The following is a 144,179-nucleotide window of genomic DNA, read 5'->3' as shown; positions in this document are numbered from 1 at the left end:
GACTGACCCAATTTGCAGAGTTCTAAGAGGTGACTAAATTGTTTCTGACACTGTAACAAGTCCTTGAAAATAGGTTATCTTGTCAAACTGTGATGTCTAGTTATCTTTAAGAAAACTTAAGACAAGGAAGCTTTTTAAATAAGTGTGGAAGTGTGTATAAAGGGGTGGTTGTATTAAAACTGTCAGCTTTTTTTTGTGTGAGAAAGTACATTCTATTTAGTACTAGCAAAAAAAGATCTGCCCAGGTTTTGCATTCCATCTTCGGACTAATGCATGCAAGATAACCTCTCTCAGAGAGCCATCCTTCTCTTCTCCTCCCATCCAGATCCAATCCGTTCTTCAAATTCCAGCTAAACTCTTTCCCTTCCAACTTCTGAGAAGCTTCCAAATGCTTCAGCCCAATAGATTCCCTTTTTCTCCAAAGCATCCTTATCTCTGCTGTTCATTGTATCTCTTATTTCTTGGCTGCTTAGCTTTTATTGAACAGCCCTCTATAACCAGAGTATAAACTTCAGGAGGGTTAGGAAAGTGCTTTCTTCCCTTTTACACTCACTAGGAGAGGGGTGTTAAAAGGAGCTGGCCATAGGGTGCTATGAGAGTACCAACACAGACTGGGGGAGTCAGAGGTGATACCCCAAGGCAACATTCTGCCATTCCTCGTTCTCCACTTCACCAAATGATCCATGAAAGGCTCTGGTTCTCTTTGTCTTCCTTCTTCCTAAACTTACTTCTTTTTGAAAGCACATCTAACATACTCAACATGTTGGTTCTGCATCACTGATAAGACTTCCTTCATTTCTTTCTTGTTAGGACAGAAAATGCTGAGCCAGAAACAAGTCTGCTAAAGGTTTAATGGGTACTCCGATGTATTTTTTTTTCTGATCTTCTGTATTACATATGCTGTTGTGCTACTGCATATAGATTGGTTCCAGGTCACTGGTTGGCAAACCTGTACATTTCCAGAGCGGCATTTCAGTTGCAGATTTCACTGTCTGTTGAGCACGTACGTTATTTGTGTCAGAACAGAACATAAATAAATAATAATGGTAGCAGACCTTCCACCAAGGGATTTTTGTGTTTGGCAAGGAGGTACCACAGCAGCATTATACCCACTTTATGAGTTGGATGGCTCAGGATGGAAAAACTATATGCAACTAAAAAGCATGTTAATTAACTTCCAGCGATTTTTCTTCCCTAAATTAGAAAAGAGGTTTTCTAATTTTAACAGATATTTGCCCGTGTTCACAGCAGCATTATTTACAAAAGTCAAAATTGGATACAACCCAATGAATGGATAAACAAAATGCGACATATGCATACCATGGGGTATTATTCCGTCTTAACAAAAAAGGAAATTCTGACACATGCTACAACATGGATGAACTTTGAAGATATTACACTAAGTAAAATAAGCCCCTCATGAAAGTACAAATATTGTATGAGTCCATTTATATGAGACACCTAGAGTAGTCAGATTCACAGAGACAGAAAGAAGAATATTTGTTGCCAGGAGCTGGAGAAAGAGAAGAACAGGGAGTTAGTGTCTAATAAGTACCGAGTTTCTGCTGGAGAAGATGAAAAGTTCTGAAGGTGGATGGTGGTGATGATTACACAACATGTGTATGTAACTAATACCACAGAACTATATGCTTAAAGTGGTTAAAAAAGTAAATTTTATGTTATGCATATTTTGCTACGATTAAAGGAGAAGCTTTCTTGACCAATCTCAATGATACTTCTTTTTCCCTCAAAAGTAACAAAAAGATGAGAGACTAAAAATAGGATCCTACCAATCTCTTCACTTGGCTAACTACAGCCTAGCTGTTCCACTGATGAGTTATGCAAATAAGATTGACCCCTGACTGTTTTCTACTTAAGGTGTTAAGAAAGAGAAAAAAAAAGTAAGTTGTCTAGCGGAATTACATCTTTTAATACTATTTTAAAGCTTTTCTTTAAATCATGATAACCTTCACATACCTGGTATATTTTTATTTGCTCTGCCTCTAAATATTTCCCAGACATTTTGATATCTGAAACATACAGCTGTATTTCTAAATAGAAAATAGAAATTAATATGCACACATAACTTAGGAGACATGTTTTCTTAAATTCACTAAGCTAACATGATTCACAATATGATCCTACGGCATACCGCATCTCAACAACCAGTGAACCTATTAAAATTCTTTCCTAGATCTGCTAAACCAACATTTTTGGGACTGGTGACTTGCAACCTGCATTTTAAATTAGCTCCTGTATGTTACATTTAAGCACACTAAAGTTTGAAAATCAGTGAACTAAAGTGAATGCAAATGACACCAGTATCGGGAATATCTGTCCTAAGAAAAGCAGGAATTATATGATCAGATGGGAATCTGATTAGAGGAAAGAACATGAGACTAGGTACACCAAAATCAAAATTATGACATATCTTTGCTATTCCTGGCCCCTGTATTTGTTGATCCTTTACTAAGATAGACAACATTGGAATAATGTCACAGATTTCAATAACAAAATGACAAAGAAGCAAAAGCTTTCAGGAGAAGATACACTGAAGGGAACAATCTGTCTTTATTAAGTGTTTTGTAGAACTTGAAGGAAAAACATAGTGTGTCATTTGTCAATAGGAGGAATGGGAACAGGGCACATTCTCTTGGTATTTTCATCTTTGACCAGCCTATCCAAACTCAGATATAACTTTGTATTACATAGAGTTTATGTTTTATTTGAATTGTCTGAGTAACTTCTATACAGGGCCATCCAAACATCTCTGTGCTTTGCTTCCTTGTAGTTTTCTGTCTTTCATCTTTGAGAATACAGAAGATGTCAAAGCAATTAAAAGAAGCAAAGGTTGATTTTGTCCCTCTATGAACTACCATATTTTTGCTTTGTATAATGCACAACCACATTTTTGGCCCAAACTTTCAGGAAAAAAATCTTTCATTTTAATTTTTTAATTCAATTTTTAAATTTATTTATAGTTACATATTTGGTTTTTGTCATAAAATAACTTTAGCATTTTTATTAAATACTTTTGATTTTTATTGTTCAATTATCACTTATTTTTTAACATTCTGATATCATTATTGCTTTCTAGAATTACATGTTTAATGCATAAGCATAAATGAAAGAATTAAAAACATTTATATAGATACAAAATTAGTACTACTTGTGTATAATGCACATCCTTATTTTTCCCTCAAAAATTTGGGAAGAAAAAGTGTGCATTATACACAGCAAAATATGGTACTTTTCTACCCAAAAAGATAAAAGAGAAGGAAAGAGGTTTCTTAAAATCTAAAGCAACAAAATAGTAACTAGTTTAAAATATTGCCAGATATACAAAAGCCTTAGTGTTCACATGGCCTTTTTCAAAGCCCCAGTATGGGAACTTCCAGTCAAGAGGGTGCCATAGGCAGACATGGTTTGCCTCTACACACAACCACATCAAAATGACAAAATATAAAACAGCCATCACTCAGAACTGTCAGAAATCAAGTTGAATGAAGGTCTGACAACTATAGAATTAAAGAAACCACATCCATCCAGACTGGCAGGAGGGGACCAGAAGTGGAACAGGCTGGTCCCATACCCATGTGTGGTGGATGAAAATTCAAGAGGGATATCTCAGGAGCAAGGAGTCCCAGCCACACACCAGTCCTCCCAGCCCAGGGTTCCAGTGCCAGGAAAATAAGTCCCTACAACTACTGACTGGAAAAACCAGCAGGGAAATGAGTTGATAAAAGAAATTTCTAGAGCCTCAAACAGTTCCTCTTAACTCACACATGGACTCACCTATTCAGACTCACTCCCTCTGAGCTCCAGCACCAGGGTAGCAACTTGAAAGGCACCAGTGGTACACAGGGAGAAACTAAGGTGTCTGGCATCGAGGTGAGCAGAGGTCACTGTCCCTTTCTAAATCTACCCTACAGAGCCAGCAAGCTGGTGCCAAAAATGAGACTCCTTCAATCTGGCTAAAACAATTTGATCTGCTTAGAGACCCCCAGAGACTCTACCCCACTCAATTATTGGTCCACCCAAACTGCTTTTCCATATGAATGGCTGGTCTTGGCTCAAGCTTCACAACTTCCTAAATCCTATCAAAAAAGCAACTGCTGACCTCAGTGAGTCCCACGTCTAGCACTAGCAGCAGCCAGTCTATAAATTCACAGCTTGGCTTCACCTGTGAAACTCCAAGCCCAACACAAGTAGCAGCCATCTCAGATTGCTTTATAGCTCAGGCATGGTGGCCCCGGGCAAAATACAGGTGGGGGCTTACCTTGGCCTGCACCACCTGAGAACCCCAGGGCCAGTGACCCAGGGGACAGCTACATACCACATCAGAGCACCACCACCATGCCCCTACACTGATCCTCCATGGAGGGCAAAGGTTGGTGGTAAGTGGTCATAGCCAATCTTTGAAGCTGACCTAACTGGCCTTGGTAAATTCCTCCCATTCATCTGCCAACAGCAACCAAGGCTCAAATACAAGAGGAGGGTATACTTAGGCCACATGAAGGGCACACCTCAAGTACCCAGCTTGGGTGATAGGAGAGGCTTTGCCACTGGACTCTACAGGACACCTACATTAGGTCACACTACTAAGACATGGAGTCAAAGTCGCTTTACCTAATATATAAAACAAACATAGGGAGGCTGGCAAAATAAGAAGACAAAGAAACATGGCCCTAATGAAAGAACAGATCAAAACTCCAGAAAAAGAGCTAAATGAAATGGAGATAAGAAATCTATCAGATGCATAGTTCAAAATATGGGTTATAAGGATACTCAAGAAACTTAGTGAGGACCTCAACTACATGAAAAAGATCCAGCCAGAAATATAAAATACACTAACCAAAACAAAGAACAATTTACAGGGAAACAACAGTACCGTGGATGAAGCCAAGAATCAAATCAATGATTTGGAACATAAGGAAGTGAAAAACAACCAATAAGAACAACAAGAAGAAAAAGAGAATCCAAAAGGTGAGGATAATATAAGCAGCCTTGGGATAACTTTAAGAGGTTCAACATTCACATTATAGGGGTGCAAGATGGAGAAGAGTAAGAAATTGGACATTTATTTGAAAAATAACTAAAGAAACCTAGTTTGTGGAAGAAAATAGACATGCAAGTCCAAGAAGCACAGAGGGTCACAAACAAGATGGGTACAAAGAGGCTCACTCCAAGACACATCATAATAAAATGCCAAAGGTTAAAAATAAAAGAATATTAAAGGCATGAAGAGAAAGGCAGTTAGTTCCCATAAAGGAGAGTTCTCATAAGTCTGGGAGTTGATTTCTCAAAAGAAACTTTGCAGGCCAGCAGGGACTGGCAAGAAATATTCAGTCATGAAAAGCAGGGATCTACAACCAAGATTGCTCAACCCAGCAAAGCTATCATTTTGAATCCAAGGGCAGATAAAGAGCTTCTCAAACATGAAAAAAACTAAAGGAATTCATCATCACCAAACCATTACTATGTGAAATGTTAAAGGGACTTATTTAAAAATAAGCAGATGAAAACTATGAACAATAAAATGGCAAAAAAAGACAAATCTGTCAAGAATTTAATCTAAAAAATAAATTAAGCTAACAAAAAGAACAGAGACTGAATCATGGATACAGAGAGCATTTTGATGCCAGATGGCAGGAGGGTATGGGAGCATGGGTGAAAAGGTAAGGGGATTATGAAGTACAAATTTGTATCTACAGAATAGGCAGGGTGATGAAAACTACAGCATGAGAAATGGAGTAGCCAAAGAACTTGTACACATGACCCATGGACATGAACAATGGTATGGGGATTGCCTGAGGGAGAGGGGTCGGGGAGTGCTGGGTGGAGGGGGAACCAAGTGAGAAAATCAAGACAACTATAATAGCATAATCAATAAAATATAAATTAAAAATGAAGTCTCAATATGTATCTTATAAAGAGAATTTCAGAACATTGTGACTACAATATATTTCACAGTCAGGGTGGTTTGAGTAAGTCTCACTTCTCTTCAACTCTTCTAATATCCATACTGTGTGTTCATTGTCTTTTCTGCCCATATGTCTACATTTAACTCTTTATTTCCAAGGAAAGAATGCTGCCTGTGAATTTATAAGAAAAACTCATTTTATTTTTTTAAATCATAGATTCACTCATGAGATAAAAATGTTACCTGTTAGCCTTTTAAATTTTTTTGCAAGATTTTATTTATTTATTTATTTTTAGACAGAGGGGAAGGGAGAGAGAAAGAGAGGGAAACACCAATGTGTGGTTGCCTTTTGTGCACCTTCCCCTGTGGACCTAGACTGAAACCCAGGCATGTGGCCTGACTGGGAATTGAACCAGCAACCCTTTGGTTTCCAGGCCTACATTCAATCCAATGAGCCACACCAGCCAGGGCTATGAGCCTTTTTTTTTTAAGTAATGTGAATAAGTCACCTTGGAGCAATTATCCATGAAAAGACCATCATCAATCCCCACCCCATCCCCTGGTGTTTCATATCCATGTCAGAGTCCCAAGTACTCTGGGTTCAGAAAGAAGCAGTTGTTTGAGCAGTATGTGAGGACATCCATCTCTGGCACCAGAGAGAAGAAACGGAAACAATGGACATTAAGAAGAAAGAATCTTAAGGTCTTCCTGAATGAAAGGATGAGAGAAAGTGTCTGGGTAAATTAAGAGGTTTCAAGTTGGGTGATAAAGGGAATCATGACCCCTCCAGCAGAAATAGAAAAGAGAACTGCTGTTGAAAGTAAAGTAATGTACTTCACTCTGATACGGAATTTTTAAACGAATGACAGGATGTTCAAATAGAAACCTCTGACATACAACTGCAGATACAATAGTGCAGCTAGCAAGAGGGAGCAGGCCTAGAGATGGGGATCTATTCATTTTCAGTTATTCAGTGGTTATGTGACTATAATGGATGAAATATCTGAAAGGAAAGAGTGAAAAAAAGCATGTGACAGGACTTTTAAAGTGTGACCAGGAAGAGAAGCCAGTGAAAGGGACAGGGGAATAGCAATCAGAGAAACTGGAAAAGAACCATAGTGGCTCAGAGTTACAGAGACCAGGAGAGAGAGAAAACCAAGAAACTGGGGATTTCAGATACATGAAGCATACATAAAAAAACAGTGAAAATGGGGACCAAACAGTTAGGTTTGGAAATTAGAAGGCAAATAATATATTTCAGGAGAGCCAGATTTTAGGATATTGAGGAAGTATAAAAGATGGGTGGAACCAGCACTGGCCAGGAGGAATAGAATGTGTACCACATATGTAATTTCAAATGTTCCAATAGCCACACTAAGGAACACAAATGTGAAATTAATTTCAAAAACATACTGTTTAACCCAAATTTTAAATTTGTAATTATATAAAAATTGAGAATTTTACCTTCTTTTTAGCTTTTGTCATCTTCAAAATTTAGTCTATATTTTACTCTTATAGCATATCTCATTTTGGCTGGTGTATTTCAAGTGCTTAGTAGCCATACATGAATAGTGACTTCCTTATTGGACAACTCAGAGAATGTAAACATGAAACATGATGAAGACAGGAGTGAGTGATGAAAGCCTGCAACCAATGGTACAAGCAGGAATAAGCTAGCCTAACGGATTATCTAAACCTCAGATGAGAAGTGGGATGACAGCGGCACAGAAAGGCTCTAAAAGTCACATTGGAGAACATGGAGCAGACGTCTGTGGCACTTCAATGTACTAGGAGAAGAATGAGAAATGAAGATGAGACCACGGTAACAGGGTTAAGGGGGAGGTTGTCCTATCTGTAAAGAGTCATGTTTTAGTTACGTTGAAGAAAATATTTGATTCTGAGTCAGAACAGTGGGGAAAATAAATGAAGACCAACCAAATGAAAACAAGAAAGCCATATATTCAGAGCTTGCTGTAGCAAAGGAGTTAGCTATTATCACTTGCATTTTGGCAGAGACTCAAAGCAGGAAGACAGGGTAGGAGAGCTTTGTAGTGGGAAAAAGAGAAGGCTTCAAGTATGCCTTAAATAAAGATTATTGGCATGGGGAAGATGAAGGCTGGCTAACTAGAAGTGGTACATGCTCTGTGACTGGTTATTTGGCCTTCTCTGGCTAGTCATAAGCTGGAAGCACAGACAAAAATTAGGGAAGTTGTTAGTTATTAACAAGTCCTGTCCATTTGGGGCAGATTGTTCAATGTTTTGTTTCATTGATTGTTACCAGAGATAGCAGTCTGACTTCCTTTAAGTCTGATTTATAGCAAGCTGGCTTCCTCGGCTGTTTATTGTAAATAACGGGTTGGTTTCCTGGGCAAGTTGCTGCAGATGATGGTAAGAGTTCTATTCATATATATGGTCTGGTCTTTGTCCATTTATGTATTCAGTCTCTCAGTAGCCTTGTTTCTATTATTCATTGGAAGACATTTCTTTAAAATGTAGTGTAGCTCACAGCGGTCCCATGTCGGAAGTCAAAAGACCTGAGTCGAAATCTTCATTCTTACATTAATTAGTAGTGTGAACTCAAATTCATAATTAAATTCCTCTGTAACTCAAATTTTCTCATCTAAAAATAAAGAAAAATCAAAAGTTTTCAGCTGCATAGAAAGACAGAAAACAGAGAAAAGTAACAATATTTCAATATAAATCAAATATAATTTAAAAGAAATTATGCACATAGAAGATTTTAAAACTCAGTCTAGAAATGAATAAGATGTGAATATGTGGTTAACCAAACACTGGGAGAAATTGAAAAAAAAACCAAAGTTACGTCAAAAAGTAAAACTAAATTACAAGCCATTTATGTATCTACCAACACAGGCATTAGGTGAGAATCAAAGGATATCATCTGAAACTCATGACCTAAACAGACACCTAAGTAAGAAACAGAGGCACTAGGGCATTATGTTTTAAAAATTGGTAGATTAGTATAAAGGTAACCGCTAGAACAAAAAATACCTTCCTAAATGCAAAATACATACACATGTTGAAAAAGATCAAAGGAAACATGATACATATGTATAGTTGACAGAGATCAAAACTATCAAAGATGCTGATGAATTCAAATGGACTTATTTTCTATCAGTTTATTTACATTAAATTAAAAAGATATTTTCATATATATTTTACTAATATATTAAAAGAAAAAGATACTTTAGCTTACAGAGCAAAACCCAACTCTGTGCTATACAAGAGAAACCCCTAAAACAAAATAATTCAGAGAGTTTAAATATAAAGGGATGGGCAAAGGTATACCAAAAATAAATGCAAACAAAAAGAAGGTAGGAGTTGTCATTGTAATATTTAAGAAGTCAGAATTTAATACCTGACATTACATAAGGTCATAAATGACATGACATTATGCAAAAGACCATGAATCACAATGGAAATAAAACTATGCTGAATATGTATGCACCAAATTTCATAACAATCACTTTGTAAACCAGAAACTATAAGATATACAAGGAGAAATAACTAGAATCATAAAATAATCATATGTAATTTTAATATGCCACTGATAGTCCAAGACAGAACAAGTATATAAAAAATAAAGATATAGAGGCCCTAAATAACATAACCAAAAAATAAATTTATAAATATATTTCAACTTTGCATCCAAAAAATAGAAAATATATCTCCTTTCTAATAGCACATAAACATTCATGAAGATAGACCATATGTTATGGTCTCAAGAATATCAATGAGCTTTATAAAATAGAAATAATAAGAAACTTATTCTCTCATATTAAAACATAAATTAATAATGAAATCAAAACATAAACAGGCCTGTCTAAAGTTAAATAATTCTACTAAAGAACTCAAAACAAAGTGGAACTGAAATTTCATATTTCTAAAAGTAATGGTAATAAGAAATATATATATCAGAATCAATGAGACACAATAAAAACAAAGATAAAAGAAGCAGCCATAGCCTTACACAGTTACAAAGAATTAAAGAATGAAAATAAATATATATCCACTTGAATTAATAGAAATATATCCCATGTTCTTGAATAAGGTTTACTTAATATAACAAAGATGTCAATTCATCATGACTAATATAACATTTAAATTGAGGGCATTTAAAAAAGAATATAATACAGCCCTGGCTGGTGTAGCTCAGTGGATTGAGCATGGGCTTGTGAAGCAAAGGGTTGCTGGTTTGGCTCCCAGTCGGGGCACATGCCTGGGTTGCAGGCCGGGTCCCCATTGGGGGACACATGAGAGGCAACCACATATTGATGTTTTTCTCCCACTCTTTCTCCTTCCCTTCCCCTCTCTCTAAAAAATTATTTATTTATTTATTTATTTATTTATTTATTTAAAAAGAGAATACAATACAGAAAAAAGAAAATATTAAAATAAAGGCAAAAATAGTGAGTTACAAACAGAAAAAAGTAGAATTAATAAATAAATAAAATTCTAATTCGTTGGGGAAAATTAACAAAATAGAGAATCCACTAGCTAATCAAGCAAAAAAAGAAAGAAGCACAGAGTGCTACACAAACTTCCTCCCAGGACCAATCTGGAACTACATCTAAACTGTAGAGAAATCATACCGAATAACTAACTTAACACTAGCTGGAGAGAAGCGTCAAAACCAAGGACACAGAAGAAACCACTTCACCACAACAAGACTGGTAGGGAGTACAGAAGAGGTGAGAAAAAGCTGGCTGGACTCCCATGGGCAGAAGCTGAAGTTCCAGAGGGATATTTCAGTGTTTAGGAGGGTTCCCCCTGAGATGGATGGAGTCAAAACCCCAAGCTGGGCTAACCACCCTTCAGCACCAGGGCCCAAAAAGAACCCAGATAACATCCAGCTGTGAAAAGCAGCAGGGTTTCTGTCTGCCAGGGAGTGCCAGCTGGAGACTCAGAGAGCCTCTTAAAGGGCCAATCCACAAAACTTCATTTTCAGCCAGTTACCCTTCCCTCCAGCAGAGGGAGAGCAATGTGGACTAGAGATGTTTGAGGATAGTCTGGGGTTGCTGGAGGAACAGCTGGCAAGATCCCTGGGCTGAGTCAGTCAATATTGAAGAAGCCACCTTTCTCAGGCAGAACACTCCTTACTGAATGGCATCAGCCTGAAGAGCAGCAATAGCTCCGCCTGTAGGAATTTACTGACTCACCCTGTCTAGCTTAAGCCAGGCTGCTGATTACTGCTGGAAGCTGTATCATTCATTCGTTTAAAAACTAAGGTGGATCTCTGAGAGCTCTATGAGACTGCAGCTGACCCACCCCAGGGCCTGGTGCTGATAAAGGCTGGCCTTGGTGCACAGCCTGGTTCTTTCTACACACAAACAGGCCTAGCAGAGGGAGTCACAAACGTTGAATCACTGGTAGCTCCAAACAGGTTGACCAGGGCCACTTATGAGCACCATATGACAAAGGCCTACACCAGAATCTCTGCAGATCTATCTAATACATAGAAACAAATACAAAGAAGCAGCCAAAATGGGAAGATAAAGAAACAGACCTGAAATGAAAGAACAAGAGAATTCTCCAGAAGAAGAGCTATATGAAACATAGGCAAGTAATTTATCAGATAGAGAGTTTAGAGTAATGTTTATAAGGACGCTTAACAGCATGAAAAAAAACAGAAATCATAAAAAAGGGACCAGTCAGATAAAGGCAATATCTGAAATAAATACTACATGGGAGAGAATAACAGTAGGTTAGGTGAAGCAGAGGATTGCACCAGTGAGTTTTAAAACAAGGTAGAAAAAAAAAAAACAGAAAAAAAAGGCACAACAGAAAAAGAAAAAAGAATGTTAAAAAATGAGGAGATCTTAAGAAATCTTTGGATTCTATGCAGCAGAAAGAAAGAAAGAGTTCCTAACCTTTGCAACAGCATGGATGGAACTGGAAAGCAGTATGCTAAGCGAAATAAGCCAGGCAGTGAAAGACAAATACCATATGATCTCTCCTTTAACAGGAACCTAAACAACAAAACGAACAAACAAGCAAAATATAACCAAAGACACTGAAATAGAGAACAGGCTGACAGTGACCAGAGGGGAGCAGGGAGGGAATTTCAGGGGAAAAGGGGAAGGGTTTGCAGGAACATGTATAAAGAACACATGGACAAAAACAAGGTGGGGTGGAAAGGGGAGGGAGGTGGGGATGGCTGGGGTGTGGGCTGGGCTGGGAGTAAAAGGCAGAAAACTGTACCTGAACAAAAACTAAAATAAAAAAATAAAACATAAAAAAAAGAAACCTTTGGGACAACATGAAGCATAACAACATTCACATCATGAGAACACCAGAAAGAGAAGAGAGAGAACAAGGGATCAAGAACCTATTTGAACAATAATGACCCAAAACTCTCCTAATCTGGTGAAGGAGAAAGACATACAAGTTCAGGAAGCTCAGAGAGTCCAAAACAAATTTGACCCAAAGAGGCCTACACTGACACATAATTAAAATGAAAAAGCTTAAAGACAAGGAGAGAATCCTAAAAGCCGCAAGAGAAAATCAGGTAGTCACCTATAAGGGAGCACCAATTAGACTGTCATCTGGTTACATTTCAGGCCAGAAGGGAGTGGTGTGAAATATTCAAGGTGATGAAAAGCAGGGACTTACAACCAAGGCTACTTTGCCCTGCAAGGTTATCATTTAAAAACAAAGGAGAAATAAGGAGCTTCCCAGACAAGAAGGAGCTAAAGGAGTTTGTTAAAACCAAACCAGTACTACTACAAATGTTGAAGGGTTTGCTTTAAAAAAGAAGAAAAAGAGAAAGATAAAACAGGGAAATAGTCTAACAATAAAATGATACTACATACATATATATCAATAATCACCTTAAATGTAAATGGCTTAAATGCGCCAACCAAAAGACATAGGGTAGCTAAATAGATAGGAAAACAAGACCCATACATAGGCTACTTCTAAGAGACCCATCTCAGATTGAAAGATACAGACACACTAAAAGTAAAGGTATGGAAAATATATTTAATGCAAAAAGAAAAGAAAAAAAGCTGGAGTAACAGTACTTATAACCCATAAAGTAGACATCAAAACCAAAGATATAGTACGAGACAAAGAAGGACACTACTAAATGATAAAGGGAGCAATCCAACAAGAAGATATAATCCTAGTAAAATTTATGCACCCAACATAGGAGCGGAGTGCCTGAGTAAATGAAGCAAATATTGATGGACATAAAGGGAGAGATCAACAGAAATACAACCACAGTCGGGGATTTTAACACACCATTGACTTCAATGGGTAGATTTTCCAGACAGAAAATCAATAAGGAGTCAGAGGCTTTAATCGACACACAATATCAAATGTATTTAATTGATATTTTTAGAACACTTCACTCCAAAGAAGCAGAACATACAACTTCTCAAGTACACATGGACCATTTGCTAGGATAGCCCATATTTTAGGACACAAAACAAGTCTCAATAAATTTAAGAAGACTGAAATCATACCAAGCATCTTCTCTGACCACAATGCTGTGAAACTAGGAATAAATCACAAGAATAACACTGAAAAATATGCAAAGACATGGAAGCTAAATAACATGTTATTAATCAATGAATAAGTCCAAAACAAGATTAAGGAAGAAACCAAAAGATATCTTGAAATAAATGAAAATGAGGACACAAGAATCCAAAATCTGTTGGAGACTGGGAAAGCAATCCTATGAGAGAAATTCATAGCATTACAGGCCTATCTCAAAAAACAAGAAAAAGCTCAAATAAACAATCGAACTCACACTTAAAGGAACTTTGAAAAAACAACAAATAAAGTTCAAAGTGAGTAGAAGGAAATAATAAATATCAAAGCAGAAATAAACAAAATAGAGTCTAAAAAATTATACAAAAGATCAATGAATCGAAGAGCTGGTTCTTTGAAAAGATAAACAAGGTTAACAAATCTTTAACCAGACTCATCAAGAAAAAAAAGAGGACCCAAATAAATAAAATCAGAAATGAAAGAGGAGAAATAACAACTGACACCAAAGGACTGTAAGAAAATATTACCAACAACTATATGCCAACAAACTAGACAATGTAAATGAAATGGATAAATTCCTAGAAACATAAAATCTTCCAAAACTAAATCAGGAAGAATCAGAGACCCTTAATAGACAGATTATTCCTAGTAAAACTGAAGCAGTAATAAAAAAACTCCCAACAAACAAAAGCTCTGGCCCAGATGGCTTCACAGGAGAATTTTACCAAACATTCAGAAAACAACTAACATCTCTCCTTCTCAAACTATTTCACAAAATTCAAGAGGAGGGAAGTCTCCAAAACTCATTTTACAAGGCCAACATTATCATAATTCCAAAACAAAATAAAAACACTACAAATAAAGAAAATTATAGGCCAATATCCCTGGTGAACATAGACACTATAATCCTCAACAAAATATTCACAAGTCAAATACAGCAAAGCATCAAAAAGGTCACACACCATGATCAACTGGGATTTATTCTGGGAATGCAATGTTGGTACAACATTTACAAATCGATAAATGTGATTCACCACACAAACAAAATGAAGGATAAAAACTACATAATCCTGCCAATAGATGCAGAAAAAAACTTTTGATAAAATCTACCATCCATTTGTGATCAAATTTCTCAGCAAAATAGGGAACATACCTAAACATAATAAAGGCCATATATGACAAACCCACTGTGAGCATCATACTCAACAGGTAAAAACTACAAGCATTCCCCTTAAGATCAGAAACAAGACAGGGATGTCCACTTTCACCTCGTATTCATCATAGTACAGTTGTCCTAGCCACATCAGTCAGACAAGAAGAAATAGAAGGCATCCAGATTGGAAAGGAAGAATTAAACTGTCATTATTTGCAGTGGCATGATACTGCACATAGACAATTCCAAAGATTCCACCAAGAAACTACTATAAATGATAAATGAATTCAGCAGAGTAGCATAATACAAAATGAATATCCAGAAATCAGTTGCATTTTTAAATAATGTTTTAAAGATTTTATGTATTTATTTTTAGAGAGAGGGGAAGGGAAGGAGAACAGACACTTCTCTAAAGGAGACATAGAAATGGCCAATAGACATAAAAAGATGCTCAACATCACTAATCATCAGAGGAATGCAAATTAAAACCACAATTCGATATCCTGTCACACTCGTCAGAATGGCTGTCATCAATACATCAACAAACAAGTGTCGGAGAAGATATGAACGAAGGGGAACCCTTTTGCATTGCTGGTGGGAATGCAAACTGGTGGAGCTACCATGAGAAGCAGTTGGCACGGAAACTTCAAGAAATTAAAAATTGGTATGCTTTTTGACCCAGTGATCCTACTTCTGAGAATATAAGCAAAGAAACCCAAAACTCTAATTTGAAAAAAACATAAGCATCACTATGTTCATTGCTGTGTTATTTATGATTGCCAATATATGGAAGCAACCCAAGTGTCCACCAGTAAGTGAATGGATAAACAATTATGGGACATTTACACAATGGAATACTGCTCAGTCATAAAAAAGAAGAAAAGAAAGTGGCCTTTCTTCACCCTTTGCAACAGTATGGATGGACCTAGAGAACATTATGCTGAGTGAAATAAGTTGGTTGAAGAAAGACAAATACCATATGATTTCACTCATATGTAGAATCTAATGAACAAACTAAACTAACAAGCAAAATGAAGACAGACTTAGAGATTAAAGGCAAGATAATGGCTAGTGGGAGAGGGGAGGTGAGGGGTAGAGGGATTAAACAACAACAACAAAAAGGACCAATAGACATGGACAACAGTGTGATGATCGCTGGCGGAAGGAGCATATAAGGGGACTAAATGGTAATGGAAAAAACACAATAAAGAATAAATGAAAAAGAAGGAAGGAAGGAAGGAAGGAAGGAAGGAAGGAAGGAAGGAAGGAAGGAAGGAAGGAAGGAAGGAAGGAAGGAAGGAAGGAAAAGAGAGAAAAAGGATCACAAATATACATAATAAGAAATGATAACAATAACCACAAAAATACAGTAAACATTTTTTAAAATAATGAGATTGCCAGTTATAACTCAGTGAGAATAAAATGTAAAGCCCAGATGAAATATATTTATTCTGAAAACTGATCTCGCAAGTACAAAATGTTGAACTAAACTAAATTTCCATAGAATAGAGATAGTTTACCAAAACACAAACTCACAAAAATCACAAGGCAAATATCTTGTTCCATTATTTTCATCAATACACATTATGGTTCAAAAAATGACAACCATATCTTTAATATTATTTTGAACTATTTTTCAATGTGTAAATTATGCCATAATTGAAAGCACAGGTGAGAAAATAACTTGATTGATTTAGTAATATGTTCTCAACTTAAAGTAAAATAATTTTTTGGTTTATCTTAAATATTAAATATATTCCATATTCTCAGATTCATATTGAATACCCACCTATTGTTAATCTATTACATATGTTCATTATAGTTAATTTTCAAAAAATTATATCATTAAAAAAACCTATTAGTGCTCAACATACAGACTACTTGAAGGAAAGGTTAACGTGGTATAAAAATTTGAATGACAAATTATAGTAATCTTATAACAAAATATTCAGAGTAATGATATGATACTAGTTTCTTCAGAAAGTGATTCAATGAATAAATTTGAAATTAGAGCATTTGCAGCTATGTCCCCAAGAAATATATAAAAAACTATAGAAAGTGTATTCCCTTAAGTATTTTTTTTAAGATTTTATTTGTTTATCTTTAGAGGGGAAGGGAAGAAGAGAGGGAGAGAAATATCAATGTATGGTTGCCTCTCACGGATCCCCTGCTGGGAACTGGCCTGCAACCCAGGCATGTGCCCTGACTGGGAATAGAACCGCGATTCTCTGGTTTGCAGGCCCACACTCAATCCACTGAGCCACACCAGCCAGGGCCCCTTAAGTATTTTTAACATAAATCTACAATTATGTTAAAAACCTTTTAACATAAATAGTACAAAAGAAAGTTTCGAGCGAGTCACCATGGAAGGTAAACTCACTGAATAAATGAGTGCTTTACTTGAATATAGGTTGCTCTCATTTAATTTATATACATTTCTAGATTATTTCTTTATGAATTTATTCACAGAAATCCAAGTAGCTCTCTTTCTAGTATCTGAAGAAGTAAAAATGCAAATTTGTGACAACATGGTGATGCTTACATAGAGCTACTATGGATAGCAAGAAAGGATTCTACAATGGTTCCATTAAAGGGTAGTTTCTGGGAACAATACACTAAAAAGGAATCCAAATCTTGAAGTAAGTACCAGTTTATATAGATGCCAACATCCACCCAGTTACCTTCACCAATTAAAATTCCATGCATTTCAAATTTTTCAGGCAGCAGGGTTGCTGGGTCATATGGTAGCTAGATTCTTAATTTTTTGGAGGAATCTTCACACTATGAAGGAAGATAGGAGGAATTTTGGAGGAATTCCACAGTGGCTGTACCAGTTTACATTCCCACCAGCAGTCAAGGACAGTTCCTTTTTTCTCCACAACCTCTCCAACACAGTTATTACTTGTCTTATTGATAATGGCCATTCTAACAGGTGTGAGGTGGTAGCTCGTTGTAGTTTAGATTTGCATTTCCCTAATAGCCAGTGAAGTTGAGCATCTTTTCATATATCTGTTGGCCATTTGTACGTTTTCTTTGGAGAAGTTATATTCAAGTCCTATGACCATTTTTTATTGGATTGTTTGGTTTTTTGTGTGTTGAGCCGTGTGAGTGTTTTAGTATATTTTGTATATTAACCCCTTGTGGGAGCTCTTGTTTGAAAATATCTTCTCCCATTTGGTTCATTGCCTTTTTGTTTTCTTGGCAATTTCTTTTACTGTGCAGAAACTTTTCGGTTTGACATAGTCCCATTCATTTATTTTTGCCTCTACTTCCTTTGCCCTGGGGCCAAATTCATAAAATCCTCTGTAATACCAAGATCCATAAGTTTAGTAGCTATGTTTTCTTCTATGTAATTTATTGTTTCAGGTCTTACTATTTGGATCTTTGATTCATTTTTAGTTAATTTTTATATATGGGGCCAAACATTATTCTAATTTCATTCTTTGTCATGTGGCTTTCCAATTTTCCCAGCACCATTTGTTGAAGAGGTTTTCTTTTCTCTATTGTGTGTTTTTAGCTCCTTTGTCAAAAATTATTTGCCCATATATGTGTGAGTTTGTTTCTGGGCTCTCAATTCTGCTCCATCGTTCTATGGGTCTCTTTTTCTGCCACTACCATACTGTGTTTGATTATTGTCATCCTGTAGTCTGGTTTGAAGTCAGGGAGTATAGTACCTCCAGCTTCATGCTCTTTTTCTCAGATTTTCTCTGGATATTTTGGGTCTTTTGTGGCTCTATACAAACCTGATGATTATTTTTTGTTCTATTTCCTTTTTTAAATGCCATTATGATTTTGATGGGGATTGCATTATATCTGTATATTTATTTGGGTACTATGGCCATTTTAGCTATGTTGATTTTTCCAGTCCATGAACATAGAATGTCTTTCCATTTCTTTGTAGGGTTTTTTCAGTCTCTTTTATAATACTTTATAGTTTTCAGTGGAAAGATCTCTCACATCATGTGTTAAGTTTATCCCTAGGTATTTTATTCTTTTTGTTGCAATTGCAAAAGAAATAGTTTTTCCATTGCTTTTTCTGAAATTTCATTGTTAATATATAAGAATGCAATGGATGTTTGTACATTGACTTTGTATTTGCTTATTGTTTCTAATAGTTTTTTTGTGGAGTCTTTAGGAAGTTCCTCAAAAAATTAAGAATAGAGTAACTAAATAACCCAGCAACCCTTCTTCTAGTATCTACATGAAAATATTTAGAATATTTATTCACAAAAATATATGCACCCCTATGGACACTGCACCAACTCTCACAGTGGCTAAGACATGGAAACAACCAAAGTGTCCTTCAATAGATAAAGGAGACACTTCTTCAAGGAGGACATACAGAGGATCCAGAGACACATGAAAAGATGCTCAATATCGCTAGCTATCAGAGAGATGCAAATTGAAACCACAATGAGATACCACTTTACACCGGTGAGAATGGCTATCATAAACAAAGCAATAAACAACAAATGTTGGAGAGGGTGTGGGGAAAAGGGGACTCTGGTCCACTGTTGGTGAGATTGCAGACTGGTACAACCATTATGGAAAACAGTATGGAATTTTCTCAGAAAACTAAAATTGGACTTGCCTTTTGACCCAGCAATTCCACTGCTAGGATTGTATCCTAAGAACCCTAAAACACCAATCCCAAAGAACCTATGCACCCCAATGTTCATAGCAGCACAATTTACAATAGCCAAGAGTTGGAAGCAACCTAGGTGCCCGTCAGTAAATGAATGGATCAAAAAACTATGGTACATATACACAATGGGATTTTATGCTGCAGAAAGAAAGAAGGAGCTCCTACCTTTTGCAACAACATGGATGGAACTAGAAAACATTATGCTGAGTGAAATAAGCCAGGTGTTGAAGGACAAATACCATATGATCTCACCTTTAACAGGAAGCTAAACAACAAAACAAACAAGCAAGCAAAATATAACCAAAGACACTGAAATAGAGAACAGGCTGACAGTGACCAGAGGGGAGAGGGGAGGGAATTTCAGGGGAAATAAGGGAGGGATTTAGAGGAACCTATATAAAGGATACATGGACAACTGAGAAGGGTGGAAATGGGAGGGAGGGGGAAGGATGGGGGGTGGGATGGGATGGGAGTAATAGACAGAAAACTGTACTTGAAAAATAATTAAATAAAAAAATTGGGGAAAAAATTAAAAAGTACAAAACTGAAAAAAAAATAGATAAAGGAGATGTGCTACATATATACAGTGGAATACTACTCAGCCGTAAGAGAAGATTAAATGCTGCTATTTGCAACAATATGGGTGGATCTTGAAAATATCATGCTAAGTGAAATAAGTCAGACAGAAAAGTGAAGAACCACATGATTTAACTCAAATGTGGGATATCAAACTGAAAGCAACAAATGGACAAAGAAAAACAAATAATAACTCATAGACATAGACAATAGTATGGTGGTTATCAGATGGAAGAGGAATGGTAAAGGGTAAAGGAGGTCATATGAGGTCTGTCCAGAAAGTATCCAGCCATGTACTATGAAAAATCAAGACATTTATTGAAGAAGATACAAGACACATTGTAATAGGACAATGATGCCTCCGTCCCCTTCAAAGCAGGCACCTTGGGACCTCACACAGTTCTCCCAATCACCATTAGCTTCCCTTTTGTATTTTCCTGAATTTTATCAACAGTCTGAAAGCTGTTCCTTTTCAAAGGCGATTTCAGTTTGGGGAAAAAACAAAAGTTGCAGGGTGCCAAATCTGGGCTGTAGGGGGACTGAGTCACCTGGGCGATTTGATGTTTTACCAAAAAACTCTGCACAAGAAGTGATGCATGAGAAGTGAGGCATGTCGTCAAGATGAAGCTGAAAATCACCAGTTGCCCATAGCTGTGGTCTTCTGAATCACTGAAATAGTTTAAGCTTAATGAAAAATTTGATGCAGATTCATTGCTCTACTCACTCAGTCATTTTGAATGTGAGTGTCACACAGGACACATGCACACTCAATGGCTTCTACCACCCCCACTGACTAGTACAGTGAAGTCATCATTGTTCACACATGCACATTGCTGTCCACTCTCCACGGCTGCCATGTTATATCAATGTTATGCAAACCATTCTTGCTATATTAATAATGGTTGGACTTTTTCCAGACAGACTTTATATATGGTTTGACTTTGGGTGGTGGGCACACTATGCAATATACAGATGATATATCATAGATTTACATACTTGGAACCTATATAACTTTATTAACCAATATCACCCCAATAAACATAATTTAAAATTAATCCATATAATGTAAAAAGTCTGAAGTCCTGTGTTGATACTAATTGAGCATTCAGTATCAAGCAATTAATTATTCAAATGGTGAATGTGATTATGTCTTTTAAAACTACTGCATTTTCATTTTGGTCTTCAAAATGAATAAAGTATGTATCATTCAAGTCCTCCCAGGAAGGATGGCTCACTCAAACTAGATAATTGAGAATTTAATAGAGAAACTAAAAATGGGTGGAAAGGGTTACAGGAAATCAGTTAGAAATAATGCCATATCCCAGGGTTAGCACTGTGGGGAGGTATTACTCCCCTACACATGATGGCATACACCCAATGAGAGATGGCTACTCACACCTGGAGAAGAAGGGCACTTAACAGGAACTAAAGCCTCTGGGTAGGGCTGGGAGCAGCCACCCTAATAGTACCTACCAGAAAGAATGCCTAGGAAAGAAATGTCCTGACTTCACTCTGGTAACAGATTTCCAACTGCTGAACACAACCAAAAAAGCCAGAGGGAAACAAATTTCTATGATGCAGTCCAGATAGGGCAGTCCCCTGGGATACAGTGTGGTTAGAGAACAGTATAGACTGACTCTGGAGAGCAAATGGAAAATACCCAATATGGTGTTCTTTTGCTGCAGGTAACAGAAAATGGAACTTAAACTTGTCTAATCAGATAAGGGAATCTATTGACACATATATCTAGAAACCATAGGGGTACTTCTATCTTCAGGCCCAGCTCCACTCCCACCCCCAGCATCATGTCAAAGGATGTCATTGGGATTCATTATCTTTCCATCTGTCAGCTCTAGTCTCTTCCATTTAGACTTCATTCAAAGTGGCAGGGTATCTGCTAGCAGTTTCAGGTTGAAGTCCAGAAAAAAATAGTAAAACAATAATAATATAAACTGATAAGTAAATTAAAAAATACAAAGTCCTTTCAATAGTTTATTCAGTTACTGGGTTTGACTCTCCCTGGACAAAAATAAGTCATCTGTTCATTCCTAAACCAATCAATTTAATCAGAAGAATAAAACATGATAATTGGCCTGTACTAAATCATATGCCTATCCTTAGACTCAGTAGTTTAGGCCAGACAAAGCCAAATGACAGAGAAAGGAAAAAAGGTGGATACTGTTACCAAAATCAGGAAAAATAAATGCTAGGCAGCCAAAAGAAAACAAATGACTACTAGGGACTATTTGACAATTCAATTCACTTCTCAGCTCCAATTATCAGGATGTTCAGGAATTTATGAAATCTACTAATATGGGCTGACCAAGTAATATTAAAAAACATGGTAACAACTCCACCTTTGTTTTAATTTCTAACTTTCACACAAAAAGACCATGATACATTTATTTATGTGCGCATATTGATATTTATGTAAGTATGTACATAAAACTTATATAAAACTTCCCAATATGAATAGTTTGATTTGTTGTGTTATTAAGCATCTATATTAGCTTCATAGAAATAAAAGCACTAAGCACAACATAAGTGCTCTTTTTCAGGTTGCTAATTCCTAAAAAAAAGAGAAGCCATTTCTGTTACTATTGTTGGTTTAATTTTCTTTCCAAACTATTGTCACAGGAGGATATGTTCACATTAATGAGTCAATTTGATATTAATCAGAAAATTAGACATTGGGGTACTTTTCTCTGAAAAGGAAGTATTCTTCCCAACATAAAGGTCTTTGAAACCCAAAATAACATATTGTCACAGAAGTTTAAAGCTGAAAGGCCCAGATTTTTTTAGGAACTGAGAACCAACAAAGTTCAAGTGACCTAAAACTAGACAGCATTTTAAAACCAAACCTTGAAGAAATGAAAGTCTACATACCAGAGAAATTATAGTGTGATGAGTACGATAAGTAAGTATAGTGTGATGAATTTTATCATATGACTAGCAAGGGACTATGAAGGCTGAGTCTGAATGTGTGTTCCCCTTAAATCATCCTGTTCAGGGGAGATGTTGGATTCAGTTCTCTCAGCTCACATTGGAGGGTAAATAGAGGTTTTTTTTTATTGCAGCTGTGTATTTGCTGATAAGGCAAAATAAAGAATACAAGTACTTAATCATCACATCTTTTCTAAGATGATACAGAAAAACACTTACTTTTAGTTGTCTACTGTGCTTCTTCACCTTTCCTCTCAATTATGTACCTTCTCATTAGTTATTAAATTGCTTACCTACACAAAGCACATTAGCTTTTCATAGATTTGTAGTCTAGCTTCATGTTTATTCCTCCAGAGAAATGAACACATCTCCAAAATTATCCAGTAAATAAATGTAAAGGTAGGTGCTTAGTACAGCAATTGGAGAGCAGTAAATCACTTTCTTTGAGCTTGTTTAACTACAAGCAAACAGAGATGTGCCAAAATGAAAACTCTGTATTATTTGATTGCTTTCCCTTTGTCCTCTTCCCTGGTTGTTGATGAGCTGGGGTACTTAACCAATGACATTAGGACATCCAAACAGAAGGGTTGTCCTCTTTGAGTTTCAAATAGTCTCACTTTCAGAAACTGGTATCCTTGGAGACCATGTTTCCCCACCGTAGTGTTGATAATCTACTGAGATGCAGCAGCATCCTTTCCTGAGCTTCCCCCATCTTACTCAGTGGTCTTCTGACCCTGCTGAAAGGCATTCCTGCAAGTCTGCTTAATCCTTCTTTTTCACCTATATTCTGGGCCTTTTTGTTCTGGTAGACACAGGGAAATAAATATTCACTGCTTTTTTATGCACCTGTTGGACCACAAAGGTCCTAGGAATGTTAGCAGGCATTTGCTATGCCATACAAACCCTCCACATTCTCTGCCCCTTTGCTCCCCAGTTGCTATGGTGTGGGGAACCTCAGAAAGCCTACCCAAGTCCCAGAAAGAAAGGATGATTCACAGAGTAACCCACCAGAAGAAGACAAGGAAAAGGGATTTACCACCACGCTCTCCTCTCCCCATACTTGCTGCAGAATTAATTCCAAGGGAGAAATCTACATAGAAAATGCTGAGATTCTCTTTACTTGCCTATATTTCCATTCTCACTCTAAATCTTTGTACATCATCCCTAACATTTTTAGGTCTGTTTCTTTGCATGTCTAGTAATTTTTGATGGATATTACATAGTGAATTTTATTGTGAATGATTGTCATGTGTTTCATTAAAAGAAATTAAGATTTGTTCTGGCAGGCAATTAATTTCCTTGGAGATTAACTTGATCATTTTGAAGCTTTTTTTCCAACTTTGTTAAGGTGAATCTACAATGGACTTCACTCAAGGGCTAGTTTTAGCCTTCCTTTTAAGGACTAAAAGTATAGACTGTAAGTATAGACTTTTGGGGAGCCTCTTTGAACTCCCTCAGTGTCAACAGGCCTTTACACCCTAGTTGGTCATGATTCAAACATTTCCCAAACTGGTAAAACTCTGATGATTGTTCAGCATACAGCTTCCCCATAGTTGGTCTTTATCTGGCCTTGTAGAGTCTCACCCTATACATGTATAGCTGAGTAGTCCATCAAAAACCCAAGGGGTCATCTATTCAAATTACGGAGTTGTTTTTCTGCTTAGCTCCTTCTTCTTTGGTCTTTTGCTCCCTAAATTCCAGTTGCTTAACCCTCTCTGAACCCTCATATCTGTCTTCTTGGCTCAGTGAAGCAGCCATGCTCTGTCTGGGTTCTACTTCTGTGCACCATTGCTCAGCCAAAAAACAAAGAAATCGTAGGGCATACCTAAGTTAACCCTCTTCTCTCAGGCACTCCAGGCTTCCATCACCTGGTGTAAAATGTCTGAAAATATTTGTTTCATATATTTTTCCAGTTTTTTGGTGGAGGTCAGGAGTGTTTATTATGGAAGCGTTAGTAAAGCACCAGTTTAATCACTCATACCTTCAAGAGTCAAGGATTTTGATTTTCTCCATTTCTACCATTATTGACAACACCTAAAATGATGAGTATCCTTCTCATGTGCCCAGCTGAGGAGTTCATCATTTAATCATTTGGACCATAAAAATTAATAATTCATAAATCATACTGTCATACCTTATCCCCAACTGCCATAGATACATAAGCTAGATGGTAAAGTCAAATTTTATTACTACAGTAATGACTATAATCTAGATATGCAATGTAGAGAGAGAGGGCTAGAAGACTGATTCACAAAATAAGACAAAAGAGAACTTATTGGAAGAGAGGAAGAAGATGGGGTCTAAACATTACTTACTAGAGAACAAAAGAAAAGCAACTTTCTGGAGAAGAAAGAAGGGGTTAACTTCTCCTTTCTAATAAAATTGAAGAGTTTTAGAATTTAATAATACAGGAAACCATAGTCAGACAAAACAGAAGTTTGCATACTGAATGGCCTTTAAAAAAATCCCAACATAATGCACTACAAGAGGGCAAAAAGAGGTCAAATGAGGAAGACCTAATAAAATTTTCATGGTTTCCTCTAAGACTTGAGATGGGATGTGGTAATGCTAGACTTAGAAAAAAAGTATGTCACATGCCCCAGGTGAACATGGGTCTTTCATGGAACTTAGCAGAAACTAAAATGAACATTTATGAGAGTTTCAGGAAAATTTAAAGGGCATGCAACTTAGATGGGCAGGCATGCCAAAAAGCCTCATGTATGAGTTCTAAGACAAGGTAGGACATCAATGTTTGAAAAAATATATCTAGGTAAATAGTAAATACCATGATTTCCTAGAAAATTTCAGCAGCAATATGTGATCAATCCACTTAATATTTCTTATATAAAACATTATTACTTGACATTCTTATCTGTTATATGAACACTTACAATTCAATCCTGTCCATAAACACTGGGAAAGAAGATTATATCATTTCAAAATATTCCATAAAACAAATTTCCAAGGAAACGATGTAAACATTTCATTGATTCAGTTCTATGCTACTAATTCCAAGGGTCCCACGGGGAGGGACTCTTTTGTTCAGAAAAAATGAGTTATCCTTAATTTGGCCAGAAAGAAGAGACAATGGCAGAGGCTTGAAAATTTTGAATTGTACAGGGATAATCAATGAGAAGTTATTTGATTGTGAAATTATATTATACTACAGTGAATTTTATTCTTCTCTAAATCTTTACATTTTAACAAGGGTAGTAGTTCTTTTATCTGTGGAACTGATAAAACCTATAAAAACAATCCACTTTTCTTTCATCTCTAAGTCCATAGGTATAGATTTAAGGAAGATTCATCATTATGAAAACAAAACATCAGCAATAGCCATTCATGCTACCTTTTTTCAATTAGGTTGTTCATATGGTTTTTTCATCACTGGACTCCCAGCATCTATAGGTGCTTGGCACAAATGGATTATTCAATAAACAAGGAAATGAATTAATTACAATTTTCATATTCATCTAGTCACCATCATGGTAATTAAAATGAACACAATAAATTCTGGATCATCAGCCAATGAAAGATCTAATTGTCACAGAAAATAGCAACAAAAACAAAAATAAAAATATTTTCTAACATGATGATGTTTGGTTTTGTTGTTATTATTGGAGAATAAGTTGAAATATGGCCACAGAAATGGACATGCTAACAGCAAAGCCCTAGGCTGCTAGAGTTTTAGAGTGTTGTTTTAAAGCTCAAAAAGGGAAATGATCTGAAATCAATGACTCATGTGAAATGGGAAATAACATTTCACACAGTGTCCAACATGGAATTTGTTAAGCAATTTCAAACCAAAAAACAATGAAATATCTACAATTACATTACAACTCTGATATAAATAAAAAGTGACAATTTAACTCAGAAAGACAGTAGGTATGGATAAGTGTGGAACCCAGTAGATTGAACAATGCAGAATTTCTAAAGTCCCAATATTTTCAGTTGTTCTTCATGTAGCATGGTTTCTAGCTGCTTTTCTATCATTGGTTGCACTGCTCCAAATAAGCTTCATGATCTTAAAATGTGACATTAAAGTACAATATAACTGTGATAGTTAATTTTATGTGTCAACTTGGCTGGGCCTTGTGCCCAGTTATGCAGTCAAACATTATTCTGGGTGTTTTCATAAGGGTATTTTTTGGTGAGATTCACATTTAAATTGGTGGATATTGAGTAAAGTAGAATGCCCACCACAATGTGGGTGGGCCTCATTTGATCAGCTAAAGGCTTGAATGGAACAACAGACCAACCTCCATGGAGCAAGAGGGAATTCTGCCAGCAGATGGCCTTCAAATTTGAACTGCAAAATCAGCTCTTCCTGGGTTTCCAGCCTGATGGCCTACAGACTTGAAGTAGGGCATCAACCCTTCCTGGGTTAATAGCTGGCCAGTCCACCCTACAGATTTTGAACTTGCCAGCCTCCATAATCAAATGAGCCAATTTCTTAATATAAATCTCTTTTAACGTGTGTGTGTGTGTGTGTGTGTGTGTGTGTGTGTAGGCAATAGTATGGTGGTTATCAGAGGGAAGAGGAATAAAGGGTAAAGGAGGTCATATGAGGTCTGTCCAGAAAGTATCCAGCCATGTACTATGAAAAATCAAGACATTTATTGAAGAAGATACAAGATACAAGACACATTGTAATAGGACAATGATGCCTCAGTCCCATTCAAAGCAGGCATCTTGGGACCTCACACAGTTCTCCTAATCGCCATTAGCTGCCCTTTGTATTTTCCTGAATTTTATCAACAGTCTGAAAGCTGTTCCTTTTCAAAGGTGATTTCAGTTTTTGGAAAAGTCAGAAGTTGCAGGGTGCCAAATATGGGCTATAGGGGAGCTAAGTCACCTGGATAATTTGAAGTTTCACCAAAAATCTGTATGAGACATACATATGAGCAGGCATGTTGTCAAGACAAAGCTGCCAGTCACCAGTTTCCCATAGCTGCAGCTTTCTGAATCATCAAAATAGTTTCTGTGGAGGAAAAGCTTAAGCTTAGTGAAAAATTGGGTGAAGATTCATTACTCTATTTGCTCTGTCATTTTGAATGTGACAGCCACATAGTACACATGCTCACTCAATGGCATTTACCACCACCACTGACTAGTAGAGTGAAGTCATCATCGTTCATGCATGTACATTTCAATGCACCCTCCTTGGTTGCCAGGTTACATTGATGTCACACAAACCATTCTCATTATACTAACAATGGCTGGACTTTTTCTGGACAGATCTTTATATATAAAAAATCCTGAAGTGACTCCTGTTTCACTAAGAGTAAAAGCCAAGTTCCAAGTGACGCACAGAATTCTAGCCAAGATGGAGTCATAGGTAGAAACTCTTTGCTTCTTCACTCAACCAAAGAAAGAATAACAATCAATTTAAAAACAATATATAACCAGGAGTGCCAGAAAATCAAACTGCATGGAAGTCCGACAACCAAGGAGTTAAAAGAAACATTCACCCAGACCAGTAGGAGGGATGGAGACAGAAGATGGAGACAGGCAGCCAAGCACAGAGGATCCCGTAGGGTGGCGGACCACACAGGCAAGGTGGGGCTGGCTGAATGGGAAACTAAAGTTCCCAGTGGGAGAAACTCCCACTCTCACAGTAGAGTTCATTGGAAAGCGGGGCTAGAGTGGAACAAACAAGCAGCATTGTTCCCTCTCTGACCCTTCCCCCACAGAGAGTGTCACAACACAGCAAAGAGGATTGCCCTAGCCTGGCAAATTCCTAAGGCTCTGCCCCTTACAATGTAACAGGTGCACCAAGACAAAATATGGCTCAAATAAAAGAACAGATCAAAACTCCAGAAAAAGAGCAAAGCAATGAAAAGAAAGACAACCTGTCTGATGCAGAGTTCAAAACACTGGTAATCAGGATGATCACAGAACTGATTGAGCTCAGCTGCAAAATGGAGGAAGAAATGAAGGCTACCCAAAGTGAAATAAAGTAAAATATACAGGGAACCAACAGTGAAGGGAAGGCAACCAGGACTCAAATCAATGATTTGGAGCAGGAGGAAAAAATGAACATCTAATTGGAACAGAATGAAGAAACAAGAATTCGACAAAATAAGGAGAGGCTTAGGAACCTATGGGATAACTCTAAGTGCTCTAACATCCAAATAAAAGGGGTGCCAGGAGAAGAACAAGAGCAAGAAATTGGAAGAAATAATGAAGGAGAACTTCCCCAATCTGATGAAGAAAATAGACTTCCAGGAAGTCCTGGAAGCCCAGGGAGTCCCCAAAAATGGGACCCAAGGAGGAACACACCAAGGTACATCATTGTTAGCTTGTCCAAGATTAAAGGTAAAGAGGAAACGTTAAAAGCAGCAAGAAGACAGGAGACAGTTACTTACAAAGCAGTTCCCATGAGACTATCAGCTGATTTCTCAAAAAAAAATAATAATACAGGCAAGAAGGGGCTGGAAAGAAGTATTCAAAGTCATGAAAAACAAGGACCTACATCCAAGATTATTCTATCCAGCAAAGCTATCATTTATAATGGAAGGGCAGATAAAGTGCTTCCCAGAAAAGGTAAAGTTAAAGGAATTCATCATTACCAAGCCCTTATTATATGAAATGTTAAAGGGATTTATTTAAGAAAAAGAAGATAAAAAGTATGAACAGTAAAATGACAACAAACTCATAACCATCAACAACTGCACCTGAAAAACAAAAACAAAAACTAAGCAACCAACTAGAACAGGAACAAAATCACAGAAATGGAGATCATATGGAGGGCTTTTAGTGTGGAGGGGGAGGGGAAGAATGGGGGGGAGTTACAGGGAATAAGAAGCATAATTGGTTGGCACAAAATTGATGGGCTGGGGAGGTTAAGAATACTATAGGAAACAGAGGAGCCAAAGAACTTACATGTACAACCCATGGACATGAACTAAGGTTGGGGGGTGGGGGAATGGGGAAGGGAAGGGAGGGGTGCCAAAAAAAAACCAAGAGTAAAAGCCAAGTTCCAATACCCTACAAACCCTGCACTTCTGTGCTTACTCTGTTCCTGCCACAGTCTTTTTTGCTATTCCTTAATACATCAAGTACCTTTCTGCCTTAGGACCTCTGTACTCACTTTTCCCTCTGCCAAGAACCCTTTTCTCCAAAATAGGCTGTATGATTAATTCCTTCATCTCCTTCAAGTTTTTGCTCACTTCTCAATAAGATGGCCCCAGAGCATTCTATTTTAAGACTACTACACCCAACTTCTGTACTTCCAATACCCCTTACCCAGATCTACCTCTTTTCCTATAGGATTTATCACCTTCTAATATACTATGCCATTTGCTTACTGTGTTTATTGCTTAAGTCTGTCTCCACCCACCAGAATGTAAAGTTCCTGAAGGCAATAATCTTGGTGTATTTTTTTTACTATTTTATCCCTAACATCTGAAACAATGCCTAACCCTCAACAAATATTTGCTGAATGTATTAATTCATTAAATCAATTGCATTTGGAAACTTGACAACTTTGTGTCTACCGTTAATCGAATGTCATACCTAGAGTGAATAAGATCAAAGTTCAATCTTTACCCAGATTTGCTGGCTTTTCCAAAGGAGAAGGGCTATATACTAAACAAATAATAAATTTCTAGTCTCTGAAATTCTCCTTTGGTTCTGTCATCAATAAAATTAAAGTTACTGTTTAATAATAAAAAGATAATCAATCACTCTTTTTTCAAAGAAATGTCCAAACTGCATTAAAAATGAGTATCAGACCAATCCAGAATGTAGTGACAAAAAATATGACCTACTTTGCATCAACTAAAGTGTCGATTTTTCTTGGTTATAATGGTGACACGTTCCCTAACAATAGTGTTCTGGGACATGGCCACAAAATGAGAATCTAAGAAGCATCTATATTTAAATCTTTCTAAGCAGCCATGCTTTATTGAAACAAAGAAAAACATGAGGAAAATGGCTGGCTGAGAACAGCACTGCAGGTCACCAGAGCATAGTCAAGCACTGCACAGCTCTGGGAGTGCCAAGTACATTGTACATTGTACATGGATTATGATGTAAATGCACCAACAACCCCACACATGCTCTGCCCTAAGGTTTTGCAGTGTTCACCTCTGGGTCTGTCCAGCATTAACCAGCCTCAATTAGACCTGAAATCAGTGATGTTTCCTCTTGGAAAAAAATAATTCAAAATTACTGAGCTAATCAATCCTAAACAATGAAAATGAACTGATTTATATTAAAATAATATCCTCAAAACATTTTACATGTAACTAAAAACAATACAGGTATAAGAGAGACACAATTATCTTAATACAACTCTATATGATAGGTTTAGTTGAACCTTTGAATCCTTGTTTAGTTGGAAGTAGGTTTTCTGATAAAAAGTTGGAAATTTGATACCCACATGATCTTATAGCACCCTCAAGTGGATATATATTAAATTGACAATGTTTTTCTCTTGAGGTTTTGGTCTTAGATATGAAAAATAAAATGAGAAGCTGATGGAATCCCTTAAAACAAAGACTATTGAATGAATATACACCAATCCTTATCAGAAGAGCTCAGAGTTTAAATTATTTCTTTAATAATGAGGATGGAGCCCTGGCTGGTGTAGTTCAGTGGATTGAGTGGGGGCCTAGGAACCAAACAACCACAGTTCGATTCCCAGTCAGGACACATGCCTGGGTTGCAGGCCAGTTCCCAGCAGGGCACACACAAGAGGCAACCATACATTTATATTTCTCTCCCTCTCTCCTTCCCTTCCCCTCTAAAGATAAATAAATAAAATCTTAAATAAAATAAAATTAAATTAACATGAGGATGGATTTTTGGGTGATCTAGCCATACTTTCTATTCAGCATTCTTCATTTTGCCTCAAGTCAACTCAGAGGACTCTGAATGGAGCTTTGAACAGAACAAAACTACCTACCTTAGATGGTAGCAAATCCGTAATCTAAACCTCTTGCACCATGTGCTTATGAATAAAATCAAGAGTACCCATTTTTGGAAAATGGTGCAAGGATATCGTTAGATGTTAATGTAATAATAGATATTTTTAAAATAAGCCCCATGTATTTACAAACTACATCCTTAAAGAGCATGGCTTCAGTCCACCCTCCCTAAACCATATGGCATAGAGAAAGAGTACTAGACACACAGTAAAATTATGGGGCTTCTAAAGTTAATTTTTGAACAAAACTATAATTTTTATTAAAAATTATAATTTTGAACAAATTATAAACCTCCTCATATCTGTTTGTTCATCTTTTAAATAGAAGGAGCAGAGACAATAGTTGGTGGCTTGTTAATGTACTAATTAAGATGTTTTTGGTTCCAAACCATAAATTTACTCAATGTGACTTAAGCAACGAAGGGGATTTTTTCAAGAAAAAAAGGGGGGAGTATGAATATATCCCTAGGTTCTTAATCAGTTCTATTCACACTTTCCTGGTATACACAACCCATCCTTTACTCTAGATACAGAGGAGGTGAGGTTTTGTTGAAATTGCTTATATCATATATATAGTCAGATTATCTGTGTAAGTCCTTCCTGAACGACAATATACAAGTTTCTGAGATCCAGATAGACTTTATCTTTTGCATATGATGTCACTGGCAGCTGTATGCGTTATTTCAGGAAACTTGGGGGATCCAAGAAAAGCTATTTTGAGGTATGTTCTGTCCCTGCTTTATGTGGCTATGTTGCTTCAACTAAGTTTTTGTGCTCTTTGCTAAATAAATCAGGCATTTAATCTCTGTGTGTGTGTGTATACTTTCACAGAGGAGACAGAGGGGTCTTCTCCAACCAATCTATAACCTACCTGAAATGACATACTTACATAATTCATACATCCTAAAATACTCCTGTCTACCTGCCTTTAACACTTGCAGTCTCCAGAATGCAGCTTGTTTTTCATATCTCTACTTCTTTAATTATATTGCTCCATTTTTCTAACGTGCACATAGTTGCCTCCTCTTCTCCTCTCTTATTCCCATCAACTTCCACTACACCTCATCTCTCATTTTTTTCTTAAAAAAGGAATCTAGGCAGAGCTTAGTAAGTGTCTATAACAATTGTCTTACCACTGTGCCCTATGTGTTTCTTCTGTCTGCTTCTCTATAGGACTCGTGTTGCTCAAGAATCAGGTGGGGTTTTCTTCATCTTTATATGTCCAGGTCCTGGAAAGTATTTTAAAAAGGTGTGCATGTGTTTATTTAGAAGTGAAATTCGACATCATAATAAAAATAGTCCCAAGACCCAGACACCAAAGATCTGACTTCTTTTTTAAAAAAAAAATATTTTATTTATTTATTTTTAGAGGGGAAGGGAAGGAGAGAAGGAGAGAAATATCAATGTACGGTTGCCTCTTGTGAATCCCCTGCTGTGAACTGGCTTGCAACCCAGGCATGTGCCTTGACTGGGAATCGAACCGCAATTGTGTGGTTTGCAGGCCTGTGCTCAATCCACTGAGCTACACCAGCCAGGGATTAGATCTGACTTCTTGAGTGTCCTGCCCTTTCTTCCCTCATGTATATTCACTTAATTATTAATGCTGCTTAATCTAGAAAAGTTATTTAGAAAAGATTTTTTAAAGGTCAAACTAGTAAACAAAAATTATGGCAAGAAGGAAAAAAAGTGTTTTCTTTCTATTTTCACTCCAAGAAGCCCCATAAGTAGGACTGGTTTCTGAGGAGCAAAACTAGTCCCCTCACTCTCTCTCCTCACTCCCTGTGTCCTCCCTCAAAAATCCAATGCTCTGTCCCCTTCGAAGCCAATGGGTATCTTTCCCAGCAGAAAATGAACTCTAGTCCACCTGTGGGTGTACAAGGCATAATCCTCTCATGTGGAACTTATACTTGGGAAATGAAGAACAAAGTTGCCTCTGGTACTTAATTAGTGTAACTACTTCCATTCGAGGAAAACAATAACCACAGATTTAAAAAAATAGCCTGTGTTTTTGTTACACATGCTTGAAGGGTTTTTTTTTTTTGTCATAACTATGTATACAGCAAACATTCAACAAATGTCACTCTTGATGAGTGTTGCTTACCCTCTAGGAGCAGCTACTTTCTCCTACTTTCATGGCCATATCACAGCAATTTTAGATGGTCAAGATATGGACCATGGTTGAATGTTACTCCAGTGTTGGAATTAGGGAAAGAGTAGACATATCCCATAGTAGTGAAGGCATGAACTACTCAAGAATGGCCTCACATGGTAGCATTCTCAGGGCAGGTAAATGCCACCGTCTGCCATCTGGTTCTGAGGTACTGAGCTTTCTCAGTCCCTCTAGAGATAAAAGATCAACTTAGTAAAACATCAACTCTAACTAAAATTACATATCTTATTTACCAGAATGGATATACAGTTCCTTCTTAGTAACTGACCTTCCCTGTCAACGACAGCACCTTCCTTCCTAACAACAGCCATCCTCCGCAGCTACAGTCTAACACAAATCAGTCTGTACCACTGATTAAACTTTTCTGATAAGCCCATAACAGCTTGATTATTATCTTCTAAACTTGCATTCTTCTTTGTTGTATTTTCTCAAGTCTTATTTATGTTTACCTATTTGCCAGGATGTTTCACAAAATGATGTAGCAGCATTCACTATATTCTGGGCTGGGTCTTCTACCCAGGTGCCGAAACAGTAGAAGGCCAATTGATCTCCCCAAACACATGTAGCTGGAGAGGGGGCAGATTAATTGCTACCATTTATTTTTGTTCAAGAGGACTATACTAAATTATACATAGTTAGTGGTACAGATTTTTATTGAAATAAAACTTGTTCTCAAAATTAAAGTTAGTCCTTCTAATGATAAATATACGCACTCTCTCCAGCCACTCTGCCTGTGAGGAGCATACTAAGGCCAAGTTGAAATCCTAACTCTACCTCTTATCAGCCTAAAATTGATCAATTGAGATTGGGATTGAGATTCTCTGGGCCTGTTCCCTCAATCTTACATGAGAGTATATGAAATACAGTGGCTAGGTTCTCCAGTAAATACATAACAGAGAAAAAAAAGCCTAAGTGACAACCACCTTTAAAAAATGACTTGAATTACCCATATGTATAGTATATTGACTTTTTAGTGTACACAGCACCATACGGTAAATCTCACGGGCACTGAGTTTTGAGAACCCACTTAGGTAAAAGAAAAAAGAAAGCATATACCCTGGCATTAAAGACATTCTAGTTTTAAATTAATGCCAAAATAACTAACAGTGAATGGGGTTATGGATGGAGAACACAATTCCAGTGCTTAACGAATGTTATTGTCCCTCCTTACTTCCGCCCTCTAGCCTGCCGAGCAGTCGTTCTGCTGCGGTTACGACTGAGACGTAGCCAGTGACTTACTATTGGGACTTTAAGGGAGGAGCCTTTGTAACTCCTTTGGAGATCTCACCTGTTTGGGGCACTGATGCTTACATGCGTCTCAGTAAATTAAAGGGTGAATTACTATGTTTCCTAGATTAAAGCTCGGCCCATTGCAATGTAAGATTAACACCAGAGAAATTTTTTAGAGTAATCTTCTTACACGCCACTACCTCGAAGCCGTAGCCAGCCCTTAAATCAGGAAATGCTTGGCGCAATCCTTCAGGCTTCCGTAGTCTCACTCTCAGTCGCGGGACAGACGCTCGGGCGCCGACGCTCGGGCGGCCCCGGAGTACTTCCGGGAGGCCACTCTACGTGTCCGTGACTTGTGCTTCCGGCGGCTTTCTCGCTGGTTGCTCAGTCTCTGGGACCGCGGGGCCAAAGAAGTGGGCACTGATCCGGGTGGGTCACGGACCCAGGGAGCTAGAAGTCCACCTATTTGAGCCTTGCAATCTCTAACCATGGACCGGGACCTTCTGCGGCAGTCACTGAATTACCACGGGCCGTCACTGCTGTCCCTGCTCCGTAGCGAACAGCTGGACAATCCGCACTTCCGGAGCCTCCTGGGGTCTGCGGCCGAGTCTGCCAGGGGTCCGCCGCTGCAGCAGCCGTTACAGGGCAGGTAATGGGACGGCAGCGTTGCGGCAGGACGGGGGAGGGGACCCAGCTCGTGCCTCCATTATTGCAGCCCGGCGGATCCGTCCAGAAGGAGAGGAGCTGTGGGTTTGAGCACGTTACGACGCGCTGTGAATGAGGGCTGGGTGGAGTAGGGTCCGCGCTTCCTGTTTCAGGGCAATGACGGGTTCGGGCTAAACTTTTTCTGTGATTATTGGATAGCAACGGCAATTCTTTAGCCAAAACTCTCTTGGGCTTTCGTACATGGTGCTGTGAGCGTCACCTTTTAACAACTACAGGCTGGGGAGTGAGGGAATCCCTGGTTAAACTTTTTCTTGGAGAATGTATGCGCTGGCGCTTAGGATCGACCCGATTGGACGATGAAAGCAGAAGCTTGGATGTATGGGAAGGTTTTGCAAGTAAACCAGTTTTCGTAAATTTTGGGTTTTTTTTAAGAAAAGAGAAGCGAGTCGACAACGTTGAAATACAAAAATTCATTTCCAAAAAAGCGGATCTGCTCTTTGCACTTTCGTGGAAATCAGATGCACCTGCAACATCTGAAGTTAATGAAGACAATGAGGGTGAGTTGAGTTTTAAAATATTTTCATTGAGGTTAGTTTAACAGTACTTAAGATAAAGCAGAACCCAAAACTATGGTTAGTAATTTTGTTAATTATTTTTTCAGATTCTTACGCAGTCATGCCACCTTTAGAGCAATTCATGGAAATACCTAGTATGGATCGGAGAGAGCTGTTTTTTCGAGATATAGAGCGTGGAGATATAGTGATTGGAAGAATAAGTTCCATTCGGGAATTTGGGTTTTTCATGGTGTTGATTTGTTTAGGCAGTGGCATCATGAGAGATATATCTCACTTAGAAATTACAGTAAGTTATTTAATTGCTTCTGTTTTCTGTTATTTAATTGCTTCTGTTTTTGATAGTCATCTCAGTGCAAGAGTTAGTCTTTGTATCCAGTTGTGCTTAAGTGTACCCTCCTGACAGTTTGGAGAATTAAATACTTTAATTGAAGAAAAATAGGGTAACTTTTTCTTTTTTTAAAAAATCATTAGCGGTGATAGTTAGTCCTCCATTTCTGGGTTGGGTTTTTTTTGGTCCCCTTGGTTGGCAGGGATGGGGTTCTTTATCAAATGTTAAAGAGATCTCAGTTGGTATGGTGAGATTGGTATTTGGGGCTTATTTTTTCCTAGCTGAAAGTGTTTTTAATTATTTAATATTTGGCATTAGATACTTGCATATAGATGATTTAGAAATAAATTTATTTACTTATGTATTTACAGTGATCGAATGTGATTTGTACATTATAAGATACTTTGCCTGAGATGACTAGTCCTGATTTTGAAATATGTCATGGTAAAAGGTTTGATATTTGCTGGCTATCAATAGGCAGATGAAAAGGAAGAAAAGCAGAAGGTTATCACAGACTGGATAATAGACATAAAATTTGGAGAATTCACATTTCCTTGTCATTGGCATTCTCATACTTGATAAATTTTTGTTTTATTTTTAATAAGTGTAAAATATCTTTTTCCCAGTATATTTGGTTTCTAAAATTAATTGCACGTTTCATGAGACTTTGGGTTTTGAACTAAATCAGAAAACTTGTTTGTGTTTGAGCACAGAAATTTTTTACAGTTAAAATCCTTACTTAAATTTAGACTGTGCTAGGTGATTTTAAGATTAGGTCGGCTATTAGCTGTTTATGCTGAACAACTAGGATATAAGAGGACCCTTATTCCCAAAGAATGGAATGCCCATTGTTTTAAAATGCTTCTCATTGCAGGCTCTTTGTCCGTTAAGAGATGTGCCTTCTCACAGTAACCATGGGGACCCTTTATCGTATTACCAGACTGGTGATATCATTCGAGGTGATTAATTTCATCATATGAATAAAAAAGTAACGGTTGTTACAATTTTGTTTTTATTTTGAAAATGTAGTTTAATAAGAATAGTGTTTGAAATAAGGATTGGGAGATACATTGTCTTTTTAATCAGCTTAGTTTTCTTATTTTTTTTAAGCTGGAATCAAGGATATTGACAGATACCATGAAAAGCTTGCAGTATCTCTCTATACCTCGTCTCTTCCACCACACCTATCTGGTATTAAATTAGGTGTAATTAGTTCTGAAGAGCTTCCTTTGTACTACAGGTAATTTATCCACATTATTTCAACAGCAATTAATTGCAAAACAGTTTCTTGACTAAAAAATAGCAAATTTTGTCCAACTTCTAACAGCAAAGTAGAATTTTAATTTCTCTTATTTCGCAGTATGCTCACTGTATTTTTATAACCCTTAAGTTTTTCAAACTTGATAAAAGGAACTAAGGCATGATATTGCCGCACCTTCATGTATGAAAAAAATATGAATATTTAAACCTCATGTGATGATATTTTTTAACAGAAATGGGACATGCTAATTATAATCATTTTAATATTTTTATTGTGTGTGTGTGTTTGTTCATTTGTTTTTAAGGAGGAGCATTGAACTAAATAGCAATTCTTTGGAATCCTATGATAATATTATGCAAAGTTCCTTGGGATTTGTTAATCCAGGAGTAGTTGAATTCCTTCTAGGAAAACTAGGAATAGATGAATCTAATCCACCATCTTTAATGAGAGGCCTACAAAGGTATAGTAAATCAGTGTTACTCTTAATAAAGTGGTAAGGTGAATGGTGTGAGCTCAAAAGTTACATAACTGAAGGACATATTTGACTATACTATGCCTAGTAGCAGCAATGTGACAAAGGTCAAATGAAGTAGGTAAAAGTAAGTCTCATATCAGTGATAGATGTGTACCATGTAAACAGGGAAATATTTAGAAAATTTACAAGAATTTTATGTATATGCTAAAGAAAAATAATGCTTAAGAATAATAGTTATTTCTCCCCTGGCTAGTGTGGCTCAGTGGATTGAATGCTGGCCTGTAAACCAAAGGGTCATCAGTTGGATTCCTAGGCATGGCACATGCCTGTGCCACACATTGATGTTTCTCTCCCTCTTTCTCCCTCCCTTCTCTCTCTAAAAATAAAATCTTTTTTAAAAAAAGTATAAGTCGAAGTATATAGTGCAAAAATAGCAGTGCAGAGGATTTAAACATATGATGTTTATGGAAAATGATTAGTGTTTGGGTACTAAAGTATAATTTAAAAAATGGATAATAGTTGTTTCTGAGAGTTCAAGAGTTATGTGTGTGTGTGTGTATATGGTATACAGATTTCTTTCTGGGGATTCACTTTTTCAGTATTGAGGTTTTATTATCTGTCAGTGAACTGTAGTTACAAAAATGTATTTACACAGTTTGACTTTTATTTTCTTTAATAGCAAAAATTTCTCTGAAGATGACTTTGCTTCTGCATTAAGAAAGAAACAGTCTGCATCTTGGGCTTTAAAATGGTATGAAGGTTTTGTCTTTTAACAATTACATTATCTAACCTAAAAGGTTAGGGTAAGGCAAGAATTTTCATGTCATCAAGACCAAATTTGTTTATAAATTAATTAAAGTGAGTTTTTTACATTAGCTGTCTTATAGGTATAAATGCTGTTATGTTGTCAACTTAACACACTTAAGTTTTAGCCAACTAAATTTTTTTTGAAAGAAATCAGTATATTGATACCTGGATTTTATTAAATTTGTTATAATATTATCCAAAGTCAGAGTATTTCTTAGGTATATGGAAAGTATGGAAGATTAAATACTAGCCAAGTTTTATTTGCTTTAAAATTTTATCCATGCTAACATTTTGTTTCAATATTCTCTGAAATGTTTGTGATGCTTTATGAATACCTTTTTAGTGTGAAGATTGGAGTTGATTATTTTAAGGTTGGGCGCCATGTAGATGCTATGAATGAATACAATAAGGCTCTGGAAATAGACAAACAAAACGTGGAAGCTTTGGTAGCCCGTGGAGCATTGTAAGTGGATCATGGATTTAATAATTTACAAGGTGAATGTACAAGATTTATGAATGGCGCACAAGATAAACACCTCTAATTGTTCCATATCTCTAGATATGCAACAAAAGGAAGTCTGAACAAAGCAATAGAAGATTTTGAACTTGCTTTGGAAAACTGTCCAACTCACAGGAATGCAAGAAAATACCTCTGCCAGACACTTGTAGAAAGAGGAGGGCAGTAAGTGTAACATTTTGTTTGATAGCAGAGATCTAAGGTCCAACCAACTACTGTAAAATCTTGAACTTAAGGAAATAGCATGTTTAACTCACTTAATTCAGAGTAGTCTTAGTTTTGATCTTGGTTGAAAATGTTTTTTAAATACGGTCCTTTAAATTTTCTAGGGTTTGTTTGTTTTTTTTTTTTTTTTTTTTTTTTGCTTATTACTAAGGCTCTTTCTAATTGGAGATAGTTTAGTGACTTGAGTTTATTCTGAATATCGGTTCTCATTACATAGAACTATAAACATAAAAGTACAAAAATTAGGTAAATATCACTTTCTAGGACACACACTAGAAGTTTTAATAGAGAGGAATTTAATTGCTAATTTATTTCATCATTTTGGTAGAAGAATGCCAGAAATATGAATTGAGAGCTCCTGTTAATTATGAGTAAAATTTCAATGTTATATTCAGTTTATTGCTGTACTCTATCCAGAAGAATCCACAAACTCATTAAATGGAAGATGAAATCATTGAGAACAAACCCTGTAACTTTTGTCACTCTTCTGAAATGCTGGCATAATACCTTGCCTAGTAGTTGTACCATAAACATTTAATGACTAATTGACTAGTCTAATTTGTAAAATATTTTTGAAGAAATATATTACTTATAAATAATTTGCTAACAGCCTGATTAATAATTAAAAACCAGTTTTTAACTAATACTATCTTTTTACTATTAATTTTTAAAAACAATTATCTTTTTCATGAATTTGCCTGATCATTCCAGTTTGTATGATTACACCAGAGTCATATCCATGTATTCGTGACTTTTACTAAGTGAGCGACACCACCATCTACCCAGGCCTTAATTGTTGATTGTCTTTGACAAGTCCTTTACTCCCCGCCCCATCTGACACAAAAGTTACCCTACTGAAGCCGTTCAGGTTTTCTTAATTTGTTTTACAGTAATTACTTTTTCCTACTTTTTAAAAACTGAAAAGAAAATATTTTGCAAAATCCTTTCCCTGCTCTATATCCTAATTTTCTAATTCTGACTTTTCATAGCATGGGCTTTTCAGCATCAACTTAATGATCTTATCTGCAAACTAGTTTTGATGCACATGTTATATGTTGGTATTTTCAACTGAACAGTAAATAAGCTGGGACAATATTTCTATTGAAAGGAAAATTCTTCATAAACTACTAGAAAAAGCCAGCCTATTCAATTCTGTGCTAAAGCTCAAGGTCATACTATAATCACAGAGGATATTAGTTGATGTGTGTTCAAATGCATTACACTAAAATGCCAGTGCTGGACTGGCAGCATGGCTTTAGTTACAGGAATGGAGTCCTGTTCGATTTTTTTATTTCGGAGCTTATTTTCTTCAAATTGAGATGTAATTGACATATAATATTATATTACTTTCAGGTGTACAATAGAATAGTTTAATATCCTATGTATATGTTGCAAAGTGATCACCGCAAGTCTGGTTAACATCCATTACCACACGTAGTTGCAAATTATTTTCTTTATAGTGGTGAGAACTGTTAAGATTACTTCTAGCAGCTTTTAAATGTATAGTACAGTATTATCAACTAAGTCACCATGCTTTACATTACATCCCCAAGACTTATTTATTTTTAAAACTGAAAGTTTGTGCTTTTTGACCATTTTCATGACCCCTTTCATTCACCACCTTCCCCTGCCTCTGGGAACCACCAATTTGTTCCCTGTATCTGTGAGTTTGGTTTTATTTTATTATGTTTTATGTGGTTTTGCATGGTCTTTTAATCAAAGAAATAGCAGTTAAAAGCTTATGATCAAGTATTGTTCAATTTGGAAAATAATTAGCTAAACACAGTTTTTTCCTATTGAGTTTTCTTATAAAGCCTCTGACTTGTATGCATGTTGGAATACTTCTGTTTTTGCAAAAAAAGCTAAATCTTCCTCTCAAATGTAGGTTAGAAGAAGAAGAAAAATTTTTAACAGCTGAAAGTTACTATAAGAAAGCTTTGGATCTGGATGGCACTTTTAAAGATGCGGAGGATGCTTTACAGAAGCTTCATAAATATATGCAGGTGATTCTTTATTTCCTCTTAGAAATTTAGTAATACTTGAAATTAATGCCAAACTTAACTTTCTTCTGTGGAAAACTATCTTAGATTACTGAAGGCATTATGAAGGGTTTCTTTTTAGATACAGATTTTCCCGACTGGTTTTCACATTGCTTCATAATGCCTCTTTTTATTTGTTAGTACTCAAAAGTAAAAATATCCCTATGAGAAAATTCTGATTACCTAAATTTGGTATGTGAGGTTTCCTGGTTATTACAAAATTCAGTGATGTTACTGTAATTGAGCTAATTCTAAAAATCTTTTTGAGAGAGATTTTAAACTGTCTTTTCCTGTAATACTGATGATGATGTTTTCTCATGCATTTTCTTCTGAATTGGACCGTTGCTGCTGTGTCTGTGACATCTGGTGCTGCTCATCCCCATCCTCACACTGGAAAATGATATCTTATGTAATCATGCGTTCAACTGGGCTGTGCTATTTCTTAAATGGTTTGTATTTGAACGTGGTGATTTCCCCTCAATTCACCTTAATGGAATTTATTTAAATTTTATTTATAAAAATGTGTGTACTGTTTAAATTTTTCAATTTTTTAAAATAATTTTTACTTATTTTTTCCCCTTTCTTGCACTCTGGGTTATGGGTACCAATGCAATGGCTTCTTCCCCTTTTTTATGGAATACCAACTGCAATATGGTCCTCAAAACTGTTCTGGCTATTCCAATGATTAATGCCAAACACCTGTATGATTAATTTTTCTATGTTAAAAATACTTATTTAATGCTGGATGAATTTGGGCATACCCCATTTGGTTTCTGGTTGGGGGATGGTTTTTTGAAAACTGGGTTTTATATATTATGCTATTTTTAACGTGTGGTTTTTTCCGATATCTGGGTTCTAAAAGAAATCTTTGGAATTAAGAGAAAAACAAGCTGAAAAGGAAGAAAAGCAGAAAACAAAGAAAATAGAAACAAGTGCAGAAAAGTTGCGTAAGCTTTTAAAAGAGGAGAAAAGGTAAACTATAATATTTAGTATTTTTTAATTTAAAGCAACTACTGAGTTGAAACACAGTGCCATATGGAGGTAAAGTAAGTAAAAATATACAAAAGTATTTCAAATTATAACCAGTTACTGTGAAAATTACAAGTACCATAAACTTTTCTATGAGAGATTAAGAAAAGTGAATTCTAAGGCTGGAAATCTTGGGTTGGGGTGAAAATTAACCTTAAATTTAAAATACATAATGTTACTTTGTATTTTAGGGAGAAAAGTTTTAGAAATAGAGCAGTGGGTCTCAAGTGGGGGCAGTTTTGTCCCCTGGGGACCTTGCTAGTTGGAGTGCTGTCTAGTGGGCAGAGCTCAGGGGTGCTGCTAGAGGTCCTACAGTGATTTTGTGGGGCCTCCTCCCACCACACTGCCGCCCTGTACTCCAACAAAATGTTAGTAGTGCTGAGGTGGAGAGACAATCTACGCTGTAGAGTAGCCAGGTATAAAATTTTAATGCTCTTTTATGGGTGCAGGTGGTGGTGTTTTTAAGGTAATGTTGGAAATGTCACTGTGTCTTGTAGAAGTGGATTTACTTAAAATGACAACTGTCTACACAAGTATTTTTCTCCAAAAGCAGTGCTTGATGGTAAAATTGGATCTTATAATAAGATTATTACAATTGTTTAAGCCACAGCTTTTATGAAATCTTTAAGGGGAACAAAACAGAACTAAAATATATATGGATAATTAGGAAACATTTGTGTGCTTAACATTTGATGAATTAACTACTTTTTTAGGCTAAAGAAGAAAAGAAGAAAGTCAACTTCTTCTTCAAGTGTTTCTTCTGGTGATGAATCAGTTTCTTCTTCATCATCATCTTCCTCTTCTGGTCATAAACGGCATAAGAAACATAAGAGGAACCGTTCAGAATCTTCTCGAAGTTCCAAAAGGCATTCAGCTAAGGCATCCTCACATCAGATAGATGAGACTAGGAAAGACGAGTACTTCCCAGTTCCAGCCAACACATCAGCGTCTTTTCTTAACCAAAGACAAGAAATGGAAAAACTACTGGAAAAGCAAGATAGGGTACCATCTGAAAAGAAGCAGGCAAAAGAGAAAGATAGATGTCCTCTCTCTTCATCATCAGTTGAAATTCCGGATGATTTTGGAGGTAGGTCCGAAGATCCAAGAGATTTTTATAATACCGATAAAACTCAGGCAAGTAGTAGCAAAACAGAAAAACCATATAAATATGAAAGACATTTTTCCAGTAGAAGAGATTCCTCAGATTCCTTCTCTAAGAATCCAGAAGATAAGTTAAAATTTTATGGTTATAGAAAATGTGAAAAAGATACGGAGGGAAGAAAAGATCACTATAGAAAGTGGGAGCCAGGTTCCGCGAGGTATTCCACTTCACCAGCAAGCTCAGACTACTCTTCAAAGTCCGTTGAAAAATACAAAAAATATTCTGGATCACGTGATTTCAGTAGACATGAGCAAAGATACCAATTAAGTAAAAATCATAGAGAATATGAAAGAGAAGATAATTATGAGGAGGATATTAAAACAGAAAAAGATGAGCTAAATAGCAAAGAGCATTCAGAAAGTGGAGTTAAAAAAAATTTACCTCAGAATTTACTTAATATATTTAATCAGATAGCTGCATTTGAGAAAGAAAAAGGAAATAAGCAAAAAAATTAATATGCCAAGGGAGTCAGCACTATTATCTAAAGGCTGTTGATATAAGTTTTGGGTCTTTTAGTTATAACAGTCCAGTACAGAAATCTGTTCTTCTGAAGTTATTCATAGATACTGAAGAAAGCAAGTGATTTTTAGCTATTGTCGTATATTTGTTTTAGTTGCTTGTCCCCTTTCACTGCTTGATTTGTAGGCTTTCATATATATATTTATGTATAGTATTTCTTACTTTGATGACTTAAACTTCAAGATAATTCTCTAAGTGTTTCTTAATTGTATTATGGTATATGAGAATTCCTTGAATCTACCTTATCCTGCTGTTTGAGAGAAAATTAAATTTGTGCACTGAACATTTGGTTTGTTGTCATCAAAAATTATTTCATTCTCCTCTCTGTTAAAATAAAAGCCCTCGGCTTTGAAAGATTCGTTTAAATATTCTTTAAGTGACACTCTATATTAATTTTTTACTAACTTTTAAAATGCTACACAGATTATCTTGTCTAATTGGCCTCTAAAGCCACATTCAATTTTAAAAAGACTGTACCAGCTTAAAAATACCTTAGGAATAAAGCATGAAAATTGAATAGGGGTCCGTTTCCTTCTTTCTTTATTCCTTTCTTTTTGTTTCTTTCTCTCCCCCTCCCTCTTCCCTTCCTTCTCCTACTCTCCCCAGCCCTTCTGTTTATTTACCTACCTACCTTACTGCTTAGCAGTATAGCCCTAAGAAATTCTTTTGAATATTGGCAAGACTTTAGAGACTACATTCTGGGCAAGAATGGATCAGAATAGAAAACAATACTTTAGCAAAAGCAGATAGCAGAACAAGAAAAGCACACCATACATCTGGTTTTCTCCAGCAAGAAAGAAAACTAGGAACTCCTAAGTATTACACATGTCCAGTTTGGAACACACTGGTCACGTTTGTAAATAGCCTAGAGCTGGCCTGCACTTCGGCTTTTCTTCCTTGACACCTCCTCCCCCTGATGCCTCTTCTCTCAGAGTCTGAATAAATGACTAGGCTAACAAAGCCTGGATTTACTCGGAAGAAATTCCCAGCAACTGGAGCTGAAGGAAGGATTGGGTTGTGTGGGTCCTCCCCAAATTACTGAAAGCAGTATAATTTTTTATTTGGGAGATACAGGAGTGATAGGTATTGTGTGTATGATGGCTTTTAGAATCTTTCAAATTAATGGGCCATTAAGATTATCATTCACGATGACACTGGATGGATAGGTTAGTATCCATCTACAGAGGTCTAAGTATCATTGAGGAGGAAGACACTTTCAGTCCTTGTTTTGTCTCACTGTTTTTGCCAATAGTAAAATACCAAAACTTTGGAGTATAACTGGGTATGTACTATTTGTGACCTTCAGACTTCAGTGATGGGAGCTTAATGATTTAGCTAAAGCTTTTGCAATGCAACAGGAAGAAACTGGTCAAAGACAGTCAGTGGTAGCAAGAGGAATTAGTCACTCAGACATCAGTGTTTGCACCAAGAAACACATTTTTTTAAAAAATGTTACTGTATTTTTTTCCCATTACCATTTAGTGCCCTTATACCAACTTTCCCTTCCCCACCAAAATCACCACACTGGTGTCCATGTCCGTCAGTCCTTTTTCCTTTTTGCTTCATCCCTCCACCCTCTCACCTCTCCCACCCCCTTTTAGCTGTCATCCCGCTGTCCATCTGTGTATGGGTCAGTCTCTGTTTTGCTTGTTAGTTCCATTTATTCATTAGAGTCCACATATGAGTGAAATCACATGGTATTGGTCTTTCTCTGGCTGGGTCATTTCACTTAGCATAATGTTCTGCAGGTCCCTCCACACTGTTGCAAAGAGTAAAGTTTTTTTTACAGTCAAGTATTCCGTTGTGTAAATGTCCCATAGTTGTTTTATCTATTCATATACTGAGGGACACTTGGGCTGCTTCCATATCTTGGTGATTGTAAATAATACTGCAGTGAACATACAGGTACTTAGGTTCTTTCAAATTGGTGTTTTTGGTTCCTTCAGATATATTCCCAGAAGTGGGATGGCCTGGTCAAAAGGAAGATCCATTTTTAATGTTTTGAGGTATCTCTATACTGGTTTTCACTCTGGCTGCACCAGTCTGCATTCCCCTCAACAGTGCAAAAGGATTTCCCTTTCTCCACACCCTCACCAGCACTTGTTTGTTGATGTATTGACGATAGATATTCTGAAAGGTGTGAGATGGTGTATCCTTGTGGTTTTAATTTGCATTTCTCTAATGATTAGTGATGTTGAGCATTTTTTCATGTCTATTGTCTATCTGTACGTCCTCTGGAGAGTTGTCTGCTCAGGTCCTTGGCCCATTTTTTAATTGGGTTGTTTGTTTTTTGGTATTAAGTTTTATAAGTCCTTTATGAATTTTGTATATTACCCCTTTATTAGATTTATTGGAGAATATGTTCTCCCATTCTTTGTGTTGTCTTTTTATTTTGTTGATGTTTTCCTTTGTTGTGCAAATTTTTTTTTGATTTGATGTAGTCCTGTTTATTTTCTGTTTCTGTTGCCTAAGGAGATATATCAGAAAAAATATTGCTATGAGCAGTGCCCAAGATTTTGCTTGCCTAAGTTTTCTGTAATTTATGGTTTCAAGTCTAACATTTAAGTCTCTGATCCATTTTGAATTTATTCTTGTGTGTGGTATAAGAAGGTTGTCTAGTTTCATTTTTCTGCATATATTTGTCCAACTTCCCCAACACCATTTATTGAATGAACTATCTTTAACCCATTGTATGTGCTTATTTCCTCTGTGGAATAGTAATTAACTATAAACAGAAAGAAACTGGTCAAAAACAGTAGGTAGTATCAGGAGGAGGTAGTCACTTGGACATTCGTCTTTGCACCAAGAAATTCATCTTAAAACAGTCCCCAGTTTCTATGTGTTGAGAGCTCTGGTATCACTACATAGTGGTGCTTGTAAAGAGTGAAATTCTCTTGACAGAGCCCTTGACCCTTAAGAATTCCTAATACAACTTCAGAATTTTACATACATCATTTTTATTTAATAAAATTTATTCAGGCATTACCATCAACCAGCACTGTAATTTCCCAGAGCATCTTTTGTGGCTTACTGTTACATTTGGGTACCAAAACATCAGGATATAGTACCTTATACAATACCTTGTGTGAACTCCATCCAGTCCAGAGCTGCTTTCCTGGGACATAGTAAACTTTAGCAAAGTACACACACCACCTCAGCAAAAAAATAATAATAATCTGGGGTGTGTACTTGTGAAGCATACCTTTTCCTTACCATCATTATGTCTCTTATATGTACCCAGGCTGTGTCCTGGTTTCCATAGTGGATGACTTTCTGACACACAGGAGGATGTTAAGACACCTCCAGATTTGCTGATGATGGGCCTTGTCTTACTGTTTAGCACTGTTACACTGAAGTTGGAATTGTTATTCTATTTAACAGTTAAATGTAGACTTCCGTGTTGGCTGGAGAGCCTAAACATTCCACAAATATTGTGCTATACGCTTTGGGTGGTAACTCAATAATTAGTAGATTTTATTGTGCACTTCCTATGTGTCAGGCCATGTGCATTTTGTATCTGTTATCTGATTATTTCAGTACACCTTTGATGTAACTGTTACTCTCCCTATAACAAATGAAAGAAGCACAGAGAACTAACTTTCTCAAGGTCACAGAGCTAGTGAGATACAATCCCCATCTTTAACAGTATGTAATATTATTTTAAGTTCAAAGTAATTTACAAAGAAATATAGGCAGAAAATAAGAACTTCCAACATGACTATCAGGTTACTCAGTTTTTAGATCTTACAAAGTAAAATCCCATGCACTAGAATAATATTTCAGCCAAAAACTTGTGAACCAGCTTTTTTGTCCATGGGACCTGGAAATGCCTTTGCCAGTTACTTCTGAAGGTAGTGATGTTTTCAGATAATGATCAAACAGGTTTAATGCCACTACTGCCTTTGAGAAGAGACTACAAATGACAGTTCTAAACAGTGACAATTATAAATATTTTTCCCACAGTTTGAAGGAGACAATACTCAAGTATTTAGATTCTAATACATTTATTTGAAAACTAGTTTAGTGACATTGTACTCATATTCCACAGTATTCTAAGAGTTCGGGGCTTGTTATGAAGTATTAAGTAGAATAACTAGTACTATATCCATCGGTCTACCTCTAAAAATTTATAGAATTCCTGTTGCAAATCAAATCATACTAGTTTTCTTTGTATTTATTAAATTGAGAAAAATTTGAAAATACATTTTTATTATTTATGGTTGGTTGGTTGTATTTTGATAGCAAAATCTTTAATGTTTTTGATTCCTAAAAACTTCAGCTGCATTTTTATTGATGCACATCATGTCTCTTTCCTATCACTTGTTGGTGGAAAGGTGAGAGGTTATGCTATTTTTTGCTTAAATTTTTTAAAATTATACCAAAGAAGAAACTAACAGATTTCTTCCCCAAAAGTCTGTGAAGTATATTTCTTTGAATAAAGAACACTTAATTTCAGGATGATCTAGGGTAAATGAGAATTTTAGTAATGGTACAAACTCTTTATGAATCTTTAAAAATTTCTACCTGAAAGATTCTAAGTGAATGTAGTTGCATGGCTAGCCTGAAATAATGAAGAAGTGAAGTATTTTCTAGCATAACAGACAGAAATGACAGGGAAAAACATCATTTTCCTTGTGCTTGTATGATATGTAGTCTTATTAAAATCAGCTATTACTGCTTTCCTTCCAGGTGAAGAAGGTAATAGGAAAAAAGATAAGAAAACTAAACATTTCTTTGGGTAAACATTTCTTCTTCAACTACTAGTTTCTACTGGTAAAACTTGTCATCTCATTTTCTAACACTATTTCAGCAGGATTCTTTCTATATTAATACCACGCCCAAAAGCATAGAGTGGAATTTTCTATTTTAAAAGTGAAATTGTTGTTTTGGTGTTTATAGTTTGTTCAAAGAAAGATTAAAACGTTTACTTGCTGCTCTTTTTGCTTTTACCATTGCTGGACCTACTGCTGGCACTGGTTGGCCTCAACGGGCTGCCAGTCAGTGAAGAGGAGGCTGGGAAGCTTAGCTCTAAGACTTTAATCGAAGTCTGAGAAGCAGAAGTACTTGTACTCCTAGAGGAACTAGAAGAAAAAAAACAATTATAAATGCAATTCAAAAATCTGTCTTTTAATAGAGACACCCTCATTAAAGAGAGCAAAAAGTACCTAATATTCGTAGTGCTAATAAAAAATTATTAAAGCATGTCCATAATACAACAAATTAATTCTTTTTTAAAAAAGGAAAAGGGTAATAAAGAACATGAGTTTTAAACCAGTAAAAATTATTTAACAAATGTGTCTATAAGGAAAATGTTTTCAACTGTAATTAATTTAGAGATGGAATCATTAAACATTCCAGGTTTGCAAAACTCTTTAAGCATAAAAGGTAACAAAAAGAGCATAGGAATTTGGGTGCTGGCAAAAGTAATTAAAATTATAGGTTATATAAGAGAAGAAAGTAATTACTGACATTGAGCATCTTTTCCTATGTCTATAGGCCATCTCTATGTCCTCTTTGGAGAAGTCTGTTCGGGTCCTTTGCCCATTTTTTAATTGGATTGTGGGGGGGCTTGGTGTTGACTTTAAGTTCTTTATAAATGTTGGGTATCAACCCTTTGTCAGGTGTGTCTTTGGCAAGTATGTTTCCCATTCAATGGACTCTTTTAATTTTGTTGATCTCCTTTGCTGTGCAAAAACTTTAGTTTGATGTAGCCCTATTTGTTTATTTTTTTGTTTTCTTTGCCCAGAGATATATCAGAAAAAAATGCTGCTATGGGAAATATCTGAGATTTTATTGCCCATGTTCTAGGATTTTTATGGTTCAAGTCTTAACATTTAAGTCTCTATTCCATTCTGAGTTTATTCTTGTGTGTGGTGTAAGAAGGTGGTCTAGTTGCATTTTTCTCCATGTATCCGTCCAACTTCCCACCACCATTTATTGAATAGACTATCTTTAACCCATTGTATATTTTTGTCTCCTCTGTCAAATATTGACTACAAAAGGGTGGGTTTATTTCTGAGTGCTCTATTCTGTTGATGTATACGTCTGTTTTTCTGCCAGTACCATGTTGTTTTTGATTACTGTTGCCTTGTACAGTTTGTTATTAGGTAGTGTGATGGATCTGGAGAACATTATGCTGAATGAAATAAGCCAGTCAGAGAAAAACAAGTACTGTATGATCTCACTCATACACATAATCTAATGAGCAAACTGATCTACCAAGTAAAATAGAGACAGACTGATAGAGAGCAGGTTGACAGCTCCAGATGGGGAAGCTGTTGGTTAGAGACTGAGCAAAAGAGAAAAAAGAAAGAACTCATGGACATGGACAGTCATGATTGCAGGTGGGAAGGGAGTGAGTGGAAGTAGAAGAGGGTATGAGGTGATAAGTGGTGATGGAAAAAAATAAGAAAGTGACACACCTGTTTACAGAAGAAAAATGGGGTCATTTGAAAATATTGGCTGTGCAATTCTGAAATGCTAAGTTTAAAAACTATGTTTTCTGACAGTATAGGGATGGTCAAGTAACTGCCTACCATGTTTATGTAGCAAGAGTTCTTTTTACCTAAAACCTGTCTTTCAGGATATCCCTTTGTCTTTGTGAAGTCCCTACATGGACTAATTAAGAGTAACTGACCACTGAATGTAGGAGATAGGGTCTTTTTATTCTATCACCAAAACACAAGAGTGTTGATTTAACATCCCTGATGACAGAATTCTGAATTAACACTAAACTGCAAAAGTAAAGAATAATTTCCTTCTTCGTGCATTAAAGGCGCATCAATAAAATCAAATTCTGACTGTTTACATGTCTCTACACGTAAGTTGCCCTCTCACAGTTAAAAATTTCCCCCCTGCCCTCCACTCAGGGTTGATCATACCAGATGCAGCCCCCAAAATTTCACCTTGCTTTACCCTACCCTGGTAGTCACAGAACATTCTGTGCCACATGAAAACGGTGCACCAGACACAGGTTGGAAAGAAAGTTGCTCTGCTGGCTGATTCTGCATCTGTAACACTGACATGGGCAGGTGGATAAGGATGAGGAGAACATAGGCAGATGCAAGTGCTGTGGCAATACGGAAGTGGCTGGCTTGCCTAAGGGTAGCAGTCAAGGAAATTGTTGTTGAACCTTGCACTTACCTTGCTGATGACAGTGAAGTCTGTGAAGACGATCTAGAACTCTGACGACTGCCTTTACTACTAGCCGCAGGTAGTTCTAAACCATTCTGGAAGAATATTCAATAGCAATCATTAGTACCAACTGCATTTTAGAAGGAGAATATTTTTCATTAGATTTCACTTTGATGAATGCCATAAATTATTTTCATGAAGTGTTTAAGAAATTCTAGAAGGTACAGTTACTACCTGTCGAAAGTATGTTTGAAGGATAATATAGAGCTCAGCATTTTCTGTGACATTAACCAACATTCCATCAATGGTCTTGTGAAACTCTTTCAGTTCACGAAGGTTGATGTCTTCTTCTTCTAGAGTTTCATCTTTTGTGTCTTTCAAAAGACGGATTTCCTTGGTGAGTTTTGCACACTGTTGGTCAATAGTAGTTAGTTATTATATAACCTATTTTTCAGAACTTAATATTAAATGGACAAAGGAGCTTGGGCTTACCATATGGAACTTCAAAAATGTAAATATGACAGGTCAGTTTTTTTACAGTATCAATACCTGTTTAGTTACTCTCTGTAACTTTGGCTTCTGCTCCTCAATATCTTTACTCAGTTGAAGTGAATAAGCCTGCTTCTCTAATAATTTTTCTTTGACATTATTTGTCAAATGTCCTACAACTTCTGAAGTATTTTCCATGGTCTGCAGAAAATAAAGTATTAAAATATCAGGAACAAAATAAGTTTTATAATTCACCATTTGTTAAGTATCCATTTAATTTTAATTTATTTACTTTTGTATATATTATACATTCTATTGGTATGTAATGTATATAATGGTTTTGTGGATTGAGTTTTGTATATAGTTCTGAAAAGTCTTTTTATGGTACTTGGAAAAATAACTCGAAAACTATTGAACACGTACAATTTTCAGAAATTCACAATTTATCTGTTCCTTCAACTTTACTGGCCAAGAAGAATCTAAACTTTATGTGGAGTCTGCTGCCAGGCACCTTGTTTCCCTTCAGGGATGTAACTTCTTTGTACTAGATCAATTTTTTCTTTCAGTTTCTTTTTGTTTTATGGAGCAGTCTTTAAGGTGATTTTTAAGGAATTAAGTGAAAAGTACATTAAATAAAAGAGGAATACATTGTAAGTAACTAGCAGTGATTCATCAGTTAACAGGTGATGATCAGGAGTCCATCTTGTGCTTTCCACTGGGATTTTAACTATTTAATGGTTTAAGCACTTTTTTCTCATTTAAATGAGACATCTCTTACTATTTCATTTTTTAAAAATTTGTCCTTGTACAAGATAACAAGAAAGTAGACGTAACAATAGTGCCAGGCGACTTCTACAGGGCTTATTACTAAACTAAGGCTTAGAGAATTTACCTGGATGTCTTCCTGTAGCTCTCTGATTTGTCTCTGTTTGTATCTGTGCTTTTCATCAGCAGCTCTTTTCTGTTCTTCTAGTTGGGTTTTTAGTTCATACTCATCACCTAGAATTTACAGAATTTTTGGTTTAAATTTTTACTGTGTAGAAAGTGGTCAAAGTCTTACCTATATTAATTAAAGTTCTAACACTTTTGTCTAATGAAAGTTTAAATTCCTGTGTCTACTTATTGAGAAGCAGCATGGGAATATGGAGTAGAGCCAGTCTTGTTTAGTCAGCACAGAGCAGCCAGCGTGCTGCTCTTCTCTGCATAATGGAAGTGAATGCCCTAGGGAAATGATACCCTGTATCATTAGAACTGATCATGGAAATGACACCTGAGCACTTATTTGGGGGGGGGGTCTGACTCAGTCAAACATAACTATACAGCTTTCATTGCATATATTCATTTACAAATGTTAACTCCCACATACTAGATGGAGTCACTTTTTTAAAAGATTGTTTGTAGTTGTTGTTGCAACTGTTCAGCACTTGCAAGGTGTTTTCTAGAGCACAGATTTCTTTTTCAGCCTTGTTGATCTTAGCATCCAAACTGTCACCTTCCCTTTGAAGTTCTTCTTTTTCTTGAGCAGCCTATAAAATACAGAATAAAGTGACTAAATAAAAGTATTTCTCATTGGGGAAAATGTCTGTTTGGGGAGCAAGAAATAGTTAACTCACAATAATACCAAGTTGCTTTGAGGTCCACATAAAGCACCATTTATTTCTTTCACTTGATCAAATCCTCAAGGCCATCAAAGTACAGCACATAGGACACAAAACCTATGGAAATGTAACTAACCAAAGCTTACATAAAACTCTCCAACACAAATCACCAAAAAGTTAAGCAGGTATAAACTTCACTGACAAAGGAAATAGAGTTAACTAGATGGAGGCTTCAGAGGGGATATCAAGTAGAATGTATTACTTCTGGCCTAAAAGAGGCTTGGGGACACTTTCTCTTTTTATGTCTTAGAAAGGAGTAAAAGAGATGAGGCAAGGTACGCCCAGGAAAATAAAGCTTATCATTTCCAACGTGTGTGTGTGTGATTAGAAGTAGTATTTCAACATTTTGGAGCAATTAGTAACGCTAAAATTAGAGAACTTACTACAGCAGCACAAACTAAAACTGGAACAATAGAGAGGTTAGCATGGCACTTGAACAAGAATGACACACAAATTTGAGAAGTGTTTCATATTTTTAAAAGGAAAAATACTTCACAGTTCAACTTAAATGAAGTGCCTCAGGTAGTCAAAAGTCGTTGAAATAAGTGCCAGAGGGATGTGGGGAGCTATTGTTAAATGGCTACACTTTCAGTTTTACAAGGTCAAACAGTCCTGGAGGTTGGTGGTGGTGATATACCACAACAGTGTGAATATACTTAATACCATTGAACTGCACACTTATGACTGTTAAAAGACACAGATTTTATGCATATTTTATCACACTTCAGATTTTTTTAGAGAAAGATAAATGTGGCTAGAAAAAAATGGAAGTTTTATAAATTGCTGAAACCAGAAACTCCCCCGTGAGTGGCCATACTCCGTGACTTTTTCCATCTCGCCATCGTCACTGGGCTGGGCTCTTCTAGGGCTGTACCCAAACGACCCCAGAGAACTCCAAGGGCTAATGGGGCTAGCATGCATATGTACTTAAAAGTGCCCCAAACTCATGGTCAGTCAAAATCAGCTAATAATTTCATTTGTTAATATACTCAAGTCCTAATTGTGTGTATTTAAACCAGAATATAGTTACTGAAAAGAAAAACTGGTAATGTTTCAATTCTTGAAGTCTTCACTGTTTGAACTGTTTCCTTACAAAGACTAAGAGGAAATTGAAAATGGAATTTGCGAAAGACGCCAGTCCTTCATTGGTTACCCATCATACTTTTTGGTCAGGCTCTTACGAGTCAAATACTAAAAGGTACAGGGGTGGGCAAAAGGGAAAACAAAGCAATGTGTGCCCCATAGACATAAACTTTTCGTAGGACCAAAAATGAGGGCTTTTGAAATCCTAACCCCCAATACTTCAGTATGTGGCCTTATTTGGAAATAGGATCTTTGTAAATGCAACGTTACCACGAGATCATTAGGGGTGGGCCCTAATTCCATATGACTGGAGTCCTAATAAAAATGGGGTATTTAGACAGACATTAATAGGACTGAAGAGATGGGAAAGCACCGTGTGAAAATGAAGGCAGAGATCATAGTAAGGCTTCCAGAAGCCAAAGAACAACAACATCACCAGCAAACCACCGGAAACATAAAACAGAGTCTCCCTCACTAGCCCTCAGGAGGAACCAGCCCTGTTGACACCTTCATCTCCGACTTCTAGCCTCCAGGACTGAGACCATGAGCTACAGTTTAAACTGCCTGGTTTGTAGTAATTTGTTTTGGCAGCTCTAGCAAACCAATACAAGGGATCAGCAAACTGTATGTAAAGGATGAGATAATACATATTTTAGGCTTTATGAACCATTCTATTTTTGTCAAAACTACTCGTACCAAATACACTGCTGCTATAGCATAAACAGCCATACATAACTGGATGAGGTGATATATTGGGTGTCTAAAAAAGGCGGGCAGCATTTGGCCCAGAATCCATACTTTGTGTACCCCTGAAATACAACATGCAGGACACAGAACAATGGTTAGGACTGGGACTAAATTTTCTCTTCCTCGGTGATTCTATACATAATCTCCATCAGGAAAGATCAATTTGGGGGGAATGTAAAGGGTGTAAGGAAGGGAAGGAATCTTGATCTAATTAAATTTACAACAAACCTACACCACATTCAAAAACAAAGGTGACAGTTAACTTCTAATGGCAAGTTTAAGTTTTTTCCCCAGTGAACTGATGAACTATTTTCAAAAAGTCAAAAATTATGCTTGTACTAATATAAAATTAGCATGTGTCAAAGGTTTTATTCAACTCATAAGGAACCAGTAAGATGTTCAAGCAAGTTCAAAAGGAGACTTGAACAGATTTAATACAGAGTCAGAAATGCTGAAATAAACTTGCTTACAGATGTGAAACACACATTCTTATGGCAATAAAATATAATGCTTGCATTATCTTTCAGCGTGTAAGTCAGTTTTGCTACTAGCCAAAATTCATCTGCATTATGGACAAGAATCATGCTTTTATAATCAGTTTTCTCCAAGTTAACATCTATCCCTACAGAGTTATAAAATAAATCAGGGAAACCTGTCTAAGGTGTGCCTTCCTACAGAGTCAGATCATCCTTGGAGGGCCCACAAGAAGGGCCCCTTGGAGGGCCAAGTCTGTGGTCACCGTGCAGCGGCATCACTCATACCCACTGAGTGCTGTTCCCAATTTTCAGGCCATGGAAGCTTTTCTCAACATGAGATACAATGAGTTCAGTTATAAAGAAAGCTTCGTTTTTACATACCTGGCACATGTGAGTGTTACGAAATGTGTAAGTATACTACACAACGAAAAATGTGAATAACTGGTAAGCTGTAGACCCTGGGGAAGGTGAAGTGTGATGTCAGGAAATAGAGATGTGTAGGACAGCCTTGGTTCATTTAATATACTGGCATTTATTGAGCACCTTCTCTGTGAGCAAGAGGAATACTCTTCCTTATAAAATGTGTCTGTTTTCCTGAGAATTGGATTCGTAGTAGTAATCATAACAATAACTATGATACCTAACATCGAGGGCTCATTTTGTCTCACACACTGTCTTAAGACCTTATATATTGTTTCTCACTCTTAAAAGTAATTATTATCCTCATTTTGCAAGTGAGGCAACTACGGCTCCAAGTGGTTAAATAACTTATTCAAGGTCACCTACCTAGATAGTCAGTGATAGAATCCAAATAGGGACACAGATTACTCTAACACTAGTGCTCTTGGGTAACTCAGCGCAGCCCTTGGTAGAGAAACTCAGCAGGACCTGCAACATCCAACTTCCCAGTGCTTTACAAACCAGAGCCTACCTCTCACCCCTGGGGAACCCTCAGACCCTGAAAAGAGGAAGTCCTGTTAATATTGGGCAGAACCCTGAGGTACTGCAGGCTGATGAGTTATAAAAAGGGTTTGACAGCTGGGACTCATTTCTCATACAGGTCAGGTAGAATGTCCTGAGGCAAAGTGGCAGGGTGTCTCACTTGGCATGTGTTAGGAGCACCTCAAGTACCAGAGTAAGAAACGTGGCAGATTATGTAATACAAGGCAGAAGGACACCTCCCCAAGGGCCAGTCTCTCAGGGTGAGAACTGGGAGATCTGCCTGCTCCTATGCATGTATGAGACAGGAAGAATGAGTGAGTCACCATTTCCCTTCCTCCTTGTGGTGTTTTGAGTAACTTCCTTGACTTCTCTGTAAAGGAAAGCACACCTGTTCAGGGTATTTTTTACATGAAGAGAGAAATACACTCAGGAAGGGAGTCACATCCTAATTCCTAATCACTTCTAAATTTTCCGAATGGGTTTCTAGGTGAAGATAACCATGAGATGGTAGGCAGTTCCCAAATACCAGAAAGAATGGGACAGACGCACCTGCTCAGTTGCCTCCCACCTAATACGAAGGCAAAGGGACAGTCTCTCTTCCTCTCTCAGTATCTGCCACACCAGGACTGCAATGGATGTGAGATTTCAGAAGTGGTGTGACTCCAGGTGGTGGTAAGGTCGAGAGGGTGTCTATAGCCAAGTAAAAGCTTTGAGCCTGAGGTGCTGAAGAGATGTGACATGTACCCTGAGTAGTAGTACAGCTCAGGGTAAAAGAGATTGTGAACAGGACACAAAGACGGTCAAAAAAAGTGTCAAAGGGTAGCACAGACCTCTGACCTCACAGACCGGAGGTAGATAAAACTAACAGTGCTTTACTATTTCCATCAGCAGCTCATGTTTTAGGGCCCCAGTTAAGTGCAATAGCTATGAAAGTGCTATAAAGTTTGAAATTTCATGGCAAAAAAAAAAATGCTACTTTGGTTGTTAATGAAGAAAGGATACTTCACTCTATCACAACTGTAAATCGATTAAGAGTACCTTTATCACATAATAGGTCTGTGTGTTCTCCTCTTCTCCTTCAGGGGGCAGCATAACAACAGTAAGAATTTCATATCTATTCTTCAGTTTATCAATTTTACTTAGCCGCTCATGAAACTCAGCACTAATATGGGAAGAAAAAAAAAGCACTGGAAAACACATACTTTTTTAAAAGGACTATAGTGTTCTTAAAGGAGACATCTGTGTTTGTGTTACTACTGTACTGAGATTAAATATGTTCTCACTTCTCAGTTTTATAATTCAGTGTGAAAGGCCTCAGATTTCACCCTGTTTGAAAGGTAACTAGTTAGCCTGCCACACTTTTGTGGATGCTGGATGAAGACAGAGATTGCTGGGTCAGAGGAAAAGAGTTTCCTGTTTACATTGGTTCCTCTTGCTCCCAAATTACCATGCTGGTGAGGAGGGGCTCAAGGGAATGCTGCACAACTGAGCAACCTCAAGCCTAGGTAATCTGAATATTTTATTATGGAAAATAAGCAAGCATACCTAAGTTTTGCTCCAGAGGGAGATAATCATAACCTCTGGATTCTGAGGCTGTTCACTATGCAAACATCTTTTAAACGATAATCTAATTTTAATGCAAATCAAAACCACAATGAGATACCACCTCAACTCAGTAGGAAGGTTACTATCAAGGAAACAAAAAATAAGGTATTAGCAAGAATGCGAAAAAATGAAACCCCTAAGCACTGCTGGTGGGACTGTAAAATGGTACAGCCACGATGGAAAACAAAACATTAAAAACAGAACTACTGTATGACCCAGCAACCGCACTTGTGGGTGTGCACCCGAGAGAACAGAAAGAGGTTCCTGAAGCGATGTCTGCACAGCAGTGTCCACAGCAGCGTTGTTCACAATAGGCAGGTGAAGGCACCCCCGATATCCAGAGACAGACGAACAGATACAATGCGGTATATGCATACAGTGAAATATTATTCAGCCTTAAAAAGTAAATGTCACATGTTACATGAGTGAACCTTGAGGACATTATGCTAAGTAAAATAAGCCAGTCCCCCCAAAAAAAGACAAGTATTGTATAATTCCACTTGTATGACGTATCTAAAGTAGTCACAAACAGAAGGAGTGGTGATTACCGAGGGCTGTAGGGAGGGAAAAGGGGGGAGTTGTTTAATGTTATGTGTTTTTCTACAATTAAAAAAATAGTCTACAACAGGACAGTTAGTGTCTCTCCTTGCCAGGCATGCAGAAACATGAGAAACTCATAGTTTACATTCTTAAATCTGGTGGTGAAGTTTTTCTCTTTATTCCAGTAAATGTATATTTTATGAACTCTTTTTTAACTTATTTTATAACAATACTAATAATGCCAATATATTCATGGCAACAGAGAGGGTGATGCATTTGCCTGCTACGACTGCATGAAAGTGAACCCTCCGACCATGGTGAAAAGGAATCTTCAACCTACCAGTTTTCCCACCGCTAAAGAAAGTTGATGCTAAGACATATTAATATCAAAAGTTACAGTTTTGCTTGTTTTTAAATAGCACTGTTGTTTCGTCAGAAAATATTCATACATCCTTTATGTGATTATAAAAGACAATGTTTGTTCCTCCAGCTTAAGATAGTTAGCTGAGCAAAATGTATTTCTCCTCCTTCCTAAAATAGAAAAGACTAAAAGAAAAAAAATCACAGCTCTGGAAATAAGAAAGATAAAATTTTTTCATGAATTCATGAAAAAATTGAAAACAAACTGGATACTAGATTCTACTGACAGGAAAAACAGAGATACACACAGATTAATGCAGAAATAGGAGCCATTTTTCAGCAAAGAAGTCTGGAGAAAATCCAAACTCAGAAATAAATAAAAAGAGCAAAAGTGATCTCTGAAGCTATTATCAAGGTAATTAAGAAAATAATTGCCCAGAGAATATCTGGGCCACTCCCTTCAAAGTATACAGAAATGTTGTCAGGAATTACCTGTGATCTAATAACTGCCCCGCCCCGCCCCCTGACTACCAGAGTGCTAGCATTGTATGTCGGAGCTGGAAGGAGAAAAAAGAGCATGATGTCATTCTAGACCTCCACAAAAGTGGAGGTTAATTAAGAAAGAAAGGCGGTTCTATGCAGGAATGAAATAATGTGTTCACTGCCCAAAAAGAGCCTCTTTAGGGACTAGACCAGAACCTACAGGCAGCCTCCCATAGAGCAGAAACCTGCTGGAGGAAGAGATCTTCCTAAATGCAGAAGAAACTGATAACAGATTACTAACTCCATCACTGTGATTATTAACTAAGCAATTTTAAATACATATAACAGAAAGCCTAGGACCATTAGACATTTATGGAAAGTAAACAGCATGACTAAAAAGAACAAAATGAACAATGACAATAGACACTATGAGAAACAAAGATAATACACTGGACAGAAGAGAACTTTCAGAGTATTCTAATTAGTATCCTCTGAAAGAGGAGAGGATATTTCATCCAAAAACACCCATTAAACAAGAATGGACTGCCATGAAAAGGACCGATGAAGGAACAAATTTGCAAATAACTTGCCCTTTTAAATTTCACTTATTTATTTTTAATTCTAGTTGATATAAAATATATTAGGTTCAGGTGTGCAACATAGCATTAGACATTTATATAACTAGTGAAGAAAAAGATGAAATTAGAGATATGGAGAAGGAGGGAACAAGGGGGAAACAGAAAAGAGGATAGGGAAAGAGAAAATGAAGATATTTTTAAAAGTGGAGTAAAAAGAATAGAAAACTTAGAGAAAAATGGAGGAATCTGGAAGTAAAGGCTGATCTAAGAAAACCAATATCCACTAAAAATAAGCAACAAATAGTTGAATAGCGTAAGGCGTGTGGAAAAAAAAAAAAGAAGTAATAGCAAAGGCTCTGGCTGGTGTGGCTCAGTGGATTGGGCACTGACCTGTGAACCAAACAAAGGGTTGCTGGTTTGAATCCCAATCAGGGCACATGCCTGGGTTGCAGGCCAGGTCCCCAGTGAGGGCCATGTGAGAGGTAACCACACATTGATGTTTCCCTCTCATTCTCCCTCCCTTCTCCTCTCTGAAAATAAATATACTATTTTTAAAAGAAGTAATAGCAAAGTATTTCCCTGACCTAAAGAAAGACTTCAAAGAAGTAATTGAAATAGCTCACAAAGGGTCAAACAAGAAAAATGAAAAAAGATCGAACACCCGGATTCATAAGGAAAACTCTAAAATCCCAAGATAAAAAGATTGTCCCATGTCTCCAGAAAGAAAACAAAAACCAGCTTTCCTACAAAATAAAATAAATTAGCCTGAAATCAAACCTCTTGTAAACAACACTATAATCTAGAAGAATATGAAACAATGCTTTCAAAATTCAACTAATTCAAATAAGGAGTAGAACATATTTATTCTACTGTATGCTTTAAACATGCAAAGACTCCAATTTCAGAAAACAGCAATAATAGAAAACAAATTCGGAACATACTCCAGAGAAATTAAATGGAAATCCAAGAAAATAGGATGACAAAGGATACACAAAAGAATATTCAACCAAGAAACAAAGTAAAATATATAGCTAGATTGAAATAATCAGGGGGCAATTTGCTGAACAGTTCAAAGCAAGTTGTAAAAAAAATGCCTCTTTTAAAAATAGAGACATAACATGAAGAACAATACCTGAAGTGATAATGAGTGATTTCAACAATGCATGAAAGATGGAGATAGGAAAGGCAGCAATAAAAAATGCTAAAAGTCAACCTATTTTGGAAAGGGAAAATAATAGAATCAAATTAATCTTCAAGTATTCACAGAAATATAGGAAGATTAAAGTTCTTTTTTTAAGAATAACCAACAAAATAATTAGAATATGTATGCTCCAAACAATAAAAGAGAAAAACAAAACTGAATGAAATCAATGAAAATAACGGAAAGACAAAAATACCTACCTTGTGACCCATATATTCCACTTCTAGATATTTACCCAAGAGAAAAGAAATGAGATGCTCATGCCAAGAACACAAATGTTCATAGCAGCTTTATCTGTAATAGCCAAAAACTGGAAACAATTCAAATGTTTGCCACAGGTGAATGTGCAAATCAATCAGGACTGATGCACACAGTGGAATATTATTGCTCCACAGTAAGGAGCTGGGTGTCTGCCTGACTCCTGTTGATGTACAGCTCATGGGCAAAGAATGGCTTGTACATTTTAAAATGCAAAATGGTTGAAACAATTTTAATTATACTTCATGAAAAATGAAAATTCTATGAAATTCAAATTCCAGTGTCTGTAAAGTTTTTTTGGAACACAGCCATCAGTGCTCATTTATTTGCATATCATCTATGCTTGCTTTTCCTCTACAATGGCAGAATTAAGTTGTTGCAACGGGGACCATATGGCCTGCAAAACCTACAACATTTAGTATCAGAAAATTACAGAAAATTGTGTGGGATGCAGCTAGGTAATAAAGGGGATTATTTTAGCCTTTAAATTTGAAAATTAATTAGCTAAGCATCTATCTTAAGAAGTTAGAAAAAGGAAATCAAAATAAGCCCATAAAATAGAAGGAAAAATAATAAATGTGAGAGCAACAATTGACAAAATAGAAAATAAATTCAAAATAGGAAAAAAATCAAGATTTGGTTTTTTTAAAGAGCAATAAAATTCATTATCTGTGAGACTCATCCCACCCCCAAAAAGATATAACTCAAATTAGGAATGAAATACTAGAAACATTGCAGCTATGAAACAAAATATCATGAACAACTTTATGGCAGTAACTTTGAAAGTTAGAGGAAATGGAAAAATTTTCCTAGGAAAATATATAATTTACCAAAACTGATTCAAGAAGAAGTACAAAATCAACAACAACAAATAAAATGAACCAACCTCCACACAAGGCTCCAAGCCTCCAGTGGCTTCATTGGTGAGGTCTTTGAAAAAAAATCCTATTACAAACTTATCCAGAGTACAGAAAAATAAGAAATACAGAAAAATCATTTTACAGAAGTAGACATAACTATAATAGCCTTATAACTTGCAAGGGCTGTAGAAAAAGAATTGAAAGCATAGATGAAAAATTACAAAAAACATTACCCCCCAAAACCAGATGTATTCAAAATACAATATGTGACAGACAAGCTACATTTTTTCCAGAAACATAAGGTGTTTTAACTTTGAAAAATCAATCAGTACATTTAATTATATTAACTGATTGATGAAGCTATATATCAGTGAATGCAGAAAAAGCATATAATAAAATTCAACATCGACTTCAGATAAAACAATCTCTAGACAAAGAATGAAAATATGTGGAAGTGCCCTTAATATTACAAAGAGCAGCTCAAAAAAGTTCACCACAGTAAACTTCATATCTAATGATTAAGCTACGAAAAGTTTCCCCCTGATTCCAGGAACAAGACAAGGGCGCCTGCAGTCAGCACTGCTAGTCAGCAGTGAACTGGGGGCCAGACAGCAGGGCAGTGGTGCAAGGGAAAGCAAAGCTACACAGACTGAAAAGGAAGACAAAAAACTGTTATTTGCAAAGGACTGAGTAAAATACATGGAAATTACCATCTAGCTCAATTACTAGAGTTAATACGAGTTTAAGCAAGGTTGCTAGATACTTAATATACAGGAATCAACTGTATTTTTACATACCAGCAAGATAACACTGACAGTAATATTAAAAAATTTAACATGCAGACAGAATAAATCTTATAAAAGATACGCCAAATCTCTAGGGAAATTTTACTTAAACAGTTACTAGGTATCCATACCGGAAAACATGTTAATGAACCCTTACACAAACCATAGAAAAAAATCAGTTCCAAGGGAATTAATGGTCTTAATGTAAAAGGGAGAATCTAAAGAATGAGGAGTTAGCCAAAGGAAAGAGAGGAAAAAGCATAGATTTATGGCTAAAATACATCCCACGTATTGTAGTAAAAGGCTTTTCGGATAATTAAGTAGAAGATGGACAACCAAAGTGGTGGAGGGAGGAGTCAGTTCTTCTGACCTCATCCTGATCTCTTCAAAATTCATTAGCAGTCTGTGAAAATTCTACTTATTACCTTATGTTTTGCCGTTCTTGGTCAGCAAATCTTATTTGTGATGCAAGCATTGTTTTGTGAACCTTAATTTCTTCAGTTCGTTCCTCCATTGCTGTGTGTAATTGCTGTTTTCTTTTTTCCAGAGAAAGAACTTCTTCTGCTTTACTGTGAAGCATTTCACGAGTACGTTTAACTTGAAGTTTTAAAAGATTGTCTTCTATCATCAAATCCTGTCAACATAACAACATTGTTAAATGTTGAAATAATTATTTTTATACCTAAGCAAAATATTTTTCTTTATTACTGCTACATAAGGCATACTTGAAAATATAACAATTTCTACTTTGACCATTGGCCAAGATATAATAACTAGGGTTAAATTTAGATTGCTGAGTCATGATTTTGGGTGTTTTTTTTTCTTTTCCATTCTTTCCTTTTCATTTATTAAAAAATAAAAAACAATTTGTGGCTATTCTAAGTCTTTTATTATAATTCAATCTCAAATTCAAGTTTTGCTTTTAAAAAAGTGAAAACTTAAAATATCCTGAAAATGTGTAAGTCCCTATAAATGAGCATTTTTATATTCTAGCTAAATCTCATAAAATACTGTGTGTATAAATTATTTTAACGCAATTCTGTCGTGAGTAGAAAACTGGTAAAGATTACATAGATAATTTTCAGAATAAAAATTCCAGAAACAAACAGTACAGAATACAAGATTTTACTAGTTCAAAAATATAGTTTTCCACAGCTGCAGAAAACATTGTATCCCTACATTTCATATGCATCAAAAATAAATTCTAGATGAGTGAAAAAAACAATGCAAGAGAAAAAAACCAATGTAGATACTAGAAAGAGCAAACACTTGTTTGATTTTTAGTGTGACAAAGAACTTTCTAAGCACTGAAATTAGAGGAAAAGCACTTAAATGTTTGATGTTTTAAAAGTTTCTATTGTGAAGTATTTCAAAAAATTCAAGAGAAGGGAAGACTCCCAAGCTTATTTTATGAGGCCAGCATTATCCTAATTCCAAAACCAGATAAAGACACTACAAAAAATGAAAACTGTAGGCAAATATCCCTGATGGATATAGATGCTAAAATCCTCAACAAAGTATTAGTAAAACTCATAGAGCAATACATCAGAAAGATCATACACCAGGATCAAGTGGGATTTATTCTGGGAATGCAAGGTTGGTACAACATTCACAAATCAATAAATGTGATATACCACATAAACAAAATGAAAGATAAGAACCACATAATCCAATCAATAGATGCATAAAAAGCATTTAATAAAATCCAGCATCTGTTTATGATAAAAACTCTCAGTAAAGTGGGAATAGGGAGAGCACACCTAAATATTATATTTATTATATTATATTTGTGATATATGGTGTACCACACCATATATTATATTTGCAAAAATTATATTTGTAATATACAGTGTAACACACCATATATATTACAAACCCACTGCCAGCATCATACTCAATGGGCAAACACTATGAGTGTTCCCCTTAAGACTGGGAATAAGACAGGGATGTCTGCTTTCACCTCTCTTATTTAGCATAGTACTAGAAGTCCAAACCATAGCAATCAGATAAGAAGAAGAAATAAAAGGCATCCAAATTGGAAAGAAGGAAGTAAAGCTGTCTTTATTTGCAGATGACATTATACTGTAAATAGAGAACTTTAAATATTTCACTAATAAACTACTAGAACTGAGAAATAAATTCAGTAAAGTAGCAGGATACAAAAGAAATATCCAGAAATCTGCTGCATTTTTATATGCAAATAATGAACCATCAGAAAGGGAACTTTTTAAAAAAATCACATTCACAATTGCTTCAAAAAGAATAAAATACCACCCTGGTTGATGTGACTCAATGGGTTGAGCACCAGCCTGTGAACCAAAGGGTCACTGGTTCGATACCTGGTCAGGGCACATGGCTGGGTTGCAGGCAAGATCCCCCGTGGGGGTGGTACACAAGAGGCAACCATACATTGATGTTTCTCTCCCTCCCTTTCTTCCTTCTCCTTGCTCTAAAAATAAATAAAATCTTTAAAAAAATAAAATACCTAGGAATAAATCTAACCAAGGATGTAAAAGACTTGCACTTGGAAAATTATAAAGACACTGAAGAAAGAAATTGAGGAAGATACAAATAAGTGGAAGCACATATCATGTTCATGAATATGAAGAATTAACATCATTAAAATGTTCATGCTACCCAAAGCAATCTAGATTCAACACAATTCCTAGCAAGATATCAGTGATGTATTTCACAGAACTGGAACAAATTTTTCAAAAAATTATATGGAACCACAAAAGACCCCACAATATAATAGCCATTCTGAGAAAGAAGAACAAAGTTGGAGGAATCACATTACCTGACATCAAACTGTACTATAAGGCCATAGTAATTAAATAGCATGGTCTTGGCATAAGCAGACACCTATATCAATGGAACAGAATAGAGAGTCCAGAAATAAACTCACACCTTTATAGTCAATTAATATTAGACAGACAAAGCAAGCACATAAAATGGGTGAAAGATAATTTATTCAATAAATGGCTTGAGGAAAATTGGATAGATATGTGCAGAAAAATGAAACCAGACTACTTTTTTACACCACACACAAGAATAAATGCAAAAGGAATCAAAGACTTAAATGTTAGATCTAGAACCATGAACTTCTAGAAGAAAATATAGGCAATAAAGTCTCAGACACTGTAACAATATTTTTCTGTGCTATATCTCCTCAGGCAAGGGAAACAAAAGACAAAATTAACAAATGTGACTATATCAAACTAAAAAGTTGTTTCACAGCAAAGGAAACCATCAACAAAATAAAAAGACAACCCACTGGATGTGAGAACATATTCTCCTATACATCTGATAAGGGGTTAGTATACACATTTATAATGAACTTATAAAATCAAGACCAAAAAAGCAAGCAATCTGCATAAAAAGTTGGCAAAGGCCCTGGCTGGTGTAGCTCAGTGGATTGAGCGCGGGCCTGTGACTCAGACGATCGAGGTTCGATTCTCAGTCAGGGCACATCCCTGGGTTGCAGGCCAGTTCCCTGCAGGCCAACTCCCAGCAGGGGACGCGAGAAAGGCAAACATACATTGATGTTTCTCTCCCTCTCTCCTTCCCTTCCCCTCTAAAGATAAATAAATAAAATCTTTAAAAAAAAAAAGTTGGCAAAGGATGTGAATAGACACTTCTCCAAAGAGGACATACGCAAAAATGTATGTCTTTCATGTCTTTTCATAGACATATGAAAAGGTGCTCAATGTCGCTAATCATCAGAGAAATGCAAATTAAAACCACAATGAGATGTCATCTCACACCTGTCAGAATGGTATCATCAACACATCAACAAACAACAAGTGGTGATGAGGATGTGGAGAAAGGGGAACTCCTTTGCACTTCTGTTGGGAATGCAGATTGATGCAGCCACTGTGGAAAACAGTATAGAGATACCTCAAAAAATTAAAACTGTGACTGCCTTATGACTCAGTGATTCCACTTCTGGGAATACATTAAAAAAAACAACTAATTTGAAAGTACAAAAGCACCCCTATGTTCACTCCAGTGTTATTTACAATTGCCAAGATATGGAAGCAGCCCAACTGTCCATCAGTAGATGAGTGGATAAAACAACTATGGCACCTTTACACAATGGAGTACTACTTGGCCATAAAGAAGAAGAAAATTTTACCCTTTGTGATAGCATGAATGGACCTGGAGAACATTACGCTAAGTGAAATAAGCCTGTCTGAGAAAGACAAATACCATACGATTTCACTCAGATGTGGAATCTAATGAACAAATTGAACTAACAAGCAAAATAGAGACAGACTCATAGAAAACAGGATTATAGCTATGGGAGTGGGTTAAGGGGTGGAAGGATGGGGGGAAAAGGACTCATGGACACAGACAAGAGTGTGCTGGTTGCAGGGTTGAGGGAGGAATAAGGGGGATAAATGGTAGTGGAAAAACACATTAAAATTGAAGTTTTATATACAGGATCTTCCAGAAGTAAGGCTTGCTTCAGTGTGGTTGGTAGGGTACATGACTATCTCACACAAGATGGACAGCAATTTGAACATTTCACTAAAAATTTCATATGGTGTGCTTGAGTGTGATATTATTATGTTACAGAATTACATGCTTACAATTTTGTAATAAAAGATTCTGGGCCTGGCTGGTGTGGCTCAGTGAATTGAGTGCCTGCCTGCAAACCAAAGAGTCGCCATTCCCAGTCAGGGCACATGCCTGGGTTGTGGGCCAGAGTCCCAGTAAGGGGTGTACAAGAGGCAAGCACACACTGATGTTTCTCTCCCTCTCTTTCTCACTTACCCTTTGTCTAAAAGTAAATAGAATCTTTTAAAAAACATTTTGTAATAAAAAAGGGCTATTATTTGTGTCGGACCCTGTACTAAAAAGCTGAATAAAAATTTAAAGACAAATGGAAAAATATTGGCACTATTTATGATAACAGTTAATGTTTTTACATATGAAGATCTTTTGCCAAGCAATTTAAAAATATAAACTTCCTCATGGAAATATGGGCCAAGAACATAAACTAGAAATCCAAAAAGAAAAATTATGGAACACAGTATAATCAAAAATGTTTTAAACATTTTTATTTAAACATAAATATTTTAGATTTTATGTAATATTTAAACATAAAGTGTTTCAAAATGTCACCAATTTTTAAAATGCAGACTGAAACAGTGAGATACCATGTTGGACCATAACACTGACAACAGTTTTACAAACTATAAGATCCAGCTTTGGGGTGGTGAGTAAAACAGAATGCCTGCACACTGCTACTTTGATTTAACCCTCTCAAAGGCAATTTGGCTTAAAAATAGTGTTAAGACACTGAAAATATTCATTTTTTTGAACTTTAATTATAGAATGAGAGATTTATTTTAAGGAACTAATTGAACAACTGTGCAATGTTGTATGTGCATAGAACATAATACTATTGGAATCGTCAAACATTGGAAACAAACACATCCAAAAATAGGAGGTGGCTGAATAAATTACAGTGACTTTATGCAATAGACTGTAAGAAAACTCAAAAATATTTTAAGGATACATAATATTTTGAAAATGTACAATATATTAATCAATTTTAAATATTATATATAGCCAATATTCTTTAAGACTCAAAAGAAATAATATACTTTTATACTGTTTATCTGTGTACAGTAACTTCAGTGACTTGTGTTCTTTATAATTTGCCATATTTTTAAATTTTTCTATAATTAGCATGAAAACATGAGGTTTTTAATATTGTATACAATAGGATTTTACTGTACCTGTTTAGAAGCTTTAACTTTATTGAGTTCTTTCTCAGATCTATCATTGAAAAGGTTTAGTTCATTCATTTTGTTCGTGAGGGACTGTTTTTCATCACCGTTTTTACTGTTTGACTTCTTGATAAAGTAAAGATCATTCTGTAAAAAGGCAAAAAGGTATATAAATATAATTTTAAATAACAATATTAAACATATACTATTAAACATCTTACATTAAGTTACTTGCTCCATTAAATATAATAATCAGATTTTTAAAAACCTTGTTCTTCATGCTCTAACATCTCTAATACAATATACATGGATATTCACATAATTTTTTTCATTTTATCATCAACTGATGTTTGGAATTTAGTTTAAGTATATATGGTTATTATTCAACCTGAATTTTTAGATGATCACCATTTATGGAGAAAAATTAGAGGAGGGAGCCCAAGCTTTGGTTCAATACATGGTTCACCTTCTAGAGGTCATTGTTTGATTCAACCCAAGTCCCAGAAAGTGACAACATTAACTGTATGAAAAGGAATATGGTCTTGGCTAACAGTGCAAGCTCTGGGATCAGATGATAACAGTACCTGCTTCCTAAGGGTGTTGTGAGGATCAAAGAAGCTACTGGCAAAGCATTTGAAAGCTCATGTATCGTTCACTATTATTAAATCATATATTGCTGGACAGAAAAATGAAAGATCTAACTCCACAGGATGCATAAATGGGTCATACATACATAGATAACAGTTTTCTAGCTTTATACCAGTTTGTATCCACCCTGAACCCAGAACAAAATTTGTGCTCTTAGCCCCTCTGGGTACCTAAAGCAAAAACTTTCTAGTTTTAAGATCTGGCACTCTTGTCAGCACTCGTTCTCCCCCTCTCTCTCTTTCTCCCCACCTCTCTGTCTCTCTTTTTCTTTCTCACTTCCTCTCCACCCTCCTCCTTCCCTCCTCTGTCTGTCTCATTGCCTGCATGTCTCTGGAGTACTAAGACCCAAGACTGCAGCAAGACAGCAAGAAGAGGAATTTTGCATCAACATGTAATTTTATAAAACTAACTTTAAGAACAAAAAAATTAAATTTAAGGTGAATTTCAACTGCAAGAAATTAATTTCCATTATGCAAAATAGGACATGGAGTGACATGGGAGAGGGAATGCAGAATGACTTTATAATCTGATACTGCTATTGAGAGCAACCTTCATTAGAAGGGTGATTAGCTTCCATATCTTATAAAAATTCACTTTTATTTGTTTATCTCTCTATTAAACCCAGAGTTAGGATAGGCATAGTACTAACCCACTATATAATGGACAGAGCCCCAGGAGAGATAAAGGGAGACCAGCAGATGGTCCCACAGCAATGTAGGCACAAGGGTCAAGAAACATGTTCAGGTACCAGCTTGCCTTCTTATGTTTCTGTAGTATTAGTATTCTCATACTCTGTATAATTAAAACAATACCATGTACTGAGTACCTGCTAAAAAGCACTGTATTAAGATATAAATTGCTTCTAATTCTTCCAAATTCCCTAAAATAATATTAATTTTTTCCCATTTAATAGATGAGTAAACTACAGCTCAGAAAAGTTAAAACATCAGTGGTATAACCTTAACATTCAAACCTAATTCATGCTGTTTCCAAAACATGTGCTCTTTTCTACTAAACCAAGGAAACCATTAAAATTATATTTCATTAGGCTACTGCAAACCAAAATTTTGTCATCATAAAATAAAATCTGTTTTGATGTTAAAAAGTTACCAACTCCCTTTCTCCTTTGTTGGCACCTAAAGGAGTTCAGGGTGATTCTTCTCACAGCCACTAGAGGACACTCATCACTAGTCCTTCCCAGCTGCTTAAGAAAACATTTAAACTATTCTGAATTCTCATCCATTCAAGCCCATGCTCTCACTCCTTCACTCTTACTCTTCAGTTAAACTTTAACATAAGTATTATATTAGATAGGTTCCCCTAACATGGGTTTTTATATTGCCATAAATATTTAATATACCTAAATATTAAGAATAGTTTTCACCTCGAGAATAATGTTTGAGACTTCCAGCCAAGATGGAGGCATAGATAGAAACACTGTGCCTCCTCCCACAACCAAAAAAAGAACAACAAATTTAAAGACAAAAAACAACCAGAACTGCCAGAAAATCAAACTGTATGGAAGTCTGACAACCAAGGAGTTAAAAAAGAAACACCCATCTAGACCTGTAGGAAGGGCAGAGGCAGGCAGCTGGGAAGAGAGGATTCACGGCAAGGTGGCGGCTGGCAGACCCAGTGAGGCAGCAGATTGTGGAACAGGCGGTCCCACATTCATGTGCTCATAAACCTGGAGGAACAACTGGGGAGCAGGAGGGACTGCACAACCCAGGGTTCCAGTGAGGGGAAATAAAGCCTCAAACCTCTGCTTGAACACACCTGTGGGGGTTGAGGCACCAGCAGGAGGAGAAACTCCCAGCCTCATAGGAGAGTTTACTGGAGAGACCCACAGGGTGCTAGAATGTACACAAGTACACCCACCCAGGAATCAGCACCAGAAAGACCCACTTTCCACGTGGGAAGGGACTGAAATCTGGCAGAGAGATGAGCAAGCGCTATTGTTCCCTCTCCCACCTCTCCCCCACATACAGTGTCACAACACAGCCACTGGGCTGCCCTGCCCTGGTGAACACCTAAGGCTCTACCTCTTACTACTTAACAGATATGTCCATACCAAAAATAAAAAAAAATGGCCAAACAAAAGAACAGATCAAAGTTCCAGAAAAAATACAACTAAGCAATGAAGAGATAGCCAACCTATCAGCTGCACAGTTCAAAACACTGGTAATCAGGATGCTCACAGAATGAGTTGAATTTGGTCTCAAATTAGATGAAAAAATGAAGGCTACACTAAGTGAAATGAAGGAAAATGCCAGGGAACCAATAGTGATTGGAAGAAAAGTGGGACTCAAATCAATGCCATGGTCCAGAAGGAAGAAAGAAACATTCAACCAGAACAGAATGAAGAAACAAGAATTCAAAAATATGAGGAGAGGCTTAGGAACCTCCAAGACATCTTTAAATGTTTCAACACCTGAATTATAGGGATGCCAGAAGGAGAGGAGAAAGAGCAACAAATAGAAAACTTACTTGAACAAATAATGAAGAGAACTTCCCCAGTCTGGCAAAGGAAATAGACTTCCAGGAAGTCCAGGAAGCTCAGAGAGTCTTAAAGAAGTTGGACCCAAGGAGGACACCCCAAGGTACATCATAATTACATTATCCAAGATGAAAGATAAAGTGAGAGTCTTAAAAGCAGCAAGAGAAAAGGAGACAGTTACCCACAAAGGAGTTTCCATAAGACTGTCAGCTGATTTCTCAACAGAGACCTTACAGACAAGAAGAGGCTGGAAAGAAGTATTCTAAGTCATGAAAGGCAAGAACCTACATCCAAGATTATTCTATCCAGCAAAGCTCTCATTTAGAATGGAAGGGCAGATAAAGTGCTTCTCAGATAAGGTCAAGTTAAAGGAGTTCATCATCACCAAGCCTTTATTATATGAAATGTTAAGGGATTTATCTAAGAAAAAGAAGATAAAAAATATAAACAGTAAAAAGACAGCAAACTCACAGTTATTAACAACCACACCTAAAACAAAAGCAAACTAAGCAAACAATGAGAACAGGAACAGAACCACAGAAATGGAGATCACATGAAGGGTTAGCAACAGGGGAGTGGGAGGAGGAGAGAAGGGAAAAGGTACAGAGAATAAGTAGCATAGATGGTAGACAGAAAATAAACAGGGGGAGGTTAAGAATAGTATGGGAAATGTAGAAGCCAAAGAACTTATATATATGACCCATGGACATGAACTAAAGTGGGGGAATGTGGATGGGAGGGGGTATGCAGGGCAGAGGGAAATAAAGGGGGGGGAATGAGACAACTGTAATAGCATACTCAAGAAAATATATTTTAAAAAGAATATCTTCACCTTATTAATAAAATCAAGTTATCTGAAATTTGTTACTAAGCAAATATTTGAATAACAACAATAGATGGCCCATAAAAGAGCATCTTCTTTTATAGATTATTTCATACATAAAGGGTAAGCAAGTTATCATGGCAGATGCATAATAGAAAACTGGGAGGGTGGAAAAAAAAGAAAACTGGGATTTATCAATGTTTTAAATCACTAACAGTATTTTGAAGTTGCTTGAACCAGGGATCAAATCCTAGCTCCCATGTATTGTACTAGCTACGTAACCATGGCAAGTTACTTAATCTGCAAAACAAGTAATAGTAACTTCCTCACAAAATGTTTATAAGAATTAAATACAATAAAATACTAAACGCATATGATATATATAGCACATCATAAATGCATAATCAATGGTAATGTTACATTTTCACAATCAGGATAGAAACATATATGTATCAATCAGCTCATACATTTGTTATGTACGTGGGTAGCTTGGCAAGCAGCTATCCAAAGTAAAGTCTTAGGAACATGTTCTCTTAAAATAGGATGACTAATGACTAGCATATCTTAAGCATAAGAATGTTTTGGATAAGTTACATGAAGCTTCTTGATCTGTGTTTCCAAAAGGCCAAATGTAGATTTTTTCTCCTCCAACATCTTTTTAAGTTCAACAATTTTTGCTTCAAGAGCTTGTTTTTCTTCTGAATTAATTTCTCCCTTTAACCGTGACATTCGGCGTTCCATTTGTTGAATATGAAAATCCTATTACAGTTTTAAAAAATAAGTTAGTAAAGAGAAACAAATGGTGCAAACCATTTCTATATAAACACAGTAAAGAGTTTCTCATGAGTTGGCCTCAGTGTTACCACACACTTTAAACCTTCAATAATTTAGGATAAAAATCCTTCTTACCCTAAAGAGAAAAAGAGCAACCTATTCTTCAACAACCAGGGTAAGGGATAGTGACATATAAGCAATTTGAAAATATAACAAAGTTGTATAACTATTTATCATACCACCATGATAGAGCCTCAGTAAATCCACTGCATATATGTGGACATGAATTTTTTAGAGTTTATTTTTAAGGGATGCAAAAGATGATATAGTCTTAAATTGTTAGCCAAAAAAGTCTCAAAACTTCTAATGAATTATTTTTTAAATTATACTGTAGCATCTATAATTTTGAGAAACTAAAATTGTAATAGATGAGAAGATTAAGATGTGGAGAGAGAGAACATTAAGAAATTAATGAGACAGATCATATAAATAGAATAAATAAGGAAAAAATGAAAAATACTTTTTAACCTATTAGTCTAAGGGTGGGGAGGGGAAGCCCAAGCCTGCACTGAGAACTAAGAACCAACACACAGTTTTTCTAGGCTTCAGATGTCTAACTTTTTTCATTTTACTTTGCATTCTGCGTTCAGTTGGCCCAGGTTCTTTTAAGGCATGGTTCTCCCTCACTAGAGTTGTCTATCCTCTTACTTGTTTATTTCAGATCAAGAAAAAATAGTATTTAAGGCTTCCTCACCCTACTATTGATATAATGTGACATCTCATCTTCAATATCTATCTATTCCACCAAGAGTGCTTAGAAATCTTTGTTTTCTCAGAACACTGCAGTATCTTATGATTATAACTATAACAAATCAGGATGAAAGGTATTCATATGAGTAACATCTACCTGACTGTACATAATTTCTTGCTGCTTCAAAGTTTCAAAATCCAGTTTATGTAACTGACGGTTGAGGTTCTTTAGAGAGGAACGGGTTCCTTCAATTTCTGATATGACAGCTCTTTCTTTTGTCGCCTCAGTTTGTAATTCCTGAACTTTCTTAAATAGCACGTCTTTCACTAAGTTCAATTGAACTCCCACTTCCTGATGATAAGAATAATAGTGATTAGTGAAATTACAATTCCTTAAAATGTTTTATTCTATAAACAATATAATTTAGGGGCTCATAATGAACCCTAACATTTTTGCCCTAGAGAGATAAAGGCCTCCCCACAATTTCAACAAATCGCCAACATTTCCTGTAGTCTATTCTAGTAGACTGGAATAGATATTTCTCTTCCTGTATCATGTTCCTTAATCTGTCATCTTATTTCTACCTCACCTTGGACTTAGAGCTTGGCCATTCCACTGGTTTCCTTAGAAAAGAAAATATACTGGGTATACACAGCCTATAGGTTCACAAAGTTTACTGAAGTTTCTTAAGGGTGTTACAGGAAAGAAATCACATCACTAATCTCTACATTCTTTAGGTCGATATCCAGTGGTGAGCAGCTAAGTGTTTAACCACCAGCTTTCCAGTGGATGAGAGATTAGTGGGGAGAGGTTGATTTTAATAGTGTAAATACTCCCGCTATACCCAATTTCAAACTACTAAAATGATTCCAACTAAATGCAGAGTTAGGAAGAGAAACACAGTAGTAGACCATTATGCAGCATTTCCATTTTACAACATAATCTTAAGTAACATTTAAAGCATAGGTAGTAGTAAAATAATTTGGAAGTGCTGAGTGCTGAGTATTTATTACTTTTGTTTTTAATATAATTTAGTGAATTGTGTCTATATAATTTAATGTTTAATAGTAGCTATGTTTAGCAGCTAAGTTGCAAAATTCTGGAAAATCGAACTATCATTTCTTGCGACACAGCACGGGCACCACGTCCTACCCCCACATGCTTCCAGCTGCCTCCTTCCTCAGGCAGCCCTACAGGCAGTAGAAACCAATGCCCACTCCACTGCTCCTTTCTTAGCGGGCAGCTCTGTCTTGCCCCCAAAGCTTCACAACAAATGAATTCTAGGCTTCACACAGATCTACCGTTACAAGATGTATTGAAAGTCATAATTTTAAAATGTTGAAATAATTTCCCTCTGTGCTCTTATACCCAGATTAGCATATTTTCCCTTAGCAACCAATGAACCTCAATATAAAGCAACAGACATCTGTGACTGGCACATTTAAGAATTCACAAATCAAGAAATATAATCTGATATGATCAAATGAAATACATTACTTTTTCATATAATAGACAATTTGCATTGGGTTTAATACCTTCTCAATGAGTACCTAGGAGAGTTTTCAAGTCAGTGCTTAGTGGTAAGTAACACAGTACATCTCAAAATATATAGGGTTGGGTTTTTTCCAAACAAACAAGTATAATCTAGCAGCTCCAAAAATCAAGATTATGAATCCAATCCTGCTAGAGCACATTTAATACAAATACTGCAATCTTATTTTTTTAATTCAGCTAATTTCTTCAGAAATGTTATTAGTTCTTCATTCTGTCACCACAAAATCTATTTCACATGAATTTCCCAGTTTTTACAGATTTCTCATAAGTTCTAAAACTGTGAGTGCTCCCATCTCATGTGCTACAGAAATTAATGCTCTTCGGGGGTAAAAATAACTTAAAAAATAATATGGGACTCAAACACCTCCAAAGTCAAGACTGCAGCATGAGTTCACTACCCAGAAATTTTAAACACATAGCAAGACACTGTGGAAGCTGATTCTATCCAAACAGAAGTGAAACCATCCTCAAAATAAACCTCAGCAAATGGGAGACTTTGCCACCCTCTTCAGCTGCCCCTCTGTGTCCCCTACAACAACAACAGCAAAAAGGTTAAAAGCAAGAAGTAGTGCCGACAGCGTCAGGTCACACGAGTTACTTTGAAATTTTTAAAGAAGAAATGGTGACCCAATCTTTTCCAGTTTCTCAGCATTGGCTTCAATGCTACCAATATGCCAAGAAGGGAGGGGTTGCTAGCAGAGTTAGGAAAGTGATAGCATTTAGGAGCCCGATTACTGACAAATAAGCCAGACTTTAAGAGAGAGTAGTAGCAGATGATGAAAAAATACAGGTAGTGAATGTAGACCATTAGGGGGAATTTGACCACACAAAAAATGATAATTATATAGAAATCAGTTGTAAAACAAGGGCACCTTTTCGAGGTACATTTTCAATATAAGAATATACATACATTGATGACAAGCAGGGACACGGACGCAGTAGGCATTCAGAGGGCATGGACTCTAAGGTACAGGGGCTACCTTGAAAAGACAACATCAAATTTAATGCTGAAAGCAGAGCAAATGGAAAATTAGAAGCTTGAGAGAGCAGGTCACCAAGAGCCTCAGAGACAATAAAAAGAGGACCGAGGATGCTGATTACAAACGTGATCACACGGAAAAGCAGCGCCTCTTAAAAGACTGCTCTGCGGATCTCGAGAGTCTAACTCACTGCTGCTAAATTCACTGTGATGTTTTTTAACTGAAACTAGACTTTACCTTCACACTTCTGTCTTCCTCCTTTAGTATATCTTCCAAACTGGTAGCTTTCTCTTCTGCTGACATAGTTTTCTCAGTTATCGCCTTTAATTTTTTCTTGGCAATCTCATTATGATTTTTAATTTTGCATAACCTAGAGAAGGTTTATGAGGAAAAAATAGAAAACATGTCTAAAGGCATTTAATGCAAACAAATTAGAGATAGTTTGTCCAATGTTTTCTGCATATAACTTGAAGGCTTCTTTTACCATAAACCTTTTTATTACCAATACATATTTAATAAGCTATAAAAATATTGCATTGAAGCTTATGTGATGAAAAGCCTGGGATATTTTTAATATAGTAACTACAATTTTATAGTTATTTAACAAAAATTTTATTTTTCTAGATGTAGTCAAAAACTATAAACATATTTAAATATCTCATTCTTACCTTGTTGTTTCTTCATGAATATCCTTCTTTAGTTGGGAAGTATTTTTCCTCAAAGCTTCTAAATCACTGGAACTTCTATTCACAGTGGCTTTTAAAGAATCCAGCTATTTATTAGTTAACAGACAGAAATGATAGATTTATTCTATATTTTATAAATTAACTTCATTTCCAAAAAGTTTTATTTAGAACACTTTATTTTCTAACCTTCGTCATTCCCATAAACATAGTAACCATACTGCTACTAAAACATATTAAGTTTTTCTTTTTGACCTAATATTAAGTTTTAAATGACTTGTATAATACTGGCAAATTATAGAGACCTACATATATGCATTTAAAAGACATTAGAGCAAAACTTTACAACAGTGGACTTAACAATGATTTCTTGGATGTGACACCAAAGGCACAGGGAACAATAAAAACTAGACAAATTGGACTTCACCAAAACTGAAAACTCTTATGGATCAAAAGATAGTATCAACACAGTGAAAAGGCAACCCACAGAATGGGAGGAAATTTGAAAATCCCTATGTGATAAAGGATTAATATCCAGAATGTATGGAGATCGCCTAAAAATTAATGACAACAACAAGAAGATTCGAAACTGAGCAAAGGGTCTCTCTCAATAGGCATTTCTCCAAAGATCTAAAAATGACCAATAAGCACAAAAGATGCTCCACATCCTTAACCACGAGGAAAACGCAAATCAAAACTACAATAAAATTCCACCTCACACAGACCAGGGTGGCTACTACTGAAGGAAGGAAGGAAGGAAGGAGGGAAGGAATAGGAATGGTGAAGGGAAAGGGGAAAGAAAAGGAAAAGAAAAGAGAAAAAAGAAAATAACAAGTATTGGTGAGGATGTGGAGAAATTAATTCTGTTGGTACAGCCACTGAGGAAAACAGTATGGCAGTTCCTCAAAATTAAAAATAAGATTACTGCATGATCCAGCAATTCCGAGGTACTGTACATCCATGTTCACAGCAGCATTGCTCACGATAGCTAATACATGGAAGCAACCCAAATGTCCACAGGTGGATGAACAGATAAACAAAATGTGGCGTACACATAAAATGGACTAGTATCCAGCCTTAAAAAAGAAAGGAAACTTTGAAATATGCTGCAACATGGATGAATCTTGAAGATATTATACTAAGTGAAATAAGCCAGTCACAAAACACGGTGTGATTCTGCCTACGTAAGGTACTGAGGGTGGTCGAAACCACAGACACAAAGTAGAATGGTAGTTCGCAGAGGCTGGCAGGAGTGAGGGACGTGGAGTTACTGTTTAATGGGTACGGAGTTTCAGTTTTACAAGAAAAAAAAGAGTTATGAAGATGGATGGTGGAGATGGTAGCCCAACATTAGGAATGTATTTAATACCACTGAACTTAAAATGATTAAAAAATAATTTGTATGTTATGTATATTTTACCAGAATAAAAAAGTTAGAGAAAAGAATGTGTTACAACATGGATGAACCTTGAAAATCTTATGTAAGTAAATGAATCCAGATATAAATCCTATATTATAGAACTTCATTTATATGAAATATCTAAGATAGGCAAATCCACATGCTATAAAGTAGATTAGCAGTTGCCAGGGACTGGGTGGAGAGGGAAAAGGAGAGTGATTGCTAATGGGTGCGGGGTTCTTTATAGAGAGACAGAAACATTCTAAAATTAGAGGGTGGTGACATTTGCACAGTTCTGTGAATACACTAAAAACCACTGAATTGTATACTTTAATTAGGTGAATTATGATATATGGCTTACATCTCAATAAATAAAACATGAATTAATGCATGCATAAAAGAATGAAGAAAGAAATCCATGTATTCTTTTCTGCAATTTGCTTAAACTTTTATATGTTTAAAAATGCGTTATTAGCAATGACATTTAACTTGGGCAAGAAATTCATTTATTTTACTTTTTTAGAATCTTCTGTAATTGTTTTCTTTGAGCAGAAGAAAAATATTTCCTTCTTTATCAGAAATTAAAGCATTACAACTTATAGAATAAAGTGCCCTGCAATATTTCAATGTCCCACCTAAGCAATGTTAATTTCAGATAAGACATAAATTTCATAAAAATCTCTTTATTGCTAACCAGGAGATTGCGACCTTTCCCTGTGGAATAATCTAGTTAGCATGAATGCCATAAAAGAAGAAAAAAACAAAACAGAAGTTCTCCTTTCTCATAATCTGTTTCTTCTCTTTTAGTTTGACGACTACAGTGACCTACCAGCAGACTGAAATGTATTCCTTAACAAGATGAGAAACTGAATTTAAACAGGTAGCTCCACCTAGAATTTCAGAGTTAAAACCACCACACAGAACTCACTGGAAAGACACTTCAAGTTATCAGTGATATCAATACTGAGCTTCACATTTTCCCATTTGTCAGTTATCTTATCATTATGATTTCCAGTCTAGACCCTTCGGGAACCTTTTGCTTAGCCCACTAACGAAATGTGTGACAGGCAAGGCGGGCACTGTGCTGCTCCAGGGGCCCTTCACACCCCGTATGATGTGGATGGCACCCCTCTGATGCCTTCCATCAGCCGCTCAATCAGAGTATCCTAAAATTTCCACAACATGAAGAAATGAAACAGAAAGAACTAAAAGACGGTTCCTTCAAGGAAAGGCTTCGTGCTTGTTTTTAGTTGACATACCTCATCTTTCAGCTGATTTCTATTAGCTTCATGGTGCTGATATTCCATTCTACATTTCAAAACTTTACGATCAGCAACAGAAATTCTTTTCTCATATTCTGTATTATTTCCAATCTCACTTTCCAAAAACTTGATCTTTTCCTTAACCAAACTTTCTTTTTCTCTTATTTCCTGCTTTATCTTTGCTAATTCCTAGGATTTAAAAAAAAGTTAAATATGTGTTTAATATGATGAACAGAACAAAAACTAAAGAGAATTTAGTTTTATTTTTATATTATCATATTTAATATTTATTTCATCAAAACTTCTTAAGAGAGAGTTTTTGAGAGAGACTATATTTATATGAACTAAAAATATTAATAGTAAGCTCATATTTTTAAAGGTCTCTATATTTCATCTCCTTGGTACTTTAGTAAAGAGAAGGAAAATATCAACGTTTTATAAATGAAAGGTGACATGTAAAATATATGACAGTGTTAAATTTTTTTTCACATAGAAAGCAGAATTTCAGTGTACTTTTCCAAATGCTTCACAAGACCAGTTTTTTTTCTTCATCTTTTGCGAGTAGCATTTTAGCTACTGGCTTCAAAAGGAATGCATTCACTCGGGCTTTTTGCTGGTCTTGATTACACAAAATTAATAGAATATACAAACTAGTAAATGAGATGTAAACAAAGTACTATAGAAACAAAGAATAAAGTCTACACAAGAGCTATTATTAAAAGGCATTATCTAAGAGGTTTAAGATAGGTCAGGCCTAAAAGGATAAATGGAAATGCATAAAAACTCCAGTGCGGTTGAAGCGCAAGCGGGAGGGCAGGGACGGAATGCGGAGACACTGAGAGAGTGTGTGTACAGACGAAAGGGATGAGACTGGAAAATAGAAGTTGCAGCCAAACAGTGAAGAAATTCAATTTTTTAACTGTCACATTAAGGAAGGTCAACTTTTGAGCAATGTGGAACAAAGACGATTGTAGAGCTGGGGAATAAAAAGATCAATGCAATATTTTAGAGAAGAAAAATTTATCCTAAAATACATTTCTTTCAAGTTTTCCAAAATGAGGTTCCACCAAACAACTTATCCCAAAAGATTGGGTTGGGGGATGTATGTGATCTGGAATCAGTAAGTTTTAGAAATGCTCCATATAATAGTGTACATACTAGCATATTCAGTGGATATACATTTGAGATGCACTGCATTTAAAAAAATCCATTTTACCTAGTATTCCTGTATGCTCTCTATAACAATTAATATTCTATAATTGTAGCATTCTATATATCTGCTGTGTTCATTCAACCAAATGACAGGTCAAAAGTTATATATAAAATTCTAGAATTTCCTGCCTTCTATTCATTTTTCTACTACTTAATCAGATGCCTTAATATCTATGTTAATGCTCACATTATTTAACAGTGTTGCCTATGCTCAGTTAATTTTTCATATAGGTAAGGATTATAAGTAATATCTCAAAATGTTTATACTGAAATAAAAGCATAATAGAAAAAATATTCCTAAAAAATGTAACAGTTTCTCCTGAGAAGCCAATCCCAGGATCTGTGGTCAGACACTCCTGCCAAGAAGACACTGAGAAGGAAGGTACTGTTCTGGAGGAAAAGGAAGAAAAGGATCCAGTCTCTGATCTGTCCTCCAGTGATGTGAGCTGGTCTCCCTGGCTCACCACTGCTGACTTGCACGTCTCTCCTCAGTGCTGTGTTCAGTGAAGTCACGTTGGTACGGAAGCTGCTTCACCACAGAAATCAGAAATGTTACAGATCGGGAGCCAGTTGTTCATCACTAAGAAGCATACCTCTACCTAAGGAGCCGCTTCTTAGCACCCTCCCTATGCTCCTACAACAGACAGCCAGGAGATATCAACCTGTACGTAAGGAACCACTGTGAATATGACAAATTACGTGTGCTCGAGAATCAGCAGGCTGTGTCAATTCAGCTGTGGGGTTGTATGAGAATTCATTTGTGGGTGTGCAGTGTTAGGATTGGACATATTTTATTAATGCAGAGGAAGTAGCCAGGAGTCACTGTTGGAAAGCAGTAAGAAGTCAAGAAAGATTAACCAACATCAGTATTAAGAGTTAAGGAGAACTTACAGTTAAGATTGGTTCTCCCTTGTCTCTCTCAGGAAGGTATATGCCATTTTGTTGATAAAATGTTGGTCATTTACAGAGATTTAAAACAACTGAATAACACACTGGCAAATAACAAGTTGCATATAACAAGTAAACCGCATCCAGATAACAAATTTCCAAGCTCAGTGATCTGAGCTGCTTGCCAAATAAACGCCTTTCCACGGACTAGATACAGAATGTTAACACATCTTCTCATCTATCTTCCTTCCTTTCAATTCCTTCTCCTCCCCAAATTTCCCTAGTTTTCCCATTTTTACTCACCACTATTTGACCTTTTAATGAATTCCAAAAAATAGTTCCAAATTTTTGGAAAGTAGCCAAAGATAACACTAGCTCTGCATTTAATCAGTGTCGTATTCCTCCCCTCCCGAGCTTCTACCCCATCATTGGTGCTTCAGCCTCAAAAGTGAAACTTGATGGCCGTCCTGGTCTCTTTCCTGACTCTCCCTCCTTCTCTTGGCTCTCCAAAAGTCCCATTCCCCTGCACCTAACTATGTGCACCGACAGCACACGTTAGATCCAAGGTACCTTAAACAGCCCTACGCAAGTAGGGCATTGATTTTACCACAATAAGGTTATCCACTAGCTTTTTCTTGTTCCACATTTCAGAGATAGCAGGATTTAGTCTTGGTCATAATGTCATAAATAATACATATAAAATCACATTTCTAAATGGATATAGAGTCAGCTCTGAACAACACTTACCAAAACTACTAAATCTCCTACAAAAGTGACTTTCAAATAACAGTGTGATTTACATTTGAAATGAGTTAAATACAAAAGAGATAAATACAGCTGAACTTTGCAAGGACCAAATAACTACTTTACCAAGGCACAGTCATCAATATCTTGATCTCTCTTCTGCATCTGTTCTATTGTGTTTTCCCACTGTTTAATGAGTTCTTGCCTTTCATTATGAATCTTACGAAAATCTTGCGCTGCTTTCTCCAATTCTAACTGTCAAACAGAGAGCAAATAGCATTTTTGTGAATGGAAGTGCTTTTGCAAACATCACTTTGACAATTATGAAATAAAAATCTTCACTACACCAACCTGTGCACTTAGAGTCTCTGTAAGTTCATTGTCAAGTAATTTTTTTCTTCGATTACCTTCTAAAGTCAGTTTCTCTAATTGCAGAGTCAGCGCCTATGAGCAACATGCAAAAATAAGTTGCGATTAGCACTGATTAACTCAAAAGCCGTTAGCACATCTCACGTTGAGTATTATATTTTATACATATATATTTGATATCTAAAACACCTACAAAATATATGTATTTTATCTTTTAACATCAAAGTGCTGCAGTCAAAACTCAACTGTTTTTTAAAAGACTTGTAACACATATTTAAGTATGTTAGGAAAAAAGACTAAACAATTTTCCACTTAAAATAACGCATTTAGTATTAAGTCTATTAGAAAGTAGCATGTTTCATAATACTCAAATATTACCAGATTTCACTACAAGTAGATTTTAAATAATGATTATAATAACATGTTAAATAATTAATAGCACTAAGGTCTCAAATTAGCAAAAAAAAACCCTATATGTAACAGTCAAGTTATGATTTAGACCAAACAAGTTAAAATACTATACATAGTTCAAGCATAAAACTTTTCTGAAATGCTTTTGAGAGCCCTTCTCAGTCAGGATTCTTAACCTGGAGTCCAAAGATCCCTAAATGGTCAATGGGCTTCAAAGGATCTAAACAGCTTTCAGCAAAATTTGTAAGTACTCGTATATAATCATTTTTATAGATAGAGGACACTTGGCTTTATTAGATTCTGAAAGGAAACTCTGACCCCCCAACAGTTTAAGAACTACTGCTTTAAAATTCTAAGTCTGACTTACACAAAAAGGTGAACATACTACAGATTCAGAGAAAACCTAGCATTACAATTTCTGATTTCTCACCCTAATTTTATTGTCATCTCGTTGTGCGTACTTCTGAAGAGTGAGGGCATCGCTGTCTTTGAGAGCGGATTCTTCTAACCAGGCCTCCAGTGCTTGTTGGTCCCAGTTCATTTGACATTTCAAACCATCCAATTTATGAGTCAATTTAAATATGTTATTCTAATACCCAAAGAGAGGGGATGGGGAAATTATAAAACATTATTTACTATACAAACTAAAATAAAACATAATATTTCATATTGTATAGAACATATAAAAAAGGAAAGAAATCCTGTGCCTGTATCTGACCTCCAGATGAATATACCATAATTATATAACTATCACACTTTTATTTTACTTCTTCAGTTGTAAAATAGAGGAGAAACGATTATACAAGTTGAGAACAGTAGTTGAGCTTGAAAAGGCTTTTATGGTAGTTCCCCCAAAGCAATTTCATTTTCATTCCACCACTGCCACCCCAGGTGAATATGCAATCTTAGTAAAAATAATGCACTTTATATGCTAACTAAGGCCTAACACAAATCCCCTTTAGCTCCATTTCCAACCAGATCATTGCCTCTAAGAACCCTCTTATACAGAAATTATGGAAGCACTTTTAATTGAAGTAAATACAGCAGTTAAGAAGATAAAAATATTTCTGTACCTATATTCATTTAATAAATCAGGGTTCATAAGAGAAAACTGATGAATATACAAACAAATACAAATTAACAAAATATATATGTGTACCCTCTCTTTCCCTTCCTTTCTCCCTAAAATCAATAACCATTTCTTTAGTTAAGGATTAAAAATTATATGTGTGTGTGGATACATATACATTTATGTGTGCATTTCATATTCATATGCATATGTAAAGAGAAGACTCAAATTTGGGAAGAGTGCTCAAATCACGTAACTAAAAACTAAGGAAAAGGAAAAAATAGGTACAGTAGTTTAATACTACTTATAAGCTGATAAGTTAATATAAAAGGTAAAAATTTTTAGTAAAGAATGAAATTCAAAATTAAGTGATTTTTTAAAATGAAGCTTTTAAAATCACTTATGAATAAATTATGGCTAGTATTGTATAACAGGCAACCAACGTGGCACTTTGCACATAATTAGGCTCAGTGAGTACTTGGTAAACGAATGCTGGAAAAGTAAGTGTAACATTCTGTCACTGTTCCATTCAGATCACAGCATCATGTACCTTTTGTTGCCCAAGAAAACAATGTAAGTAAATGTCAAGAAACTAATGAATACCTTTCCCATACAGAAAAAAGAAATTCTATGTTTGTTCGGTGAGGGAGGAAGGAACAATGGCCCAGAATTTTAAGTGACATTGCAATACATACCTCCTTATCACTTTTCTTCTCCCGCACTGAAGCCATCTCACTTTCTAGCCGCTGGATTTCGGACTTCATTCTACTCAGTTCTCTTTCAGCAATGATCTTAAAATGCTCTTCACTTTCAATCTCATGTTCTCTTGCTTTGCAAAGAGACTACAGAAAGATATAAAAGAAAGACTTTTTAAAATTTAATATTAAAAATATATATAATAATCCATTAGGCAAAAACATAACAAAGTTACCACAAAACACTTAAATTAAGTATTATTAATTCCATTTCTCTTAAACATGCACTATAATAGACTCTGTGATTCGGTGTAGTCAGTGTTGCCTACTAGTTTTAAGAAAGTTAGTTCCTAGAATGTGCTGAGAGAAAATATTGTTGTTAGTAATTGTTGTTAGCCCTGGCTGGTGTGGCTCAGTGGATTGAGTGCTGGCCTGTGAACCAAAGGGTTGCTGGTTCAATTCCCAGTCAGGGCACGTGCCTGCATTGTGGGCCAGATCCTCAGTAGGGGGCATGAGTACGGACTCACATCGAGTGTGAAATGCACATTGATGCTTCTCTCCCTCTCTTCCCCTCTGTCTGAAAATAAATAAAATCTTTTAAAAAAAGAAAAGAAAACCACAGTTTATATTGTTTCTATTATCCTAGTTAAGTGAGGTTTGACTATAATAAAATATACTATAAAGAGTCTCTCTCAAATCCCCAACTCAGTGGTTTAATAACTTGAGGAAAAGATGTTGCTTCTAATAATTTATTAATTACTCAATCATATTAGAATTCAAAAATCTTGAGCATTGTTTTAAAAGTACATTAAATGTTTAACTTTCTAATAAGACTTGTTAAAGCCTGAAATTGTTACTTATCTATACTAATTACAAATTGGCATTAAAATGACTTTGTTCATTTTTCAAAATTATATACTTTTTCAAAGAAAGGTAGATGCACTTAAAAAGATAGTTTGAAATGGAAGTTAGTAAACTCTCCAGTGCTGATGTGCTGAGCTGACTAATTTGATGGGCATCATTAGGGAATGAGGGTCTACTAATGTGTAGATTGTCCATAAAACAGTTGCTTTAATTAGTCACCCTAAGTTTTAACTTGTATTATTTGTATTAATTTTTCTAGAATGCATTACACTTTCCCCAGTTATCCTAAATTGTCTCCTAAATTTAACTTAACTTTTCTTTTATCTCAGGATTATCATGATAAATTTCAGTTCTTAAACTATGCTAAAAGACTGTGGTGCCCTAAAGCCAATGGAAGTATGTGGTCTGTTTGCTTCCACTCCAAATGGTCCCAGTGGGTTGGCTGTGATGAATAATTAAAAGTAACAGAAACTCTATTATGTGTTATATTAGGTCTGTTTTTGCTTCAAGTCATCATTTCTCACTGCATTACTATACTGTCTCTCAGATAATCTGCTGACTAACATTGTATTAGACTGTTTGAATGATGATTTCTCCTTTCAAATGAATTAATTATTCCTTGAACTTAGGGGCTGTAGTGACTTCCTCAAAGACTTTTTTTCTACCTACTTTCAAATTCAAGGTTATGTTCACAATAGTTTAGTCATGCTAAATTTTCCAATTATATCTGTAGAATAACATCACAGATGTAAATGCAGTGGGAGCTATCCCATGACTACATGTGATGTAATTAACATGAATGTCAACATTATGTACCTGTGTAAATGAGAACTCTTGCTTAACATTTTTGAGGTGACACGTCAAAGCATTGATTCGCTCTTCATAGTCACGCAGCTGATCTTGCAAGCCTGCCTTTTCATCCTGCAGCTTTGACAACTGTCAATAACAAACACAGTGATCATCCAAAATCTACAAAATGTTTACCATGTTAAAGGATGTGAACTCAAAAGAAAATTAAGATAGCCATTTGAATTTCAAAAATCAACTGCCCTTTCAATTATAAAATAGTGCTGTGAATTAGAGATTACTCTGGAAAAGTTAGCACCATATTAAAACAGAATATGAATCTCTATCAGATCTGCAACATTAGCAGCTTCCATAGCTAAAACGCATTTTAGAGAGAAAAAATGAGATTATGTTCCATAATTAAGTGGCAAGATCTCTAAATCAAAGGAGAGCATAGTAACAACACCCAAACACAACAACAACAAAAACAGATCTAAACCATAAATTTGAAAAGTAGCTGGACACCAGGCATATCTCCTGCCTGAACAGCTATTCAAAACCAGTAGATTTAAGGCTAAGCTTAACAGAACAGAATTAACTCGCATGTGCTTAGAACCTGTTTCTTGATGTATTTTATGTCTTTGAATTATAACACCAAGTAAAAACAAAACAATGTAAATGCAAAAAAATCTTTAGGAAAATACAAGATGGATTATCAGCATTATTAGAATATGTCATCCCTCAAAGCAATATAAAAGCTCAACAAAACAAAAATATGCTTCTTGATAGTCTTGAGCTATGGTCCCAAGGATGGGGCTACAAACTAGGAGATGCACAACACAACTCACTGAAGTGCATGAGAAAAATATCTGAATTTTAAACTAAGAAAGAAAGAAAAAATAATGACATACCCAATTGGTATGCTCTATATTTTATTAAACTTACTAAGTAAGATTAAATATGTATTTTTGCTTTGTATTTCATTAATTTCAATTTTTAATTCCCTCTGTTACTTTGTTGTCCTTTTCTTTCTAATCTATTAAAAGGAGGTCTTAGTTTCTTATTTTTCATCTTATTTATGGTTATGAGCTAAATGTGTCACCCCCAATCTCATATGTTGAAGCCCAAATCTTCAGTGTGATAGTATCAGGAAGGGGTGCCTTAGGGAGGTAAGGAAGTTTAAATTAGGACATGAAGGTAGGACACTCACAGTGAGACTGGTGTCCTTATAATAAGAGAAACCAGTGGGGCTCTCTCTCTGCCACGTGAAAACACAGCAAGAAGACAGACATCTATGAGCTAGGAAGCCTGCTCTCACCAGAACCCAACCATGCTGACACCCTAATCTCGACTTCCAGCCTTCAGAACTATGAGAATAAATGTCTGTTTTTACTTAAATCTCTCAGTCTACAGAACTGTATTAAGCAACCCAGGCCAACTAAGACACTAATTCAAAATGAAGGCATTTAAGGCTATGTTTTCTTGAACTATGACTTTTGTTATTTCCCACGGATGTGGGTATAAAGCAGTCTCCTTTTACAGTTTTCTGACTGGTGCCTTTTCCTTTTCAGGTTTTCCTTTGATATGAGTGTGATCCAGGAATATATTCCTGAGAAACTTGCCTAAGGATGTATTAGACAGCCAAAACAAAATACCACAGACTCATGGCTTAAACAACAGAAATTTATTTCTCACAGTTCTGGAAACTGGGAAGTCCAAGATCAAGATGCCAATCAGTTTGGTTCTGGTGAATCTCTCTTCCTGATTGGCAGCCTGGCACCCAGTCCTCACACCCAGTCAAGAGCTCTGCTCTCTCCTTCTCTCCTTATAAGGACATCAACCCCCATCGTGAGGACCCCACCCTCATGACCTCCTCTAAACCTAATTACCTCCCAAAGGCCCCACCTGCAAATACGATCACATTAATGTTTAGGGCTTCAACATATGTAAGGTTTGAGGGGGGGGGGTAGTCATAAACATTCAGTCTCTAACAACAGAGGGTCATTTTTCAAATCAACACAAATTCTATTGGTTTATAATCAGAGGATGTGACCTATATAGAATTTCTATCACTAATTATTAAACCATATTTCAAATAGTTTAATAATTTTAACCATTTCTCAAAGTACATTAAGTAGTGGCATTAAGTGCATCACATTGTTGTACAACTATCACCACCATCTATCTCCAGAAATTTTTGATCTTCCCAAATGGAAACTGTGTATCATTAAACACTAAGTCTCCGTTCTCCTTCCTCCTGGGATATCACCATTCTATTTTGTGCCTCTATGGACCTGACTACTCTAACTATGCATATAAGTGGAATGGAACACTAGTTGTCCTTTTGTGTCCAGTTTATTTTACTTAGCATAGTGTCTTTAAGGTTTAGTATTCATTTTTAATGCACGAAAGTTTTCATTTTGGCCAAGCACATGATCTACCTTTGTAAATGTCTTATGGACATATTTTTTAACATACATATTCTCTATTTAAAGGATATATGCTTTCTCTGTTTTTATTTTTATTTCTTTATTTATACCCTTTATATTCTATTTTTGTCAATTAGAATTATCCAATTCTGAGGCATCTGATATTGAACTATCTCACTATAACTATTTTTGTCAAGTCTACTTGTGTTTATGTACTTGGCTGCTATGTTGTTTGGTGCATACAGCTTCATAACTTTTATTTTCTTCACCAATTAAGACTTTTATCATTGCATAATAACCCCCAAAAGCAAATTTTTTAATGAAAGCATGATTAACACCCCCAATTGATAATTTCTTACCCATAGAGTTCTATAACCTCTTTCTTACATAAAAAAGTACATGCAAGACCACCAGATATTTATTGAAAACTTACATCATCTGAGAAATATCTAGATAAGCAAACAAAAAGATCCCAGAGGAAACAGATAATTAAAGACACAAAAGAAAAGAACTAAACACACACAAACACACACACTCAGAGAGATTGGAAATGATATTGTACTCCTAAAACAAGACAATGTGGTACAATAAAGCAACAAGAATAACTCAAAAATTAAAGAAGGGTTGATGTACTTACCAAAATAAAAACTACATTGTAAACATGCAAAAAACTCTAAACACTTCCAGAGGTTAAAAAAAGTAACCTAAAAAGAAATGAAATTCATTGCAGGGACTTCAACAAAGATGGAGGCATAGTTGGATGCACTGTGCCTCCTCCCACAACCAAAAGAAGGACAACAAATTTAAGACCAAAAAAAACCCCACCAGAACTGCCAGAAAATTGAACTGTATGGAAGTCCAACAACCAAGAAGTTAAAGAAGAAACATGCATCCAGACTTGTAGGAGGGGTAGAAACAGGCAGCCGGGGTAGAAAGAATTTTGGCAAGGTGGCTGGAGGACCTGGGCGGGCAAGGCAGCAGTTTGTGGATTGGGCGAGGTGGCAGTTGGCAGAGCAGGCAGTCCCATATTTGCATGTGGATAAACCAAGAGGAACAACTTGGGAGCGAGACTGACCATGCAACCCAGGGTTCCAGTGGAAGGAAATAAAGCCTCAAAATCTCAGATTGAAAAATCCTATGGGGGTTGAGGCAGCAGCAGGAGAAACTCCCAGCCTCACAAGAGAGCTCATTGCAGAGACCCACAGGGTCCTAGAATGTACACAAATCCACCCACCCTGGAATCAACACCAGAAGGGCCCACTTTGCTTGTGAGTAGCAGAGGAAGTGACTGACAGCCTGCTGAAAGCTGAGCAAGTGCCATTTTTCCCTCTCATACCCCTCCCCCACATACAGAGTCACAACACAGTGATGTGAGTTGCCCCACCCTGGTGAACACCTAAAGTTCTGCCCCTCACTACATAATAGGCCTGGGGAGACAAAAAAATGGCCCAAATGAAAGAACAGATCAAAGATCCAGAAAGAATACAACTAAGCAACTAAGAGACAACCAACCTACCAGAAGCAGAGTTCAAAACATTGGTGATCAGGATGCTCACAGAATTGGTTGTGTGTGGTCACAAAATGGAGAAAAGAGTGAAGGCTATGAAAAGTGAATTAAAGAAAAATGTACAGTGAATCAACAGTGAAGGGAAGGAAACTGGGACTCAAATCAATGCTGTGGTCCAGAAGGAAGAAAGAAACATTCAACCAGAACAGAATGAAGAAACAAGAATTCAAAAATATGAGGAGAGGCTTAGGAACCTCCAGGACATCTTTAAATGTTCCAACATCGAATCATAGGGGTGCCAGAAGGAGAAGAGGAACAGCAAGAAATTGAAAACTTATTTGAAAAAATAATGAAGGAGAACGTTCCCAATCTGGCAAAGGAAATAGATTTCCAGGAAGTCCAGGAAGCTCAGATAGTCCCAAAGAAGTTGGACCCAAAGAAGCACACACCAAGGCACATTATAATTACATTACCCAAGATTAAAGATAAGGTGAAAATCTTAAAAGCAGCAAGAGGAAAGGAGACAGTTACCTACAAAGGAGTTCCCGTAAGACTGTCAGCTAATTTCTCAAAAGAAACCTTGCAGTCAAGAAGGGGCTGGAAACAAGTATTCCAAGTCATGAGAGGCAAGAACCTACATCCAAGATTACTCTATCCAGCAAAGCTCTCATTTAGAATGGAAGGGCAGACAAAGTGCTTCCCAGAGAGAGTCAAGTTAAAAGAGTTCATCATCACTAACCCCTTATTATATGAAATGTTAAAGGGACTTAACCAAGGAAAAGAAAAAGATCAAAAACTATGAACAGTTTGAAATGACAAAAAACTCACAACTATCAACAACCAAACCTAAAAAAAAACAAAAACTAAGGAAACAACTAGAACAGGAATAGAATCACAGAAATGGAGATCACATGGAGGGTTATCAGAGGGGAGGGGGAGGGGAGAGAATAGGGGAAAATATACAGGGAAGAAGCAGCATAAATAGTAGGTATGAAATAGGGGGAAATTAAAAATAGTATGGGAAATGTAGAAGCCAAAGAATTTATATGTACCCATGGACATGAACTAGGGGTGGGGGAATGCAGGTACCATAATACTAAACACTTGCAGTAAATTAAAGGCATTGATAGAATGAAAATAAAATAAGCTATGATAATAAAAATAATAAAACCTGTCTTTTAACAGTATAAAAATGAGGCAAGAAATAAAAGAGATAAGAGAGCTAATGTATTCATGTAAAAGATGAAGGAGCAAATAGTCAACCCATACAGTGTAAAACTGGAATAAAAAAAAATTTAAAACAACAATTTAACCATTTCATTTTTCTATTGTGTAGTTTTTCTTAATGTTAAAGAGATTTTTCACCAATCACTATCTCTTGTAGTCAAGCAATACCTGAAATTCAACAATTCCTTTCTTTTTTCCTCTCTTAAGTGTAACTAAACTTAAATTTAAATTTTTGTGTTAAAAATAGCATATATAGCCCTGGTCAGTGTGGCTCAATTGGTTGGAGCATCATCTAGTAAACCAGATGGTCACAGGTTTGATTCCTGGTCAGGGCACATGCCTAAATTGTGAGTTTGGTCCCCAGTCTGACGGCACATAAGAGGCAACCCATCAATGCTTCTCTGCTTCTTTTTTCCTCCCTTCCCCTCTCTCTAAAAGCAATAAGCTTGTTTGTTTTGCTGATTAGGTTCCACTTGTAGGTGAGATCATATGGTATTTGTCTTTTACCACCTGGCTTATTTCACTTAGCATAATACTCTCCAGTTTCATCCATGCTGTTGCTAAGGGCAAGTGTTCCTTCTTTCTTTCTGTGGCACAGAATTCTATTGTGTAAATGTACCATATTTTTTTGATCCACTCATTTACTGGTGGGCATTTAGGTTGCTTCCAACACTTGGGTATTGTAAATTGTGTTGCTATGAACATTGGGGTGCATAGGTTCTTCTGAATTGGTGTTTAAGGATTCTTAGGGTATAATCCCAGCAGTGGTATTACTGGGTCAAAAGGCAGACAAACAAGCAAGCAAAATATAACCAGAAACATTGAAATAAAGGACAAACCGACAGTAACCAGAGGGGAGGGAGGACACGGTTAATGGGGGAAAATAAGAGGAGGCTCATCAAAGAACATGTATAAAGGACACATGGACAAAGCCAAAGGGGGTAGGTTCAAGGGTGGGAGGCAGGGATGGATAGGGCAGGGGGCCACGGTGCGGTGAAAATGGAGACAACTGTACTTGAACAACAATAATAAATTTTTTTAAAAATAATTAAAGACAATAAGCATGCCCTTGGGTGAGGATAAGAAAAAACCCAGCATGCATAGTAGTATTCCATTTTTAAAATATTCCTGATTGACTTTCAATCTATGTATTGTAGACCATGATATCTAGAATATTCATTTATGCCATGATAGTCACTTCTAGGTCAACAGTACATACTTTGGGGAGGCAATATTTTATATTTTTTATTTTATACACTTCTATCTGAATATCTTCGATGTACAGGAGTTGCTTTTTCAATATCAGAATTTATTCAGGTGAAGTAATTATGGCCCCTCATGGTGCTTCTTTTTTATCGCTCTGTAATATTTTTAAATAACTAATACAAGTAATATGTATATAATATCCTGTGAGGCAAGTATTATGGCACTAATGCCAAAAACTAACATTTGAATGGAACTTTAGCCTATTAATACATTAATGTATAGGTTGTTTACCTATAGAGCTGTATAAGAACCCTATGAGATATTCATTTTACTTATCTTCCGTTTACAGAAGAGGATACTGGCTCAGTGCTGGTAAGTAGATCTAAACCCAGGGCTGGATACTTCTTAATCTTACTATGCCTCGGTACTTAGTGCTAGATCTCTTACATTCCCGCATGTTGCCCTTCATTGAAAACAAAAACTGAAGCCATCTAAACTAAGCATGAGTAAACAGGTCAGGATATTTTGAAAAAAGAGCAAAGGATTTTTATTGTCATTTTTTATTGTATCTTTTCCATTACCATTTATCCCCCCCATACCCTCTTGCACCCTCCACTCATCAGTCCCCCACCCGCAATCACCGCATCGTGTTCATTTTTCAGAGGACAGAAAACCTTTTCCATTCCCTAAGCAGAGTAAACATCATCTGTTCTTGGATCCTCTTCCACCCAACACGTTGCCATGTGATGGAAGTTTAGACTGGCTGCTGAAGGTTTTTTCAAGTTTCCTAGCTGGGAGCAATTTTACTTTGAACAACTACTATGCACTGGTTACACGCTGATGTAAAATATTCCCTACAACTAAAATATTTTACAACATTCTGTGACAATTTAATCCCCCATTTGAAAAGCTGCACATTTTACATTCTTACGGGAACGTCCCTCTTAAAAACATTTCTTCGGGTCACTTTCAACTTAAAACATTATAGGCAGAAGACAAAGAGAAATGTCACCAGAAGAGTTTTGTTTATACACATCCGCAAAAAACTGTTGCTACGCAAACCATAGAAGCCCCATTGCAAAACCCGCTTAATTCTGAGGAAGGAGAAAGTGCGCGCGGGAACCAGACTTTCTTCTTCTGTCCAAGAGTCTGGAAATGAGTACATGAAGGAGAAGAGGAGGAGGGAGTACACATTCGGGTTTTATAATTCTGAATATCAATTATGTTTCAATACATTTGTAATGCTTAGCAAGTAGGGGAAAGGGCAGACAGGTGAGGGAGAAAGTAGAGGTGGTGCCGAAGAGCGTCAGCCAGCGAAGAGGTGAAACTAGGGAAGGAAAGGAGAGACGTAAAAGGAGGAGGGGGGGTATTCCTGCCAACCAGAAAACGCACCCTTGCTCCCCCAAAAAAGACCCCCTTCTTCCCCAACCCTCTTCACCTGATCCTCACCTGATCTTCCAGTGACTTGTTCTCCTTGTTCGCAACTGGGATGGCAAACCCATCCTCCCAACGCAACTCTGCCAGTAATTCGCTACTCATGACGGCAAACGGTACAGGTGCAGCGAAAAGACCCTACTTTTTGTAAAAAAGACCCATCAGCAGCATCCGAATCAACCCGCCACACTCGCAGAGCTTCGTAGTGGTTGCTAAGGGCTTTTGTTCGCGCCCTTAGTTACCAAGCAGGAAGCGCTCAAACCTGGAGGCGAAACTTCCGGTTGAGAATTCACTTGCAGACGCCCAGCAACCTTTTTCTCATTAAGGACCCAGGGAAGCAAAGCAATTTACTCTTCGAGGGGTTTGCTGGGGTAGCCAGGCGGCAGCATAACTTCCCCTGAAAGTGCAGCTCCGGATAGTTCCCCCGGTGCAGTCGCCGGGGGTGCACAGATACCAGAACCGCAAAGAGCTACGCGACTGCCGGATCGACGGCGGAAAATGAGAGATACCGAAAATAATAACCCGGGCTTTCTTCGCAAGAAGTGTCTGTTGAGTTTCATCCATAGGTGAAATCTCGTAGGCTGAAAAAGACTTGTGTTTTGAAACAGAATTCTATTCCCACAATCATTGCTGGGCGTTGTGATCTGCTTTAATCTAACGCTCTTCCTCACCTGCCTCCACTGGAGTGTCCTCGCTGACCTTAGAGATGGCAAATTTACAGCGAAGAGTTTGGTGGTTTTCCTGCGCCACTCTATATCTTTGTTTTTCCTTACAGCTTCGTTTGTTAACATTTACAGATCTTTAATTTTGCATAAAAACCTGTATTTCTTCCTAATTTCAAAAAAGGCTAGGAAACACTGAGCCCGTAATATCTGCTGAAAAGGCGCCCCCTTTAGACCGCAAGAGCGACTTAAATTACCCGCTTCGTTGGCACTCAGGCATTTGAGTTTATAGCGTCTGTTGTGTATAACATCTCAGAACTGGAAAGGACAGCACAGTCAACTAATGTAATCCTTTCATTTTCTAAAATAGATAAACTGAGGTTCTCCAAGGGGAAGTCATTAAAATAGATATTCTTGGCTGGAATACCCCCTACCACCGCAACGTCAGCATAAATTAATTTTGCTTATTCAGTAAACTGTTGGGCGGGGTTGGGGGGTGCCCTTTTGAATTTTATTCCACTTTGTACTTTGTTCATCATCTTGACTTAATACTCATATTTTGCCATGTTACCTTCCTCTATATCTTTTGCTGAAGCATTTAAAGTAAATCACAAATACCATGACATTTCATCCCTAATAACTTGAGCATGAATCACTATTTAAGGTTTTCTAACATAAACATAATATTACTATCGCATGTAGCAAAAATACTAACAATATTAAAATTCTTTAATATCTAATAACCATTTCATATTCATATTTCCTCAATTATCCTGAGAATATCTTTTTACCGTTGATTTGTTACTGTACTTTTGAAACTCTTGTAGTAGCTTTGTCTTTGTGCTTGCATGGTTTTCCATGTATTTAATCTTACGAACTTAGAAGTGTCTTCAAAGACTAGAATTAGCAAGGCATTTTTATTGCTACAATACATAAATTCCCAAGGTGGTGAGGGGAGAAAGACTCAGATTATAGAGGGAATTTTGACCTGTATGGAATAATGGCATTTTAGAGCTTCAGTAACCTTATAGAAGATCATCTTTTATTTTATAATAGTTTAGTCATTCCTTCTAATGAAAAATGTTAGGATTCAGCTCCTACTACGAACACTGAGGCAGCTGGCTTGGCCTGTGCAGACCTCGGTGTCAGCGCTGGATGTCAAAGGCATGACTGCAGCTGTTTTTGCTGTATGCCTTCTAGGCCCCAAAGACCTAAGATGTCTGGCAGCCAACTCCCCACAAAGAGTCTTATCTCCCATATCTGAAGGATTCTGTTTCCTGGGTTTCAGGATGACAGTTACATAATGTTAAATTTTAGACAAAATTTCTATGCATTCTCCAAATTCTACGTTTCTTTCTTAAAACAATATTCCTGCTTCTCCACTTTACCACCATAGCTTTCTATATCATCAGTGTCCCACTTATAATTTTACAACTTCTAGATCCTAATTCTATTTGAATTTATTCTTATCTAGATTTGGAAACAAAACCCAAAGTTTTACAAGTTTGTCACTGAACATGAAATATTCAATTTAATCCCAAAATGCTCTGGTAGATGTTAGCCTTTCACTAGCTTGTTCTCAAGTAGATAACCTTCTCCAAATCAGGTTGTTCAGGCTAAAACATAAAGAGATCTTTGTTCTGCAACAATGTGATTTTTAATTGAAATATATATATATATATATATATATATATATATATATATATATATAAAGAGAAAAGAAAAGGTAGCCTTCACTTCTATGCCAATCTCATTCCCAAGAGGCTGTCACTGTTTTGTGTTTATGATACCAGAATTTTTAAATGAAGTTATAACTATATGCATATATTAATTTTTCCTATAGAAATGGAATCATATTACAAATATTCTTTTGCCAATTTATTTTTCACTTAACAATAGTGGCCATGTTTCCATGTCAGTACATTAGATCTTTGATCTTTGACTAGAAGCTTAAAATCCAGTATAATTAACTTTGTAAACAATGCTGCAAAGAACATACTTATAGTACTGAATTCATCATTTCTAGTGTATACCGATTTTCACATCGTAATATCTCTGAATATCATCTTTCAGCCTGTGGTATCTTAGGTTTGATGAATAAGATATCATCTTGCACACTTATATATGCATTTCTGCTGAACATATTCTTAGAAGTCAAATTAATGGAAAATATGTTTAAACAATTTTATACATACCACTAAATTATCCTTCAAGACATCTTTACCAACAGAACATTACTGTATCTTTGCATATTCTGGAGATTATGAAGCATTAAATATTTTACAACTCAAAAATAAAAATGAAATCTTTGTTGTGTATTAACAATTTTATAATTATGAATGAGATTTAGCATCATGTTTATTCTGCTAAGAATTCCTTTATCATATCCTTTGTTCATTTTTTCCCCATGAGGTGGTTTCTTCTTATTGAATTATTGCAGTACTTTATATGTGATAGATAGTATTCCTTCATGTGCATGTGTATGAATAATATTTTACCCCAATCTGGGTTGTTTTTCGGTTTCTTCAACTTGGTTTTTAATACATTGTGCCATCCACACCTGGGAAACTGCTCTTGCTGTCCTTAGTGTGCTTCATAGTCCAATGAATATGTTCATCAACTCACCCGACCTATGAGCTGCATTCAGTTCAGCTCTTCCTTCCCTATTAAAACATGCCATTCTCTTGGCTTTTATGACTCTTTCTCTGTCAGTTTCCCATTAAACTTTTCTATCTCCTTTGCTGTTTTATCTTATCCTGGTTGGCCTTCTAATATTGCTGTTCCTCAAGACCCAAAGTTGGTTCCTCTCTCTCTACTCTTGTTTTTACAGTTGCTTCCTCAGTATCATATTCGTTTTCACTGCTTTAAATCCCATGGCTGTTATTTTTTTTAAATGGCCCCTATTAATATTTCTCTAGCCTAGGTATCTCTTCTGCAAGCCAACCTTATACCCAACTGCCTCCCTGACAATGGGACAATTCCATCGAACAAGTTTCTAGGTATCTCTTCCCTGGTTCTCTATCAGGATAGTGACTGCCTCTTTTATCTGCTATTTCTACATTCTTTAAAGTTTTCTTTATTTCTTAACAGCCAATCCCTTATTACTCTAACCCTCTGTTACAGTTAACAATTATTTATATTAAATTTTCCCTTTTCAATTATCACAGAGTTTCTCTCTTCTGTTTGGACCCAGACTGATCCAAGTCTATATTTTTTTATGTCATGATGTTTTTCACTCAGCTTAATATTTTTGATATTCATACATACTGTGGTATGTATCAATGGTTTATGTATTTTTATTGCTGAATAATATTCCCTTACATAGATATAACACACTTTGTTTACACACTCCCTTAATCCTGAACATCTAGGTTATTTTAGGGTTTTGAAAATATGAGTAAAGCTATTATAAACATCTTTGTACAAGTCTTTATACAGTTTATTCTAGAGTAATTTTTGATTTGCAAAAAGTTGCAAAGATTATACAGGCTCCCCATATATCCCTCATCCAATTCAGTTTCCTCTAATATTATCATTATACATTACCAAGGTACATATAGCAAATCAAAGATGCCAACAGTGGTGCATTGCTTTAAACTAAACTATAGATTATTCAGTCCTTCCCTTTACGTGGTTTTCTTGTTCCAGGATGCACTTCAGCGGACCACACTGTGTTTTGTTGTACCTTCTCCATTTTCCCTGTCCTGTGACAAGGTATCAGTTTTTTCTTTTTCCTTCTTGGTTTTTCTTCCCCCATGATCTAGACAGTATTGAGAAGTACTAGTCAGGTATTTTGTAGACCGGCTCTAGATTTGGTTTATCTGATGGTTTTCTAATAATTAGGCTGGAGTTATGGTTTTGGGGAAGAAAACTGTAGAGGCAAAGTGCACTTCTTATCCCATCATATTGGGGGCTCATGATGTCCTCATGACATTACTAGTGATTTTAATATTGATCATTTTGTTGAGGGAGCATTTGCCAGATTTCTTTATTATAAAGTTACTATTTCCCTCTCATACTCTATAAATAATTCACTAAATTCAACCTGACCTCAGGGAAGGAGATTATACTCTACCTCTTAAAGGGAGAGTGAGTATCTTTGTGTGTTATATGAAATGTTTCAGTAAGTAAGAGTATCTCTTTTCCACTTATTAATGTGTTTGACTATTTAATCACTATAGATTCATATATATTTTATACTTTGGATTATAATCTAAACCACACTATTTTCTTGCTAAATTTATTCCAGCTTTGTACATCGGCCCATATGTCTTTCTGAGATGTCTTTATCCTTTGGATTTTTGAGTACCTCCTTACTTTCTGGCACTGGGAAATGCTCCAGGCTCATCTTGTTATGTTCTCCTACCCAGTCTGAGAATTAACCAATTCTTCCAGGAGTCCTGGTTCTTTTTATTGTGGGACGGTATCTAGAAATGGAGCTCTGGGCTCTAGGTATGTTGCCTGTTACTAGGTTATTATTTCTGGGTCCTCTCAGCAGACGGAACTAGATAATATACGTATGCATATAACCCAAGAATTCATACATATCTGTGTTTGTCTTTGTATCTATCTATATAAGCTAAACATTAATACATACTGATATCTCTGACTCCAATCTGGTACCATTGACTTGTTCTAGTCTTCCCTTTTTACATTGAGAAACTTTGCTCCCACCATCCACCATTCATTTACTTATTTGTTCAACTCCAAAATGCATTTAAAGTAGTTTTAAAATTATTAACGTGTACCCTCACTACAAGCCTTTTAAAATGATATATGTTCGGGGTTTTTTAAAATATAAATGCCAAGAAGCATTAACTGTTGACCATAGAGGGTATGAGTGTGTTTAGTTTTATAAAAACATCTCAGACCTTTCTCAAAACAGCTGTACAATTCTAAGATTATCTTTTAAAAAATGTTTTTAAAATCAGATTCTTTCAGGTTAAAACTCTTCAGTGGATTCCAAGCTTAATTAGAATTAAATCCAAACTCCTTAACCCAGTCTACAAAGTCCTATGTGGTCTGATCCCTGTGTATTTTTCTAACCTTGTTTCTTGCCACCTTTCTCCTCATTCACTTTCAGCCACCTTGGCTTTTAAACACTGTTTTGTCAGAGCCTCAGAAAGCCAAGGAGTGTTTCAGCCTTGAGGTCTTCACGTATGCCGATCCTTCTACCTGGGATATTTTCCTTCTATGTAGCTAGTTCTGGAGTATTTGTCAGACTTCTGTGTTCTCCAGTTTACATACAACATTCCTAGAACAGCCTTTCTTGCCCATTTAATCCGGTACAGCACTTTCCTGTTACTCACTTTTATAGCAAATTCTTCATGTTTAGTAGTTACCTTCACAGGGTTTGCCAAAATTAATACTTACATTTTTAAGTGCTTGTCCACTTATTTGTTTTCTCTCTTTGCCACTAGCCTACAATATGCACAACAATAGAAGCCACAGACATTTTGTCCACCCTAGATTCAGACACTAGAAAAATACCTGCACGTGGTTCAGTAAAAATCTGCTGAGAGAATAGCTATATAAATGAAAAAGAAGAGTTTTAAATCTTTATGTAGTTAACTCTGTCAGTCTTTCGCTTGGCAACTTTTGTCTGGTGCCATGCTGAGGAAAACCTTTACCAGAAAACTATAAAAATGATCCTCAACATGTTTTCTAGTACTTTTATAATTGTATATTCTACATTAACATTTTAATTTACATAAATTTTACACTTGTATGTGAAAGTAGATTCATAGTTCTTTTTTCAAAATAAGCAGTAATTTTCCCAGCACCATTTATTAAGTAGCATATCTTGCTGCTTTGACTTGAAACGTGTCCTTTTTCTATACTACATTCTTATATGTACAAATATATATTTCTGGATATCTGATATTTCATTTATCTATCTCTACAAAAGTACCACACAGTTTTGAGTAGCATAGCTTCTTAGCATGGTAGGGCCAAACACACCATCTGTCACCACCATCACAACTGTTCTTGTCAGTTCTCAAACACTTCCTTGGAATCACGTTGTCCAGCTCAAAACAATCCCCAAAACCCTAAGGATTTTCACTGAATTTCCTTGAATATGCATACTAATTTAAGAAAAGCTGGATTTTTCATTGCACTATCTTCCCATCCAGAAATATGATAAATGTCTCCATTCTCAGATTTTGTTGTATGCAATTCATTCCTAATACAGTTAGTTGCACATGACTAGATTCAGAGCATTCATCTAACTGCAGAGTTAGGAGAAACTTCCAAGCTTTCCCCTGGCCGTAACTTCAGCACTTCAGCAACATGCAATGCTTTTACACTTCCACTGCTTAGGTGCTCACTTCCTCCTAGGAAAATGCATTTCAATACAAAAAGATAATGGCTTGGACAATGATATAAGAATTTCATTGGAAGACTGTCGAAGGAGTCTCATAACTGTCCCGTTCCACAGTGCCCATACCTATACAAAACATGTTTCCAGTGGTGAGTGTCTTAACCAGTGTCTATAATATTTTGCAGACTTGTACACTTCACAAGGCTGTATCAGATATTTGGCTTCCCTGTTGGGGTCTGTTAGTGAAAAAATGGATGTGCCTTTACAAAGGAACATCTTCCTCACAACCAAATATTGTGCAATATTTCTGAAATCACTGTTTCTTCAGTATTTTGATCATTGGTGCTGAAACATAGCAATCCCTTGATTAATACTTGCTGGATTAATGAGTGGATAATGCATAAGGATTTACTTGTCCTGGTAACTGGGAGCATAACTAAATTTAAGTAAAACATTTTTTACTGCAGAAAAACAGTTAAAAAAAGACCTCTCTAATTACAGACTGTCTAATATCAATTTCTGGGAAATACACATTCACAAAATTTATTTGCCCATGGCAATCACTGCCTTGTAAAACAACTGAGTTTGGTACAATGAAATGGGTGTGTGTGTGTGTAGTCAATGGCTGCAGGTGGCTACATTTAAATAACAGCTAACGATTTTCTGTGACTATTTTCTGGATGCAAGGACAAAGGGGAAAAGAAGACCACTTTTATCAAAGTATTCTTATCTATCAGTAGAACAATCCTCAAAATCAAGAGAATTGGCTAAGCCAATACTATAAGGAGTCTTGCTACTCATAGCTTCATGTTTTGGGACGTGGAATGCATAGTTCACGGATTTTACTCATTGACTGTAATCCAGTAGGTGGTGCTACATGCCTGTGTATGGAAAACACCACAAATGCCTTTTTCCCCCCCTTTTTTTTAAAAAAAAGTCTTTTCTTTCTTTTTTAGCCATAACTCTCATCAAGGTCTACTATTATAATGAAGCTCATTATTCCTGACACCTAAGCGAAATCTCTGGATGCCGCATTAAAAACGTGCTTAAAGAGAAAACCCCCAGAAATAATTGTGGACCAAACAGCAACCTAACAATCTGTTAACAGTTTTTTTTTCTCCTTAGCTCATGCTCACTCTAAAATGATAAAATCTTTGGTGTCACACAGAGCTCTGTATCAGCCCATTAAAAACATCCAGATGCAGAAATCAGAGTCCCTCTTGTTCTTCCAAACACTGCTAGTTGCTATTACTGGGAAGCAACCATAACAATAATGATAATTAACAATAAAAGTTTAAATTTAGCCTGTAATGGATAGGTCAACCTGTAAATCAACCATTTAAGAAGATAAGGTGTGCTGTAGATTTTAGGCATGTGCAATTTTATAAACAAAGTTGGTTGTTGAATCATTGACTAAGATAACCATAGGACTTAATGTTTCTTTGCGAATCTGAAAGCTTTAGGAAAGTAGGGACTCTGGGTATCAGCACAAATCATCCATATCACCCAGGAATCTATGAGCAGTTAATTTATATTATTGATTTATTATAAACACAACTAAACTTGACATATAATTTGAATCAGAAGTTATCAATTTTTGTCTCCTTTTACTTTGCAGATTTGTAATATGTTATTAGCTCATAAATGTAGAATGCTTTGAAAGTGCCATTGAATTATAAATCAAAGATAAGGAGATATCAACTACTAAGAAAAAATTAGAACATTTTTATTACGGTACTAGTTTATTGTATTAAATTTTGATTTAGTGAACTCTGATGCAATTTTATAGAGTCCTTTCACATACTTTGAAAATTCTTTCACTCTTTTTATTGTATCAGAAGAAAAATTATAGCTACAGTCACTAATTTTAGATGAGTTCTGTACATAATATAGGTGTTAACCATCTGCTGAGCAAAGGCTTAATAACATCATTTTATTCAGTGAATACTATCACTTTAAGGACTAGGTTCTAATGCAAATACAGGGAAGTCAGAAGTAATCTTTTAGATGATTATTTTGTCATGTACGTTTTTCTTCATTCACATCTTCATGAACTCTTTCCCAGTCCTTGAACAAACTCAAAAAAGCAGGACTGAATTGGTTATTCCTCAATAGGTCAAACATGGAAAAGTCACGACACCATCTTAACCCAGGAATGACATCTTTATGAAAAAGAGCAAAAAAATATATAAAGTTCAAAGGTTAGTTATAATAGACAAGGTAAGAAAACATAAATCATTTATTGATCTGCTATGAGCAAAGCTGGGGTGGGGTGTCATTAAATCTCCTTTATGTGACCAGCTTACCCGGAGGCAGTGGCACTGGTCCGTAACTCCATGGGCCACCGGGAATACAACTTCCTAAAGGAAGCAACTTTTTGTTTTTCTGAGGGATGACAACTGATATATGTAGAGTTCTTGATTCATAAGAGAAACATTGCATTTGACCTAACCTCTTACGTGACCTAAACTTAAAGTTATTATTTCTTCTCTCAAAGACTTTCCCGTCAAGTGGAGAAACCGTCCACAGAAGCTTCCTCTTGATGGGTAACGTCCTCCCAAATCGATCTGTCTGATATCACCTCCACATATCAGCCAAAATGATCTTTCCAAACCTCACATCTCAACACATCATCCCGCCCCATAAAAACCTCTCCCTGGCTCTCAGAGGCATTCCTGACGTGGCTTACAAAGTCCTCATGAATTGGAGCTGCTTCCTCCCTAGTATCATCTCTCACTGTCCTTCACCTTAAGTGAATTTCCTTTTTTTCAAGTTCTCTCTCACTTAAAGCCTTAGCACATCTCTGTTCCTTCTGCCTGGGCACTTTTGCAACATTTGCTCAACACTCCCGGACCTATATGTGCTACCTTTAGCATCATATTTCCACTTTCATGGTACTTACATGTTTTACTTCTCCAAGTTCCCTACTACACTGTAAGCAACGTAAGTCAGAGGGTGCCTGGTTTATTTAACACATGCTCGCAGCACTGAGCACACAGGAAACATTCACTCATTCACTCATCTATTCATTCATTCATTCATTTTTAGTCATCGAGCACCTAATGTGTCACATGCTCTCTGTAGTAAGTGACAGGAACATAGATCAGTGAATAAACAGACTAGGATGCTGCTGTTGAGAACTTTTGTCAAATTAACTCAAGTGGGCAGTGTACACAGTGCGGCAAAACTACTAGAACTCATCAGGGAAAGCCTGCCTGTCCCCAGGTGGGAGGGAATGAGGGCCAGAGGAGTCACCCCATTAAACTAGGGTCTTAGCTGAAAATTCAGAGATGAGGATACAAAAGCTCCTGATAAAAAGTCGAGGTGAAAGTGCACTCTCGGGAGAGAAAATAACAATAAAAAGTCAATAATGTGAAAAATCTGGAGCCTGGTGGGTGTAGGGAAGTAGGGAATTACAAATAGCTTAATACTACTGAATGGGGAATGGGGTGACCTTGTAGAGTAGCATTTGCCTAAGAGAGTAACACAAGATACGGCACGAAAAGTCAAAAGGTACCAGATCACAAAGATATTTCCTTGCAGACAATAAGAATGCACTGGATAATTTGTAAATGGGGAAGATGAGTAGAAAAAAAGATGAGTAATAAGGATCTGAAATAGGAGAAGAGAAAGGAAGCAGAAGGTAGGACTTTGTGACTCTTTAGAGGCGGGACCAACAAAGAGTATGGTCTTCTCCTTCTGTGGGAAATACTGGGGACCAACGTGAGCTTCGGATGACAAAAGCTGGCTCCAACATCTGCCAGACATATTGTGCCACAGAGAGTAAAGTTTTCAAAACCTCTTTAAGATTATCTTGTCAACATGTGTGTTTTTGCTTAACTCTCCAAACCTTCTCTATTTTGCCATGTGCTTAAAGTTATCAGAGTGTGCAGTAACACCTGCCAGTGCCCGAATGTTTCTGTCTGTCCTCAGAGTGTCCTTATTCTCCAAGGTCCTTGGTAAACCAGAAGGATAGACAATGAAAAAGGCAGAAAGTATATATTTTGTCTTACTGTGTCCTAGTGGTTAGAAATATTGGTAATGGCTTTCAGGATTAATCTTTAAAATACTACAAAAATTTTTTCATTTCCTTTTTTGTTCTTTTCTAGATTTTTCTTGTTTTCTTCATGAATTCTTTTTAACAATAATAATAACCCCACAACCTTTGGGGGGACTAATGGGGAGCAATGAAAACAGCAAACAAAAACATACCCAGCATACAACTGCTACATAGGAAAATGTAGGGTAAAGATACAAGAAAACGTGTGTTTGTCATGATAACGTATGCACCATCCACGCAAGCCGAGCATAGAAACAAAGCTAGTGAGGGGCTGCAGCTTGAACCTTCCATGCTGCCGTACAGAAGAAAAAACACCACTCCCCTGTGCTAAGTAACTTGGCTTTTTTAAAAAAAATAATTAAGGATTTAAGAGACACTGCAGAGAGGTGGCCTGCTTTTATTCAATGAGCTACAGCTCTCCACATAATATGAGGGTAAGTTTACTCAGAGCACTTTTATCAACTGTCAATCTGTTTCTTAGCCTGCATTTGGCTACATTTCAGGTAGCAAAGGAGAAAGCAGGGATTATTCCATGTCTTTTGCCCTAGGGGGACTAATAGTTACCTATTACTTCAGTGAATTGTGTCTGGAACTAATTGTTCCTCTGCTGTGTTCTGTGGTGTTAATTGATGTAACTCCTATGTAAAGCTAGAGCTGTATACAGTCGGTTCAGTTTAGTCTCAAGTAGATGAGGTCTGTACACATGTACCTAGATAGTGTGAAGTAGTTGTTTAAAAAACTGTCAGATGTTACCCTATATTGACCTCCATGAAGGTATATTGAGTTTTTCCTTTTGGAATCTGTTCATCTTGTCTCCCACATTCTACTGTGGACTAAGAATTTCATGCTCTCCACCGTTTTTCTTCTCTATATATTGAATGCTGATTTCTTATTAATCTCGTGTCATTATCTTACTTCAAACTCCTTTGTGAATGAGTTTCTTAAGTTTCAGTGAGGATTTCTAAAAAAACAAATGATTCTACCTTCTTTCTTACTTTCTTTTAACTCTGTCACTGAGGTTCATGTAAGGGTAGCCCATAATGGAAAGAGAGAGAGAGAGAGAGAGAGAAAGGGAAGAGAAGAGGGAGAGAAAGACATTAACCAACAGTTTTCTTTTATGAACAAGAAAATTGGCCGTTTTCCTATTAGCATATGAGGAACCTAAGACTGTCCCTTGTTGTCAAGGCAACAGCTGTTCCTTGGGTAGCTGCAATAGAAAAGAAGCCAGAGCAATCTTTATAGGATCAAGTCTTTTTTATCATCAAATCAGAAAGGAAACTTGAGAGTCTACCCAGCCTATTCTCCTGCCTTTAGTTACGACCCACTAAAATAATTTGAAACCAATACCAAAATATCCTATTTTAAATAATTCTGAAGAAATTGCATAGATTTTCTTAGTAATCAGTTGCAGTGTTTCACAGTTCACACTAATACATTTTTTCAATCATTCTAACAAATCTTTCGTGCTGCAGTGTGAAATTCACTATAGCTCTATTTTCAGTGGAAATAAAGAACTGTATACTTCCCTCTCCAAAAGAGTCTTGCCTATACTTGAAAAAATAGCAAAGTTGTCTGACTTAAATTTCTCAGAGTGAATAATGTCAGGTCCTTTTATCTTTCCAGCCATTGGTATTGTAGGTCTCCTCTGATGACACCCTACATTCCATAAGACCATCTCTAATTAGGGGACTCAGCCCTGACTCGTTACTTCTTTAGAAAGCTGACCAATGGTGTTCGAAAAGAGCAGGATGCCACCCACTTCTCAGTCTATCTACTCAAATCTCCTAAATTAATTTAATCTGTAGAGTTACAGCAACCCTGTTGTTTTGCACAGACCGGCTAACACATATTTTCACTGCCTGGTTCGAGCATAATCACTCATTCCCTACCTGGTACTTGGGCACCTAATTTTTCTCTGCGAGTAGGCCACTATCTCTTTTCCTTGTACAATTGTAAATTCTTGGTTTTTTGTTTCAAGATGTTCACTCCCTCCTTCACACTGGAGGGTTTAGTGAGCATGCTTTCTGTCCCACTTGTTCATGGCATTAATTAATATATATGCTGAACACTAGGTACACAGGAAGGCATCCTGAAAATATTTTTTAAAAATATATCCACATTGATTCACCAGGCACAAAAATGTGTCATCTAGAACCAGATATTCCCCTTTTCTCACTGGATTTCCTGTGCTTCAACCATGGGTGCCATACTTTCTGGTCCTAAATTTTTTTATTTTTAAAATGAAGGGACCGCAAACACTGACTAATAGTTAGCATTTAATTGATCTGTTTCTCTGTGCTAGAAATTATACTAAGCACTTAATTTACATCATTTCAGTTCAGCTTCACAACAATTCTATAAAGTATATATATACTTATTGTCATTTCCATTTTACAGAAAAGGAAAGTGGAACTTGGCATTGTCAGTAGCTTTCCAAGATGACATGGCTACTGGATAATGGAGCCCAAAGAGGTGACCTGTTCTTCCACACTCTTAACCACTGCACCGTGGGGGCAGAAAAATGGGGGTCCATTCATGCTGCTATAGGAGTATAAACAGGTATAATCTTTCTGGAAGATAATGTGATTAATATGATAATAATCAGAATCCTTAAAAATATACAAATCTTTTTTCCAGGTTTTTTTTCATTTAACAAACATCTGTGTAGTATTTACTATGTGCCAGGCACTGATCTAAGCATTTTTCAAATATTTCAAATGAACCTCTACAAAACCATCATAAGGTACTAATATCTCTGTTTTTCAGAAAAGCAAACTGGTGTCTTTAGAAACGAAGCAAGTTGTCCAAAGTTTCACAATCCATAACATGTGAGGCTTGGTTGTGGCTGCACATAAGTATATTGGTACACTTACAAGAAGAGACAGTGGTTAAATAATAGTACATATATCTAATCTTTATTTTACAAACAGAAATTTGAAGATGAGCACAAAAAATAGACTAGAACAATGCAAGAACTATGTACACAATGTCTCTGAGTGATAAGCTTATGGATGAGTGATTATTTTTTCTTGACTATATCTCTATTTTCCTTTCTTTTTAAATTAAGGTATACTTATTTTCTAAACAGTAATTTTTAATCTAAAAGAAACCTAAGGAGATGAGGACTGTCATACGTGACAGTCCTCGCCCCCATCCGACACTCGTGCTATTTTATTGGATTACTGCCAGTTTCCATGGGAAAGGGATGTTGCGTTAGATTCTATGTCCTATGGACAAGAAAAACATCAATGAGACCACTTACTCTCATCACACTCTGTTGTTCTTTTTGGGAGAGATTTCTTCCCTGTTTCCATACCAGTGCAGAGAGTAATGTAATGGGGTATCTTGAGAGTCTTTTTCACAGCGGGATGGTGTATACATTATATGTTCCTATGAACACCTATGATTGGTACAACCTTCAGCTGCAAATTTGGTCCCTTGGTCCATTCTTTATTGATATCAGGCTAGCATGTGAGGGTTTGCTTTAATGAAGATTTTGTGTGATCTACTGAACAACTCCTAATTCGTGAATTTGGAAAACTTCACCATAAATTCATCAGTATGACAAGCTGTTTAACTCCTCTTGCTACACCTCTGGGTTATGTTGAAGTCGTTTGTGAGTCTAGGTTAGAATGTTGGTAAAGAGGCAACTTCCAGTATTCAGGGCTCTATAGATTCCATTCCTAAATCCACCACTTATTTTAGCTGTGTGTGGCCTTGAAAACTCTAGTGTTTATTTTCCTTATCAGTAAAATGGGGATACTGCTAACACTAAGTATATAGGGTTTTTGAGAGAATTTGTTGAGATAATGTGTATAAAAAACATGATGTCAGATAGCTAGTAGTTGCTCAGTATGTGGTAGCTGTTTTTATTATTACTATTTATTATTGTTTAACATCCATTTAAAAAGTATATTTGAGGTTCACTAGTAAAAAATACTGTACACTTCCTAAATGATATTCTCACTTGAAGAATTTAAAACTTTCTTTAATAGGGATAAAAGAAAAAGCAGAACATCATCTAGGATCAGATCTATTTAAACTTGTTAAACTATCAATATTTTAAATGAACCCTGTGGTTTTCTAAGGCCAGTTTTCATAATCAATATGATTACTACACCTATATTAATTAATAATAATTTAAAACTATATTCCATAACTAGGATCCACAGTCAATCTATATATTGATTGACTATGCTGTAGACTGTTTGCTTTTGTATGTACGTACAGTTTCAAATCAAGATATGGACCTTTAAACACCATAATCCTCATCAGACACCTTGCTATATTATTTGACCATCGCCAGTTTCCATGGGAAAAGGATATCGGATTAAATTCTGCATCTTGTAGAGAAGAAAAATGTCAATGAGATCACTTTATCCCATAGCACTCAGTGGCTATTTTCAACAGTAACTTCATCCATTTCCATGCCAGTGGAGGAAGTAATGAACGAATGAACACACATGTGCGTACACACACTCTTAAAACTTTTTCCAGAACTTAATAGAATGGTATTTACATCTTTAACACTGTTTCCTCTGAATTCAACAGAAACAGCTTTGAGAAACCTTTTGCGGTCTTTTCCAATAGAGCTGTTGCACCAAAATCAGAACTGGCTTTTCGGCTAGATTTGGCCGTGTGAGTCAAAGCAGTGCTTGTGTTATCACATGTCTCCCTGCTTCGCCCCACTCCCCACAGCAGATGAGCCTCATTGCTCTTCACCATAATCCTCCTGGGCCCACTCTGCATGTCGACTGAGCCTCACTGCTCCAACCAATAATGCACTTCTGACACAATGGAGGACAGCAGGGCAGTGTGGGGAGAATCAGATAATGCAGACCAGACAGACTTGCTGCCTCTTGAGTGCCACATTATGAAACTGGCTGAATCAAACGTTGAAGGCATTATCCTGTCTTATCTGATGGGTGAAAGGGGTGCAGCCTCCTTAATGGTAAGGTACTGGTTGCCAAAAGATTCTTACTTTAGCTATTTCACATATTCACCCAGAGTGCTGTCTCCTCACCTCTGTTAGCTGTTCCAACTCGAACATGCTCTAGGATGAGAGACCAGAACCTGTCAGGACCAGGTGAGGTCTCTGCCAAATGGGTTCCGTGAAGAGCAGGTCAATTCAGAAGCCAATTTATAAATGTCTGCTCCTGGAGAGTGAGTTTAGGGACACCACATTTCGCAGGGTTTCCCACACTCGTGCACCTGCACAGGACTGGCTTTCGTCTTTCCCTGGGAAACTTGTCATTCTTAGGTCACTGACTTCCCATCTCAGAGAGGAGAGTAAACATATCCACACACACATTCTTCAGATACAGAGTCTACGTGAAATGGGTCCAAGGTTGTTGTTTGCTTCACAAACAAATCTGATGCCTAATCTGTAGTTTGAGAATGACTTCCCACAGATGTCCTCCCTATAGTCTCATCTAGAAACAAATTCAAGGGCTAACTTTTTAGATTTATGAGCCACTCTGATAGAACAAAAACACTCCAAGTTTAAAGTTTCTCTTATTGCTGATAATAATAATAAAATGCATAGTACTACTTCAAAAAGATACCTAAAATGGATGCCTAGTTTTTATTAAATGTTGTAAGTAAATGGCTTAGTGTGCCAGAACCAAAAACGTGGCCCTTTTACATCATAATTAATTCTACAGACACCAGCACACAGACCATATTCCAATTGTTTGTGTGACCCTGAAGAAAATTACTTAAGATATGTGAGCTTAAGTTTCATTGTAAGTAAAAGGTATTCTGTCTATATCATAAAATTTTTCTAAGGATTAAAGATAGGTAAAGAGCCTGGCCCAACACCCAGCTGGTGTAGAATAGGCACCCAATTCAGGTCAGCCTTCTTCCCTTCCCTGTCTCTGTACCTCCTTTACAAACCATTATTCTTTGCTTTCCCCTGAACAAGAGACCATGATTTACCTTCTTGCTCATGATGGTAAATAGCCACTATATTTAAAGGCTCCAGAGAATAATGCATACCATCCTAGGAATTCAAAAGTGTTTATAGTTAATATTTAATTACACTACATAAAAGTCTCATTTGAAGAAAGCAAAGATTCTCATCTTCATTTCACAGGCACTTGAATTTTTTGAGGCTGCATGCTTCCAAGAAAACAACCAATCTGTGATCACGATGTAATTAAGACCCATGATTTCTAATTCCCAAGCTTTGACTCCAACCTCTGAAAATGCTTCAATTCAATGAAACTAATGGCACTTTGGTTTCTGGAATTAGATCCTGTTATCAATGACTTCCACATGGAAAGATGATTCCAAAATGTGTAATTAACCAAGAAAATGCAAATAAACCAATTTATACCTGCTATTTGGAGGTAAGACATAGAAATGGCTTGAGTTAATTATTTGAAAATGTAACCATTTTCTTCCCCAAATGTAGCTCATGTTCTCCTGTTGTTCACATATTTTTTTTCAAAAATTACTTTTTCAGTGAATTGCATTAGATTATTTGTGATTCTATTACCAGTGCAGAGCTTGGAAAGAGAGAGAAATATATATCATAGGCACAATGGATAGAAAACCCCTTTTCAATGACCTTTGGAAATTCAATTTAATAAATACTTTTTGAAACTTTGCTGTGTGCCAGGCCTTGTGCTGAATGGGGTAGGAGTCAAGGTCACAGTCTAGCAGAATCAGAAACACAGTAAAACTTGGCCACTGTTACTAAATGAATGAACTTAAAAGAGTAGGCAAATACTTAACTGTACCTTCCAAAAAGTAGACAGCATTTGTGTAATAAAATAGGTCTATAAGGATACAGGGTAGAAAGGCTGCCAGGGAAAGAAATATTTAAGGTGGAGCTTAGTTCAAAGTAGTTTAAGGAAAAAGAGATTATTGCTTGTCACTAGCAGAACAAGGAATGGAACACCCCAACTCTCTTAGTCCCTCCACCTTTCTTATTGGATTCTTTCTGCCTGCTGACCTCATTGTCTCCTACTGCATGCAGGCTTTCCCCTTGTATTTGGAAACATGGTCTCTGGCAGTTTTGGGCCAAACACTATTCCAAATTAATGACTCAGAAGGAAAGAGTACTTCTTGCCTGCCTTCAGTTTAGGTAGGACTCCAATTGGCTTTATTTGGGGTGCTTGTTCATTCTTGAACCAATCATTATGGCGAGAGGCATGATGGTTTGTCTGGCCTGGGTCATGTAGCCAGAATTGGGACACTACTGTGATTAGCGAGGCTTTTAAAAACACATCATTGCAGTGGAAAAGAAGCAGATTCTTCTAGGAAGAGAATTTCTGTGTAGACCAAAAGAGTGAATTCTATTGCAGTCTAAAAAGACAAATGGGCCACCCTGAAGCTAATATGGAAAAGAGTATCATTCCAAGCAGGAGAGTCTGAGCAAGGGCAAGAAGAGGGAAAAATCACTGTGCATTGAGGAAGGAGATTGTATTGGTGGTACATGGGGATAAAAAATGGAAGACTGGTTGGGGTCAGACACTGTGCATATGTAAAGCCATATAAAGAAGTTTGGGCTATATTCTCTAGGAAGACACAGGTTTTTAAGGTTTTGAGAGTTAAATAATACATTCAACACTTTAGAAAAATAGTTATCTTATATCATGGAAGCTATACAGAAGAGAAATGCTGGAGACATGGACATTGGGTAGGGAAGGTGGTGGGCATGTTGCTTTCGTCTGAAGGCATTCATTTCCTGATGAGAACTTCCTCTCCATTCTGTGGGGTGTTGGTGGGACGGTCAATCACAGTGTCTACAGAACCGCCAGGCTGAGTAACGTTAATGCTGCATTTTCTGGGATACATGATTGGCTCATGGGTAAACACAGTGCTCAAGCAGAGCCAGTCTGAGTTCTTTCCTCAGGTTTAACCCATGTGTCCTTTCTGACAAAATACTCTAAGGATGTAGGCTGAGAGTTTCCCAGCAGTCATCCTGCTAGTACATAGAATCTGTGTAAAACAGAAGCCAACACATGAGAAAAATACAGGTAAAACGAAAAAGTTCAATGGAGGTTGTGTCCACCCTGATTTGACAGTGTCAATATCATTCTCTTTTTCTTGCCTTTTAATTGCATTTATTTTACTCTACAACTGAATATGAAAGGCACCTGATATTTAAGATTTTATTTATTTATTTTCATATAAAGGGGAAAGAAGGAAGAAAGAGAGGCAAATATCAATGTGCAAGAGATACATTGTCCCACAACCCAAGCATGTGCCCTGACCAGGAATCGAACCAGCAACCCATTGGTTCACAGGCCGACACTCAATCCACTGAGTGTCTCAATCCAGGGAAGTACCTGGCATTTACTGAAAACCTATGTTTTGAATACCAGGCCTGGTGCTGGGTTCTTGGTGCACAATACCATATTAAATCTTTACAATAACCTTGAAAAATAGGTATCATGATTTTCCATTTTACAGAGAGAAAATCTTAACTCAAATAATTTAAATAACTTCTAAACATTTTTTTAGCTATTAAGAGTTGGGAATGAGCCCTGGTTGGTGTAGCTCAGTGGATTGAGCATAGGCCTGTGAACCAAAGGATTGCGGTTTGATTCCCAGGGCACATGCCTGGGTCGCAGGCCAGTTCCCAGCAGGGGACACAAGAGAGGCAACCACACATTGATATTTTTCTCCCTCTCTCCTTCCCTTCCCTTCTAAAGAAAAATAAATACAAATCTTTAAAAATATATTTTAAAAAGAGTTGGAAATGATATTTTAAAGGTTTGATCAAGTCTAAAAGCAGATCTTCCTTTCACTTGACCATGTCTATGCGGCAGTGCTTCTGTACCATTAGAAAGCAATAATCTCTGTAAAAAATTATTAAAGCCTGAACTGAGGTGGTAGTAGTGAGCATAGAAGAAAAAGCCACACTCGAGAGAGAAGTAAGAGAGAGAAACAATTGTTCCCAATGATTTTTTAAAAAAATTTTTAAATGTTGAGGAACAGTTAGAAATCTAAGATGGTTCTGAAATCAAGTTAACCTAAGTATATATAGGAAGGAAACTGGGCTGGAAAAGAAAAATCATGTTTTATTTAAAGTACTTGTTGACTTGCAACTAATATAGTAAAGTATTATATTAGTTGCAGATCAACTATGATTGAAAAATAAAATTAAAATAAGTAAAGGGCTTGTTGAATATTAAAGTGGAGCTGTCCAGTGAGTTAAGAATGTCATGCTGGTGGTCCAGAGGAAGGTCACAATAGATACACAGGCTTGAGGCTACTATAGCTATCCCAGTGTTTACTTACAACCTCTGGAGTAAATGAAATTATTCACAGACAGCCAATAAAGTGAGTAATTTTAAAAAATGGCAGAAAATTAACCTAGATTTGAAAACATTGTCATTTAAAAGGTAGGCATTTCTTCATGTTTCCTCTCTCTGGAGTGCTTTTTCCCTTGTGTCTACTTTATGAATGAATATTCATCTGTAAAACATAACACAGTCATTCTATCTCTTCAAGGTTTTGTTGGATCTTCCATACTTCAACCTCTAATAGAACTGAATGCTTCAATGTTTGGGCCAGGCCCTGCAACTTTATTCGATAATATTTTTATTATAATTCTTAGAATACTTGCCCCATATAGCATTGGAGACAAAAGCATAGACTTCAGATTTGAACAGACCTGAGCTGACTTTCCACTTTGTAATTCAACATTTGTTGTTTTCTTCTTCTTTTTTCTTTTTCAAGTCTTGTTTATTATTGTTGTTCAAGAACAGTTGTCTCATTTTTCTCCCCTCCACTACCCCTCATCCCAGCCATCCCCACCTCCCACCCTCAATCCTACCCACTTTGGCTTTGTCCATTTGTGTGGCCTTTGGCAAATCATCTAACCTTTTTTGAGTCATGATTTTCTCCTGTGTGAAAAAGAAAGGAAGATAAATATCCCCCTCACAAGGTGTTTTTTTTTTTTAGAATAAGGGAGAGATTTGTAAAGCTCTGGTACAGTGACTGGCACATAGAAAACACTAAACTAACTGTAGATATTATTTGCTTATAGATCCATTTCTACTTTCCAGACTTCTCACTCATGTTTGCATCTCTGTTCTCTAACAAAGTATCTGGCACCTGACAGCCACTCAAGTAATGTTCGCTGAATTCACACATGAGTAGATAAGAAGTCAGAGAAGTAAAAAGGTAACCAGGAAAGAACAGGGACACGGAGCAAAGGGAGAAGAGCATTTCAGGAGATGTGGAGTGGTGAACAGTGCCAAATGCCCTAGAGAGATCTAATAAGACAAGGTTTGCAAATATGGTATGAGATTGGGCAGATAAGACTTTGCTTATTTCTGTAATAACAATTATAGTGAAATGTTGGTACTCAGAGAAGATGACAGTGATTGTTGCATGAATGGGATGGTGGAATATGAAGGCAGAAAGACTACTTAACATTTGCAAGAAGTTGACTGATAATGAGAAAGGAAAAAAGGTGGAGGTAACTTGAAAGTAAAAGAAGAAAAAGGACAGTTTTTTACAACAGGAAAAAGTGAAAAATTTATATAAACAAAAGGAGGACACGGTTGTGTCAGGAAGAATATCTGAGACTTGGAAATGAACAAGACCATTACTAAATATCCTATTGGGACCTTCCAGGATGTGTCTGATTTTTTAGGGATGTATATCTCTGATCGATTTTCTGTTGGCTAAGCTATTTTACAGCTCTGTAGAGGTGGAAGTTTACTTGTTAAAAAAAACTTGATAGTAATGCAAATTATTCTTGGCAATAGCAATACAAAGAAATTTTGTCCAGTAGAGATATAATAGCTTTTCCCTATAGAAAAGATAACCCCAAGCATACCATTTTATTACCCTAAAGGACAGTAACTATCTAATACAAAGTTTATTTAAGCATTCTTGATCACTTGTACATACCTCTCCTTTTGAACTTCTCCTTCGATATAATTATTTCAATAGCAGTTCTTCACTGATGAATGAGCTGAATATACTTTTGCCATGTACTCATTTTATATTTATATGAGAACCATTTTATGAAAGTATGAGATTCATGTTTTTAACATTTTGAAAATTATAAGTTGGCAGTGAAAGGGTGCTATTGAAGGAAGAGCAGAGAAGAGAGCTAGCTGTCTGCTCAAGACCCTGGAAAAGAATTCAGTTAAGGAGTAGGTCTGGATGAAGCATTGCTTCTCTGGGAGGAAGGGAGCTAGGCAAAAAACTCTCTACTTTTTCTTGATGGAAGGATGTAAGTGTAACATTTGATTATGTATTGGGTTATTCTCCACTGACTATACAATGAAATGATGAGCTCATTTCATACTACATCTCTGTCATCATCCCCACCTTTGTCGGGCCATGATAAAGGCTGTGTACGTAGTAGTGTGAAGAGACACTAAGCACTTGTTTATTGTGGCAGGCATATCCACTGCCCCTTTTCAAATGAATAAAAAAGCAAAGGGTCACATCTGTACTTAACTCTAATATCTGTTATGTATTTCTGATTTAAAGACATTATCTGAAACATTTCTGTTTTCTGGGAACACAGGAAACATTCAAAATATTGATCTAAAAAACCAAAGCACTGAAATAATGTATTGGTATAAAGTCAATTTAGCATTATTTATTAAGAAACTTCAAAATGTGAGTAACTTTTGGTTTAGCAATTTCACTTCTAGGAATTTATCCTAAGAAAACAACCAAAAGTTAATATCATATTTTGAAATATGATATGTTTCTGGCCACAATGTTTATTATGATGAAAAATAAAAATAACCTTAATGTTCCTCAATAGGGAAATGGCTCAGTAAATTGCAGGACAGTGGCGATGTCCTCTTGGTGCAATCACATTTTTAGAGATTATATAATAATGTAGAAAAATGTATAAAACATAATATTAAATTAAAGACCAGGGCACAGTTGCATGCACAATATGAAGACAATTTTGTGAAGTGTATGCATAAAAAGATTGGAAGAAAATACAAATATTCCATGCTGTCAAAATTCAGTTCCTGAATTCAAATAATATCCATTCAGACACAAATATCTACATATTGAAATACGAAGAGTAGCTATCTATAAGTAAGAGATGATATTATTTTCTTCTACTTTTGCAGGTTGCACACATTTGCTAAATTAAAATGCTTCATTTATAGTTAAAAAGTTAGGCAGGTACTTACTTTTATTATAAAAGAAATTATTTTTTATAATGAAATGAATTTTCCTTCTAATCTCAGGTCTATATCATTTCAGATGTCTGTTAAGGAACTTTTTCTGCTTTGCTGTCAGGTGGTTAGAGAAATGAGCTAAACCAAATATAACTAAGTAAAGTAACCTACCAATGCCCCAACCATGGGAGTCATCTAGAGTCTTCTCTCTTCTCAGTCCACACAAGTCATCCATCACTAAGAACTGTATATATTGCCTCCCTGATATTCTTCAAACTGTCCACTTCTTTTCATCACCACCTCTACTATCTTCAGTTTACCACCATCTTTCTCTCGGGTTATGTTACAGCCTTTTAACTTGACTATGTACTTTCAGCCTTGCTCCCTCCCCTTCAGTCCATATAGCAAGCCTAAAGTACAAATCTGACAAGGTAAAATTCTTCAGAAGCATCCCATACTCACTGTTCAATGGATAAAGTCTCAACTCCATAGCACAGTTCATGAGCCTCATCTTTTGGTACCCACTCACTTTCCCAGCCCTTTTTCTTCTAACCTGTTCTACTCTAGGCCCCAGCAAGTGAAAACACCAACACTAGAGCCCCTCGAGCATGCCAAGTTCTCACTCACCTCTTGGTCTTTGTACATTCTAGTCCCTATGTCCACATGCGTTTCCTTGAAAAAATATTTTATTGTTTATGCTAATACAGTTGTCCCAATTTTCCCCCTTTGTCTCCCTCCACCTGGAACCCCTCTCTTCCCTCACCTTAGTTCATATAATCCCCCCCTTAGTTCATGTCCATGGGTCATGCATCTAAGTTCTTTGGCTCCTCCATGTCCTATACCATTCTTAATTCCCTTCTATTTTGTATCTACTCATTATGCTTCTTAATCTCTGCATCTTCCCCCCATTCTCTTCCTTCTCCCTGCCCACTGATAACCCTCCAAATAAAGGAGTTCATCATCACCAAGCCATTATTATATGAAATGTTAAAGGGACTTATTTAAGAAAAAGAAGATCAAAACTATGAACATTAAAATGGGAACAAATTCACAGCTATCAAATACTGAATCTGAAAAAAACTAAGCAAACAATCAGAACAGGAACAGAATCATAGATAGAATGCTTTTTCTATCTCTCTTTCCCATTGTGCCAAACAATAGTTCATATTCTGTTATCCTTCAGGTCTTAGCTGAGATAGCTCTTTCTGCAGAAGCCTTTTCTTGGCCTCTTGTAATTGTAATATACCCTTGCACTTGCTTCTATGACATCCTATCATACATATTTTTTGTATATTATGGTATCAGAAAGTATGATACGATAAGATATGGTATGAATATAGTGTAATGTGTTTTATTGTAACTACTTATTTTTTCTTATGTTTGTTTACTTGTTTAGATTTATTTGTTGGTTGGTTGGTTCTCCTCAACTAGACTGTAAGCTCCTTGAAGAGAAGTGCACTATCTTATTTCCTTTTGTAGTCTCAATGCTTAGTGTAGCAGGCACTCAATCCTATCATAGAATGATTAAGTGGACAAATGAGTGACAGCATTACAAAGCCAGACAAAAGTGCCTCTTGGGTTACCCACTAGACCCTGGGTTAGCATAGGTGCAGAACAGCCACCATTACACTATCAACATAGAGGGATGAGCACACTATTGTACATAAAACTATTTAAGGAAAGAAATAAATGAAAGTTAACTAATAAAATCATGTCTAGCTATCTTTAAAAATATCACTCATTGTTTTTAATTAAACTGAATACCTTAAGGATTTTTATCTTTACCAAATATGAAATGATCCATGTGATTTTCCCCTGCGGTTTATTTACATTTGTCCATTGTCTTCTCACTGTAGAGGCGATGCAGCCCTCCTCTGCTGCAATGCCCTGAAGGCCATCTGTGCAACCAGGGTTGCTGGTACAGACTGTGGACAGAGAGGGTCTGGGCCAAGTAACTTGCGGAAACGCTGCTCATTACTTCCATCCCTTGGAAAGGTGCAACACAGATGGCACATCCTAAAGGCTGAGAAACATTTCTTGGTTTAACTTTTTAGGACCTTGAATTATCAAATCTGTTTGAGCTTGTAGCCCAAGTAAACCATTTTAGAAAATATTGATATACGGATAGAGCGTTGGATTCAAGGTTAGGGGACTGGACTTCTGTCTGTACCACTCCCTAGGAATCATTTTCACTTCAGAGCCTCGGGTTCCTGATTTGTAAAATGAGGAGTTTGGACTAGAAAGTGTTAAAGATCCCTTTCAGACCTAAAATTCTATCTTAATCATGCCAGATAATTTATCGACCTACTTTGCATGGGATATACTTTAAGAATATATGTCAGAGTATTTAATGCAATCACAGAGAATGTAATTTTATTACACTTACATTCAGCTTGTTAATTTTTCACCATCATCTAGACCTCTTGATGGACATTCAAATAACTAAAACCTATTTGATCCTTATTCATGAAAATAAAAAAATAGTTAATTTACCCCTCTATGCAATGGTTCTCTTAAATACCTAGTGCCATTTTCTTCTTTTCCTCCCTGATAAGTAACTGAAATAAAACTAATGGATATACAAGTACAAAGATATCATAAGGTTGGGACCTCTGAGTCTAACAAACAAAAAGCCGATTCTGTGTCTGCAGCTTGCTGTAGACACATCTGGCTTACTTTAGCTCACAATGGAGTAATATGAATTGTGCTAAAAAGCACCATTTGTGCAAATGCAAATAATATTCCATCTGCTCAGGATTTTTTTTTCTTATATGGCTTTTGTTCCAGTGTGGTAAAAGCCTACTTCTTTACCCTGAAGTGCTCCTGCTGATGAAGAGTGAAGTACATGACAATGAACTAAAATCCATTATCAAACAAATACAGTGAGCTTTTCAGCAAGTCATCACAGGGAATGTTGTCTTTTTCTCTGGCATTGAGTTGAAAGCGATTTGTGCTCATGCAAATAAGACAAAGTAGTGGGGTTTTAAAAATCATATATATGAGACACACACACACACATATATATATATGTAATACACTGTAGTTTGCCTTGTACATCTTCCATTTTTATCTCTCTCTGCATGGGGGGTGCAGCAGAGAAGCATTTTGGCAGCCTTCGTTAGATTTCCTCATGAGTTGAGTCGTGGTAAGTTCTCAACAGAAAAATTTGAGCTCTGCCTTATGCTGTCTTGAATAACTAACTTGGGAATTGGGAGAAAATGTCTTCCCAACTCCTAAGAAGAGGGCAAGTTGGAAGGAGACTTAACTCCTGTGCTGCTGAAACCAAACAAAGTAAGTTTCAAGAGATCCAACTTCCGGATGCGCTGATGATGACAAGCAAAGGTAAATCATCCAAGTTCAATCTTAAACATTTCTGAGTGCTCATACATTCCTTTCAGTGCCTGGGGTCTTAATCTGGGGGCTTTGTAAAAAGTATACTCTTCTTAAAATTAATAACCCATTTCTTTATTTTCACGAAGAATATAGATAGGAGTGACAATTATACTACTACTACTAGACATTGATAAACCAATCCAGAGAACAGTTGGATTTCAGAAAATGTATTCAGCCTTTTTATAGTCCACTGCGCCCTCAGCTTCGCCTTTTGTTTCATCTCCTGGTTTTCCACTCGTAAGATCTATGATTTCTTTTTCAACACAACAGAGAAAAAAGCAAAAGAACTTGATCCTTTCTTCCTAAGATCAGAGAAGTGAGGCTGAAGAAGATTATAAGCTTGTATAAGCATGAAAGCACTTCCATTTTACACAAAAGTGAACACTTATTTTGTAATATATCTGCCTGTTTTGTTTATACCTGATGATTTTATGCAATATTTTTGTCTTTCTGAAATTTGAAGAATATTTTTTTATCGAAAGAGCATTTTGGGAGGTTTGCCTTTTTTATAATTTTTATACTTTATAGCTTTATACTATGCAAATCTCTTTTAGAGTTAAGTTTTATAATGCTGTTCTCAATGAACATTTGTTTGTGAGTTTAAAATATAATGAAACATATAGTGATGGTAAGATACAATGAAATAATAGATATAAAAGTACTTGAATTATTAGAGAAAAAGTATTACAGATATCTGAGATGCTAATGTTGTTAATGCGTATAATTTATAATTCTGAGGGAAAAATGATTGTCAGAAAATAAACAGTATTTTCTTTCTTGAGTACATTGTAAACATCAGCAGATGATTATTTTCTCACAGCTTACTTTCTAGGATATATACTACTGGGGTCATTTCTATAGTTTGTTTCCTAACTGCTTTTCACAGCCCAGCTGAAATTTGAAATTAAGTACTTGGAAACATAATTGTGTTACAACAACAGTTCTACCTACAGCTAAGTTACCTGCAAATATTAAACATTATTCCTCAAAGAGTTCAACTTAACAGCTAAAAATGCTATGTAAAATGAATTAGTAAAAGCTACAAAACTAGAGCAGTTATCTTGGTGTAGCATCTATAATTATATTTACAATCTTGTGGTGTATATTAGAGCAACTAAGAATTGTGAAGGGATAAAAATAATATTTGCCCTAATAAGGCTGCTTTTATCAAAGGTGATTTCTTTTCATGTTAAGGCAAGATAACTTTTCACTCTTACTGACTTCAAAGGACAAAGCATTATCCCAAATATGTTTTAAACTTTTAACATAAAATCCTTACACATTAAACCATTAATATACGGTTGGTCAGGAAAATGTCTCATTCCACTCACAATAATGTCTTAGTTTAATTAGATCCTGAGAAGTAAAGGATTTAAATTCAAATCCTGGCCAACATTAATTACAGAATTCTTAATATCATAGCATGCCCTTTACTAGTTCCTAGGGTATGTCCCGTGCTACATGAAAAACGAAATTAGCTTCTGGGGATCAAGCACTGGTATTGTAAAATACTGTATGTATCAATATGTGGCACATCATCCTACAATCATCTCCCAAGACTCAGAGAAACAACAGAACTTTTAAGCCCTGCAACTTGGAACTTTGTTTCAGTTTCCCTTCCCCAGGTGGGTAGGGGGCCAAAGACCTGCTGTTTCTAACAGCCTTGCATCTTGAACATTTCTTCAGCTTGTTTAGCAGGGAGATGACTCCCTTTGTCACTTTTCTATGGTCCTCCCTAATCTTTGTTAAATGCAGAGCTCATCCACATAGCACAGCTACAGCCATGACCAGGGCAGGAGTATTCGGGAACAGTTCCGTGGACAGCGGCAACAGGACCTAGCAGTGAGAGGAGAAAATTGCGTGGGCACCAGGGCAGTTCCTCTCCAAGCCTGTTCCGAGATCCTCAGCAACCTCTTCTCCCTTCAGGTAGAGCTGACTTGTTTCCTTATTGATCAACCCATCAATACGTTTTTATGAAGCATTTATTTCCATACCAGGAGGTCTATGAACTATACCCTCAGCCAGCATGCTGAAGGGCAGAATATGCCGACTAGACTCAGCACTCACGTCCCAGTTCTGCCAATTATAAGCCAACTATGGGACTATGTGAGGGTCCCTTAGTTGCAATCTTAATGTGGCTCAGTTTTTTCATAAAAGAGTTATCACACTGAATGTCAAACAAAGTTAAAAGACATTTAACTCTTGGCACTGAGAACTTAAAACAAATTAGGTCATGGAGAGAATGCTATGTTCTTTCCATGTATATTGTATGCTACAATTTCCATATGTTCTATGGAAACTGTAATATACAAAGCATGCAGAAAGTAGCAGTATTATTGGACCTCATTCTGTATGATTGATAAATTTCTGTAACTTCTCAAAGTAAGTCTTAAATAATTTAAAAATTATTTTAAAAATCTATTATGAATGCACTTCAAACATGAAGTCAACACTACCAACTCCAATTTGTGTAAATGGTCAAATAACTTAAAAGTTACCACGGAACAAACAATAGGATAAAAGTTATTGTTGTAGGACAAACAGTAAATACATTTTATTTTATTTATTTTATATTTCACTCAGTTATTTCTTATTTTATTTCAGCCAAAAATTTAGGCAATGACTCTGAGTTTCTAGGAGTCAAAAGAAACAATTCACGGTGAATTAATACATTGTTATTTGGTGTCAAAGGAATCAGAAAAATTCGGGCGGCTGTCACTCGTGTTCAGTGCAGGATTCTTCCCTGGCATTTCTTAAGATGCTTTTCCAAATTTCATATTCTGAGGGAAAAAGCTATTTAAGTTGGGACAACATAAAATGCATTATAATTATCCTTCCTGATTTAAGGCTTAACAAACAACACAGAGATGTGACAGGTTTGAAAGAATCCTAATGCCATTAAGTAACAGCAGCAAATGCCCTGTGCCTGGGTGGCAGTTTACCCATTCTGCAGTACAGGCCTGTACTCTGCCCACCAATCCCAAAGCCAAATCAACACCTAGTGGTAACCCAAAGGTACACTGTAACACCCAGGCACAAAAATACACACACTCCTCATAAGAACGACCTTATGTCAGTAATCAAAACCAATCTAGTCTTTAATGGACATTTCTAACTTACTTCAAAGCAGAAACTGGAGGAGAAAATTAGGCAGGGAGAGAAGAGCTATAGAATATGTCCTACCTTAGTATGTTAACAAGTGGAGATATAGAAGAAAAAGAAAAAATAAAAACATCATATAAAACAAAGCAAGAATTCAAAAAGGGGAGGAGTGTGGAGCTCTTTAAGGATGTGGCGAATGGCTTACATACTTCAAAGGAGCTTCCTGCAACAATCTATGAAAGACTTAGAAATGTTTGCTTAGTTAGTATATAAATGATTGAAACTCACACTAGCAAAATCAAAATATAATAAGAAAGAGGTTGATTGTTGAGGGTGTAACCCTCAGGAAGCAGTACAGTTTTGCTTCATAGCACAACTCATTTGCACGAGTCCAGAATACCCAGATGTAACCATATTTTTACCTTATAGGAAAACCAGGTGAATTTTACTACAAACAAATGATATTATTGACCTGCTATTGATATGAAAGGCATTTAAGATAATACTTCATATGATTTTGTTACACCATGCATTAAGATGGTTGAGTTTTATCTGGATAAAATTGTTTCGTGAGTGCTAGAAGATGAATAATGCATATTTCCAAGCAGTAACCTTCTGCTAATAGAGATGTGAGGCTGAGTCCTAACAGCAACTTCAAGAGAGGTGATCATTTGCCTGATGGCTCTGGGTAGAAGCTGAAGGGAAGACTCAGGATTTGTAGCAGAGCCTTGTCGTCCAAAGTGTAGTCCATTGCTGAGCTGAAGCAACATTCCTAGTTCTAGCCTTTAAATAGCAAACAATGATCTCATTGATTTAACATTGCTTTTCCTCAATTCCCATGTTAACACCAACTACTCTAGTTTTGTGCTTATAGCTATGATTACAAAGTTTGTAATCAATACAGTGGCCAGAATAACAAGAGCCACGGCATTCATCAGCTAGAAAAGGCCGTTGCTTAAGATCTGTTTTATAATTGTTTCAACATGTTATTTCATGATGATTGTTTTGGGGAAAAAAGAAATTTGTATATAGGCTGTGTTAATTTTTTTTTTTAGCAGCTCACAATGGTATCTAACCAGTGAATTCCAATTAGGGCACTCACAAGCCAAGAAGAGGTAAGACAATCAATTGACATATGGGAAGAAATAATGAATTTATATTTATCTAGATCTTTAAAAGAAATAAAATAAGCCCTATTAGTATTTAATATACAGTTGACACTGACACCATAAGTTGGTCAACCTGTCATAAAAGGTTTGTCACTGTGGCTGAAAGAAGTGTGTGATTTTAGCAGTGCAGCGTGGTAAGTGGAAAGCCCTTCATCCATCAACAAGCTTTCATCATAGTCTGGCTTCCTGCAGTCTCTGTGTGAGGCTACCTACACATACAGATATTACTTTAAAGAATAGAATCTTTATGATATCAGAAGTTAGGCTACGAGTGAGCATGAGAAGCATGCTAGGTTAAAGATGTTTGCTCATAGTTTTTTCAAAAAGTACTTCAAAGAGTAGTCAAAGTTAAAGGAGAGCTGTAACATTGTTTGAAAGACAACTTTTCATGGTTTGTTGGCCTATCCTGAGATAATAAGTGTTTAGCAATGGGGTGTTATCCTGCAGATATTTTTCTAAAATAAATAATTTTAATGGTGATGCTATTTAGTGGAGAAAAGGGATTTTCTGTAACAAATGAGTGGGAAAAAATAATTATTTTCAAATTAGCTATTTTATCTTTATCTTTTCCTAGTTCCTTTCTAAGCTTGTGAATTTTTATAGTGTATATAACAATAAACAATGTTACACATGGTGTATCTAATATACATTTTATCTATAAATCCCATTTATATGTACAATAATACATCTAATACACAAGTATATTGAAGCTACATGCTCAAACACTTCTTGCTAATAGAGATGTATGAATGACTAACTCATGCATAACGACAATAATTCCATGCCTAATGACATCTTAATGACGACAGCCACATTTTGCCACATTTCCGGTGATATTTTAAAGTAGCAATTTTTCAACCAGTGTGCTGCAAGAATTTTTAAAACATGCAATATTTCACTATTTAGTCAGGAGCACTGACCTCTTTTCCCTTGGATTGTCAAATTTAAAAAATGGCAAGTAACAGTAGCATGCTAGAAGTAGTGTGGGTTTCGAAGGGAAACAAGGGCTCCAGGCTCCACTCTATTTTATTGTCCTTGCTTTTCCCTTCTCTTTGAGTCAGCTTTAGTCCTCAGGCTGGTTTACCCCAGGACCTCAACAGGACTGCTGGTAGTAAACAGAGAAACAGAATTCCATGTTCATGTTTAGGAGAAGTGTGTGTGTGTGTGAGAGAGAGAGACAGAGAGACAAAGAGAGAGACAGAAAAAGAGACCAACAGAAACTCCTCCTGCCCATGTGTAGGAGGCAGGAAGCTTCCTTCCCAGACACCCTAAGACTTTTCTGAAGTTTTATTATTGGCCCAGCTTGGCTTAGATAAAGGAGTCCTTATGTTAACCAATCTCTGTTAAGCATGGTAAAGCCATCACAAGTCGCCGCTAAAGAGTTCGCGTGGATGCCTGCTGAGGAGTCAACCACAATGATCGCTGGGTGCTCTTCTCCCACGCGACAGACCCTTTGCACTTCACTGCCACCGATGGGGTCAGTGCTCGCCCAAGGTTACCTAGCTAATAAGTCCATGACTTGATTGAAGCTATAATTCTTACCTTCATGATATTTATCATTTATTATAATTATTATTCCATTATTGTCAGAATAGTGACAAAATAACTAAGATTGGTATTGCATAAAATAGTGCAATATAAGGGGAAAAGTACCTACAGATAAGTAGATCTGATAAATAAGTGGGAAGTCAGAAAGTGTCATAAATCCATGAGAATTATGCAGTACAAGAGGCTGGGAAAAGTGACCTACTATATGGAACAAGTCAAACTAATACTTTGTTTCTTAATAAATAGAAAAATAAATTTCAGATGGTTTGTGTAAGATGAAAAATAAAACTATTAAAATAAAATTAATTTTAAGCAATATTTTTTCTGTTCTCTAGGAGTGAAATACTTGGAAGTAATATTTATAAAAGTATTGAAATTTATAACATTATAAGCAAAGAAAATAATTTATTTTTAGTATAAAAACATAAAACTATATAAATTTTAAACAACATTAATATTAAAAGGCCAAAAATTAATGCAACAGTTCTTATAAGTCAATAAGAAAAAGGTAAACACACCAATAGAGACATGATAAAAGGATGATAAAAATGATCTACCAAGAAAGACAACTGAAACTTCAATGAACATAGAAAAAATGTTTAAACCTACTAGCAATAAAAAATTCCTAGTAAAAACAACATAACTTTCATTTTAAAAAATTAGTCAAAACAAATAAAATGACTTACTGGCAGTGCTGATGAGGGTCTTCAGGAAACTGGTACATTTTGGTAGAAATTAAAATTTTCAATTATTAAACTCACAAAAGTTTTATAAATGACATGCTCAACTCACACAAAGGGAATTTGAGAAGGATATTATATTCTTGCATTTTACTTGTTGGAGTATAAGGTCCTACAGTGCTTCTGGAGTTTGGCATTAAATCTCAAACACCTCAAAAATGTTTATATTTGTTGACAACTGCCTCAACTAAAAAAATAACAAGAAATGCAGGCAAGAATTTATGTTAATTTAAACATTTATATGGTAGGCCTAAATTAGAAACAACTGAAATATCCAAAAATAGTAAATTGTTAGAGAAACTATTGTAAGATCATTTAATTAAATGTTTTGAAGTCATTAAAAATTATGCTTATAAAAATATTTAAGTTATGACGAAGCACTCATGTTAATAAATGAAATGTGTATCAAATCTTAGGAAATATAATGTCTTAATTTTTAAAAAATATTTATATATGTGTAGAAATAAGCTGAAAAGACAATATATTCAAATGCCTTTGGAAAATGGAAATAGTTTTTATTTTTCCATTTCTATTGTTCTATAATTCCCAAATATTCTACAATGAGCATTTCAAGTATTTTCCTATTTAAGAATGTTTTGTAACCCTTTGTATTTTCTAAATCCTTGTCCCTTTTTTTTTGGAATTTTACCCTTAAAAACATTAACAGTTTATTGAAGTAAAAATTACATATGATAAAAGGCACCCATTTTAAATATACTGCTCAATAAGTTTTCACAAATGCATAAATTGAGGTTCAGAATGTTTTCTTTTATAAAAATTCAACTTATTTTTTCCTATCACCATTGATCCCCCTAACACCCTCCTCCACCTCTACCCACCCCCTCACACTTCATTCATGGCTGTGCATATTGAGGAGTTATAGTTATATACGGATATCAGACCAGTATAGTCCAAAACATGTATCAGATCTAAAGTAAAACGGAGTATCTTTACATACCTACAACTGAGTAAAGGGAAATAAAGAACAGATGTGCACAACTCATAAACACAGAGAGTAGTGCGGTGACCGTCAGCAGGAAGGGGCCAGGGACTGGGTGGAGGTGGGCAAAGGGTGGCGGGACACGGAGACACCTGCAACAGTGCCAACAATACAAACAAAGAAAAAAACAAGTTATGTATGTAAGCCATACCTATAATACTACAAAAGAATGTATGCGATCTGAAGCACATTTTCAAAAGTCTTTCGTAAGTATAGCTAATTAAATGTACTAAAGAAAACCTAATATTTGTTGAGCACACACATACCCATAGTCAATCATTTTCAAACATAATCTGATTCAATCTTCCCAACAATCTATGAGTAAGGTATTATCTCATTTTTGTAAATGAGGAAATTAAATTTAAACTAGCCACAATAATCTAATGAGGTAAGCTGTAGCCACGTTTCAATTCTAAATCAGTTAGATTCAAGTGTTCCTAGCTTTCTGTAACCCCGTGTACACTTCCTTTCAAGAAATTTACAGAAAAAAAACACTGATCAATTAAATAAAAATTTAATTTAAAGCAAAGGGTCTGGCAGGAAAAGAAAACTATTTTTGAGGGATAGCGTATAATTAGTTTATTTGCAAAACTTTATTTTGGCTTTGGCCTGAATTATCCTGATAATTTAATTTATTTTCTATTTTCACTTTAAATTTCTTCTGCATCTACAACCCTTAGAACTGACAGGAAGCTGTGTTTACACAATGCCAACCATGCTGATGCCTTTAAACTATCTGAGGGAATAGATGTTTTTCTTTTCATGCAGGTGCTAGGTTTTTTTGCAGATCTCTGGGGAATAATGACATTTTGATTATTTGTCTTTCCTGAGATTTCTTGGCTGAACCACCATTGCCAAGGTAAAAACAAGACATCTGAGAAGCTTCAGCCAGTTAAGTATTTTATAAACAGAGGATTAACTTCTCATGGTTCAAGTAGTTGCCTGGTCTCAAACTCTGTATGCTGTCTTTTTGAGACATTTGATGAAACTCTATTGCTAGGGAATTTCACTGCAAATTTCAGAATAGATTTATTTCAAAGTCATCATAAGACCATAAAACTACACACTGAATTTTAGAACGAATAATGCTTAATACAGAAATAGTATTTTTTATCCAGTTCTCTCAAGGAACAAACACTGTCACTAAACTTTTCCTGGAGGAGAGATGACCAACACTATTTGAAAATTGCTGTGGACAGACCTGAGAATGATATTTTCCTCTAGTATCTTACAGCAGCAGATTTCCAAAGTCATTTGTGTGTCTTTTAGTTGTGTTGCTAGGTTTTGTTTAGTATTCTGTTTGAAGATCAGTATTTTTGTTACATTGGTTTGAAAGATTTCTCCTAAAGAGGAAGAAAAATACCTGGTTTGGGTTCAGAGCAGAGATGAGGGAAAAACCCCAAAACAAACAAAAGAAGAGGTATGTATCTCTGTCCCCACTCCACCATGGAGTGAGTCTTTTCTAAGGCTGCTCCACCCTCAGCCCCACACACACCACACATTCTCATTTGTAATTCTTTTGTATTGATGATTTATACCATCAATTTTTAAAAAACTTTGTTCACTTATATACAAAGCTTATATCAAAACATTGTGAAAATCTTAAACACAGAAACCGATGAGCATATTTTATTTTTTAGAATTAGTTTAAAATGCTGTTGGAATAAAGTAACCATCCTCCCACATACAGAATGCAATTGTCTTAAAATTTTACCTGTTTGTATTGTAATTTTTTGAAATGGCTTGAAGTGTTCTTTATTTTATCTGTTTCCAATATGAACTGGAGTTGAAGTTGCTTTTCAAATAGTGCTTTGATAACTCTTTTAATGCCATCTCATTGAAAAAGTAGAGCCTGGTCAGTGTTTATTCAACCTCCAAAGACATGGTCACCTGATACTTTCTAAGACACTTGTGATCATAATTGAACAGAACAAAATAATTAACAAAACTTAGTCTTAAGTGATTGGGAATTCTGGACTTCAAAATCCCCTAGCCATATAAACTTTTCACCTGTGCTTACCACCAGGAGGTCAAGTATTCATTGACCAATAAAAACCCTCCTCATCAGCTAGAAAACTCCCTTTGAAATCCAATTAACTCTTTCAGAAGCCCTCATTTTCCATTTTATCAGAAAGTTAAATTTGCCATTCTACGCTCCAATAAAAGTTAAGTTGTTTTGATCTGATAATTGTAAGATGTACTGTATGTATCTTAATTTGTAAGTTTTTAATGCTGAAGCTCAAAGCTGTTCAGATATAACAGGAGTGCTGGAAATGAGGTACAAAATGCTGGAATTCAAATTAACCAATAAATATATTTTAATATATATCAGCAGGACTCTAGAGGATTCCATTAATGTTGCAAAATAGAAAGGATTTAGGTTAATTTGGTAAGAAGGCAGGTCAGAACGTTTACAACAGTGGTATAGAATTGTATAGAGATGCAAAATTTTTCAAGAGAGCAGAATTTTTTCAAAAACGCTGACTCTAGCTGTCACAGCCCTGCCTTGGCTAAATCCAGTGGAGAGATAGGAGGACTTTCTAATTTGCTTTCCCTCTATTTTAATAATAGCTGTGCATAAGTAATTTATGAAAGGCCAACCAGGCAGTGGGCAACAGAAAATTAAACTCATTTTATCTGAAAGCAGGTGGATTTCTATATATCATTAGCATGCATAGAATTCTCACAATGTTATTTCTCATACTGATGGAATGTAACCAAATAATATATGAGTTTTTTGCTTATGCACGAGTGAAATTTTTAGATAAAAGTGCCAGCCCCAATGGCAATTTTCTACAAAACGAAAACTAATTCTGCGAAGCTTCTTATTACTGGAAAGACTCATTTGGCTTGCATTAGAGACTGACATAAGTGACTTTAGGATTTTACTAACAGATTAGATGAGATGTGCCACGTGCTGTAATATCATTAGAGAATGTAACGGCCCTGGAACACTTTGGGGCACTTATTGAGGGTACCGGCACAAGTAAATTGTTTTCCTTTATGACACAAGTTTTTGATTTTTTTACTCTGATTTAACTGCTTTATTTTTATGAATTTTTTCTGACATTTAAAATAACTTTTATTTTACACTCCCCAAAATTGCACACAAATTATGTTCTGCATGATTTAGTTCAGTGTTACTAAATGCATTATCTATGCCTTACTTCAGGAATATCACCTAGGCAGAGGGTAGATATGTATTAAGAAAACAGCTTACACAATACTAAAATCAGAACTCTTCTAACAGAATATTATCCAAACTTAAAGCAAAGACTAATCTTCATGGCTCTGAGGAATTTTTGCTATTAGTACCTTTCAATCACTCAGTGTTTTGTATGGGTTCTACTCTCAGCTGCTAACAAAATCTTAAAATTGGATCATTAAAAATGGTTATTATAATATGAATACTACCATTGTTCTATTTAACTTCCATCCTAAAGTTAATTCAAGTATTTGAAATATTATAGTTATTTATTCTGATGAATCTTCCCTTATCAAAAATTATGTATCAAGCAAATATTTTTCGCTAAAGTAGGCAAAAATGTAGGGTGAAAATGGAAATGCTTGTCACTTTGTAACAAAAGCTAAGGGAAAAGCAGTGGGGGTATTCGGGAATAATTTTATGCTCAATATTTTTTTCCTTTTTGAGTTTTCTTTCCCTGCTATAGATTTTTACTCCTTCCAGGGTATAGAGAGGTTGATTGTTTGTTTGTTTTAACCTTAAAATTACTTTTACACTTCATCATCAGAGAGGGAAATTAATGAGAAAATGTACACACAAAGTTACCTAGAAAAGCGCACTGCAGGAGTGCACTAGGGAACGAGCTATTCAGTGCCCCAGGCTACGGAGGAGTGAGGTTAGGGGCTGTGGAGTCCGGCAGAAGGGAGACTGAATCCCAACTCTGCCATTCTATTACCCGCCTGAAGTTAGGCAAACACCTGCCTTCTCTGAGAATTTATTTCCTCACCTGTGCAACGGTAGCATGACAGAACTGACCTCAGAGGGCAGCTGTGAAGAGCACATGGACTTTGCTCGTAGCGTTCCATCTTTACTGTGGAAAGGGAGGAGCGTGGAAACAGCGCATGGCCTCATGGGTTGAGAATTAAGTCAGACCGATTCTGGCAGATGCTCCAGATTTCTATAAGAATAACTCAAAATTGTGTTAGTTAAGAAATAGAATGTGAAAATAATCAATGAGACAATTCCCTATGAAGTATTCTGAGCTAGGGACTCTTCAACCTAGAAATTACTGGTCAGTCATCACTGTGCTTCACAGTCACCTCTTCAAGAGCTGGGCTGGGCCCAGTTAGTCACCGTCATCTGTATCTTCCTAATGCTATTTTTATTAGTGCACTTATCACACTGCACGGGTATGGTTTACTTAAATATCTTCCACACATCTTGAATTCTTTGAGGGATTTTGACTTTTCGACTTTGTAACTGCAGCTGCCAGCACTTTGCTTGATATGCCAAAGTCACCAATAAGAGTTTCCATGAGGTTTCTGTAAACACTTAAAAATATCTGAGACATGAAAAAACATTTGTAAAAGATACAAAAAACTTTAAAAGTAAATCAATAAGTACTTAAATTTCTACAACCTGTCATGTTAATATCTTCTTTATTGTCTGTGAAGTTTAATATTCATAAAAACTTCATTATATTAAAAAGTAAGGTATATTTTCTCATTACAAAAATTTCTGAGAATGCACAATGGGTACCAAGAAACATAATCAATCTTAAACTAACCAAGATATATATAGCTAAGTAACTTGGCATGTAAAATTATTACAATCTTTTCAAATTATATTTATAGAAAACAATACATATAGTTTATTTCGGTCAGCACATTTTGATGTGATACGATGTGAGAGAAAGCCTGTAAAAGTGGGAGGGCCCAGGCCCCGGGTTGTCTCAACAGCCTTATAACAATGGAGGAGCGGCATTTAAACAGGATGGCTGAGGCATGGTGAAACTAATCAACAAAAGCTCCTTAGCGGAAGTTTCCCTGATCTGCAGTAGAAAGGGTGGGGAGAGAGAGATGGTTTGGAGAGGAAGAGTTATACCACACCAGAACTAATCTTGCAAGTAAGTAAATTAAGAGACTGCAAGTATTTTCTGATGAGCTAGCCAAGACCCCTTGACTCACCGGCACTCTATGCCCCCCAAAATCTTTTCCAGTGTATTTTGAGACCTAAAATTCTACCAGTGAAGAATAATTCTATTATTTAAAACTTACGAGAGCTAGTAAATGTAGATGTTCTTCAGACATATACCCCTTTAAATAATATAATTGATTTAGACCATATCGAGTTTAAAGAGTTCTTTCTTGGAGTTAGATTTGGTGGGAAAAAAAGGCATGAGAATACTAAATGACCAAGTAGGGATGCAACTGGAGAGGAGTGGTAAGTCCAGCTCTGTCAGGGACTACAGGTTCAAGCAGTCTACTCCGGACTCCATATGACAGCTTGCATTTCTGAGCAGAACCTGAGATAAACACAAACTGTACTGAGCCACCTGTTGGTGGAGTTGTGAATGGTATTTGATTCGAGAACCACTGAGGGCTCATGAGTTGTGGAGCAACCTGGCCAAACAAGAACAGAGAATTATCTGAGCCAGAGAAAGGAACAGGGAACTCATATAACCAACAGAAACAGCCACATTTTGTGGAGCCACTGCGAGAGAAAAACACAGATCCATTTTATAAAAATGCTAAGAACCAGACAGCCGATCTTTATTTACATCACCAGAGGTAGTTTTTTTTATGTTTTTTATTTTTTATTTTCTGAGTCAAAGATATTTATTTATCATATTGCCTACATCAGGGATACAGGTTTCATTTCAATATCTCTTTTTAAGCAAATAGGGGCGATGTAATAAAGAGTGATAATAGTGGGTGAAGAAATAAAATACTTGGAAATGGGAGCAATATTTGGAGGGGGCATAAAAATTAAATATAATTAACTTTTAGTAGTCACACAATATGTGTTGGTTAATGAAATAATAAATGAAAACAAAAATATTTTCAGTGGAGTAAGCCAATAGTATAAAACAACAGAAAAATTTTTGGAAAAATCTAAATTATATTGCTTGCCATCATTGCTAATTATTCTTTTTCATTTAATAATTTTCATAATATTATATTAGCTTCAGGTGTACATCCCAGTGTTCAGATATTATATGACTTATTAGTGATAAATCTCCTGATAAATCTCGTACCCACCTGACACCATACATAGTTATTAGAATGTTATTAACTATATTTCCTATGCTGTACTTTATATCCCTGTGACTAGTATGTAACAACCAGTTTATACTTTTAATCCCTCTACCTTTTTCACCTATTCTCCCTAAACCCCTCCCATCTAGCAACTGTGAAAATGTTCTCTGTATTTGTGAGTCTGCTTCTGTTCTGCTTGTTCATTTATTTTGTTTTTTAGATTTAATTGTTGATTGATATGTATTGATTGCCATTTTATTGTTCATTTTTTTTTCTTCTTCTTAGAGAAGACCCACTAACATTTCATGTAATACTGATTTGGTGGTGATGAACTCCTTTTGCTTTTTCTTGTCCAGGAAATTTTTATATATCCTTTGATTCTAATTGATAACTTTGCTGGATAGAGTAATCTTGGTTGTAGGTCCTTGCTTTTCATCACTTTGAATATTTATTGCTACTTTATTCTGGCCTGCAAAGTCTGTTGAGAAATCAGCTGAGAACCTTACGTAGGTAACTAAGTGCTTTTCTCATGCTGCTTTTAAAATTCTCTCTTTGTTTTTAATTTTTTGCATTTTAATTATGATGTGTCTTGGTGTGGGCTTCTTTGAGTTCATCTGCTTTGGGATTGTCTGCACTTCCTGGACTTGAATGTCTATTTCCTTCAACAGGCTAAGGAAGTTTTCTGTCATTTTTTCAAATAGATTCTCAATTTCCTTGCTCTGTTTCTTCTCCTTATAAAATGAAACACAGATTCATCTTATAAGGATGCTAAAGACAGGATAGTCAATCTTAACATCTCTAGAGCTAGTTGTTTTGTATATTTAACTCTCAGGGTTTACCCATATGTCCCAATTAAGTAGACTAAAATGGTCTCTTGGAAAAACTTAGCAATGTTTAATGACCACTCTGAAGTTGAATATGTGTGTAATTTTTTAAGTTAGTAACATCTGCAAAAGCATCATACTAAGGCATCACATTTTGAAAAACACATTTAGTTCAAGTTAACAAATAGACAATGAAATGCCAGGAGACCAGCAGACAAAAGGTATAATAAGAGCATTTGTGTCTTCATGTGTCTCAGAAAATTCAAGGAGGCATGGAAATACTCAGATCTCACTGTCAGGATTGAGTAGACAAGGAATTCATGGTAAGTCTTTGAGCTCATAACCATATTTCTTATTAATACTTAAATTTATTTTATTCTTACTCTTAAAATGGAAATCAATGCAAGTAGTTGAAAGAAGAGTAGTTATTTTTACATCACTGTATTTTTACCCTGTATTTTCTGTGGATAAAATGTTTGATACGAGGTAGTATCAGTGAGTTCCCCTATTCTTCCAACAACATTTTATTTCTTAATCTCCTTTCTCTGGTCTCACTGTAAAATGCTAAATCATATATCTTGTCATATTTAAACAATTTCATCTTAATCATATCAAGGGAAGCATATAATTGTGCTACAGTTTGTGTCTAATCTATCTTCTAATTTGGGGGATCTCTGATTATTGATCTTCAAAGGACCATTAGGAATGTTATGAAACATGTTAGCATTTATTTTAGAAGGATTCAGCAATGATCTTATTTAAAATAAACAACTTTCTCTTTTCAAAATCAGGGAATAAAAAAATAAACAGGATATTTTTCTCCAAGTATGCCAAAAGGTTTCTCACATTGATTCATTGCTTATAGATAAAAACAACTGAAGCTGATTTTTGTTGTTTATAGAGGGAGTGTAAAATGTTCCACCAAAATAGGTAATGACATTTTTGTGCCCATAAATGTGCATATAAATCCAATTATGTATTTGTTGTCATTTAAACATCACCACCATTATTGAAACAGAAGTGCCAGTACTAATTCTTGCTGTCACATTTTCCAAAAATGAAAATAAGGCTTTTACGTAAAATGCTAAGGTTTTCAATGTGAATTACTCATTCTTTGAATGGCCTTATCAGAACACCCATAGCAAAACAGCTAAACAAAAGCCTACTAGGGTTCTGGTTTCTAATCTAGTTAAGAAATACATTATAGGATTTTTTCTTAACTTCACAGTTAATGGAAAAGTTTTCCTTTCTTGAAACTCAGCAAAAAGTTCAAGAAAGCTTCTCTAGCTGCCATGGATTCCATCTAATTGAAGCACCATGAGGAGACCTTGAAAACAGTGGCATTAGTCACACAGCTAAACAAACTGCCTTTTATGGCACCAGTCGACCAATCAAAACCACTCCCCAGATGATCTTTGTGGGAATAGCAATCCATTAATAATAACTGAAGCAGTGATCTTTCAGGCACCTTTCTTTCATGCAAGACCACTCCAGTGGTCATCTCTTAGGGGAACTATTAGCTACTTCAGTGTCCTTTATGGAAGGTACTCTGCTATTCCGACATTTATTTCCACTGCAACATTTTTTCTCTGTCTACACAGAAGTGCCTTTTAGAAACCAAATAATTCTCATTATGGCTCTTGCAGGTAGATAGATGGTAAAGAAAAGAATAAATGGATGACAGAATACATTAGTTGAAAAGAAAAAAGTCTTTCCCCTCATACCTAGCTCTGAATTTCAAAATTATCAAAGAAAAGTAATGCACTAAATTATAATATGCGATAGAAATTCATCTTCCTACACTTTGCAGTTAAGGAGAATAAATCTATGTTTATCTAAATGACTCAAACTAATTATGAAGTTTTGCAGGGTTTCTTTATCCCTGATCTTAATACATACAAGCTGGGAAAGCGAGAAAATGAGAGGGTAATCAGAAGCAGCACTCCCAGCTGCTGACCGGACCACATGCTCTACATAACGTCTGTGTATTAAATGTTTTTTCACGTCCAGTGCATTGCACAGCACAGGGACACAATGAAGTTTTTATAAATAAATTCTCTGTTGTAAGGAGATGAATAAAGGATGAAATCAGCCACTATTGCTAAATATTCTATATCCTTTGCAGTAGTTGCCTTTGTCATCTTTGATATCGGCATGAATATTACCACTACTTTTAATGCTTACTGTTTTACACTTACCAACTTCTTTCACTGAAGGAGCTTGTTACATTTTCAAGATTGTGTTCAGATCAATTTCCACAAATTCTCAGCAATAGAGGCCATAATTTAGTAGACATTGCCCACTAGCTAAACTGTGTAGAATAACTCACATTGTGAAATCTCTACCCGCACCATTACTCCCAAATCTGGGAGTAATGGCCTAATTGATTTAGAAAAAAAAAGAAAAACTTCCTCCAAAAGAAAAAATTCCTAAAACCTCCAAAATATTTGAACAGTTCCAAACCTTCTTCATCAACTTTTTACATCTAACATAGTGAATAAATAACCCAAGGATATTAGGGAAGTATCAGTGATTCATATTTCAGATATTTTAACAAGAACTCCCTCTTCTGAGAATATTATTTCATTGAGACTTCTCTCGCTTGGTCAGAACTATCCAAAGAAGGAGGGAATGACCTAAAAGAATACAGAGTACAGAAACATTCAGTTCTCATTTTATGACAGTTATAACAGGCTTTTAGAGCTCGCAGCTTTTTAAAAAAACATTCCATTGTGGAAATTCTTAAACAAACAACAAAAGCAGAGAGACTAATGTAATGAACTCTTATGTAAGTACCACCTAGTTTCAACCATTATCAACTCAAGGCCAATACTGATTTATTTACACCTTTACTCACTCCACTCTGCCCTGAAGTTTTGGAAGCATATTCCAGACATCATACAATTTTACCCACAATAATCAATATATATATCCCAAAGATAAAGACCTCTTTGTAATTCCTCTTTTCATATCAGTGTCTTCATTGTACAAGATGTATTATCTGAAAGAGGCTCATTTTTAAAAATTATATAACCATGATATTGTTATCACACCTTAAATTTAAACATTGTCTTTAATATCATTAAATATCTACTCAGTCATATTTTTGATGGCTGCTTAAAAGAAATACCAAGCTTAAGCTCAAAATCCTGATTTCTGAAGGATTCAGAACGTAAAACTTATCCATTAAACAAAATGGAAGGAGACTAGGTGGAAAAAACATACCATCTCACCCCAAAGGTTAAATAGAGGTTTTCCACACTGGAGGGAAGTGGAGGAGGGAGCAGGTAGGAACAAAAAGCAATAGTGTTAGATGTTTGAAATGGACAGAGAAAGGATCTTGCACCCAACTCTTTGAGCCAAGCCCCAGAAACTCTTGGTGCGTAAGGAAGTGCCAGGCAAACCCTGCAGGATTCAGATGCAAACTTGAGTTAAAGGGAAATTGAATTTCTGCCTCTTAGTGAAACAAGAGCTAGAGACAGATGTTAACTGAACCTACAGCCAAATAAATACAGTGTTTGTTGACTGATCTTGGTGTGTAGCCTATAAATCTATTCTCAATCCACTCTATTTTTTCTCTAGGTCGAGAGCTGGTAGTGTAAGTTTGACTGGCTCTACATGGCTGGCCAGCCTCTCGGTGCACACAAGCATAACATTCAAGTACATAGCTCTGCTGGAAAAGTTGTGTCTTGCCTGAGCCCCCAAAATAAAAGTACCATCACCCTGAAAATGGTTCTTTGGAGCCCTATTTAAAAAGTAAGTTTCTAAACTCTAATTCCTGGGCTTAGTTGGTTTTCTGGTTTTATATCCCATGGCAAAAATAGACAATGAAAACAAAAGTAATAAAGTAATAATAGTAATAGCTACCTTGATAGGTTTAAGACACTGCTAAGCACTTTATGTGGGTTACCTCATTTAATTTTCATAAAATCTCTTTGAGGTAGCTGCTATTATCCCCAATTTGTAGATGAGAACACCAAAAGTTATACAGCTAATGAGTAGAAGAGTCAAAAGATTAACTCAGTCAGGTTTGTCACTCATGGAGCCTGTAGTTCTCAGCACTACACTGCCCTGCATTCCTCTCTTGATAATGAATTTTTTTAAGTCTTCTTCAGAATATATCCTCCAGAAGTTACATTTTGTTGAACTCTTTTTTTAAAAAGATTTTCTTTATTTACTTTTACAGAGAGGGGCAGGGAGGGAGAAAGAAAGGGAGAGAAACATTGATGGGTGCTTGTCTCTCACGCACTCCTTACTGGGGACCTGGCCCGCCAACCCAGGCATGTGCCCTGACTGGGGATCAAACCAGTGACCCTTTGGTTCACAGGCTGGCTCTCAGTCTACTGAGCCACACCAGCCAGGGTGACATTTTGTTGAACTCTAAATATTGATATTTTTGTCTTGAATCCTCAGTTTAAAGCTGAAAGTATAGAATGAGAACAAAATGTAAAAGCTAAATTCTTTGGAATCCTAACCCATACTAATGCTTTACTATTTTTCTAACTACAATAAGCTTTGTATCTATTATCAACCTTCTTTTTCAAGCTACAAGTATAGAATTTGACCTGGTATTCATGACCAGGGCTTCTGTAATTCCAAGTCAGAGTCATGAAAGAAAATTATGAGACAATGGTTGATAATATTGAAAAAAATCCATATTTACAGGAGATTTTTTTCAAGTGACTTACTATGATGTCTATTCATGAGAAAGAAAGCCTTTGAAAAGACAAGTGTATAAAAAAGTTATCCTACAGTGAAGAGAACAAAGCCCATTAATGACAATGATGTGAACATTCAAGGAATTATTAAAAGAACCTTTCACTTTGAAGGAAAATTAATTTACCCAGAATTTAGTGCAATTGTTGAAATAAGAAAATCAGGGAGGCAAGGCAGCAGCAGACCTGGCCAAAGTTTTCCCTAAAGTTACTGCAGTTGTGAAGGCGACAGCTTCTGCTTTTCTATTTTACACGTTGTCAAAAAGTGCTGGAGGCATATACTTTACGTGGCTCTTAACATTCTTAAATTTTTAACAGCATAGTTTTTTTCTCTTGTCATAACTTAAATAATAAGTACATAAACTTTTATCTCTACAGATTTTAAAACTATTTCCTGCATTTTAGGGGAAGACAGCTTTATTTCATAAAAATCCCAATTTTTATTTTTAAAAATATTTAAGTACATAGAGACTTGTGGAACAGAAATAGATGTTTATCATGTACACCTGCTTTGTAGCAGGAATGGCTTCTCTGTCTAGTCACCCTTACATTTAGGAGCCATTTTCATCCAGGAAAGTAGCTTCGTAGTTCTATACAGGGGCTCCTCTCCCCAGAGAGACCAATGAAAGAACAAAAACAATACTGAAACCAGGAAGGATAGAAAGAAAGGAAGGATACAAGTTTTTGACTTCAAATGCCATGTTGTCTCCCTCACTTAGGGAAAAATTTCATTTCCTCTGTCGGTCAATTGTTAAACTGAAATCTTGGACTCCGCTGCTCCAGGAAAGAGAGGACACAGTCAAAAAATTAGCAAAGCAAAAATACTAGCTAATTTTTGGCTTTTTGAAGTTTAAAGTACTCAGACCCTATCCATTTAAATGTCAATTTAAAAAAAAATTTAAGCCCTGGCTGGTGTGGCTCAGTGGATTGAGCACGGGTCTGCAAACCAAATGCTTGCTGGTTCAGTTCCCAGTCAGGGCATATGCCTGTGTTGCTGGCCAGGTCCCCAGTAGGGGATGTGGCAGAGGCAACCACACACTGATGTTCCTCTCTTTCTTTCTCCTTCCCTTCTCCTCTGACTGGAAATACATAAATACAATCTTTAAAAAATGGAAATAAATTTTTAAAAATTTTAAAGGATAATTTTTATATAAGAGTCAACTCTAGTAAATGAGTTGTGTGCCTAATGTTCATTTTAGACCATAAATACTTCATAAGTTCAGAAAAAGATGGCACTATGGAATACAGTGGTCAGGGAAAGTTTTAACTGGGTATGTCCGAAACAAACTTTCATTAGAGGGTGAATTGATTTCAGATGAGACTAGAGAGGCAACCAGACTGAAAAAGCACTCTGAGCAGAGAGCATAGATGGTACACTCAGGACCCAGCAGTGACCATGTAGGTTCCAGGAAGACCGGCCTGGAAAGAGTCCATCAGGACGCCCACAAGTCCCATTAGATCCCTCTATCTAGAGCACGCTGAACACTGTTCTTTCATAAATGTCACTGTGTCATAGATGGAAAACAGCTCTTAATTACAAGGTGACTTTAGCAGCAGTTTTAAGAATTTACCTCCAGTCCTTTACACCAGCGGTCCCCAACATTTTTGGCACCAGCGACTGGTTTCCTTTCCTGGAAGATGTGAGGGGCGGGGGGCGGGAAGTGCGGAGCCCAGAGTGGAAGCTCAGGCAAGCTCCGCTGGCTCTCCCACCCGCTGCAGCCCTTCTGCTGTGGAGGAGGGTGGGGAGGAGACAGGACACCAGTGCTAGCCCGGGGCTCCGGGCTGGGGACCCCTGCTTAACACCACAAAAGGGCCACATGCTCCCATCAAATCTGTGTGCTCCCTACTTACAGCTGAAAATCTGGCCTCTAAAACACTTATCTTTCATGCTTCTAAACCTGTGCATTTCAAGCAATCCTTATTTCTTTTTTTCCCCAATTTTTTTATTTAATTATTTTTCAAGTACAGTTTTCTGTCTATTACTCCCATCCCATCCCACCCCCTCCTTATTTCTTCAAGAACTAGCTCAACCATAACTTAACACCTGAAATTTTCCTGACACCTCCAATTTCCAAAACACTGCCTCTCATTCACTGTAAGTGGTATGTGCAACCTAATCAACATTATAACACACAGAGGTAATCATCTATTTACCTATATTTCTCTTTTACTAGTCCAGTAGTACTTCAAGGACATAAAGAGTACATTGTTCATCTTTCGATTCTTAGCTTCAGGTATAGTGTCTGACATATGTTAAATATCCAATTAAAGTTCCTTTTTCTTTTTTTTCTTTTTGGTGCAGGGGAGAAGGAATGGACCTTCACTGTGAGGACCTCAGCGGCCTCAATTAGGCAGCTCGGAAGCTACGAAGGAGAAACAAGAACAGAGAAAGGAAGTATGGAAGTTGTTCCCCTGGCCAAACAGTACTAGATTAAATTGTGATTAAGGCATTTTGTCTTTG

The 144,179-nt window shown here is 36.3% G+C and overlaps 2 protein-coding genes and 1 pseudogene across 3 annotated transcripts; 2 read left to right on the top strand and 1 right to left on the bottom strand.

Moving 5' to 3' along the window:
- Positions 1–35,423: 35,423 nt before the first annotated feature.
- Positions 35,424–44,973, top strand: TTC14 (tetratricopeptide repeat domain 14). Of its 2 annotated transcripts, XM_037027655.1 has the most exons (12): positions 35,425–35,736; positions 36,186–36,310; positions 36,415–36,614; positions 37,531–37,615; positions 37,767–37,896; positions 38,222–38,377; positions 39,072–39,143; positions 39,543–39,662; positions 39,759–39,881; positions 41,827–41,944; positions 42,843–42,952; positions 43,723–44,973. In XM_037027655.1, the coding sequence occupies exons 1-12, from the start codon at positions 35,576–35,578 to the stop codon at positions 44,624–44,626; spliced, it is 2,304 nt and encodes a 767-aa protein (XP_036883550.1). In that variant the 5' UTR covers positions 35,425–35,575; the 3' UTR covers positions 44,627–44,973. The 2 variants fall into 2 exon arrangements, 1 of the variants encoding a protein (XP_036883550.1); XR_005063847.1 differs by lacking the exon at positions 43,723–44,973 and having other exon boundaries at positions 35,424–35,736; positions 41,827–42,429; positions 42,843–42,880.
- A 3,963-nt stretch (positions 44,974–48,936) lies between these two features.
- On the bottom strand, positions 48,937–96,061 carry CCDC39 (coiled-coil domain 39 molecular ruler complex subunit). Its single transcript, XM_037027654.1, has 20 exons — positions 95,855–96,061; positions 88,067–88,186; positions 86,387–86,533; positions 85,053–85,211; positions 84,194–84,286; positions 83,969–84,097; positions 80,996–81,187; positions 78,323–78,426; positions 77,892–78,024; positions 75,277–75,471; positions 74,190–74,354; positions 69,637–69,774; positions 64,315–64,523; positions 58,258–58,381; positions 53,680–53,839; positions 53,206–53,312; positions 52,374–52,514; positions 52,059–52,235; positions 51,834–51,919; positions 48,937–49,771 (listed from the first exon to the last, which is right to left on the bottom strand). The coding sequence occupies exons 1-20, from the start codon at positions 95,942–95,944 to the stop codon at positions 49,615–49,617; spliced, it is 2,826 nt and encodes a 941-aa protein (XP_036883549.1). The 5' UTR covers positions 95,945–96,061; the 3' UTR covers positions 48,937–49,614.
- LOC118974293 (uncharacterized) lies at positions 54,349–54,448 on the top strand (annotated as a pseudogene).
- Positions 96,062–144,179: the final 48,118 nt, after the last annotated feature.

This window comes from Sturnira hondurensis, unplaced genomic scaffold (assembly GCF_014824575.4).
Source record: "Sturnira hondurensis isolate 20B ecotype Veracruz unplaced genomic scaffold, ASM1482457v3 Scaffold0019216, whole genome shotgun sequence".
NCBI lineage: Eukaryota > Metazoa > Chordata > Mammalia > Chiroptera > Phyllostomidae > Sturnira > Sturnira hondurensis.
Note: the sequence above shows the minus strand (reverse complement) of the source record. Positions and strands in the feature narration are given on the sequence as shown.

Coding starts and splice junctions, on each gene's coding strand:
- TTC14 (XM_037027655.1), top strand. CDS start 35,576: ATGGACCGGGACCTTCTGCGGCAGTCACTGAATTACCACGGGCCGTCA. Junction 37,616..37,766: donor GACTGGTGATATCATTCGAG/GTGATTAATTTC, acceptor ATTTTTTTTAAG/CTGGAATCAAGGATATTGAC. Junction 39,882..41,826: donor CTTGTAGAAAGAGGAGGGCA/GTAAGTGTAACA, acceptor TCTCAAATGTAG/GTTAGAAGAAGAAGAAAAAT.
- CCDC39 (XM_037027654.1), bottom strand. CDS start 95,944: ATGAGTAGCGAATTACTGGCAGAGTTGCGTTGGGAGGATGGGTTTGCC. Junction 69,775..74,189: donor CACAGATCAAGAAGCTTCAT/GTAACTTATCCA, acceptor GCCTTTTTACAG/AATGATCTTTACTTTATCAA. Junction 52,515..53,205: donor AGCTACAGGAAGACATCCAG/GTAAATTCTCTA, acceptor TATTTTCTGCAG/ACCATGGAAAATACTTCAGA.